Raw genomic sequence first — 144,179 nt, forward strand, 5'->3', positions numbered from 1 at the left:
GGAAAGGGAGGGAGTACCTGGCCAGGAGCTGGCAGCCACTAGGGACCCTACCAGTGTATGGATTTCGTGCACTGGGCCTCTAGTGTTTGTATATTCCTGGTGATAGCAGCATTACTCCAAATAGCTGAAGATAGAAGCAATCAAATGTCCATCATCTGATGAATGGATAAACAAAATGGTATTACATGCAATGGACTATGATTCAGCCTTAAAGAGGAAGAAATTTCTAATATGTGCTATAAACTTTAGAAACGTATGCTTGGCCCTGTGTGGCTCAGTTGCTGGTGGGTTTGATTCCTGATTGGAGCACATATGGGAAGCAACCAATTGATGTTTCTCTCTTTCCCCCTCTTCCTTCCCATCTCTCTTAAAAAAAAAAATAGAATAAATAGAACATATGCTAAGTGAAATAAACCAGTCATAAAAAGAAAAATACTGTATTGATTCACTTGTGAGATATCTAAATAGTTAAATTCATAGAAACAGACAGTAAAATGGTGGTTGCCAAAGACTGGAGAGAGGAGGCAAATGGGAATTGTTTATTGGTATACTAGAGGCCCAGTGCATGAAATTCGTGCACAGGGGCGGGGGGGGGGGGTCCCCTCAGTGCAGCCTGTACACTCTCTAATCCGGGACCTTTTGGGGGATGTCTGACTGCCAGTTTAGGCCTTCCTGCCTGGTTGCCCCTATCTGCCCCCCCCCCCCCCCCCCCCCCGCACTGGCCTGATCACCCCTCACTGCCTCTCTGTGCCGGCCTGATTGCCCATAATTGTCCCCCCTGCCAGCCTGGTTGCTCCTAACTGCCCCCCCCCCGCCCCCCCCCGCTGGCCTGGTCACACCTTACTGCCCCCTGCCAGCCTGGTTGTCCCCAACTACCCCCCTCTGCCGGGCTGGTCACCCCTAACTGCCCCCCTGCTGGCTTGGTCACCCCCAACTGCCCCCCACCCCTGCTGGCCTGGTCATCCCTCATAGCCCCCCGCCGGTCTGGTTGCCCCACACAGCCTGCTGTTCAGTTGTTTGGTCATCTCTCACTAAAAGATAATTTTTATTTTAGTATATTCAAATACATCTTTTGTTTGTTTGTTTTTAAATTCCTTACCAGTATTTTTTTTAACTTGTGTCTTTTATTAGATCCTCTGGTTCATGGAATCTATGGCTTTCTCTTTTTTAATTCATTGCATATTTTGTAGGACACCTTCTCCAGTAGCTTCTTGAGAATGGGTGCATAAACATAATTGTTTTGAGACCCTTTTATCTGAAAATGTTTTGTTTACCTTCATACTCGATCAGTCATTTGACTGACTATGAAATTCTTGGTTGGAGACCAGAATTTTAGAAACATTACTTTTTCTTTTCTTTCTTCAGTGGGATGGTTGAAAAGTCCAATGCCAATCTAATTCCTCATTCCTCTTAATGAGATTTAAATATATAAATATATAAATATATATAATAAAGAGGTAATATGCAAATTGACCATCATACACTCACTAGATGGCAGCGCCCACAGCGGGGGTGGGGCCAACCATTCCATGCGCCTGCCGCTGGAGTTTCCTCAGCCCCGCCAGGGGCCTCGGGTCCTCCTGCAACCCTCACTGACTGAGGCTCAGGCAAGCAGGGCCAGCCGAGGCGAAGGCAAGCCTCAGATGGTGGCTGCACAGCTGCCCAGGGCTGGCCCAAGGCTCAGGCAAGCCACTGATGGCAGCTGCCCAGCCGCCCAGGCCTGGCCCGAGGCGCAGGTAACCAGTGCCAGCCGAGGCTTGTGCTGCTGGCAGTGGTAGCAGCAGAGGTGTGATGGGGGCATCACCTTCCCCTGATCTCCTGGTTGCCTCCCGCCCCTGAGGGCTCCCAGACTGTGAGAGGGGGCAGGCCAGGCTGAGGTACTCCCTGTGCATGAATTTTCATGCATTGGGCCTCTAGAGTGTGTGTGCGTGTGTGTGCGTGCGTGTGTGTGTGTGTGTGTATATGTATATATATGTATATATATATGTATATATACACACACACACACACACATATATATATATAAACTTTTGAAGACTTTTTCTCTGGTCTCAGTTATGTTGGCTCCCTCTATTGAAATTTCAATCATCTACCTTGGTATATGTTCATTGTAATGCTCATTCAGTGGGCCCTTTGATTCTGAAATCTCATATTTTTCAATTCCAGGAAAATTTCCTAAATTGTTTCCTTATCAAGTTTCTTTATTTCTTTTATTCTTTTTACTTTTTGGAAACCTAACCATTCACATGTTTCACTAATATTCTTGTTTTCTTATATTTTCTATCTATTCGCTATCTCGTTAACTTTTCGTCACTAATTTCTGGAAGAATTCTTCAGTTTATGTTCTAAACAGTCTATTGGATGTGGGTGTGTTTTTTTTTTTTTCATTTCTGCTACCATATTTTAATTCCAACTTTCAAAATTCACTTTTTAAATGCTTTTTGTGTTTCTCTTATTGTCCTGCTCTTTTTTTGTCTTCTTTCAACAATCTGAAAGTAATAATTACATTTTCATAATTTCCTTCAGCTCCTTGTGTGCCTGTTTTCTTCAAGTTCCTTTGGCTATATTTGTTTTGTTTTCTATCTTTTGTATCAGATGACTTCCTCAAATGCCTAAGGATCCTTAACTGACCTTTCATATTTAAGAGTAAGATACTAAATACGCGCTTGGAATCTCTGTCTTTATACATCAGCATATGATTGATGAATTTAACTTTGGGTTTTCCAGCAGGAACCTAGGTGTTTTGTTGGGTGACCAATGAATGTCAGAATCTCTTGCTCCAGTCCATTTCTGTAAAAAAGTATCCTTTATTACTCCTGACTGTCAGTGCTTTAAGGAGCCAAGTAATGGAGAGTCAAGAAAGAAAAAGTCAAGTTTTACTTTTCTTTTTGTAATCTCCTGCTTTACTCCTACATTTTGCTATGCCAGTCAGTAATAAGTTAAGAATGCCTTTGCTTCCAACCCATCCAAAGCCTTAACCTGGTGTCTTCTTCCAGAGTTGGGGAGAGGCAGTTTATTGGCTGTGTGGATTAGAGAGAAGATCTTGGGGTGGAACTATTTCTTATCTAGACTTTAAATTAGTTTTCTTATTTTTGAGCCCACCCTACACTCATAGCTCCCTGGTATTTCCAGTTCCTAAATATTTCTGAATTGTGCAGTGTGATTCTGGTTTCTGGGTCAGAATTACTATAGGCATAGTTTTCAGCTTTCGTTGGTCTTTGAATTTAGCTACTCAAAACCATCTGCTGTTTTGCTCCCACAAATTTTATGCCAGTGTCTCTTAACCCATTATTCTTGGTCTTTTTTTAATGTCATTTTACTGTGATTTTAAGAACTATAAATAAACATATGGGCTCATCTGTCATAATTTCAATAATCTCTTTCTTAAATCACTTAATATTGGCCCATCCTCAGGGATAGAATTGTCTATGCTTAATAATGTTTTTGTTTTCTTTTTACTGTTGTATTGTTAACTCTTTTTTTTTCAGTATCTACTACATTCCAGACATTCTATCAGACTGAATGAGACATTAATGTACATTGTAAGAAATCATCTACTCTTGAGAAGCCTATTCTGCCATTGCTGGAGGAAGGTTAGTAAGGTGAACACTCACTACCTAAGGCTCTCCATAATTTACTTTGCCTTCAAATGCTGACAGAAACCTTTCTTGTCTTAAAGAATAAATACACCTCCTCCCCTTGGTCAATACAAACTATGCAATTCACCATGCCTCACTTTGTATCTAGACTTCCAGGAAGCTCATGGTCAAATTTGAGCCTTTGACTACATATTTATAAATTATAAGATTTTCCTTTCATCTCCTGTTCTTGAATTTTTGTTCTCATAGCTTCATAGATCTTTATTTTCACTCAAAAATAGTATACAAGTTTCTGTTATAGGGCTCATATCCTTTGTTCAAGGAGATGGCATATGTATTCCTACCTGCATACATGAAAAAGCTAAATAGAATTAATAATGATCAATAAGCACATCTTGGTAAATCACCTAAATAGAGTAGACTTTAAGTGAGAAACTTGCTCAAAAAATCACCAGCTTTTCTTCTCTACTATGTGTCTTCTGTACTATGGGTGGAATAGGGTCAAATAAGTAAATAGTACCTTGTGTCAATCCCAGGCACATAGTAGGTCATTTAAAATGTTCCCTCAATTAATGAATGAATTAAATATTTTCTTAGAGACAGATTTTCTAATTATTAGAATGCTTTACTACTGCAAAATTAAAGGTTTCTCTCTCTCTTTTTCTTTTTTTTGTCTGAAAAGAGAATTAACCTGATGATCTCTCAATGGCCCTGCCAAATATAAGATTTGATGATTTCTGTGATTAGATAGCACTACACGTTTTTTAAAAATATATTTTAGAACAAGTCCCTAAGCACATAACAAGTCAATAAGGTAATTTAGATCTTCACCCAGATCAACGCCTTGAGCTTCTGCAGATTGGGTTTTTTGTTGTTTCTCCCATGTTTCAGAATGATAGAAACTAAAATCATTCTTGATCGAATAATGACTAATTTTAAAAGGGCTGGCTGTGTGTCCAGGTATTGGAATATATAGCCATTCTCTAAGTCATACCCTTCAGCTCTCACCAAGTTCTCTAGTGCAGATGCTTCATCTTCCCTAATATTTTGATGAGTGGAATCATGTGAAATCAAGAGAATGTTCAAATTCAGTAAAATCTATAAAAGGTTTGGTCTTGAAAAATATTTTTAAACAAGCCTCTGATGGATTCTGTTATTGTTATTGTTGTTGTTTTAAAATATATTTGCCCTTCTATTGGGACCAGTCAATATTAAGTAGTTTATGGCACCTTGGCAGTATTTACATAATGCAGTGATTTATCATTAAGTTGGGTGGCTTACTTTTTCTCTATGAGGAAAAGATGAAAGAAACAAGATTGACCAAGTAAATGTTAATATTCCAAATGTGATTTAGAGTGTGGAGCTCAGATTGGTTTTCCCATTACACTGAAGGATTACAGAGATGTGCAGAAACACTGTTGGTTCATTATTACTAATACTCACGTGCCAGAACATAGAGGCAGGTAGAAGGATTGAAAAGCAGCCACCTTAACTCTAGAATCCAGGCAGTGTACAGGCTTAAATCACAGAGACTTGACATCAGGCAAATGGAGTTTCTGGGGCTGAACAATAATTTGGAACCAAAGGTATTTGAGAATGCCAGTTATTAAGAAAAATTCTTTTCTTAGGAACACTATGGCAAAGCAACTCCTACAAATGTAGTTATCCCAGTGCTGGCCTTCAATTTTTGAGCTGTCGGTTCCTTTTTTTATTTGAAATAAGTACTTTGACCAACATTGTTTTTGTGTTTCACCCAGCCCTTTCAGAAAATGGCGAAAATCTATGATGGAGGTACCTGGAGAAAAAGAATATCTCAAGTCTGTTAAAAGACAGGGCAAATTCAACTGTGAACAGGATTGTGTCATGTTTATTCAAGGATTCGGGCCACTGGCATTGCTCTTCTTAGTGGAAAAGGCTAATTGACCCTATCTCAACTTTCTTTTCTCTTAGGTGAGGAAAGAAGAGATTTTGATAGATCATGTAATAAACATTGAAATTTAGAGATGCAGTAAATGACAGGAAGGCCTCTTCTTTTTTTATTTGTCTAGTTGGCATATAATATTATATTAGTTTCAGGTATAAAATATAGTAATTTAACAATTATATACCTTATGATGCGATCACCACACTAAGACTAATAACCATCTATCACCATGCAAAGTTATCACTATAATATTGACTGCATTCCTTTCACTTTTTTTTACCAATCCTCCCCCCCCCGCCCCCTGCCTGCCATGTACCTCCTTTCTGGCAACCTTCAGTTTGATATCTGTTTCTATGAGTCTGGTTTTGTTTTATTTTCTCTATTCATTTGTTTTTTTAGATTCCACATATAAGTGAAATCATATGGTATTTGTCTTTTTCTTTCTGAGTTATTTCACTTTGTATGATACCCTCTAGGTCTATCCATGATGTCCCAAATGGCAAGATGTCGTTCTTTTTTTTTTAAATGAATATACATATTATTTATTTATTGTACATGTTATTTTATTTTAAATATATTCTATCTATTTCAGAGAGGAAGGGAGAGGGAGAGAGAGACAGAACCATCAACAATGAGAGAGAATCACTGATGGGCTGCCTCCTGCACACCCCACACTGGGGATCGAGCCCTCAACCCAGGCATGTGCCCCAACCAGAAATCGAACTGTGACCTCCTGGCTAATAGGTCGATGCTCAACCATTGATCCACGCCAGCCAGGCAAGATGTCATTCTTTTTACTGCTGAGTAATAGTCTAGTGTATATATGTACCATATCTTCTTTATCCATTTATCTATTGATGGACCCCTTGGTTGCTACCACATTTTGGTTATTGTAAATAATGCTGTAATTAATAGAGAGGTGTGTATCTTTTCAAATTAATGTTTTTATTTTCTTCAGATAAATACCAAGAAGTAGAATTGCTGGGTTGGATTGTAGTTTTATTTTTAGTTTTTGAGGACTCTCTATACTGTTTTCCATAGTGGCTGTACCAATTTATAATCCAGTCAATAGTACATGAGTGTTTTCTATTCTCCACCTCCTGGTAAATACTTGTTATTTGTTGAGTTTTTTGATAATAGCCATTCTGACAGGTGTGAAGTGATATATCATTGTGGTTTTGATGTCCATTGCCATGATTATCGGTATTAAGCATTGTTTCATATGTTTGTTGGCCATCTCTATGTTTTCTTTGGAAAAAATGTTTCTTCTTGTCCTTGGCCCTTTTTTTGATAGACTTTTTATTTGTTTATTTTTAAAATATATTTATTTCATGTAGGAAGGGAGAGGGAGAGGGCGAGGGAGAGAGAGAAACATCAATGATGAGAGAGAATCATTGATCGACTGCCTCCTGCACGCCACATGTGCCCTGACCGGGAATAGGTTGACATTCAACCAATGAGCCACACCAGCTGGGCTTTTTATTTATTTTATTGAGTTGTATGAGTTGATTATATACCTTTTGGATATTAACTCCTTAAAAGATATGTCATTTGCAAATATATTCTTTTGTCCAATAGGTTATCTTCTTGTTTTGTTGATGGTGGGAAGGCCTCTTCTTAGTAGTGATAATGACAGGAGAATCACAATACACACACACACACGCACACACACACACACACAGGGCTTATAGCTTGTTGGTCAAAGACAAGGTTGTGAGACTGGAGAAGACAGCAGCTACCCTACTTATTTCCAGAGGCTATTTAGCAGCTCTAGTATTGTTACTTAATGTTTTCATGTCCTATTACTCTGACTAGATTTAAGCACCTTAAAAATCAGGGACCAAATATTTGCTTCCTTGCTCTCTCCAATGAAAGCAACAATGGCCTTACTCTCTAATGTAAAATATCCTGATACAGGGAAAAAAATCTTTCACTTAATGAAAAAGAGATTGAAAGCAAGCTACTTCCTCATTTGTAGAATCAGAGGGTTAGACTAAAGCAAGAAGTAGAGGTGGGAGAAATACTAGTAGCATGTGATTAGACAAAAAATCCATAAGTTCCTATTTTATAATGTTCAACTATGGATTAAAAACTGGCTTTATTTATCTATATATTTTTATTGATAATACTTGGTTTGTTGACAAGATCATGAGCTTTCCTATCTAGTTCCATAAATCTTTTTCTTTCCTCTCCTACCCCTGGTTTCATGAATTCTCATCACTTTTCACCAAATACCTCCTCATTGCTTAGGTTCATTGTTAGTTTGAGTACTTATTTACACATTCACTTAACAAATAATGTTCAAGGGCCTACTCTGTTATGTATAATCCCTGATTTTATGCATCTTAATTAGATATTAGTGGTAAGTACCAAGATATATGTGATAAATATTTTTAAAATTAACAAGACAGATGCATTTATTAGGTCACATGTATTTGACGTCCTGGTGGGAAGTATGTTAGTTAGACTGAGACATTCTTGAGGCATACACAAGGGAGAATCTATCACATCAAAGAATAAAAATTAGATTATGACTGATGCAAAAAGAATGGTTTTATAACTGTAATCCTATCTAATAATAGACAAACATGGTAATTGATGGTACCTTTGCTACGCCTCCCATTGGCTAGTCAGCATGATATGCAAATTAACCACCAACAAAGATGGCGGCTAATTTGCATACTGCAGGCAGGGCAGGACAGCGCAGCCACCAGTGTGAGATCCGCCATCCAGGCCCCCGTGTGCGACCCCAGAAGCCACCCAGAAGCCGGTGATCGGGGGGAGATGGGGGCCCTCTGCCCAGGCCTGACACCTCTGGTGGAGGCGTCAGGCCTGGGCAAGGGGCCGATCCAGCGATTGGAGGGTGATGGAGGTTGACGCCTCTGGCCGAGGTGTCCGGCCTGGGCGGGGGGGGGGGGGGGGGACCTGGCAATCAGAGGGGTCTGGGGGTCCCCTGCCCAGGCCTGACGCCTGGGCCAGTAGCATCAGGCCTGGGTGGGGGGCGGAGCCGGTGATGGAGGGAGATGGGGGTCCTCTGCCAAGGCCTGAAGCCTGGGCCAGAGGCGTCAGGCCTGGGCCCGGGGGGCCAAGCTGGTGATTGGTATGAACTACAGCGGAAACACCTTTTCTGACCACTCATTGGCTAAGCTCCCTGTATGCCACTGGTAATATTCTTAGTAACTTGGTTAATAAGAATCCAAAAAGGTGATCTAGGGTTTTTCACCACACTCCTGGTGAAAAAAAACGAAGGTCTGCTGCTGGAGGGCTAAGAAATGTCATATCCTGCCCTAGCCGGTTTGGCTCAGTGGATAATGCCTTGGCCTGCCGATGGCAGGGTCTGGGTTCAGTTCTGACCAAGGGCATGTACCTACGTTGCAGGCTCCTCCCTGATGGGGGCCCAGGTCAGGGCTCATGCAGGAGGCAATCAATCAAAGTGTTCCTCTCACTTTGATGTTTCTCTCTGTCTTTCCCTTTCTCTTCCACATTCTCTAAAAATGAATGGAAACATATCCTCAGGTGAGGATAAAAAAAATGATAATAAAGAAATTATTATTATATGAAAGACACAGCTTGAAAATGCCTAAAGAAAGTTGTCATTTTTTCATGGTGAAGAGACTGGAGTCTGTGTTGATGAAAAAACCTTGCTGGCTGCGGTGACTGGCAGTGGCTGCAGCAGCGGGGTGATGGGGCTGGTGCCTTCCCCTGATCAGCCCGGTCACCTCCCACAAAGGGAGGCCGCGGCTTGGCCTGTTCCCCAAGGAGAGCAGAGAGCGGGCCTAAGCTGTCACTAAGACATCCTCTGAGGCCTCCCAGTATGTGAGAGGGGGCAGGCTGGGCTGAGGGACACCCCCCCCCCCCCCCCCCAGTGCACGAATTCCGTGCACCGGGCCCCTAGTTATTTGATATGCAGAGGAAAAGACTAATGCAGTGGTTCTCAACCTATGTGTCGCGACCCTTTTGGCAATTGAATGACCCTTTCACAGGGGTCGCCTAAGACCATCCTGATATCAGATATTTACATTATGATTCATAACAGTAGCAACATTACAGTTATGAAGTAGCAAGGAAAATAATTTTATGGTTGGGTCACCACATGAGGAACTGTATTTAAAGGGCCAGAAGGTTGAGAACCACTGGACTAATGTATAATGTCATAAGAGTCCCAATTATTTTTATATAATTTCTCTCTTAATCAAAGTATTATATGTATTTATTTTAAAAAGGCAAATATAATAATTACTGAAAAGCAGCAGTTCCCTTTCAACCTCCCCACCTCGACACCTGATCATCATAAGAATCCACTTTGGTTTATTTTCCCTGTGTCTTTTAATATTTAGTAACATATGTTTAAATCTGGATTAGAAATAATATGGGCTATCTATTTTTTTTATTAACAACACTTGTGCTCTCAACTACATTGCAAGCTCCTGGGATGCAAGGATCTTAGGTGGTGCTTTCTCTCCCATAGTGCCTATACTCACACTAGGCAGGAAGAAAATTCCCATTGTTGCTTGATTAATTTTGGTGTCAGTGAGCATCAGTGGCCTCTCTAAATTGTAGGTATTTATTTTTAGAAGGTAGGATGTCAAGTGAAAAATAGAGGAAAGAAGTAGAATTAAAAGAAAATCTTGGTTGAGCCCTCTTTGATCTTGGTTGGGCAAGTCACTTTTGCCACTCTGGGCTTCAGTTATCATAAGTAAAATAGGATTATCAACTTCTACATTTCTTTACAGGGCTATGATAAAGGGAATCAAATGAGGTTTACATAAGCACCTGCAAATGCTCCATACAGTAAGCATCTGTCATTCTTACACTGACTAAGAGTATGTCCTGTGATGATGAAAATATTGTATTTCTATGCTATCCAATATGGTAGCTGCTAGTCACTACTACATGTGGATATTGGGTTCTTGAAATGTGGCTAGTTTGACTGAGAAACTAAATTTTTTTAAAATTATTTTTGATGAATCCTCACCTGAGGATATTTTTCCATTGTGTTTAGAGAGAGTGGAAGGAAGAAGGAGAAACAGAGAGAGAGGAACATCAATGTGAGAGAGAAACATCAATTGGTTTCCTCCCCTGGGGCTGGGGATCAAGCATGCAACCAAGGCACATGCCCTTGACTGGAATTGAACCCGGGACCCTTCGGTTCGTGGGCCAACACTTTATCCACTGAGCCAAACTGCCTAGGGCCGTGGTTGGCAAACTGCGGCTTGCGAGCCACATGCGGCTCTTTGGCCCCTTGAGTGTGGCTCTTCCTAAGCCTTAGGAGTACCCTAATTAAGTTAATAACAATGTACCTACCTATATAGTTTAAGTTTAAAAAATTTGGCTATCAAAAGAAATTTCAATCGTTGTACTGTTGATATTTGGCTCTGTTGACTAATGAGTTTGCCGACCACTGGGCTAGGGTGAAACTGAATTTTAAATTGTATATAAGTTCAATTAATTTTAATTTCAATAGCCAATTTGGATAACACAAATCTAGTCCAACCTCCTTATTTTACAGATTAGGTAATTGAGGTCCAGAAAAGTTAACACTGCTGTGTGAAGATCGCAAGACTGGTATTTGGAAGACATAGAAACAGAATTAATATAAAGTATTGTTTTAAATGCAGTAAATTTATAGTTATTGTTGAATGATCTTCATAACCTTTCCCTTTACATTAAATTGTGATTAATTATAATTAAGAGAGAGTTGTCTGTGGCAAATAGGGTGGGGAAATCAAGGTGATAGCAAGTTCCTTCGTACTGAGATTAAATGTTTGCATTTAGATTGAATGGGGTTTTAGTGAGTGGATACAGTATAAATGTGTGGCAGGGAAAATTTTAGGGACACATGGATTGAATTATAATTTAGATGAGAACTTTCTTTTCTTTTTGAATATAAGTGAAAGATAGACAGGCTCTTAGACTCAATTAAATGTCTCTATTTTTGTAAATGAGAGTTCTTTGATCCCAAGGAGAATTAAGACTAGTTAACCTCTACATTCCCGCCATTGAACTCCTAGTTTCACAGATCTACTATTTCTTCAAGATAACATTTGTAGTGTCATTTTATTATAAAAGCAAGTATTTTCATTGTAGAAATTTTGGAAAATATTGTTTACAAAAGAGAAAGGTAAAAATCACCTCTAGATAAAGACTTGGTAGATTTTCTTCCCTATTATTATCCATATAAGGTAGATCATGAAAATGAAGTGAATATTATTCTCTTTGATAATTTGATTTATTTCTAGTTTACTAAGAACTCATGAACATTTGCTCACTGTCAAACCTAGTTTTAAATTCTAGTTCTGACTTAACAAGCTATGGGACATTGAGCAAGTCATTCAACTTCCCTGTGCCACGGTCCCCACAGCTTTTGAATAGTGATTATCATAACACCTACTTCGTATAGTTATGAAGGATTAAATGAAAATTCATAAATAAAGTTTCTTTCATTGTTAGTTTTCTTTTCTATTTAATGTTTATATTTTAGCTGAAGTGATTTGTCTGACCTGAGCAAGATTTCTCAGTTACTTAGAAAGGTAAACAGGAGTCACATCAACTGGATAACTTTCCACTGACTGAAACCAAAATGTGTGCCCAGAAACGGGGCCCTTGGAGGTGGTAAACAAGCTATTGATGAAGGAAGGGTAGAAAGAAAGGGAATAGGCAAGTTAGACCAGTGCTAAGAAAGGAATACACATCAGCCTGTAGTCCTTTTCTCTAGTCCGATCTCTCTACCACACTATTATGTAACTCTGAATCTTCAATTTGTGGGATGAACTAGGAGTCCCAACTCTATCACTGTTTCTCTAGGAAAGCATGTATAAGTGACACCCTCTCCAGTTAGGTTTAATTATCTGAAAATGGAAGGCTTTATGCTAGAGAATCTAATGGGATATTTTGAATCCTGATACCTTGTGGCCTGTGATTTCAGTTGCCATGCTATTCCTTCCTAGGATTACTTGCACCTATCATGGGTCCCCTCTCTCCATATTCAATTTAAGATTCTTCCTGGTATCTGTGTAGATGCACTCAAAATGAGGTGCAGGGTGACAAGGAGGGTAAACTGCCTTGTTCTCACCATCTCTAAGGAATACATAAAATATGTCAAATATACAAAAATGCTATGTCAGCTCTGTAACACAAAAACAAAAGCCAACTCATGGTTTTTAATTGCTTGCTATCTCCCAGGCATGGTCTTTTCAAAAATCTTTTGTTGTAGGTATAATTATTGTTGTATACATAGGATAAGAAAACTTAGTTACTTTCCGAGGTGGCACAAGTAATTGGCATGATTCCGCTTTGAAAATAGACTATCTAGTCCAGAGTCCACACTTTTTAAAAAATGTATATATTATTTCTTATTGATTTCAGAGAGGAAGGGAGAAGGAAAGAGAGATAGAAACATCAATGACGAGAGAGAATCATTGATCAGCTGCTTCCTACATGCCCCCCACTGGAGATCGAGCCCACAATCCGGGCATGTGCCTTGACCGGGAATTGAACCATGACCTCCTGGTTCATAGGTCGATGTCAACCACTGAGCCATGCCAGCTGGGCCAGAGTCCACACTTTCAATGACAAGAATACAACTACTTTTCTGTGAATGTTCAATACAATAGAAATCACTTGAAAAAGAATAGCTGGACTTCTGCAATGGACATGATGGTTGGTAGTAGGAAGAAATAAGGCCTTTCAATACATGTGCTTTTGTCCCTCCCACCTTTTGTGATTAGTCATCTTTGTATAACCAGTAACTACCCACAAGGCCTGGTACAACCCAAAGTTCCAGTACATGATGGATGAATGAATGATTAACTGAGTGAATAAATGACAAAGAAGATAAAGACAACTTGCCTCTACTACCTCAATCAAAAACAGAGATTTTGAGATATTATTCTGCATGTTCAGCTTGAGAATAGCATTTTCTTTCTATTGAGTCTGTATGGAAATGCAAACAGGTGTTGGAAAGCTAGTGTTACATTTCCAAAAAATCCATTTAAATAAACCATGTCTCAACTTGCATAGTTCATTGAACTTGGAATGTAGCATGACAACAGTGAAAAAGCATAGAGGGAGCTCAGTGAAAAGCAACTTGGATGGGGGATCTATATATTAGCAACTTTTCTTACAAAGGGTTGGTTATAAACCCTATTTTGAACCAGAAACTAAACAAGGCATCCTGGAGATTGGGGTCTCTCAACTATCCAGGAATCTACTAAATGGTCACGTTCATCTACAGAAAGAACCTCTGGCAAATCCCTGCTTTATTCAGAATTTCATATATGAATTTTTAAGTAATAAACTATATAACTCTTCCATTTGAAAAGAATATTGGTGATTCAAAAGAATCAGTTTACTATAAGAATTATCCCTGCTATCTTCAAAATTTGATTGTAAAAGTGGAAATTTAAAACTTCTGAATATGTTTCTGCCTTTAGCAAAACAAATACAAAAAATTAAAAAGATGGGCTTGAATCCATGAGGAGGGACTCTATCTCTAATATAGCACTTATTATCTACCTTGTGCTGACTGTATTTGTGCTTGCCTTCTCAATTAGGTATTGTGAGTTCCTAAAGAGCAGACATTTCATCCAGTAGATCTCTGTCTCTCAGTACCTAGCATAGAGTTCTTCACATAGCAAGATTTCCAAAAAAGCTGAGTTAACGTGAATCACCTCTAGAATATATACCATGTAAATGTGAAATTCTGCCATGCTATTTATGAATGTTCCTCATGACTATGAAAAACCTATATGCCTACAAAGTGAGTCCTCTAATTTTAAAGAGTGGACACCAATTATGAAGGGTTAGAGACAGAAGGACTAATAAAATATTGAATATGTCTGGACTAATTCCAGCAACACATTTTGCCATCTTACTTGTGGAGGCTATCAGCTAGGACTATATTTGGTCATAAAGTAATTGGTTGAAGCACAAAGTTAGTTGGGAGCTATGTTATCTGGCAAGAATGACCGACCATAGGTACACGATAGCAAAATGAAAAGTGGATTTGGTAGATTCAGTCAAACAACTAGTATCCCTGTTCCTGCCACTACCTATAGAGGTAGCCTCTTGAAAACCTGAGGTGACATAGAATAGGCAAAGGTTAATCTGTCTTAGATAAACTGTAGACAATGTCTTAACCTCAGTACATGATTGGCCACTCCTTTTGTGGTTTGTGATCTTGGCTCTCCCTCATGGCACCCATTAAACAAGATGGACCTCAAGTTACTCAAGACATAAACATACTACCTCAGAACTCAGTTCTTGCTGTTTTGTTTCTCTGGATGCTGTCTGCTTAGTAAAACTTTCTTGGATCCCAATTCACTTTCTCCCATAGCTGTGGAAAAGAGAGAGATGGGAGAAAGATGTCTCCAGAGGGCATGGGACTGTGGGATTGAAAAGATGAATCAGAAATGCTAAAATATAGAAACCTTCCAGGATGCCTCCATGAGTGTCCTGATTCTTTTCTTAGACACCTCAGTGCCAAGCCCATTCCTTAGCTACTGGCACTGAGAATCCTCTAACAAAACTAGATGAGAATGCTCTCTTGGCTGTATGACTCCCTCAATATTTTACACTCAAACTCCAGACTTAACTACATTATATCCCCAACTGTCCTAAATTATTTATCTCCAGTCTCAGAGGACAATACATTTCCTCATTTCCAAAACAATTATTTCACTAAAATATCTCTCTTCTAGCCTCTTTAAGGACTTGCACCATCAATTTTCTCCACTCTTAAGACTGAAATCTCTCCCTCTCTACTAATTCTTTCCCCTAAGTAAATAAACTACTCAAGTATTTCACATCCTTAAAAACAAACAAACCAACTTCCTCAAACTGATATATACACCTATTTATAGCTATAAGTGTATGTAAACTTTTATTTATATAGAAACAATGGTCTAGATTAACTGGCTTGTTTTATTTGCTAGTCTCTCCTCAATCCATGATACTAGGCTATGGAGGCTCAAGCTTAGGGAAGTGCCAAGTCCATATATTAATTAAACACTGAACTTAATTCAAATCACAATATTTTCTCTTCCCAGATAGGGTTTTTGACAAGCCCCAAGACAGGGAAAGAAGGCGTGGTCCTTACTTTTTTTCTCTTTTCCTATTTTATGACTATGTCTTTTTTGTCATCTAGTATCATGGTTTTATTACCACCAGGGCTAAACCCAGAGGAAGAAAAGGAAGCAATGAAGGAAGAATATTCTTACTTGGTGGTTAGTTAGCTAAGACAAATTCATGCTCTCTGTCCTGACAAAGGTTTTAGATATTGTTGAGATTGTTTACAGGCCCTCCTGAGAACGTAAGTTGCACATTCCAGGTGATGTATCTTTCTTTTTTTGTTGTTTTTCTTTCCCTCCTAGTTTTTTAGTCATTCATTCCACACAGACCCTCTCTTTTGAGAGTCCAATTGTCCCTTCAGTTGACCCACTGGGCAGGATTTCAAACAATTGCAGGACAGTTTTATTTCTCCCACATATCCCCCATGTGGAATATGTGGAAAATTCTCATTCATCCTTCCTTCAAAGTCTCTGGAATGGGAGCCATACCCCATGCAATAGCAACTCTTCCATGTACTGCTAAAGCTGCTACCCAGCCTCTCCCTTGCCATCCAAATTATTCAAATGGGTGTCAAACACAAAGCCAAAGTGTCATAGATCACATATCAAACTCTCTGAATGGTCCTGTTGACTTAAAAATGTAAGGGAATCATCCTCTACCCCCATCATTACAAATTACCTCTCTCAAACAATTATTTTATATTCCCAGTGTATGGCAATTGTAAAGCATATTCTTGACACCTAGTTTGAAATTTTTTATATTAGTCAGGATGTATCATCTTAGGGTATGTTTGAAAATCCACTCTAATGTCCTGATGGCAACACGGTTCCAGAGAAGGTAAGTACTAATTGGAGATAGGTTGATAATCCTTGATTTACAGTGGCCTTACTTGTTGGAGAGATCACTGCCCTGAAATATATAGAATGAGTTGTACTAAATGTGCATGTCTTCCCACAGCTTTATCACCCTCAGGGGTCCACTTGTCTTAATGATATCCTGATAGCATGATCTTAACCCATTAAGTCCCCTGTTTTATTTAAGTTCCCACATGAGAAATATCCTTTCAGAAGGTTCCATTTGACATGACTTGAAGGATTTTAAGAATTATGACCTACACGCCGAAACCGGTTTGGCTCAATGGATAGAGCGTCGGCCTGGGGACTGAGGGGTCCCAGGTTCGATTCTGGTCGGGGGCATGTGCCTGGGTTGCGGGCGCATCCCCAGTAGGAGATGTGCAGGAGGCAGCTGATTGATGTTTCTCTCTCATCGATGTTTCTAACTCTCTATCTCTCTCCCTTCCTCTCTGTAAAAAGTCAATAAAATATATTTAAAAAAAAAAAAAGAATTATGACCTACAGAGATTGGGATTAAGGAAGATGTACAAAGATGATACAGTAACTAGTTATAAGACAGATAATCTAACATTTTGTTAAGGGGTTTCATGTCACCATATAAAAAAGTGGATTTCTTTTGTCCAATGCTATATTCTTGAATATCAATGAAGGTTAATTCAGTTCTTTAGATGACTATTGGGGATATTGCGGAAGGAATGTTCCATAAATGTCAATGACTAATTATTATCACTAAACAATAAGATGAACCTGTCTGTTTTACATACAATCCGAATAGTGCTAATTACCAACATAAGACTCACAGCTGGGTTAATAGGAAGGTTTATTATATACCACCTTCTATTTTTGTCCCCAATGTTGGGTGGTGGCTTGGTCAACTGAAGAACAGTTATCACTAGGTTCTCCCCCAAAAATGGAATTATCAGAGGTGGGTTTGGGTCAGGACTGAGTAAAGAGAAAGAGGACTTCAAAATTAAGAGAGGGATAGGAAAGGTAGGAGATTGCATTGAAAGGAAGGGATGTGATTTCAAAATTTAGACTCAAAAAGTTTAGAGTCGGGTAGAGTATACTATGGCTCTAGGCAGATGGAATGGGCACAGGGGTTGAGCTGAGCTGGATGGAGATGGGACAGAGCTGTGTTAAACAAAAGAGAAGGGCTCCCTCACTTCTCTTGGCCATAGCTTTCCAGAACATTTAAATTTGTCTGCATATCTAGACCCTTCATTTGGGATGGTTAGAGAAGCAGAAGGATGCTTTTGTTATTTTCTGTTTGTAGAATGAGGCTCATCAAATAGAATCAGAATAACTCTGAGGTCAAGACCAAGATTCAAGACTGACTGGCCAAGAACAGAGTGTTGGGAACCAAACACCCAATTCCCTGTAGTGTCGCCAACTCTATGTAGTGTCGCCAACTCTATGTAGGGTCACCAGGGAGGTGGATATAGGGGGAGAGAAGGTTATAGGAGAGAAATGTCTAGTTTATTTTCCATTTAGCTAAAGAGCAACTTTAGAAATTGTACAGATGACCACATAACTTTCTTACTAACATGTTCCAAGTTCAAAGGGAAGAAGAAACTCCATAGTCTAGCAGACAAATGCTCTTCATAACATGGTATTGTTTTTTAGCCTTAAAAGTCATCTTTTACATATACCATATGCTCCAACCATAGGTATTTTCCAAGTAATACCATATTTATGCCTCATATCTTTGTTTATGTAACTCCTTCTCTTACGTCCTTTCTTCATTTGGTTAAGCCTACACATCCCTTTAAACTCACTACAAAACCTCCTTGCCCCCTAATATCCAGGATCAACTCCACCTTCCTCTAAACCCAGCTTTAACTCTTCAGTCCCACTGCTTATGCTGTGGAGTTTGTTGCCAAGTTTGGTGGGTACAATATAATTAGATAGACTTGATTCTTTTTTAAAAATATTTTTTATATTTTATTAATTTTTTACAGAGAGTAAGGGAGAGGGAGAGGGAGAGGGAGAGGGAGAGGAATAGAAAATTAGAAAAATCGATGAGAGAAAAACATCGATTCAGCTGCCTTCTGCACACTCCCTATTGGGGATGTGCCCGCAACCAAGGTACATGCCCTTGACCAGAATCGAACCCGGGACACTTCAGTCCACAGACCGACGCTCTATCCACTGAGCCAAACTGGTCAGGGCGATAGACTTGATTCTTACTCTAAATTTGCCACCTGCTGACATGTGACCTTGAGCTATTTACATAACCTCCTGAGGCTTCGCTTCCTCATTTTATTATCTGGAAAAAAAAGGGGGGGAATGAAAGACATATCTCATCAGATCATTATGAGGATTACATGAAATAATGCATGTTTAACATTTAAAATAGTCCTTAGAAGGTTTAAGCATTCATCAAATGTTACTGGATATTAATCATAGCATTTATGAGGTGTCACATGGTACCAGATTTGATAAAGCAGCAAAGAGGAATACATTTTACTCTCAAAGCATTCATAACATTGGATTTCATTCCATTAAAAAATTAGCTTAGAAGTGCTCCTTCATGGAAGAACAGGAAACAGTCATTTCGCAGAACTGAGGGGCTGTTTCCTGGCCAAAGTCCATGCCTCCCTCTTTCTCCAGGTTAAACCAGGCATTCCAGCATGAGCTGAGGAAGGACAACTGTGCTCAGTCAAGAGCAACCCCCTTCCAGGCCTAGAACTTTTTCCTTTTAGAGGAGAAAATGGCAAATAAATAAATAAAATCTGAATAAATTTAAATAATTGGAAGGCAGCTTGACTGAAAAAGACACTTTTCTTTTTCACCACAAATGTCACCATCTGGACTTTTCCTTTTTTTAATTTCTTTGGGACCCGACAAGTCACTGGGCTGATATAATCACACCCAGTCAGAAATGACAGGCACATCTCAGCGAGCTAGGGTGGGCAGAGATCCAGGGTGGCCAGTGAGGACTCAGAAACTAGTGGGAAGGTAGTTTTCAACAGCACCCCCACTCCCTCCTCCTTCCTCAGAGCACAAGAGCTCCTGAGGTGTGATCAGCTTAAAGCGCGCGCGCGCCCACACACACACACACACACACACACACACACTTGTAGATGTGTGGATGCTTATAAGATAGCATTCAGTTAGCCTATTAGTTAACTCATTTTCCAGTAAAACACTATGGGGCAAGAAAGGCCAGTGAGCAGACTGTGCTGCTTTTAATAAATGACATGTGGCCACCTTTTTTCTATATTAGTTTCATTTCTCTCATATAGTCCTTCATTGAACAAGGCAGGAATATTCCAATAGAGCCAGCACAGTCAATCCAATTTACTGAACTGGTTCTACTCAAAGGTTTCACACAGCCACCAGTCCATAGACAGACTCCCAGCTATCACAGGGAAATATACCTACCCATAATATCATCTTACTTAGTATTTTATTTTTGCTATTGCTGTGTTATTCTGGTTATCATTGCCTGGAAAAGACAAATGCCTCCCCTGTAAATCTTGTAGACAGTCTTTTTTTTCAGAACAGGGAAATGTACCATTTTGCAAATTGCCTTCTATGGCAATTTACAAAGGTCCAGTCTTTACAAATATTTGCCTATTGCTCGCTTTATTTGCATGAGTATTAATGTGTGTTTGTACACACATATATATATGAATTTATATATGAACACAAGCAGTGTTCTATGAAACTCCTTGTGTTACAATTACAAATGCAACATCTTCTAGGCTAGTGCTTTTCTAACTTGAGTATGCTTAGGATATTGCCTAAGTGCAGATTCCCTTTCAGTAGTCTGCTTTTCCATGCCATCGGCCTAGGAACTACCCATGAGTAGCAAAGATTCAGGGGAATTAGACATAGTTTTTAAATGAGGAACTTGTGAATCCTTCTGGGCACTTTTATTGGCTTCACACCCCACACTCAATCATTAACCAGGGTAATCACTTCCTAAATACCTCCCATGTCCATCCTCACTGCCACTAGCCTGGTCCATTGGCATCACAATCAGTTATACCCAGACTGCAATAGTGACTCTCAATGGCTTCCCCATTTCTGCTCTTGTCTTTCTCTAACCATACTTAACACCGTGGCCAGAAAGGGATATATTTAATATGCACATAATATCAGGGGCCTCTCTTGCTTAAAATTCTTAGATAGCTTCCTGTTGTTCTTTAGGATGACATCCGAAGTTCTTGATATGGCCTAGGAAGCTCTTTTCTCTCACCAGGCTCCCCATCCATCACCTTCTGTTGGCTTCCTGAGTGTGTAAAATGTCTTTCTAAATCAGGGACCTCAGACCTGACATCCCTGCCTGAAACTTTTTCTTGTCCTTTCCTTCACTCCTATGTCACACTGTCACCAGCGACTCCAAACCTTCTACCTCAGTTCACCCTTCTGGTCTCAGGTGAGATTTAAGCTATCCAACTAACATTCCCTATTAGATGTTATTAAAGGACTTTGTATTTTGCTTTCAGGGCACTTATTGATGAACCATTTACATAGTTGTTTTCTTATTTAAGCTCCTTTAGGGTAGTGTCATGTCTGCCTCATGCATCATTGAACCACCAGCACATGGCTCAGTACATGGCGTACTGAAGACTTTTGGTAGATGTTGTCAATGAATTAATGAAAAAAAGAAACTCAGCTGGCGACAAGAGCTGTTCCAGCGACAGTGAGAGTTTCTTGAGGCTGGAGAAGGGTGAGCATGGGGTCAGAGATTGTGAACCACAGTAGACAAGGGTTTGGGGTAAAGTAGTAAGAGACCAGGTACTAATCAAGCAAATATCAGAAAGGGAGCATTTTGGACAGCAAGAGGAGAGGGTAGGCAGTAATCAATTGGAGGGTCTTCTATGCCATAGCAAATAGTTTTGTCTTTAGCCTACAGGTGAAGAGGGGATGGGAGACTGAGAGGTTTTAAATTTGAAGATGATATAATTTTTTCATCATTAAATTTGTGCTATAGAAACACCTATTTGAAAGCATTATAAGAAATGAGGAGGAGAAAGAATTGAGACAGGTAGAATGGGTAAGAAATTCAGATAACTAGCCCAAGTAAGCCATGAAGCACAAACAAATATTATCATAGAAAACAATATTTTTTCCAGTCTTGCTTGTAGCTGGGGCCTGAGCATATTATCTGGACTCAACTAATCAACTACTCCCTCCACAGACTTTGAATTGATAATTAGTGACCCAAATAAGCAGGAACAATTGAGAATCTGTTCATTCATTCATTCAGTGAATATGTATTGAATGCTTTCTCTATGCCAGGCTCTTTATGAGATACTGAACATATAGCAGAGAATATGACACACAGAAATCCCTGCCCCCCCCCCCCCCCCAGAGCTTACATTCTATGGGGGAGGCGGGTGGAGAGGAGAAAGAAACAAGTAAATGAGTGAACTATATGGTATGTCAAATGCTGATAAATGACATGGGAAAAAATGCAAGTAAGCATCATGGATTAGAATATGCTGGAGGAGGGGCTGATGTAGAGGATACAATTTTACATAGAAAGATTATTGAGGACTTCATTTAAGGGCAAAAACCTAAAGCAGGTGGGGAACACGCTACATGGGTGGAAGAAGAATATTTCAAGCAGAGGAAACATTAGTTGGCACCGGCAGCTTGGTGCCAATGGCCATGTCCTGACTCAGGGCAGCAGGCCATTGCTGTGGCACAGGGTGTTGTGTTGCAGCTTCAGCGTCAGGGTTCTCAACAGATGGTTCTGAGGTGTGATGCTGGCTGTGGTTTTGGCTACTGGCTGGCCTTTCTTTCTCCTGCCTGTTTTGTGCACTTGGTTCCCCACCCTTCCTAGTGATTCTCTGGGTGCCCTGAAATCCTTTCACCAAATTATATTCTTTTGTCACCCTGGAGTAGTTAATGAAGAACCCAAACTGCTTTAAACAGTGAGTTCCTGATCCCCAAGGAACTGATGTGACTAAAGTTATGAGGAAACCTCTGCCCCCATGCTCTTACTTGAGCTCTTGTTCAAGGTGGCTTAAGAGATATTTTACTTCTATGTCACGCTGCCAGCTGCCTTGCCCAGAGGTAATGGGATGGCACATACATTTCTAAGAATGAGTGGATAGAATTACACAGTTGAGATAAAAATAGAAGTACAAAAGACTTCCTTTGGAAAGATTCCTTTTGTGTTAGAAAAGGGAAAGACAAAAGAGCCCTGGTTAAGACACCTGGGTAAAGTGTCATAGCTCCTAAGTGGAGATAATGGAATAAGAATCCATGCCTATGATGCAAAAATAAAAATAAAAAATAAAAAAATGCCAAGAGTGAGGTGTCAGGGATCGATAACCACTAGAGAATATCTGTTTTCTCAGTTCTGAGTTGCTTTAATTTTTCACATTTTAATAGCACTGAAGTTGTGCATCCTACCACCAGGTGTGCACACAATGTAGTGTTCCCCTCTCCCTCTAAAAGTCAATGATTAGATTATGGTGCACCCTACAGTTCATGGCACCACAGAATTGACAAGATAGGAATGGATGGCATCTTAGACTGCAAGGTTATCTGTGACTTACACTCCTTTCCTAACATACAGCTTTGCTTTAAAACTTAGTGAAGGGACATGGACAATCGCAGCAATGAATGCGCAGCATGCTCATTTCTGAACATTTAGGCTCCCTAGGTACAAGGGAGTGGCTTTGTTTCTGGGGTTCACTGCTGGCAGAAGCCACTAATAACAGTCTAGGGACAATACCACAGACACAGCTGCTTGCTAAATAGACACAAAGAAACTCAGACATCTCTGCTTCTGGGAAGGAGCATGCAGCTAGTTCAAAGGCATAAAGAGACACTCACTGGAGGAGAAAAATCATGATGTCATCCTTCTGAAGAGCAAACCTGTCACTCTAATGGGGCTCCAGGTAAAGTATAGAATTTTAAAAGCTACACCACCACCTCCCAACCATGGTAGGTCACTGCACCCATAGTGCACAGAGCATATGCTGGGAAGCAGAGGCGCAGGCCTCTTGTCAGTGGTTCCGCCTGAGGAACGCTTCGTTTTCCTTCATCTATGTCTGATGCGGCACTCCCGTTTCTGCCAGGCTTGTTTGTTCTGTTCAGAACGGTCATAGTATGAAATCCCAGCAACTTCAAATGGAACTACAAATTCACCATCTGGGTGTTTTTGGACCAGTAGTGGCACTTTCAATCTCTCATTTGTAAAATCTAATCATCACTAGTCATTCTTCTAGACCTGAAGTGCTATGATTTTCACTGTAGTTATTGATGGACTCTTATCTGACCTGGGGGGATTATAGTGGCTTCTCGCTGAGGTGGAAGCATGCTGGTGCCTTCTGTCTGTCTCCTGGCTATTGTACACTTTCTACACTCAGCCACCAATAGGAGAGAAGGAATTAATGACACCTACTTACTGCCTGCTTTTATTTGCTGCATAACAGACAACACATGGTCTCAGAGGCACACAACATCCAGCATTTTTTAGTTGCATCTCAGGTTGGTGAGTATTGGCTGACTCTGCTCACCTGGGCATGTTCTTCTTCTAGAACTTGTAGAGCACTGAAGAGCAAGCCCCAGTGTGCAAATACCTGTCAAGCCTTCAGTCACATTCCAGCCCCTATCATTCAATTGGTCAAAGTAAACCATATAGGCAACCCCAAAGTCCAAGTGCAGAGAAGCCCCTTCTATCCATGGAGGTGAGAGTGAGGGCAGGCACCCACTGCCTCACTCCTAAGCAAGGATTGGTCCTGCTGTGTGATCTCTAGGGGGTGGCAGGTTCTGCTTCCTAGCTGATTCCAACCTACTGGACTGCCCTGACCCTGGTTTCAGTTCCAGTTACTAAAGTGGATATTTATTACGCATCTACGAGGGACAGAGAAGGTGAAGGCACTCTTTCTGAACCCTTAGTATGGATCAGACCATGTGTTGTGTACTCTGTATTTGTTAGTATAGTCAGTCATCTATATCTAGCCACTCCAACAGGTGAGCTAAGTAGCTATACTGAAGAACATACTCAGTTTTAGTGAAGAAACATACTGGAAGTGGGTCATTACGCTCCAGGCTCTCTCCTGAGTGTCTTAGGAGGGCACCAAGTTGAATAAACAGACTAGTCCATCCAACCGCACAGAGACTACTGCCCTCTGTATTACTGATTATCCATTTTAAGTATAATTCCTAATTTTATATATCCTTAATCATCCAGGCCTTGGCTGTGGAACTCTATCTCTAATGCATTGTCCACCATCGTCCTGATATAACTCTTCACAGGATTAAAGAACAGCTGATAAATGGCCAGTTGCCCATCCTAATGACTTAGTTATAATATTTATTCCTTATCCAAACTGGAAGGAAATAGGAGACTTTTTATTGAGGATGAAGTGTGCTGAAACCTTGTGCCTGCCTCCTGGCTGTCGTCAGCTTTCTTCATCTAAGAAGCCAATATGAGAGAGTGGCTTGCACATCATCTATCTACTGGCTATATTAGTTTGCTGCATAACAAATAACCACAAAATCTCAGAGGCCCACAACAATCAGCATTTAAGCTTATGTGTCTGGGGGTCGACAGTGGAACCAGACCAACCTAACTGTGAGTGCTGTTTGGCCTCAATTTTTTCTTAGGGAAGTGAAATTAGCAGCATCTACCCTACAGCATTAGTGTGAAGATTCTCTGGGATACACTAAATAAAGGTACTTAATACAGAGTGGGGCACACTAAATATTTATAGATTTCCCTCTCTCTTTATTTCCTAAGAAACATGATCATCAGCAGTTGTACCTTCAGCAACCCGTAAGTCCTTTAGGACAAAAGAAATAATGCAACAACTGGACTCATGATGCTTTGTGGAGCCTTCATTAGAGTTAAATATTTGTATGTGACATCCATACAATGAATACTTGATATGCATGTGTGGGATAGAAAGTGGGAGTGCATTGGGGGAAATGGAACAGAGCTAATAAGTTCCCGTCTGTGATTTGACCTGCTCTCCGCCTGACTAGCTGCATATTCATGTCAATTTCCTCCCAGTAACCTAGGGCAAGAAATGAAGAGAAAAGATCTTTAATCATTTTTTTATTCTAATTGAAACATTTTCCTTGCAAGGGGAGAGAGAACAGGTGCCTAACGAGCCCACATGATGATTCACAAGGTAGTAGATATTGCCACAGATATAATTAAACTGGAAGATCAATGAAAATTTCCTTTTTGGACTACTGCCAGCTCTGCGCAGACTGGGACCTAGCTAGCTGTATTTATGCACAGCGACATCCAGAAAGGTGTACTCACACAGGTGTGCCCCACAACATCAGATCATGACAATTTAAACAGCCAATGACTCACTCATCCAGGATGACTTATTTAGAAAAACACTGCTATTTCTATGTACAGTTAATGATCCTGGGTTACAGACATCATCTGTTGGAAAGGCAGAGAATTGCTCTATCTTTTCTAGTCTCACTTTCCCTTTATTATGTTTTTCATTTTTGGTCTGTAAAAAACAACCACATAAATAAGCACTGGCCCAGAGGATCAAGACCTGAAAAAAAGAGAGAAAGAGAGGGGAGATGGGGTAGGGAAGGAGGGAGAAAGGGAGGAGTCACCAGCGGAATGAAGCATTGCAAATATGTGGCCTTTCCTTGGAGCTTTGGTGAATTGCACTGCGTTTAAGCGGAATGTCTAGCCTCTCTGCACTCAGGACCCTCCAACTATCTCAGTCAGTAAATAAGTCCAGACCATCTTGAGAGTCCAGGTTCTCTGATAAAAGAAACACAGGAAGTACTTAGGGAGAAGGTGGGACTAGTGCCAATCTCTACAGGTCTCTGTGGCTTACCAGAAGAATGATGTATTCTCTTCACAAAGGGATCCAGTCTCTTTCTAATGGAGGCTCGCCACCGTGTCAGACAGTGGAAACTAGTCCAATTTGAGGTTGGCACCAGTGCAAATTCTGTAGGCCTGATAGAACTTTCACAGCCTCATATTTTTTCTTTTGAAATTTCCTTGCAGAAATAAAAAGAGAAAGCAAAGCGAAACAACTTGATAGTTCTTTTCAGTTGTTTTGTAACAAGATTATAATTGAAAAAAAAAATCGCTCCTTGACTTAGATACCGTCTTAGTCAGCTAAGGTTGCTATAACAAAAGGCCATAGACAGGGGCTTAAACAATATATCGTTATTTCTCACAGTCGAGTGTAGAAAGTCGGAGGTTAAGGTCCAGAATTGTTATCTGGTGAGAACCCTCTTCCTGGCTTGTAGATGGCTACCTTCTTGCTGTAACTCACATGACAGAGAGAGACAGCTCTGGTGCCTCTTCTTCTCCTTATGAGAAAATCTCATCATAGGGGCTCCACCCTCATGACCTGTGACCTCATCTAAATCTAATTACCCCCTAAAGGTCCCATCTCCAAATACCATCACATTAGAGATTGGGGTTTTAACCTGTGAAGTTTAAGGGGACACAAACCTTCAGTAAATTTGTATTTAGCTACCAAACGCATTTGTGGTCAGGCCCATAAAACAGAAGTGAGTGTGATGCCTAAATATCATAGGTGATCAGTGCTTTGTACATATTTTAGTTAAGAAAAGACAATGGAAACTAGTCCAAACATCACCCAATATTTGCAAAAGAAGAGAAAAATAAAGGAGGGCTATTAAGGAATATAAATTCTCATGTTAAAAAGATCCTTAAAGAAAAGTCTAGACCAGCATGTCTGTTTTCATCAGGGTAGACTAATTGTGAAACAAGTTAAAAATCTCAGTGACTTACCAGAATAATAATATATTCTCCTTCACAAAGGGATCCAGTCTCTTTGTAATGGTGGCTCACCACCGTATCGGAGACCTTTAGAGTTTTTTGGAAAAGGTGGGAGATCGCATGGGGCATTTTGTGGCCAGGGCTGGAAGTGGCCCATGTTCTAGGAGGAACCCACAGCATTATTTCTGCTTCACCCTCCATTTTCCAGATGAGGAAAGTGAGACTCATTGAGCTGAGCGGATTTGTTCAGAATGAATTAATGATAAGATGTGGGACTAAACCTCATGTCTCTTCACTCCATTTTCTTCCCTTTATTTCCTGTTGTCTCCTATGCTCTTTGAAGAATGACAGCAGGACTTAGGGTTTCTCAAGGGCCATCTGTAACCACAAGGAAGGACCTTCTCCGTAGAACCCAATGTCATCTCTTTGTACAGCAATCAGAGGACATGCCAAGAGAGAACTTAAAAATTAATTGATTAGTTGATCTAATTCATTAAGACTTTCAAATGATTTCTTTAATGATTCTTTGACTTCTAGAAAAGATTCACAAGTTCACCAAGGCTGGTAGCAGCATGATCCTTCTCTGTGATCCTTCATAATATCTAATAGTGTAAGGCATGTGGCCATTGCTTAATATTTATTGCAGAGCATGGTAATACTGAGTCTTAAAAGTGCATCAGTGTAAAAAAAGTGAGAAGGATCAATAACTTTTTGATAAAAAGATAGGCAATGATTCCATGTGCTCATCAAATACTTATGAGGAATTAACACATGTCAAGCATGGTTCTGAGAGCTTGGGATATGATGAAGAAGGAAACAGACAGTGTTTGCTGGAATCTCAGCTGATCCTGGTAGCATAGGCTGAACTCAAGGTTCTCTAATGGCTGATTCTGTGTAATACATAAACATGTTTATTGATCCTAATTTACCTCCTTTTCATTATCTGTAAAAAAAAAAAAAAAAAAAAAGGATAGAAGCAGTAATCAAATACCTCTCTGGGCTGTTAGGCAAATGGTCATAGAGCAAGTCGAAATAAAAACTGATAGGAGTAAAAGACCCAGTGATAAACTTTAAGGGAGGCAAGTTAATGGGGCTTGTATGTGAGGGCAACCCAACTGGTTTGGCAGGTCATTCTTATTCTTTCTTCAGAGGGGCTCATCTGTGGATTGCTTCTTCTGGAAATAATATAGCAATGATGGAAAATGCCAAGCAGCACTGAAGAAAGGACTTAAGAGAGCCATATTCATATAAAATGAGTTCATCAAGATTTATGTCATTACAATACACTACTAACAGAATTTATGATGATGAGATCATTGTGAAGGATTCCAAAAAATGCAATTAACTGGCCACTGTGACCTCATCTATCACAGTCTCCTCAACTCCCAATTCGAGACAAGCACATACAGCTTTAGGACAAATAATTTTTCTTTATAAAGCACATTTTAAAATTTATTTGTGTAGGTGGGAAGCTTCAAGATGCTTGAACTTTGTCATTACCAGAATGAAAAACACTTAAATGGCTACCTACTCAGTAACTAAATCCCAGGCTACAGAGAAGTGATCATTGACCTGACTTCTACCTTTTATTGTTTTTACAGAATTATCATGTGAAATACTTAACTCACCAAAGCTCTTAACCAGTTCCCATTGGAAGCACCAGTCTCCCCCTACCTTTGCTGCTCCTGGACTTCAGCTTTGTGTTTTCAAGGTATGTTTTATAACCTTTTAGACAGCAAGCTCCATAAGAGCAGCACTGTATCTTATTGAGCCTGCATCTCACACGCCTTCCCCAGAGGCCACCTCGTAGAACATGCTCAGTAAATGTCTGAGAATAAGTGATTGTGATTTTCCAGTTGGCATAAGTACTTTTCTGTGTTCAGCATTACTTTGAAGAGGTGGGGTCATGCTCCTGATCAGGATTCAGCAAACTTTTTCTGTAAAGGGCCAAACAAAAATACCAAGTATTTTAAGGTTTGGGAGCCATGCAGTCTCTGGGGAAACTTCTATGGTAGCACAAAAGCAGCCACAGCCAATACCTAAACAAATGGGTGTGGCTGTATTCCTATAACATTTTCTTTATGGACACTGAAATTTGCATTTCATATAGTTTTCAATATCCAACAATATTATTCTTATTTTCATTTTTTCAACCATGTAAATACCATCTTTCGCTCATAGGACATATAAAACCAGGTGGCCCAAGTGTCACAGTTTTCAGACTCTTGCATTAGCTCATGAGGCTGCTGGTGCTGGTTTTGGGGGTGTGATTTACTAATGAGATGACACTTATCTCTGGGGCCTTCAACTCCATTTCCTTAGCCAATTCACAAGGGCTTTAGTTGGTTCAATTCATAAGAGAGGGATTACTATTTTATCTGACTGCTGTCTTCAAGGGCACTTTAATGAATTAAGGTTATGGAATTCTTGGGCAAGATACACCACCTTAGGACTAGAGCGTTATGATTAAAATATGAAAATGGAAGAATAAAATATAATTCATGATTCATGGCAAATCATCTTAGATACTTCTAAGAATCAATAACCCATATCATCATTCTCATTTATCCTTGTGACATTCATTCATTTCACAAAGCAAGAATTCTTGATCATATGAAATATATGCCAGACCACTTGCACAGGTCAAGCTGTATATGTACCCAAATTACTAGTACTATTGTGAGACATGTATGCAAAACCAATACATTTACTTGTATACATTTAAAAACATGTTTAGATTTTAAATATATTGTTGGGATGTGCTGTAAAACCTAACACTTTGATGATAATTTTGCTCCACAAAAAATATACACACACAAATACAGTCAGTAGTTCAATGTAAGCAAATATAAATAACAATAATATTTTAAAATAAGTTAGAACATAGCATCTGTACTTTAAGGAATTCAGCCTGTAGTTTTCCACACACCTGTTGGTTGAATATAAGAGGAAAGCAGCCTATCTTTTAGCTGCCACCATTTCAGAGAGTATGACTGTGTAAGAGGGTCGATTTACAAGTAAAATGCAAACCAGTACTTATGCAAACCTACTTCCCCCCCAAATTTTAGTGTCCAGAAGCCTAGACTTTGGAGTCAAACAGTCCTAAATTCAAATCCTGGCTTTACCACCATTAACTATGTGACCTCAAGCAAGTTACTTAACCTCTCTAAACCTCAGTTTCTTCACTTAAAAAATGGAAACATTAATAATGTGGGATCATACACATAAAGTACACATTATAGTTTATGCACATTGATAGTAAGCATTCACTAAATAGCAAGTATATTATATTAATACATTTATCATTAGAAAAAAATAAGAGTCCTGTGTGCACTGAGTTAGCAAACTTTACAGAGGCATAATGTAACTTTAATATATGGCAGTGTTGACATTTTGAAAGACACCTTCCCTTGCCCAGATTCAGGAGATGGTAATGATGTACATGTTTTGGTATTGGGTCTGCTTTCACATCCTCAAGCTTTGGTTTCCTTGTTGGCTGTTTGCTTGTTGCACTGGCGGTTCTGGAGATGTTCCCTGGAATTTCCATTGCATTTGTGCAACTTCTTGTTAACTGATATTTTAATATTCTGTCTTAATTGTAATTTTTCTCATTCTTATTCCCTTCTAATTTCTCTTCTGATTATTTTATGGGTTCATTATAATTTATCAAAATCTTACTTATTCAAAGCATCTGATTTCAAATTCTTTTTAATCAAGATGTTGCTCATCTACCTGACTTAAGAGGATGAAGAGTTTTAAATCCTTGTCCCATCTACAGTGTTAAGGCATACAAACCCAGGATACCTAAAGGTTGTGTCGGAGAGATATGAGGGCTCATTTATAGCCTGGGAAGCACTCAAAGCCACAGAGTGTGATAGAAAAAGCATAGATTAGGAATCAGAATATCTGGGGGTTGGTATCCTCTCTGCCAGCACAGGCTATGGGCATTTCAGCAAGTCATTTACTCTTTCCTAATTCAATGTATTAGTCAATAAAATGGGAGTGATTAAAATACTTACCTCATGTAGTTGAATATAAATAAGGTAATTGATATAGTAATCCCTTTGTAAGTTATAAACCACCAGGCATACTACTTTATGATTATCACTAGAGGCCCAATGCACAAAAATTTGTGCAAGAGTAGGCCTTCCTTCCCCCCTGGCTGCCAGCACCGGCTTCCCTCTGGCACCCAGGACCCGGCCTTCCCTCCTTCGGCTGCCGGCAGACACCCAGGACCTGGGCTGCTTCCCTCGGGCTGCCCGCAGGCATCTGGAACCCAGGCTGGTTTCCCTCCAGCCTAGCTTGGTCAGGAAAGGCATCCAGAATGATGTCCGGAAGACATCTGGTCTAATTAGCATATTACCCTTTTATTATTATAGATTATTCATCCCATGATTGCATGTGTCCAGAAGGATATCATTTAGGAAACAATTTGTGGTGATAAGAATCAAGTCCCACCTCTTGATGCTAACCAGATATGTAACATTGGGCAAATCATTAATTTATTTAACTACTAATTTCTGTAGAACAAATTAGATACTCATCAATGTCCCTTCCAGTCATAAAAGGTTGGGTTTTACAAGTACCAAGAAAAAGGCATGAATAGGTAGGCTTACTAGTCTTCCAAACTCGGGAGTAGTAACCCTGTGATCCTGTATTCAATGGGGCCACTGTGAGTGTGGAAGCCTAAAGGTGGCCTGAGGAAAGGGACTCCAAAGGGGATTCGCTGGGTAACAGAGCACATACAGCTCAAGGGAATACTGCTTTACACGGAGCCCCTACAGTTTCAAAACTGACAAGACTTGGAACTACACTCAGTGACCGAAGAAAACAGAAAGACAATGTTGACCATTACCTTGTCTAAAGTGATGAGGACAGGCATCTTCCACAAAAGTAAAAAGGGAAAAGAGAAGAGAAGGTTCAGAAATTATAGCCTCCTAAATGGGCTTCATGCCTTTTGTCTCCTCTCTTTCTAGTCCATCCCCCGTATTACCACCAGAGGGACCCTAAACTCAAATATGGTCCTCCCCCCGTCCAGATTAAAAATCTGATTTCTTCCATGGAAATATGTTCAGTGTCACAAATCATCAGGAAAATGTAAATCAAAACCACAATGACATATTACTACATATCTGTTAGGACGGCTATTATAAAAAAGCAAAACAAAAGTATTGGCAAGGATGAAGAGAAATTGGAATCTTTGTATACTGTTGGTGGGAATACAAAATGGTGCAGCTACTATGGAAAATAATGTGGAACTTCCCATTTTCTACAGAGTGAAATCTGAGTTTCACTTGCTTAAAGCGTCATTCACTATATATAGGGTCTACTCTAACTCTTCAGCCTCATGTGTAGCTTCTTTTCTCCAAGACTGAACCACTCTGAACTTATTATCTTTGTTTACTTAATAGCTCAGTGCTTTTGCACCTGCTGTTCCTCTGTGAGGAATATCCTTATGTAATTCTTTATTCTGAGAATTCTTCTTTTTGGACCCAGATCAAATATTACCTTCATTACCATGTATTATGGCACCTAGCATAAAGATTTTTTTTAAGAAGGTGGTTACATGTCTGCTTTTCTATAGCTTATGAACTTCTAGAGATGAGTCCATGTTTTATTGTGCTAATAGGTACTTTATTAATTAATACTTCATAGAGTTTACCAATGGTTTACTGAAATGAACCAAAGGATGTAAGCATCTGGAGAGAATATAAGTAGATAAAACCTAAGAAGGGGCAAATTTGGATTCAATAAAATTATAAACAAGGTAAATAAGGTAGGTAGGGATATTTTCCCCAATTAAATGATTTATTCAATAAATATACAGTACATGTCTCTTCTGTACCAGATGCTAAGGATAGAAAAGCAAACAGGGTTGACTTAGCATGTTTCATCAGCTAAAATGCCAGTATTCCCAAAGAGTGGTGGGCAAGGGGGAAAGTGACAAAGTAAGAGGTGGAATATCAGAAAGGGACAATCAGCCAAGGCCTTAGATGTTTAAGTGAAAACTTCACTTTTACTGTAAGTGCCTTCGCTTTAAAGTTTAAGCATGGGAATGAAACAATCTGATTGACATTTGGAGGAAGTCACCCTAGCTCTTCTGTGGAGAATAGGCAGTGAATATAGGGGAATATTAGTTGGCAGGCCAGTGCATCAGACCAGGTGAGAAATGACATTGGCCTAGTGATCAGAATTACCCAGAGGGCTGTTAAAACACAGATTTCTTGACCCCATTCCTAGAGTTTCTGATTCTGTATGTCTGATGGTGATGGGGGTAAAGAATTTGCATTTCTAACAAGATCTCAATGATGCTGATGCTGCTTTCTGGAAGCCACACTCTGAGAGCCACTGACCTGTACTATAGTAATAGAGGGGGCAATGCAGTTGGAACAGAGTGGACTGATTTGAAATATAGTCTGGAGAAAAGATTAAGAAGACACGCTGATTTACCAATACTAGAAAATATTAGGGTAAGAAAGTAGTCCTATGAAAATTGAATGAGAGAAAATATTAGGAAATTATAGAAAAAGGAATAAGATTTTATTTGTTTGTTTTAAGCAAACAAGAAGAATGCCCTTCACACAGCAGGCAGTAAATGTATGAGCATCATTTACCACCACACAGACACACACACATACCAACCAGTAAAAGCAAATGGCTTTCAAAGTGTTAGAAGAAATTGTGTATTATAGGACCCCATAGGAGCTCCTATAAGGTTAGGATCTTATGAATGGTTAAGATTGACTATGAGAAGGTAACCATGCCTTTTCATTGTCAGATCCTGTGGTATCAGAGGAAAAAGGGGAACAGGGTGAACAGGCCTCCATTGTGACCCCGTGTAGTTCCTTTCAGTGTTCTTTAAAAACCAGCCACTCGTCCACACAGGTTAGCTATTCTGCTGTAGCATCCCATGATGTGTCTATATCTCTCCTAGGATGGACTCTTCGCCTTAGCACCTCTCTCCTTGCACATGAACCTGAGGAGTCCAGTTAAAAAACAAATCTGCCGGTGCCTCAGTGATTCTTCCCAGGTTCTGTCAGTCTCCTGCTCCATCTTGGCATCTCCAGTTTCTGTCCTATTAGCTACTTTACTTCTGCCTCTTTGTCCAGCTCTGTGATGGGTGAAATTATATTCCTCAAAAATTTATACATTGAAGTTGTAAGTGCCCCACCCCTGCTGTACCTCAGAATGTGACCTTATTTTATGTAATTAGTTAGATTATGATGAGGTCATTGGGTGGGTACTAATCTAATTCTACTGGTATCCTTATGGAAATGAGAAATTTAAACACAAAGACATGCAAACAGGGAGAACATCACAGAAGATGAAGGCAGAGATGGGTAATGTTTCTATGCCAAAGATTGTTAGCAAATCAGCAAAAGCTAAGGGAGAGGCATGAAACAGATTCTTCCTTACAGTGCCCAGAAGAAACCAATTCTGCCAGAGCCTTGCTTTTGGACTTCTAGCCTCCAGAACTGTGAGACAATAGATTTCTGTTAGTTAAACCACTGGGTGTGTGGTACTTTGTTATAGCAGCCTAGCAAACTAATACAGACTCTATGGTTATTACTTCAGTTGTACTATTCACTTCTTAGCTGTGTCCTCTTTGTTGCTGAGACATGTCTCTCTTTTGTGCTCTGCAGTCCGTGGTCCAACATTGACCCTTTCCTAGTACAAAGCATGTCTCCTGGGACCTCAATCAGGCACAGTGTCCCACATCCCTCCTTTCCAGATATGGGATTCTGACACTCTCCTGCATTGGGCAGTTGCCTCCATAAAAGTCTGTTCCGTGTTTTATTATTCATCTTTGTGTCCTGCCAATGATCACAGTGCCTAAAAGCACACATAGCCAGTGTGCTTGTTGAATGAATAACAAAATTAATGAGCTAGGCATTCTTTATTTTTCCCTTTGGTAAAGGAAAAACTCAAAGGCTTTTTGACCTTCATGCTGGTGTCTTTTCGTCAATACAATGAGTGGTTTATTTGGGAAGCATCTGTTTTTGGATCACATTACTCAGTAAATGTGTATTCTTAATGAAGGTGATCAGTGCAGATCAAGCTGACATCAACACTAAAGATATGGAGGATTGCTTTGGTGTGCAAATGGGAAATGGTTTGGTGCCGGGGGATAATGAATACATGAGAATTAGGACTGCATTATTAAACTGAGGGGATGAAGCTTGTCATTAGTTCCCACTGCTTCTTAGAGTTATTGTTAATAGCTATTTGAGTGAGGAGACGGAAACATGTGGAGAAGACGATGTGAAGAAACAAATGTGTAGATAACGTCTGCTCACTGAGATATGTGGTATTTGGAATTGATCATCCTGCAGTTTTCACCAAGAGGCTAGTGATTTTGAACTGATCTGTTTTCCCAACCCAATCAGAGGTGCAAGCAGTTGACAACTCTGCAGACTCTGCCTGGTGTCTGCATCAGACTTTGATTTCCAATGAAATGCAGAGTTCACCTGCCACATTTTGGTACCAGACTCCAAAGAATGATGATCTTTGTTTATCCAGGGAGGGGTTGTTCATGGGAAGGGTGGTGGCAAAATTATCATTCAAACCAAAATATTTTTGAGAGAGAAAGAGAGAGAGACACTATTAATATTTAAGCATGGACATAATTTGGGTTAATTGTGGGCAAATGAGAGAGTACCATCTCCCTACTGGTGGACCACTGAAAGCCTTATTAAAATTCAACCAAACTCCACCCTCAGTAGTTTCAATCAGCATTATCTAAGTAACCATTAATCAGTAACTTAACTTCTGCCAAGGACTACTCTCATCTTTCTGGAACTTTCTACACAACAAGAAAGTTTCTCAGTGTAAATCCAACTTAATATTAGGGTCTGTGTTGTTTTATGAAATGTTACACATTTTTCAAAATTACTTTTAATTTTCTTAAATTAAGAAAAAAACGAATTGTAATGCTTATGCTACCATTCCCCAGCCACTTACTATGAAATGATTAGAAAAATAGGTACAGAGGCAGAAGACAGTAGACAAGCAATTAGGAAAATTAAACCATTCATTAGTGGATATTCAAAATGCAGCTTCAAAAGAGTAGAATATTACCAGAGGCACAGAAGTTCACAGAAGTGGTAAAGTGATGAAACATGAGGTATTTGCAAGCTGAATCCAAGCTGGGCCTTTTCTAAGTATGTGACAGTGGGAATGCCATTTTGTACCTCTGGGCTACAATTTTCCCATCTGTGCAATGGGACTAATATATACAGGATTTTGTGAGGATTAAATAAAATAATATGTATAAAGTATAGACTGTAGGGCTTGACCTGTAAATGCTCAGTTAATAGTAGCTGCTGTTATTAAGTCACCTATACTGTGACTTCAGTACCAACCATTTAGACCAGCTGTGATCATCTTGAAAGTATATTCTTATAGAATGGTTCTGGTGTATTTCTGAGCGTTTATAACACCCCCCCCCCCTCACGCCATGCTGGAGTTTGTTCATTTGTTTTTCTGATACACTAAATGACTGTAAATTCTTGCAAAGTTGAAAGTTAAACCAAAAATATTTATCATGAAGTGTGCCCTGTTGCCTGTGCCATATCTTATGGCCTGCACATAGTAAAACTAATTATCTCTGCAAAATACACTGCAGCAAAGACTTCTTGAAATTTAGTTCAACAAGAAAAATCAGGAAATTGGTCTTTTAAATGACCATTACAGATGTAAAGGTGTTTATCTCCAAACTGTACCATACATGAAGGAAACAAAATCTTAAGCTGTTGGTGTGGGGTTTTTTCCCCCAATTTATTTTATTGTTGAGAGTATTGCAAATGTTCCCCATTATCCTCTTTGCCCCCCTCCACCCATCTCTCACCCCACCCCAAGCCTTCACCTGTCCATTGTCTGTGTCCATGGGCTACGCATATAAGTTCTTTGATTAATCTCTTCCTTCCCTCTGAGATGTCAGTCTGTTGCATGCTTCCATGTATGCCAGTGGTTCCCAAACTTATTTGGCCTACCGCCCCCTTTCCAGAAAAAATATTACTCAGCGCCCCCTGGAAATTAATTTTTTTTAAATTTTAGTAGCAATTAAACAGAAAGATATATGTATTAATGTTTCTACCTTTTTCGTAAAATATAGTAAAGAAAGGTGTAAATTAGAAACATTGAAGTTTGAAATTATGAAACTATTTATTGAACTCAGAATAGAAAGGTAATACAAAAAAAGTTAAAACCAATGCACCTGTGGCCATCACCACCCCCCTGGATCGCTGCAGCGCCCACCAGGGGGCGGTAGCGCTCACTTTGGGAATCACTGATGTATGTGATTCTATTTTAGTTGTCAGTTCATTTTGTTCCTTAGATTCCACAGACAAGTGAGATAATCTGATACTTATCTTTCTCTGACTAGTTTATTTCACTTAGCATAATACTCTCCAGGTCTATCCATGCTGTCTCAAAGGGTAAGAGTTCCTTCTTTTTTATAGCTGCATAGTGTTCCATTGTGTAAATGTATCACAGCTTTTATGTCCATGCATCCACTGATGGGCACTTGGGCTGTTTTCAGATCTTAGCTATTGTAAATAATGCTGCTATGAACTTAGGGGTGCATATATTCCTTCAGATTAGTGTTTCAGGATTCTTAGGATATATTCCTAGAAGTAGGATCACTGAGTCAAATGGCAGTTCCACTTTTAATTTTTTGAGGAACCTTCATACTATTTTACATAGTGGCTGCACCAGTCTGCATCCACCAGCAGTGTACTAGGATTCCTTTTCCTCCACATCCTCACAATACTTGTCATTTATTGATTTATTAATGGTAGCCATTCTGACAGGTGATACTTCGTTGTCATTTTAATTTGCATCTCTCTGTTAATTAGCAACTCTAAGCATTTTCTCATATGCCTGTTGGCCTTCTGTATGTCCTCTTTGTAGAAGTATCTATTCAGGTCCTTTGCCCATTTTTTTTAATTGCATTGTTTATCTTCCTCTTTTTGAGTTGTATGAGTTCTTTGTATACTTTGGAAATTAACCCCTTGTCAGATGTATCATTGGCATGTTCTCACAAACCATGGGTACCCTTTGCATTTTGAGGATGGTTTCTTTTGCTGTGCAGAAACTTTTTAGTTTGATGTCCTTCCATTTGTTTATTTTTCCCTTTGTTTCTCTTGCCCTAGGCTAGTGGTTGGCAAACTCGTTAGTCAACAGAGCTAAATATCAACAGTACAATGATTGAAATTCTTTTGAGAGCCAAATTTTTTCAACTTAAACTATATAGGAAGGTACGTTGTTATTAACTTAATTAGGGTACTCCTAAGCTGGCCTTTGCTAAAAACGTCCTCAATCTGATTGAGGTATGTTCGCTGAGGTCGACCCCTTCCAACTCTCCCATCCTCAACTCGTGCATGAATCACGCGCGCCTCCCCCGTGCTGCATATCCCGTGGCCTGCCTGCGCCGAGTCTCCAGTCGCCCTACTGACCAACACCCCCCACTTCTTCTAACGCCACTTCTAAATAGACTCACCCAGGCCAAAAACCGACTTCTGTGCATGGACCACGAAGTTTCAATCGCACTGTACGTGCGCACCCACACGTGGTATTTTGTGGAAGAGCCACACTCAAGGGGCCAAAGAGCCGCATGTGGCTCGCGAGCCGCGGTTTGCCGACCACTGCCCTAGGTGATATATCAGCAAAAATTCTACTACATAAGATGTCTGATATAGTAGATTTTACTGCCTCTGGTTTCTTTTAGGATTTTTTATGGTTGCACAACTTACATTTAAGTCTTTATCCATTTTGAGTTTATTCTTGTGTATGATGTAAGTTGGTGGTCTAATTTCATTTTTTGCATGTATCTGCCCAATTTTCCCAACACCATTTATTAAAGAAACTATCTTTATTCTATTGCATGTTCTTGCCTCTTTTTTCAAATATTAATTGACCATATGGGGTTGGTCAATTTCTGGGTTCTCTTCGATCTGTATGCCTGTTTTTGCACCAGTACCTGGCTGTTTTGATTACAATGGCTTTGTGGTATAGTTTGATATCTGGTATAGTGATCCCTCCAACTTTGTTCCTCTTTCTCAAAATTGCAGTGGCTATTTGGGGTCGTTTTTGGTTCCATATAAGTTTTTGGAATATTTGTTAGAGTTCTGTGAAATATGTGTTGGTATTTTAATAGGGATTGCATTGAATCAGTAGATTGCTTTGGGTAGTATGGACATTTTAATGATGTTAATTCTTTCAATCCATGACCAAAGTTTATTCTTCCATTTTTTTTTGTATCTTCCTCTTTCTTTTTTCAATGTCCTGGAGTTTTTTTATATACTAATAATGAACTCTCAGAAAGAGAAACTAAAAAAAAGAATACCATTTACCATCGCAACAAAAAAATAAGATACCTAGGAATAAACGTAACTGAGGAGGTAAAAGACCTATACTCGGAAAATCTTATGCTGTTAGTTGTTATGACCTGTAGCCTTCATCCTGTGTCTTCATCATGAAGCTCCCTAATGTTCTATAAGACTATGGAGGCCTGTACACGATTGCCCATGAATGGTCAGGAGTGCCATCTGTAGGTAAGGTGCAATGTGTAATGGCATAGTGATTAATTTCTTCATAGGTTTTCTGTATTTGTCCAAAGTGGATTCTTTCTCAAATGAGAGTCTAATCAGGAAAAGACTCCTCCCACTACCTGGAGTGCAACATGCATCACACTAGTTAGTAGGAAAAAGTGTAAAATATCTCTAGGTGTACTACCAGAGCCATAAACACAGACGGTGATTATAACAAAGAATAGAGATTCAGGATTAAGTATTCAGAGTAGAAAACAGCTTCAGAGGCCAGCAGATCCACAGTACTCTTTTGAGGATTAGCAAGTAGAGTGATGAGCTAGCCCTTTGCAGAACTCCTTAGAAATCCATGAACAAAGATACGATATTTACAGTGTACTTTGAACATTTGAAGAAGCAAAGGCTAAGAACTTTGTGGAAATACATAAGGGCTCTACTCAAAAGAGGTGACTGATCCCAATAGAAATATTATGTGATGATGCCTTAACCGGTTTTGCTCAGTGGATAGAGCGTTGGCCTGCGGACTGAAAGGTCCCAGGTTCGATTCCAGTCAAGGGCATGTACCTTGGTTGCGGGCACATCCCCAGTAGGAGGTGTGCAGGAGGCAGCTGATCAATGTTTCTCTCTCATTGATGTTTCTAACTCTCTATCCCTCTCCCTTCCTCTCTGTAAAAAATCAATAAAATATATTTTAAAAAAAAGAAATACTATGTGATGAAATGTGAACGATATTTCATCAGTAGAACCTGGAAGAAGAAACCAGACTGGACCAGAACAGAGGTTATTCCACAAAATACATCAGCAAAAATGCTTTTATTAGTTTTTTAACTAAAAAAAACAACCCTGGAACTTTGATCAGAACCCCAGTGTATATGTAGGGTGTTTATGTAGATTTAGATCTAAATTAATTACATATAGTAAAACATATAGTCCCCATTTCATAGTTTAGCACCAATCACTTGCAATAAATATTTATATAATTCCCATAAAGTCCCAAGCTCGTTAACTCACTCAGGTATTGTTGCATATGGATTTCTGGGCTGAAAGTATGCCACTTGACCATTTTAATGAAGACCATAGTACCCCAAGAGGGCAAAAATAGCATACTTATCTCTTGACAAGATGTACATTAACTAAATTTAGTTCTGTCTGGGTATCCTAAACTTTACAGTACTGTTTAATTAGTCATTCAAATGTGAAATTGTAATATTTCAGAATTGGGACAAATAAGATTGAAAAATAGATTCAGTGTAAGCCAACTTGAGAATATGGCCCCAGATATCCATTATTATTACTGATATTCAAGGTACACTTGAAATTCATAATCATTTCCCTGTAGCAGCAATCAAGTTATTTTTATTTGAAAAGAACTCTGAATGATAGAACTGGGTATAAGGAGGAAATGTTTTTATTTCCATCATTATGTTATTCACCACTGTATCATTGGGGCCTTATTTGTGTGTGGTCTAGCACATTTTAGAAACACAGTAATATTTGTTGAATAAGTGACATAAAGAAAGAATGAAATGAGCAAGAAGAAAGATTCAGACCGGAAAAGAGTATAATCTTAATTATAGCAATCATGGTGAATTCTGTCATACAAACAGCAGAACAAGGGCATGTCTCACATGTCTCTGGGGCTAAATTCTCGGACATAAGGACGCGCCATTATACAGACCTCATAGCCTCTGCCCAGCCTGGGGCTGCGCTGGCTGGTTGGAGCCCTCACTGCATGTTTTTATATTGTTTTTTAATTAAGCAGCTAGGTTAGTTCCTGGGTTAATAATATTAATGACATTCTGAGTCTTGATTTTTCTTCATTTTTTAATCAGAAATGGAGACATGTCTTTTTAATAGTTTTAATGGTTTCTAATTTTAGGAATGGTTATGAAATCAAATAGTCTGCATTTTAAATGGAGCTACAGGTATTAAAATTGGGTGAATTTTCTATTTTAAAAATACACTAATTTTCAGTAGAACGCCAAATGTGTGTAAGATTTACATACCCAAGTACAATTTCCATTCATTTCCTCACAAAAATGAGATAGATTGAATTTCTTATTCTATTAACCTTTTATAAGCAAACTCTGCTTCTTAACTCTCAGTGGAATTTAAAGTATTGTTAACTCACAAATCAACAGTGTGATTACAAAGCTTCTTGAAGCCAACCACCAGAATGCATTAAGTAAATAGCAAGATTTCGTGGCGTTTCTAGCCTACTGTGGCTCAATTCGGATTGCAATAATTGGTTCCCAGTGAAGAAAAGTATTTATCAAATCAATATACTTACACCCTGGTCAGCATTGCTCAGTGGTTAGTGCATCACTCCTCAGACAGAATGGTCTCAATTCCAGGTCATGCGGGAGACAACCAATCGATGTGTCTCTCTCACATCGATGTTTTTCTCTCTCTGTCTGTCCCCCTCCCTTCCATTCTCTCTAAAAATCAATGGGGAAAAATATCCTCAGGTGAGGATTAACAACAGCAACAAAAAATCAATACACTTACTCTTGTACATTGATAACTGAACTTGGCTGTTAAAAGTCATTGATTACCTCAAGAACAGCTATTAAAAGAAAGAGGCCAATAAGCTGACTGGGATGTTTTACGTTAATAAAAAGTAGTTCTGCTAAAGTAAACAGGTGTTGTTTCTAAGCAATAAGTCAATGTCTGGAAGAGCACATCAATCATTGCCCAAAACAGATCTCCTCAGCCATATTGACCTGCTCAACCTACACATGTTTTTTCTAATTCCATTTTCCTGGGTTTTGTGGAAAGAGAGAATGGAGGAGAGAATATTTTGACCTCCTATTGCAATAGTGTGCTAGATTTGGGATATTGGCACTTTGGGCATCAATGTCCCACCTCTTCTAGGTTCCTAATGTGGGCCTTCACCTCCCACCCCCATGATAACACTTGCTCCATAGGCCAAGGATTCAATTTAAATGTTGTCCCAAGTGCCACTTATGTCTATTGAGGTTATTCAGGCACAGACCAAATAAATGACCACCACTGCCCAATCTGTGTGGCTCAGTGGTTGAGCATTGACCCATGAACTAGGAGGTCACTGTTCAATTCCTGGTCAGGGCACATGCCCGGGTTGCAAGCTCGATCCCCAGTGTGGAGCATGCAGAAGGCAGCCGATCAATGATTCTCTCTCATCATTGACATTTCTATCTCTCTTTCCCTCTCCCTTCCTCTCTCAAATCAATAAAAATATATTTTTAAAAAAGAAAACAATAACCATTTATTATTGCTCATGATTATGTGGATTAACAAGGTGGGCTAGAACTGGCTAGCTGGGCACTTTTGGTCTTAGTTGGACTCACTCATGCATTTGTGGTCAGCTAGCAGATCCGCTGGAGGCTGGCTGTTGCTGGTATGATGGGAGTGACTTGGTCACATATCTGTCATCCCCCAACAGGTCAGCCCAGTTCTGTTCTTATAGTATCTTAGAGGGATTCTCTTAAGCCCAGGCTCTGAACTGGTACACATTGACCAAATCAAGTCATAAAGTCGCATTCTATTGGCTAAGTCAAATCACAAGGCCAGCTCAGGTTTAAGGGATGGAGAAAAAAACTATCCTCAATGGGAGGAATTGCAAAGTCACATTGGAGGGTGTGTGCCTACAGGGAAGTGTGGTATATTTATCCTTGTGTACTTTTGTAATCAAAAGTAACTACATCTATAGCTTTATTTTTTAAACAGAAAGAAAAAAAATGTCAAAATTTGAAACTTCTGAGAGGTAGGTATGGGCACCTGTTATTTCTGTACCTTTCTGCATGTTTGAAATCATTCATAATTGATCATTTTAATAACATTTAAAATATGATTATATGGCAGTCTTTCTACACCAGACATATTTCTTGGAATCCCATCAAGTCAGTGCAACCACCCATAGTTACACACCTAAGATTCTCACCACCTGAATTCTTTAACACTGTATATATAAAATTTGCAACATGTTGGGGACCTGGCTGAATTTCCATTTAAATAGCAACATTCAGCCTTCTGGTCTGCTCCTGTTGTTCTAATTACTTACCTGGAGAAATTGTTTCCTCATTTTCTAACCTATCCTGCCACAGACCTCTGCTGTGCCCGGTTAGACCCTGGCTAAGGAAAACATCTGTAGACTGCATGATAATGATAGCAGAAATGATTGTATGGCTCTCTGTGAAGGTTTGTGCATGTATCCACAGATGTGCCTATTGCTACAAAAGGAATGAAACACAATGTGTAATAGGTAGAAAGATATTGCCATCACTTTTCCATTATCTATGGAGAGATTTATCTACAACCCAATATTAATCTCGGGGTAGAATCCTCAAATGTATTTCTCACCTTTCTCCTCCTGCTGTTAAGTTGTGTGTGAGAAGTACACAGGCTAATTCTAAGCAGCCTAAGAAAAGCATAATTAAGGATGCAAATATACTGACCATACATTCCACATGACAACACATATTATATTGGGTAATCAGCGAATCTGGATTATCCCTTTGTTTCTGTGGGTAATTAAAGTTTCTATTTCCACTATTAACTCCCTCATCTATATATAGCTAAGTCCTTTTAAATTTTAAAAAATCTTCATTGTTTAAAGTATTACATATACCCCTCTTCTCCCCACATTGACCTCTTCTAGCCCAACCCTTCCCTAGTTTCTGATTCAACCTAAAATGGAACTTGTTGTACACAAGAAATACCAAGAATTAGGCTTTTTTCATGTCACCTTTTCAGACCTCTGGGTCTCCCACTTGTGACAGTCTGTCCCAGAAAATTGTAAAACCATTTAATTGCTTCTAAAATGGAGGATTCAGTGCCTGTGCTGGGTTTGAGGATGAAACTAACATTTTACAAAGCCCAGCCCAGCAGCAGCTGCCCCGTGGGGTTTGGGAGGTAGAGCAGCAAGTCTCTCTGGAATTTTGAGCTTTATTATCAGGAAGTGCTCACTCTTGTGGCTCTTCTTATAAATGGAGTAAAGGGGGAATCTGGCTCACCCATGAGCGCTTTAACCTTGTGCATGCTCAGTATCTTTATGAAATGCAGTATCTTATGATCCTTTAAATAACAAATGACCTTATTCCCTTTTATGGGGTTATTAAGGCCTCTAACAGTCCAGGTATAAATCCCAGCCACTACTGCACATCTTAATTTGCTATTCATATGTGAATCTCTTTGGTTCTCAATTACTCTACAACAGCAACTGGCTCATCAAATTATCCCCATCGGAACTTGTCTATTAAAGACATTGCAGTTTACATCTTAGGGCCCTAATTAAAGTCAGAATACTTGATAAACCTTGAGCAACTAGTAATTGGAAACTAACAATTAGTACCAGCCATCTCAGTTAAGATCAGCTCTATTGCTGGCTACGTGACTAAGCAAAAGGAAATTAGTACACCAGAGATGGCCCACATGCCAAATACGTGTTAACGTTCACTCCTGGGTTTCAGCCAAAGCAATAAAAGAACTTGGCATTAAAATATGATTAGCTAAAAGTCTTTATATAGATATCTGTACCATGTCTGATAGCCCTGTGGCTTCTCAGCCTTTATCATGCTCATTACTGTTTTCATCGTCCAATCACTGGGTATCTGTGGAGATGGTGTTGTAAGACCATCTCTTTGAGCTTCTTTTCTTCTGAAAAAACCTACAGCTTTCTTTCTTTCTTAACAAAGCACAGGTCACATTTTCCTACTATATTCTGCATGTACCCCCCTCTTTGTGCCCCTTATTGTCTAGATGATCACAATATCTGAGGCTTGAGGCATGGCAGGAAACACACAGATTGATTTGGTGAATCTAAGAGACACTTGAAGGACTGAAGGCTAGCCATGTCTCCCAATTAGCCACCATACTATTCTGACCTGGCTGAATTAGCCACCATACTATTCTGAGACCAAACATTTTGGAAGGCAACTGGGGAAAGTTTATTTCAGTTCCCTATCCTGAAAATAAGCCTTTTTCACCTGGAAATGTGTTAATAGTGGCACTTTGCAATAGGCATCAGGAGAGGAAATCTGAGAATGACCCTCTGTTTGTTGGTCAGCATTGCATCCCCACTTTCTTATTCCCATTCCATTGAATAGCTAATGGAATGGGATATTGCTTGAAGGGGCCTCAGCAGACTTGATGAAGCATCTCAAATGCCTTTTCTCTAATTCGCTTACCTTGTGATTTTCCAGGAGTTCTTGGCAATGTGAGAAGTGTGATGTTTAGCAGTCCTCCCAGAAAAACAGTTTCAGCTACCATGGCTGATACAATTGGGGATGATTTTGTAATCTTTAGCATCCTCTCTTTCACCCTTTGCCAGAGAGTCATGTGGTCATGCGAAAGTATTCCAAGGAACTGGTCACACGGATGGATGTTGGGAGGTTGAACCTGGCACTTTGCTAGCACTTTGTGTTCTTTTATAAAGTGAGCAAATAGGTCTTAAGAAGTTTTGGAGTTTTATCATAAAATAAATACTGTACGTGTCTCAACAGTTTCATTGCTCCACAATCTTGATGAAATGAGTTTTTACAAAAGTAACTGGGTCCAGACTCATTCAGTGGCAGGCTCTGGGGTCTGCTTTAAGCTAGTCCTTATGTAGCACTTGGATTTATACCAAAAAAGTTTCCTACTTTATCCTACCTTGGTGGACAAAACCCAGAAGAGAGTTGAGTCAGATATTGTCCAGTGTCAAATTACTATAAACTAAAAGTAAGTTCTCTTTTAGAGAATAGATTCTTACTCCCTGAATTATCCTTGAAAGTCAACAACTTAGAAGCCATGATTGATATCCACTAACTAGAACACCATGTAACTGGCTTTGTGCAGTTTGTTCATATGATAAATTTAATCAGTGCTCCTTTGAACTATTTAAAATTAGCTCTAAACTCAGAATCAAAATTATTCTGTAACTTCGTATCAAAGAAAAATTTAAAGCTATAAATAAATAGTGGCCAGGGGTTATACATAGAATCCCTAAAGGCTCCATCAAAAAACTACTAGACTCAATAAATGAATTCAGCAATGTAGCAGGTTACAAAATTAACACCCAGAAATCTATGGCTTTTTTTTTATACATCAACAATGAACTCACAGAAAGAGAAACTAAAAAAAAAAAATCCCATTTACTATTGCAACAACAAAAAGATACAATAGCCCTAGCCAATTTGGAGCAGTGGATAGAGCGTTGGCCTGCAGACTGAAAGGTCCCGGGTTTGATTCCACTCAAGGGCACATGCCCAGGTTTCAGGCTCAATCCCCAGTAGGGGGCATGCAGGAGGCAGCTGATCAATGATTCTCTCTCATCATTGATGTTTCTGTGTCTCTCTCCCTCTCCCTTCCTCTCTGAAATCAATAAAAATATATTTTAAAAAATTAAGATACCTAGGAATAAATTTAACTAAGGAAGTAAAGGACCTGTACTCAGAAAACTACAGGGCTTTGAAAAAGGAGAGAGAGAAATACATAAACAAATGGAAGATATACCGTGTTCATGGATTTGTAGAATCAACATCATTAAAATGTCCATAGTACCCAAAGGAATCTATAGGTTCAATGCAATCCCCATTAAAATACCAACAGCATATTTTACAAACCTAGAACAAGCTCTCCAAAAATTCATATGGAATAAAAATGACCCCGAATAGCCACACCAATCCTGAGAAAGAAGAACAAAGTTGGAGGGATCACAATACCAGATATCAAGCTATATTACAAAGCCACTGTGCTCAAAACTGTCTGGTACTGGCACAAGAACAGACATATAGACCAATGGAACAGAACAGAGAACCCAGAAATCAGCACAAGCCATTATGCTCAATTAATATTTTCAAAGAAGGCAATAGCATACAAGGGAGTCAAGACAGTCTCTTCAATAATTGTTGTTGGGAAAATTGGACAGATACATGCAAAAAAATGAAACTAGAACAGCAACTTACACCATACACAAAAATAAACTGAAAATGGATAAAGGACTTAAATGTAAGACAGGACACCATAAAAATCTTAGAAGAATCCACAGGTAGCAAAATATCAGACATATCTCGTAGCAATATCTTTGCTGATACAGCTCTTAGGATAATGGAACCTACGGAGGAAATAAACAAATGGGACTATCTATGTATATAGAAGCCTAAGCGACCAAACGATTGAATGACTGGTTGACTGGTCGCTATGATGTGCACTGACCACCAGGGGGCAGAAGCTCAATGCAAGAGCTCCCCCCTCATGGTCAGTAAGCTCCCATAGCCAACCTCCCATGGCCCTTCCCCCTGGCCAGCCGGCTCAACTTCACATGGCCCCTACCCCTGGCCAGCCAGCCCTGATGGCTCCAATTGGGCTAGCTGGCCAACCTCCCATGGCCCCTCCCCCCACCAGCCAACCTCCTGCAGCCCCCAAGAGCCCCAATCACCAGCCAGGCCAAGGGACCCCACCCACGCACGAATTTGTGCACTGGGCCTCTAGTGCTATATAATAAAAGGCTAATATGCAAATTGACTGAATGGCAGAATGACCAGTCACTATGATGCTCACTGACCACCAAGAGGCAGACGCTCAATGCAGGAGCTGCCCCTTGGTGGTCAGTGCACTCCCACAGGGGGAGTGCCCTCAGCCAGAAGCTCTGAGCCAGGGAGTGGGCCTCTGTCGTTAGTTGGTCATCCCCTGAGGGCTCCTGGACTGCAAGAGGGTGCAGGCCAGGCTGAGGGGACTGCCCTCCCCCCCCCCCCCCCCGCCGAGTGCACGAATTTCATGCACCGGGCCTCTAGTATTAAAATAAAAAGCTTCTGCACAGCAAAAGAAACCATCAGCAAAACAACAAGAAAGCCCACTGCGTGGGAGAACATATTTGCCAGTGTTATATCCGATAAGGGCCTAATCTCCAAAATTTATAGGAAACTCATACATCTTAACAAAAGGAAGATAAACAATCCAATCAAAAAGGACCTAAATAGACACTTTTTGAAAGAGGACATACAGAAGGCCAAGAGACATATGAAAACATGTTCAAAGTCACTAATCATCTGAGAGATGCAAATCAAAATGACAATGAGGTACTATCTCACACTTGTCAAAATGGCTATCATCAACAAACCAACAAATGACAAGTGCTGGTGAGGATGCAGAGAAAAAGGAACCCTTGTGCACTGCTGGTGGGAATGCAGGCTGGTGCAGCCACTGGTGAAAACAGTATAGAGTTACCTCAAAAAATTAAAAATGGAACTCCCATTTGACCCAGTAATCCCACTTCAAGGAATGTATCCCAGGAAAACAGAAACACCAATCAGAAAGGATATATGCACCCCTATGTTCATAGCAACACAATTACACTAGCTAAGATTTGCAAACAGCCTAAGTGCCCATCAGCAAATGAGTGGATTACAAAACTGTGGTACATCTACACAATGAAATACTACGCTGCTATAAAAAAGAAAGAACTCTTACCATTCACAACAGCATGGATAGATCTGGAGAGCATTATGCTAAGCAAAATAAGCCAGTTGGAGAAAGATAAATATCACATTATCTCACTCATTTGTGGAATATAATGAACAACATAAACTGATTAACAAAAATAGATCCAGAAACAGAGAAGCATGGAACAGACTGTCAAACCTCAGAGGGAAGGCAGGGGAGGGTGGTGGTAGGGAAAAAGAGATTAACCAAAGGTCTTACATGCATGCATATAAGCATAACCAATGGACACAAATACTTAGGGGGGGTGAGGGCACGTGCTGAGGGGGTGGGAGGGGCAGGGGAGAGGTCATATGGGGGAAAAAGGAGACATATGTAGTACTTTAAACAATAAAGAATTTTAAAAAATAATAAAATAAATAGTGGCCAAGGTACAGTAAGTAGTTCAAGAAAGCCAATGACATTTCTATTGGTACTTTAGTAGTTTGGAAACAACCCTCATTGAAACACCCACTGGATATAGACCCTCTCTCCTCTCTATTCCAAAACTTTTTGCCTTCCTCCTACCCTCTCCCTTTTCCTATCTTATGACATTAATAAGGAGAAGCACTCTGCTGGTTGAAAACCAATCCACTTTAAAAGTTTTATGATAATTGTAAATGTTACCTCTCACTCTAATAGAGTATCCTTGAGGACCCAGAACTCATCAAGAGAGAAAAGAATGAAACTGATCACACAGGTAGTATAACAAGTAAAAGATGACAGCTCACAGAGAACTGGTAAACAAAAGAAACATCAATAAGGGGAAGGAGACAGAGGGATAAATAGGAACTTATCCTTTGTCCATAAAGTAAGAATTCTGTATCTTGTCAAATGGGGGCTATAGAGGGTGGTCTGGCATTCAGCTCATGGAATCTTTGAGCCTTAGGTTCATAGAACTTCAAGTTTAGTCCAAAAATTAACCCTTCTTTGATAATCATTTAAACTCTGATTGAATACCTAGAGGGACAAGGGACTTACTACTTCAAGTTGTAGCACATCCTATTTTTCTGATTGTTTTATAACAAATCAAAATTCAGCTTCTCAGTACCCTTCTCCTATTGGTCTTGGGTCTTCTCTCTAGAAGCATTCAGAAAATTTCTTCTCACTCATAGGCAGTTTACTCATTATTTCAGCCCAATTACTACTAACATGCTATTACTCTCATTTAATCAGTTTTGGTTCTTATTTTAGAAATAAAGAGAAAAATATCAGTCAGCCACAACCAAACAAAACTAGTATGTTAAAATTCTAGTATCTATTTTCCAGTTTTTATATCTTCATGTACATACTATTCATAGAAAAGTTAAGATTATAGTGTACATATTGTTTCAAAGCAGCTATTTTTCAGATATTAAGTTATCAAAAACACTTTTTGATCATATACATTTTTTTCTACAATATTATTTTTAACTAGAGGCCCGGTGCACAAAAATTTGTGCACTCGGCGGGCGGGGGGAGGGGTTTCCCACAGCCCAGCCTGTGCCCTCTCGCAGTCTGGGACCCCTCAGGGGATGACCACCTGCTGGCTTAGGCCCGCTCCCCGGGGGATTGGGCCTAAGCTGGCAATCAGACATCCCTCTGGCAGCCCAGGAGCCCTCGGGGGATGTCCACTTGCCAGCGGGGAGCAGGCCTAAGCTGCAGTCTGACATCCTTAGTGCTGCTGAGGAGGCGGGAGAGGCTCCCACCACCACCGCTGTACTGGCAGCAGTCAGCCTGGCTTGTGGCTGAGCAGAGCTCCCCCTGTGGGAGTGCACTGACCACCAGGGGGCAGCACCTGCATTGATAGTCTGCCCCCTGGTGGTCAGTGTGTGTCATAGTGACCAGTCATTCCCAGTCTTTCTGCTGTTAGGGTCAGTTTGCATATTACCCTTTAATTATATAAGATAGAGGCCTGGTGCATGTGTGGGGGCTGGCTGGTTTGCCCTTCAAGGTGGGGGTCCCCACTGTGGTGCCACTGGGGTGCCACTGGGGTGCCTGGCCAGCCTGGGTGAGGGGCTGAGGGCCGTTTTCAGGCTGGCCAAGCCTCCCCAGCCACAGAAGCTCCCAGCCTCTCCTTTTTTTCTTTTTTTTTTTCCTGGGATTTATTTACTTTCTATAATTTAAACTTTGTAGCCTGGAGTGGAGCTCAGAGCTGGCCAGGGCTTGGCTTCCTCCATCGCCAGGGGCAACCCAAGGCTCCAGCTCCATGGCCATGGCTAGCTGAAAGCAGGTATCTGGGGTTTATTTACCTTCTATAATTAAAACTTTGTTGCTTTGAGTGGAGCTTAGAGCCACCCGCCACAAGCAGGAAGTTGGCTTCCTCCATCATTGGGGCAACCAAGCCTCCTGCTTGCTCCAGCTCCGTGGCTGCTGGCTGCCATCTGGGTTGGGTTAATTTGCATATAGTCGCTCTGATTGGCTGGTGGGCGTGGCTTGAGGCATAGTGAAGGTACGGTTAATTTGCATGTTTGTCTTTTATTAGTGTAGATGGCTGCATTATATTCTTTTGTATTGCTAGGCCATGATTTATTTATTCCATTTCTACTGCTAAGCATTTAGATGTCTTCTGATATAAAAACATTAAGATTCATATGCATTAATATATATGTGAATATCTATTGACTGCTCATTCTATGCTAGCAATTGTACAAGGTGCTAGGTTAAAGAGGGCAAAACACTTTCAAAATGAATCCTGCTCTCAAGGAGCTTACATCCTTGCAGCATAATTTATAGTAATCTTATTGCCATAAGTACCAGGTAATTGTACTTCCCTAAAACTAAATAGCTGAGACAGGGGAGCCGTTCATTATACATTGGCTCAGTTTTTGGCTGTGCAGTAGCCATCCAGGAATAGACCCTCTGTGTTTGAGCCTGTTTCCTCACCCCATCACCAATTCTAAAATTTTATCATTTTGTTAAGTCTTCACAATTTGATAGTTTGACCATGAAATCACATTATTGTTTTAACTGGAATTTTTTAAATTTCTAGTGATTTTTTTGTTGAAACAAGCTGCATAAATCATAAAATGTTTTACTAGGATAAAAGAAAAAATAAAGTGTCTTTTCATAAGCTAAAAAAATTTAAATCAAAGATAGAAAATACCTATAACCTCATTTCACCTTTTCCTTGAACTAAGTCAAATTGTTTGCTTGCTTCTTAAAATTACTGGTTTATTTTTTAGTAAGTGCTCCAAGGTGTTAAAAACAGAATGTTTTCTTTTACACCTGATTTCTTCCACTGAAAAGCCTTTGACCCCATGAAAACAGGTTTTAATAGGGTTAATTTAGTTATTCAGCCTGTCACAGTGACTTGGCTCCCAATTATCTTGTGGTACATATTTGTCTCAACCTACACATTATTTTAATGCAGCTGTGTTTAATAGCATGTGAAGAGAGTAACTGTGTTTGGTTTTGTTTAACAGAGTAGCACACGATATATTTAACAGACACCAACATGAAATCAAGCAGAGTGAGTTGGTCTCAGAATATGAGAACAGAGAGAGTTCAAAACGGGAGTCCAGGCCTCAGTAGGTTATACTGGCAGGTTTCTTCTGAGGGTCTTGGTATGGCCTTTCCCAGATCTGCTTCCCTGGCTGAGATGGAGTCACGGAGAGGCAGCTAGACATTACTTCATTGCACTATCTCATAGGTGTGTGACCCTCCAACAAAGCAGCCAAACTTGCCTGGTGGCTCTCAGACATGCTAGATGCCCCAAAGTGAGAGCTGGACCAAGACTAATAAGACCCAGGAATCCTGGTCCAGTGATGGTTTCTCCTTAGTCTATAAGGAATTGAACAGACTTGGCTGCTGAAGGCTTCTTCCTCCATGCCCTTGGCCTACTTCGTACCCTTACCTTTCTGTCACACCTCTCTTCTATGAGGTAAACTGGTAACATATTTAGTCCATCTTAGATGCCACTCTTCCATGAAGCTTCTTTGAGTTCTTTCTAATGAGTGTAATGGGTCCCTCCTCTGAAGCCCCAAGGTAATAATAATAGTGAACATATCAATAATATGTATTATGCTGGACACTATTCCCCTAACTAACTCATCTAATCCTTACAACAAACCTAACAGAATAGTAGTATTATGTCTATTTTGTGAATGAAAAGACTGAGGAACAAAGAGGTTAGGTAACTTTCACATAGCAACACAGCTGATAAATGGAAAAGCCAGATTTCCAACCTTGGCATTCTGATCCTAGAATCCACTGTGCTATAGTTTTACCTCTCCTCTGAAAGCTATATTCAAACACCAACTTTTTCCCTGGACATTAGGACAATTTCAGTTCTCTGGCTCATGATAAGGAAACCATGCCCAGAGTGATTCGCCCAAAGTCACACACACTGCCAGGGAGAGGCAAAAGTGGAACTAACACCAGATATCCTGGTTCCAACTCCATGATGTTGCTCAAAGAATGCATCAGGCATCATAGTTACGATATCTTACCTGGTAAGTGATATTATCATACTTATCCTCACCACTTTACTGTTTGTAAACATCTACAGCATGTATAACACATTGTCTATAACTGTTAATGTCTTATATTTCACATTCCCTATATGTACTAGTATTTTTTTAATTTAATTTTTACCTGATTTGGTAAAAAATAATATCACTGAAACAATGGCTCTGCAGAGCTGGTATTATTTATTTTCTCTAGAATGTTCTAAAATAAATACAAGTGTTTTTTTCTTATATGTTTACTAAAATATGGAGCCCACCACCAGAAGAAATAGCACCATAGTAAGGAAACACTGGTTTAGTGGGTAAGATAGAAGGCACAGATTTAGAGATGGGATCAAGTGCTAGCTTGGTCACTTGCCATCTTTTGGGCTAACCACCAGAGCTCTGTTCACTCTTTTAGGGGAAAAAAGGGTCAAAATAGTATTCTGTTTACCATCATGGCTGGCTGTGGGGCTCAGATGAGAAAAGAGATGGCTCCTTATGAGCACAATCATCATCATCACTATCATCATCGTCATCTACCTTTGTATTCCCTATAACACCACTCTGAGCATCTGTGGGTAATAGACACTCAAGGCACCCTTATTCAAGGAGTAGAAATGTTTTCTAAGTCTGTGTAACTCCAGATATCCACTAGGAATTCAGAGAAGTTCAATGAAGGTTAAATTTCACTTGCCCTCTTGCATCTAAAAGATGCATTGCATCACTCAATTCTAACTCTTCACTGTTTCCCATAAGAAATCTAGTCACTTTCAGCATTTCTTGAGTTGGTAACTTTACTGAAGAATTGAGAGATTTATAGAGTGTTATTAAATCCCAATCTGCATAGCTTCTGTCAATTTTCTGGTTTTCATTGTCATTCATATTCTCTCTATATATCTATATCTATGAAATATATAGGCATAGACATAGATATAGATATAGATATCATATTTTTCTCTTTTCCTTTCTCCATCCTTTCTTCTGGCACCACTCTTCTCACCCACTCTTACCTTTGGAAAGCTCAAACAATTATTTCAATGTTCTGACTGTAACTATAACAATAATAATAACAGCAGCCTCCTTTCACATACATTCATCTTTTGTTCCTACAACAATCACGTAAGACAGACAAGGCAAGTCTCCATTTTACAGGTGAAAAAACAGAAGCTATAATACATTCCAAGTCAGTTACATTTTCATAGGAAGTTGACATTTGAACACTGGTCTCCTTATTCTGAGCCCAGTGTTTTACTTTGACAAGAAGTTCTCAAGTAATCTCCTCTATAAAGCCATGGTATTTATAGCAATTGGAGAAAATGAGATCACACAAGGAAAGAGTTTAGCTGTGTAAACAAGGAGGGGATCCAAGGTGATGTTCTCAGGAATGCTGGCATTTAGAAATCAGCTCTGGGAAGAGAAGTCTGCAATTTATTTTGAGATAGAGTGGCCTGAAAAGTAGGAGGAAAACAAGAAGAGGGTGTTGTCATAGGAATGGAAAGAAGAGAGTGTTCCAATATAAGTATGGCCAACTAATTATGAAAGATCCATTAGGAAGAATTCAGAGCAGAGTCCATTGGACATAGCAAAATGGAAAGTATTGATGATCTGAGAATAGTTTTATTGGAGTGATTGGGGAGGAAAAGCCATCTAGCCATGTGTTGAAAGATGAATGGGAGGTGAAGATTTGAGAATATCACATGTAGACAACTTGAGAGAAGGAACACAGAAAAACAAGACAGTAGCTGGAGGGGCATGCTAGTTCAAGAGAGAGGATTTTCTTTGAGATCAGAGGAAGTCTGAGTGCTGATGATCCTATATAATAAAAGGCAAATATGCAAATTGACCAAACGGCAGAACGATCAGTCGCTATGATGCACACTGACCACCAGTGGGCAGACGCTCAATGCAGGAGCTGCCCCCGGGTGGTCAGCCGCTCAGCCAGAAGCCCTGAGGCAGGGCTCATGGCTGGCGAGCGCAGCGGTGGTGGTGGGAGCCTCTCCTGCCTCCGCAGTAGCGCTAAGGCTGTCTGACAGCTTAGGACAGCTCCCCGCCTCCCCTCTGGGGAGCTGGCCTAAGCCATCAGTCAGACATCCCCCAAGGGCTCTCAGTCTGTGAGAGGGCACATGCGGGGCTGAGGGATTCCCCCTTTCCACGAGTGCACAAATTTCGTGCACCGGGCCTCTAGTGTTAATATAATTGAAAAGGAGATGGAATATGCAGAAGGAAAGGTTAATTGAATACTTTGTTATTTATCGTCAATACCTTTTTACTAATCCCTTCCCTCTCTATTTCTTTCTTCTCTATTTCTGTCTCTTTCTCTGTCTTGCTGTCTCTATCATCTAACTAACACACACACGCCCTTCAAGTTTCCAGTGCCTTGGTATTTGTACACTGTCTTCTTGAAGGCCTAGCATGCAAGATTGCAATCCACAAAAGCCAGCCTACCACCCCTCAGGCCAAAATCTAACCTCTCTCTCTTTACTACATCTTACCCTTCATCGAATTATGTTTCTTTTCCCTACAACATTTTTGCTCCCTCAGATCATGAAGTCCTTCATGCCAACAAATATAGACCAAAATATAAGTGATAATTCTATTTATGCCACTTCTCAAACGGTATTAACATTTGTAAAGAGATAAAATGGAAATGGTAATCACCCAGTGTATTAGTTTTCTATTACTTCTTAACAAATTATTATAATTTAGCTGCTTAAAACAACACCTGTTTCCTATCTCATAGTTTCTGTAGGTTAGGAGTCCAGCATGGCTCAGCTGGATTCTCTGCTTAGAGTGTCATAAGACCAAAATGAAGATGTTGGCCAGCTGGGCTCTCATCTGGAGGCTCTGGGAAGGAATACACTCCAAACTCATTTCTTGTAGTTGTAGAACTAAGGTCTCCATTTCCTTGCTGGCTGTCACTGGCGACTGCTCTCAGCTTACACAGGCCACAGGCATTGCTTGGCACATGGACCCCTCCATCTTCAAAGCCAGGGAAGCATGTCAAATCTCCTCATGTTTTGAATCTCTGAATTTCTTTTCTGCTACCAGCTAGAGAAAACACTGCTTAGGTCAGGCCCACCCACATAATCTCCATATCTTAAGGTTAACCGATTTAGGACTTTAATTCCATCTGCAAAAGCCCTTCATGGCAATAGCTAGACTAGGTGACAAGAATCTTGGGGCTATCTCTCAGGCTCTGCAACTAAAGGATATTAATTATGTATTCTTCAAGAAACCTCTCTGCTATACTAATAGCCACATGCAGTGGACACTGCCCCACCCCCCTTTTCCCAGGCAGCCAAGTTTTATACCATGTGACACTGGGGCCATCACCTTACCACAGCTGATTGGCATAAGGGTGGCCTCTGGCCCAGGGAGTGGACTCAGTCCATGATAGCTTCCAGTTCCTGGTTCTGATCCCTCAAGATGCCCATTTGTATTTCTTGCCCTAGAGTGAAAGTTAGTTCCAGTAAAATAAATTAGTTTCCCTTTTCTTGAAGACAATTTGAGCTGATACTTCTTACATGCAACCAAAAGAGAGGTAATTAAGAGACTAGGGTACTTGCTAGTGACACCTTCACTTCCAAGCATTCATTTCAAGGCCATTTAGTATGTTCTGAATCCAACACACCATCCTAAGCAAGCACTAGGATAGGAGAAAAGAGAACCGTGTCTCCATTTTGGGGGGAAAGCTGCCACTCTAAAGTTGTAGAGTGTCACTGTGTTTTGGAGAGTGTAGAAGATCAATCAGAAATGATAGCTCCAGAATGCTTTTCCTGTATCCATGCCCTGAGGCTCATTATTTCTCTAGCATCAAAGGCTTTATTTGCCTGACACTTGCTCAACCATGTGACTTTCCTAGGCCAATAGGATGCTAGCAAACTTGACAAAAGCAGAGGCTTGAAAAAGCAGCAGCACATTTTTGCTTCCTCTCTTAGAACCCATAACCTAATTAGAATAAGCCTAGGCAGCCTGCAGGAGGATGAGAGATCATATGGGACAGAACAGAACCGATCTCGCCCTATAGGTCCTGGATCTGCCAGCCCCAAACCAACTCAATAAGTGAACTCAAAGAGATGCATAAACAAGCCCCACCCAGATCCACAGAATCACCCACTCCATTCATAGATCTGTGAAAAGAATAAATGGTTGGTGTTTTCAGGAACTAAGTTTGGGGGTGTTTTGTTATGCATGATAGAAATGTGATGCAGAGAGAATCCAAAGCCAGCTTCAGTTCTGTGAGCCAGATATTGTCTAACATATTAAAATTTGGAGAGAGCAGGAAATAAGTTGCCCCAGATTTATGACTTCATTCATTTGAGAGATTTCAAGGGTAAGGAGGCCTTGACTACTTCAGGTATAGCATAGCTCTTCCCACTGTTCAAATTTTAACAAATCTGCCAGCTGTTTTTGTTTTGTTTTGTTTTGTTTTGGGTTTTGGGGGTTTTTTTTTTGGCATCAGCATCAGGTCTTTTAATTAAGTAATAGAAAGGTAATTAAGACAAAAACATAATTATGCAGGCTATTCTTATGCACCCACAGAGAAAGAAAAGCAGAAAGTGCCAGCTGCAAACATCTGCATTAAAAGAGCAATTTCTGATCTTGCCTCCTTCCCCTTTCAGAAAATGCCAGTCTTACAAGGCAGTAAATCAGTGGTGAGTTACTAGCCGTATAATATGTGTTGTCCATCTTGTGAGATATTAAACCAAGCAAGGTCCCTTTTACTCACATTCTGCACCTGTCACCGAGTGTTCAATAAAAATCCTGTTCTCTGGGGGCATGTGAGGAAAGAGCAGGGCAGAGCCTTGCCCAAGCCTCCCTCAGAGTCCAGGAGTGCCCCTCAAGCGAGGCTGTCTGTGTGGCCTGCCCCCAAGGCTGAGTCATCAGAGGCCCTCAACTGCAAGTCCCACCTGACCCATGGCCATTGGCAATCACTCAGAACTCAGAGAAATGAATGTAAAATTAAGGGAGAATCTGTGACACACTCTAGTTATCTCCACCTCCCAGGTGGTCTGGGGTAGACCTCACCTCCGCAGTGGGGGAGGATGGGCATGGGGCCAGAAGTCAGGAGACCTGAGTTTAAATCTTCCTTTTGTCATTTACTCAACATGTATCCCTGAACAAAATTCCTGACTTCCCTGACAGATCTTCTGTATTATCTTCCATAAAATAGGAATAATGATGACTGTTTGCCAAACTCACAATTCAACTTGATTTTTTACAATAAATGGGAAAAGGAGCGCTCTACAACTAGACAATAAATGGGAAAAGGGACCTCTACAACTAGACATTCATTCTTTAGTCATGTAAGATAATGAGCATGGACCAGGGTCAGACCACCTTGATTTAAGTCTCAGGCTGCTCGACCTTGAGCGGGTTACTTAAGTCAGCTTTTCTCATCTGTAAAATGGGGTTGATAACACTTACATGCTTTAAGAATGAAATAGGTTGTATGTAAAGCAATCAGAAAAGATACATGGAACAGAACACAATTAATGTTCATGCATTATTATTTTTTGTTATTTTAACTATTATTAATCTCTACTTAGTATCTATGGCATATATATTTCATTCAAGAGATTGCTAGGAGGAAAAGTAGAAAAATATGTATATTCATATTCCAGGATCTCAGCTTCTGAATCCTACACCTGGAAAATTATTTAACCTACATGTGTTTCTTTACCTGCCCCATGATGGTATTGAGAGGATTAAGTGACATAATCCATATAAAGTACCTGGAACACAATACTCATTCAATATTAGTTACCTTCCTTTTTTGTGGTAAAAAATACATCACATAAATTTACCATCTTAACCATTTTAACTATACAGTTCAGTAGTGTTAAATATATTCTTATTGTTGTGAAACAAATTTTCAGTACTTCTCCATCTGGCATATCTGAAACTCTATACCCATTAAACAATTCCTGCTTTTCCCAATCCCCTGACCCCTAGTAACCACCATTCTACTTGGTGATTGACTATTATATGACTATTATATGAATTCGACTACTATAAGTGGAATCATATAATATTTATATTTTTGTGGTGGCTTATTTTGCTTATCATAACACCCTCAAGGTTCATCCATGTTGCAGCATGTGACAGGATTCTCTTCCTTTTGTAAGTCTGAATAATATTCCTTTGTGTATTTATACCACATTTTGTTTACCCATTCATCCATCTTTGGACATTTAGATTGCTTCCACCTCTTGGCTAATGTGGGTATGTAGTTGCTTTCCTTTTATCTCCTGTACTGATGCAAATCCTATATAATAAAGGGCTAATATGCAAATTGTCCCCCTCAACCAGGAGTGCAACCAGGAGTTTGACCAGGGGGTGGGGCCGGCTGGCCAACCACCTGTGGCCCCTCCCCCCAGCCAGCCGGACTCCACCTATGCACGAATTCATGCATCAGGCCTCTAGTAATCAAATAACAGACATATATACTTCCTTTTCATTTTTGTCTCTATAGTCAAAGGATATTATAACTGGACAAGAATAGCATTATGGGTGTTATATTTTTCTTAAGCTTATTTTTTAATACAGACTTCAAGGTGAAATTAATAAATTTTTAAAAAGAAAAAACTTTTCTTCTGAATTTATATGTTAACTCAGAGTCATATTTAGTTCCTATTATGTTTGGTATTGAGGGGGGGAAACCAGGTTTTCTTTAAGTGAAATGTAACCTACACGCCATTCTGCATTGTTAACAAAGATGAATAACTGTCAACAGCCATCCTATCAGAAACACAGCCTAGTTCTAACTTATTGTTTATTATGTCTCTTTACTCCCCCTTAATCCCCTGCCCCTTACACAGTCTTTAGAACATAGTAGGCACTTAATGAATACTCTTAATAAACCCTGAGTGAATGAAGTTTTCATAAATAAGCAAATCACTCCAGCAAGGAACTACTAAATTTCTGAGTGGAAAAGAGAAATGTTTAATATTGATAAATTAGGAGGGGAAAGTTTTTTTTTAAGGAAAAGCAGAATCCTGGAGGGATAATTCAGCTTGCTTACCTATGTCAAACATGATAAAATGTTTTTTAAAAATCACTTTTCCAACAAAGAGCTAAATATACATAAGGGATTTTTTTTAATTCATGTGACTTATACAGTAATACATATTCTGTAAGTTATCAAGATTTCATATTTAAAAGTACACATTTCTTCATTTTTCTACTGTGGCATCTTGTCTAAAAGATTCCATACCAATAATCAATTTAGCTCCATATTTCAAATCCTCTATCTGATTGAGATCATAGACTAGAAACAAAAACTCCTTTGGAAAACTCAAAGCAACAAATAGTAACAGTTTGATTAGTTGAAATGCATGCTGAGGCATATTGTCTTATTAATGTACATTAGACATGGCAAGGGTGAAAGGTAGAAAAGATCAGCAAAAGCAAATTGCAGAAGGAAATCTCTACCATCATTTTCCATGCTCCATCCCCTCTCTGGTTCTTGAACTCAAGAAATTACACTGTTGCCCTGACCGGTTTGGCTCAGTGGATAGAGCGTCGGCCTGCAGACTGAAAGGTCCCAGGTTCAATTCCGGTCAAGGGCACGTACCTTGGTTGTGGGCACATCCCCAGTAGGGGGTGTGCAGGAGGCAGCTGATAGATGTTTCTCTCTAATCAATGTTTCTAACTCTCTATCCTTCTCCCTTCCTCTCTGTAAAAAATCAATAAAACATATTTAAAAAAAGAAAAAAGAATGACACTGTTGAAAGTGGGAAGAAGGTGGAGGCAACCTTCCCTGGGAATTGAGTACCCCCCAAAATGGGCAGAAAAAGATTCATGACTGAACTGTACTTATATTACATTACTATAGGATAAATATAGACATAGCCCAGATCCATATCTCATTGTAGATCTAAATTTTATATTGGGTAAAATACTAAATTGCCTCTAAAACCTGTCAGCTCACTGTAGTGTAAATTTGCAATTAAAGAATTTGCCCTCGGTTAAAGAAGATATCTAAGTGACATCACCAAGACTCAAGCTCCAGTGAAGTCTCCTGATCCCATATGTAAGACTTTTAGACATATAATTGTTCGATAGATGGACAGATGAATGGATACATACAAACATACATATACTAGTATACCATGGAAACTTTATTAACAAAAAAAGGAGCCAGATCCCTGATCACATTTTACCAATCAAATCACTATCATACTTTTTAAGGATTCTGACTCCTCTTCCTTGATTATTTTTCCTTTTGAAAACTAAGTGCCAGGTTGATTATCCAATTGTCCCATCTGACAAGAATAAACATTAAGTGCTCTTTCATCAGCCATTTGCAAGCTGCTCAGCCTGTGACTGTCCATCACAGACTCTGGCCTTTTCTGTGTCAAGGTCATTGACATGTGGTATGTAAGGAGGTGTCCAGCACCCAGCCTGACAACATCATCCTGTGCCTTCATGAAGGGGAAAAAGAAGCCGGCCAACCAATCCCCTAGAAAGGCATTTGCTCGCTGCCCACTAGCAATCGTTGAGTGGTAACACATGCAGTTCTCCACATGTTTATGCAGAGTCTCAGATTTATATGACAGTTTTACACCCTCAGGCATGATACACAGTAATTAAAATTAAAAATGTTTTGACAGCCTAAACAAATGGCTATATAAATTAGAAAGCTGTAAAAAGCCACAGTAGCCAAAAATAAAGATATATAGATAAATCATAAAATTATAAACAAGGAGAATGTATTAATACAGGCAGGTTTATACCCAGACACTTAAAAATACAGACTAACTTTTGCCTGAAGGAAGATGGCGGTGAAAAGGAACTATGGAAACTAGCAAAACCATTCTTTCCTGTTTAGCAATTCTTTTCTCTACCCTTCTCTGGTAACTAAAGAAAGGCAGAAATTTGTTCAGGCTTTCCAACTTCCTCTAAAATCTATTATCAGCTGTAGAATTTTCAAGTTTTAAAAAGCACTGAAATCAGTTGCCTAGAATCTTTAACTATTAACCTTCCCAAATGTGTAAAATGATGTGGGCTATATAAAACTTGGCTTGACTTCACATTTCTCGATTGCATGGCATAAAACATGTGTTTATGAAATGAGCCAAATATATGATCTGCATGTGAATATAATTCCTTACAAGTAGATGTGCACAAATGTTAAAGTGTAGTCTTTCACTTAAATCTCCAAGGTTGCTGTCAGAAGAAACCATCGTATCACCTGGCCTCAATATTTTTCCATTTATCACAAGTAAGCCTCTCACCACTCCCCTAATGCATTGAAGTACTAGGGTATTTCAAAAGAAAGAAAAAAATAATTGGAAGTAATCAATGGGATTTTCTATACTTAGAAGGGCTGGATTGCCAGAAACCAGCCATATCATGTGGATAGTCTTTATGATAAATTTTCAAAGCAGTCCTTTATTTGGCAGAGTTCCTAAAGATTCATTGCCGCATCATTATCATGTCTCATATATCCATGGATTAAGAAAGGAGAACTGGGAACACCAAAGCTTTTTGTGGTAATCATCTTATGCCCCTCCTGCTTTGTCCTGACCCCTTGCTTTCAATCCTTATCTTCTTGGCTCCATTTCATTTTTTTATTGTTGACTGTATTACAGATGTTCCCCATTTCCCCATCCTCATTTCATATTCTTGATTCCACTGCTGCATTCCTTGACTTTGCATTGCTCTTTGGTCTTCCCAGTTTAATATTCTACTCCACCCCTCCCCCAAACAAAGGACCTGGTATAGATCTGTTCTGCTGGGTCATCCCGCTGTGTATCACCTGTCCAGAAGGCACAACCAGATCCACTCCTTAGACTAACCCCCATTCCATACTGACACCTAGACAGTCCTGTCTCATCTCCAGAAGAAGAAGAAAGGATTTGACCCCTCTTTTAAAATATCAATATGTGAATGTAAAATGACCATGTCTGCAATAATCCATGATTGGAAATTTTCCCATTTTACAACTTTCCAAATGATTCTGATGAGCAGACAGATTTGGGAATGTGGGAGTTTTGTTATTTGTTTTGTTTTAGTAGTTCTTTCATCCAGTTAAATCTTTAAAAAACAACAGTAACAACAACAAATACCCAATGTTGTTGTTACCCAACAATAAGCACACACACACACACACACAAATATATATAAAGTTCCTGCTAAAATAAGACATTGTAAGATGAATGAAATCATTTCTGATAGATTGGACTCTGGGCCAAGGATAGTAAACTTGAATGCCTACTAATGTTTAAATGAAGGAATAGATCAAGTCTAAGGCAACAGAGTCATGAGGACAGGGCTGTGTTACAAGATTTAAAAAAAATTTTTTTTTAAATAACAAACTGAGCCCAAGCCAGTTCGGCTCAGTAGATAAAGCATTGGCCTGCGGACTGAAGGGTCCTGGGTTAATTCCAGTCAAGGGCAAATGCCAGGGTTGTGGGTTCGATCCCCAGTAGGTGGCATGCAGGAGGCAGCCAATCAATGATTCTCTGTCATCATTGATGTTTCTGTCTCTCTCTGTCTCTCTCTTCCTCAAGGGTCCTGGGTTAATTCCAGTCAAGGGCAAATGCCAGGGTTGTGGGTTCGATCCCCAGTAGGGGGCATGCAGGAGGCAGCCAATCAATGATTCTCTGTCATCATTGATGTTTCTGTCTCTCTCTGTCTCTCTCTTCCTCTCTGAAATCAATATAAATAGTTCTTTTGAAAACATAACAAACTGAGATTTTTTAAAAAATCTCCCTAATGTAAATATTGACAATTAAATGAATTTTCAAAACCACTATCTCTCCTCCACAAAACAAAATCATATGAGTAGGCCAGAAATGGCCCCCAACTCACAATTTGGAACCCAAAATTAAGGCTTTGTATTAGTTATCTATTGATATGCAATAATTACCTCCAAATTTAGCAGCTTAAAACAACAATCATCTTTCTGAAGGTCAGAAATCCAGAGGTGGCTTAACTGGATTGTTTGGGATCAAGATCTCTCACAGATTGCAGTCAAACTGTTGGTTTGGGCTACAGTCATATTAGAGATTGACTGGAGTTTACTCACACACCTGGCTGTTGGCTGGAGGCCTCATTTCTCTCCATATGGGCCTCTCAATTGGCCACCTGAGTGTCCTCACAGCATGGCAGCTGGTTTCCCCCAAGCAAGTGATCAAAGACAGAGAGCCAGGCAGAAGCCACAATGTTGTTTACGGCTCAGTCTCAGGCCATATCATCCCCTCTGTTGGTCATACAGGCCAGACCTGCTATGATGTGGAAGTGGGAAATGTATACCATGAGGTAGACATTTCTGGGGGACATCTTGGAGACTAGATATTTCAACTTCAGGAGCATCAATATGAGCCAAATGTAAGCTATTTTAATTTAACTCAGGAATTTCTACCATAAATCTGGCACCCTTTCTTCCAGCTTTCCTTCATCATTTATTTCTATTTTCCATCCTCCCTTATCACCAACTTGACTCACAGGAAAACACCTGCTTTCCTGTTCAGCAATCTCTCCAGGCTGAGATTCATCTGCTAGTTTCTGCACTTCTGGTCCTCTGATCTTGACAAAGTAAACTACTTATGTGTTTAACTTTTGGTTCCAGCTGGCAATTTGCAGACCATATGCCAGGGGTCTGGGAGGCACAGTGTAGAAATTAGAATTAGGGGTCTACAGGTAACTGTGACTCTGATTCCAAGACTCTGTTCCGCAAACATTTATAGAGAACAGAATAGGTATGGCACTCTGCTGGTATTTGAGGATTTAGAGGTAAATCTGAAACAGCAGAGAAATCAGGAATCAGGAATCTAGGTGGTTACACAGAGGGTTGGGAAATCAACCAGGAAGTACAGTGATGAATAGGAAACCATCAAAGGGGTCTCAGAGATGTCTGATGAATGTGATTACAGAATGGCCAAAGACAAGCGTGTAGAAATTAAAGAGAGTTGGGGCATAGCACAATTACTAAATAATGTCCCAGTTATCCAATGGTTGCTTTCTGCAGGTTTTAGTGTCAAGATGTGAGAGTTACAGGATCCAGGTGTGAAGAGGGATAAGATAGCAGCTGCCGGGAGGAAAGGCCACCATGACTACAGTTGAGTTTAGGTGACGGTTGACAACTGGAGGCTATTTGGGCTCAGTTCCCTCATCTTTTAAATAGAAATAATAGCAATATTAAATGTTACTATTTAATATTGACCAGTGAATATTGTGGTTGTGCATCTGTTCTTTTGCTGTTAGGTAAGTTTCTTTGTTAGAAGCAATGGTGAGTGTGATGCCTTGATAGTGAAAAATATATTTAGGAAGTCCACAGATAATGTTGTGGATAGAATTATTGTAGATTACAGGGAAGATAAACAAATAATATATAGAGTAAGTGTCAATCCAAGTAAGTAAAAATTCACAAGTTTATGATGCAGTATTCCAGTGTGATTACTTGCCACTGAAGGATTGACCAGTCTTCCCAGGGAATGATGCCATATTGAGTGCTCAGTGTTGCCTCTGCTATTGGTATGGTGGGCACTCAGCAGTGACTGTTATCCATGCTGTTCAATCCATATATCATTTTAACTTAAATCTTTCCCACAAAGGCCACTTTATTCATAGACTCATGACTAGTGAAAGAGGCTGACTGAGATCACTGAGCAGATCATCTTGTCCACCTGATTAATAAGATACTCCTTTGCAGGGAATCTTTTGTGAGCACTCACATGAATACAAATGTTCTCATACTCCTTGCTCATTCTGAGATAGTTCTAGCCATGTACTTGTTCCTCAGTCCTCCTTGTCATTTTCTCCTCAAATTTATTCCCTTTGACCATCTGGCCAAACCATTAGCTGCTGCCCATAAGTTGACATAAACTTTACCTCTGCATAGGTATTCTTGAAGGTAAAGGTAACAACTAAATGCATCCCTAAATGTTCTTCTGAGAGTATTCCCTTCTCTAATGTCTTTCAGAGTCATTTCAGAATATCCCTATAAAGGTACACTGGTCCAATTTGAAGTTGTGGCTGCATTCCATGTAGAATCATCTTCGGAATAGGCTAAATTCATTGTTTCATCTAATTAGTGGCATGAACTTCTCCATGGGGTTGAGGGAGAAGTGGCTGTGCATCAACAGTAGTTACCATGAGACTCCGCTGCACATGAATTTACTTGGTCCTTAACAACCTGCTAAAATACAATCTCATATAGAGCACTTCCATTTTATGATGAAGTACTGTCATGCATGACCAAATTTATGTCTTGGTGGAGAACACAACACCTTGTTCATGAGCTGTAACTCAAGTGGCATGGTCCCTTGGTATTCTATTGTCAGTTGCTCAATCTTCATTAGGACCCAGTAACAAGCCAGGCACTGTGTTTGCAAAACGAGATATTTCTCTGCAAAAAAGGGCATGCCTTTTTATCCAAATCCTAGAGTTAAACTCTGTGATACTCTTATTAGGATTGCCAAAGGTACCATGTCAAAGCCATATGAATTATAAATAATTAGATTATTATTCCATCTGGTAAATCATATGGTTAAAATGGGAAATAAACTTGCACTTCTGCCCAAACCTGCTGCAAAATCTCTTCTAGCTCTGGGTTCATGTCACAACTGGTGCCACTGGTAACTCAGGTAAATACTCAGTAAGTAGATGGAATAGCACATTTATATGTTGTCTGTCTGGCTTCCAACATGCAAACATCTTCACAAGTCATTGTGACTCTACCTTAGACATCAATTTGTCTTCCTCTTTCAAGAGGATGTCTCAACATTATCTAGGTCACTGGACTCCTGGAAATCTTACTGAGGTGGTAGCCCCCCAAGATTCCATAGGGTTTGTTTCCCACTCTCTAATATGCATATATTTTACAAATTCTCTTTGATTATTTTCTACTGCCAGGTCCAATCAGCATTGTCACCAAGGTGGTGGAGCAGTGTGATGCCCTATGAAGTGATGACATGATCAAGGTCCCTTTAGACAAGGTGAGTTCTTTACAAGCTCTTAATGTGCTCCAGATCATTTGAGGATTTTGTTAAAATGCAGATTTTGACTTAGTAGATCTGAAGTGGGACCCGTGTTTCTGCATTTTTAACAATCTAAGGTGATGGTAATTAGACATTTTCCTGAGGAAAGTCACTGATGGAATAATGCTCTTTCATCTAAGGGAAGTTAAACTGCTTCTGGTGATCCTGTCAATTGGTATAGAGAAAAAAGACATCAAATCAATATTTGTGTATCAGTGTGCCAAAATTTAGGTTGGGTTTGCCCCCAATGAAGAGACCACAGTTGAAACAGTAAATGTAGCTGGGGTCACCACCTGATTAAGTTTGTGATACACCTTTATTCTCCAAGAGCAATCTATATGCTACACAGATTAAATAAGGAGATAAAAGATAATTAAAAGAAATCAGCACTTGCATCCTTTAAGTACTTTGATGTTAGAACTGAACCCTGTATTTTCCCCTTGAAAGCATTAATATTTTAAATTTAATATTTTGATAGAAAAAGGTAGTTCCCTTTGGCTCTTCCTACCATAATAGCCCTCACTACCTGGATAAAGAAGGAACAAGAATATCCAGTATGTGTATCCAAAGGACAAGAGAAATGATTACAGGGTATCTGTTTGTAAATGGATTCGGTCTTAAACATTAGTTATCAACTGAACTTCTTAGCCCCTACTTAGACTAATACATCAGGCCCACAAAGATTGTGTTTGCATTAGGTTTTAAGTAGTGTACTATGATCTGTAAAGAGTCTGAGTATTTCTGTTTACCTAATACACAGTCTCTCTGATAAATAGCTATTTTGGTGAAAAGCTTGGATGAAAATATATAAACCATACTTGTGGCAGTCTTGTAGAGTCCTTCTTCAAGTAGCCCATGCTTACCCTTCATTCAGGGAACTCTGTGAGTCTGTATTGTTTGAGAGCTGAATGAAGAGTCATGACTTCTCTTTTGGTGTCTGAAGTCAGACCTCTATTCACAAGGACTTGAGGGTGTTTTCCTCCCACTTACATGAATTAAGTATATCTTTATAAGGCTGTTCATCTGTTTCAGTTATGAGGACATCATGACCACTGCCAAAGATTTATTCAGGCTAAATCAAACCATTCTGAATTTGGTAGTATACCTGATACCTATCACAATAATAACATCAACTTTATCATAGGCACTTAAGCCCTGCCACTTAGTTATCTTCCACTTATACACATCATCAACCTCCAATGAAATCAAAGATCTTTTTCAGTGGCTGCATCTCTCACCATCATTCCTGGCTTTCTTGGAAAGCCACCACAGATTCTTTCAAGGATACTATCCTTATCAAGTCATTACTTAATACCTAGAGTGTGTCCACTTAGTCCTCCTGGGAGCATAATGGGGATGGGGATGTGTGTAAGAATTAGTATAACAAATCAACTTTATTATTCTTATCTTTATAAATCTTTGAATTCCTTCTTCTATCAAGAAAGTCCGTACAATTCAAATGTCATAGAAAGTAGGCTAGTGTTGAGTCTTGTTGCCATTTCAACAGTCAATTAAAGTATTAAATATGTACTAGCCTAAGATAAACACAGTGAATGAAAAATCTGTATTAAGAGCACCCCCACTGATACATTTTACAATTCTTATTCCCTTGTTTTGCACTATTAAAATCCAGCTCTTTATACATTCTCTAAATTCTGCCAATATAAATAGACAAAAATCTTCTTTCAGTGGAAATGCTGCCTCTTCCAGAGTCAGGCTCTATAACCATCTTGTGGAATCTATAGGGATTTGTCTCAGATTATGAATTTGGAAGCAATGAAAGGGGGTGGAAGTGGGTCTTAAGAATTGATATTCCTTTCCAAAGCAACTGTTTTAGAAGAGGTCCCTCAGTAGTCTTTAGGCAGGAAAGGCTAACTTCCCTTAATATTTTAAGGGATATCAGTAGATAGTGAGGCCAATAATCATAAATGCATTTATGGAAGAGAGGAGTTCCATCATTCCACATCTTTTATCTCGTGACTTCAGGCAGACACACCTTAGTTTTGTATAAAACTAAGTTTGCCTATGGTGTAACTAAAATGTATAGACTTTAAAAATAATTGAATATTTAAATGCTCTAAATCAATTGAGTACTAGGCATTGGTAACTTTTGCCATTCTTTCTCTATTAACATTTTAATTATCTAATAATAAAATAATTATTAAATTATACAATAATAGCCTAAAGCAAAGAGAAGAGAAAACTGTACTGATTATTTACATAGACCTATTTTACTTGGAGATTTATTTTGTTTGTAGTTTCCTTTTATTATTTCTGCAATTTGTATTTAAATGTTACATATTATACTTTAAAAAAAATAACTTTAAAAATTATATAATGACTTTTTTTCCACCCTGATTCAATAGCCTTCATCACAAAACTGGTGGAAGAATCTGTTGTTTTGCTATATTTACACAGAAGAGCTCAAAGTTGATATGCTTTGATGATTAGTGAAGAAATACTTTATTTTGTTTTTCTATATTTCAGTAATATATTTTAACTATTAATTAAAAATAAAAATATGTAATTATTCATATTTGAATATATAAACACATGTGGTCATTCTATGGATCAGGATTCTTTCTGGAGAGGTAGAAAGAATCACCATTTAAGCTACAATTTAAATTATCTTAAGAATAACTTCCACACAGAACAACATTAAAATGCATAATTCTCACCTGCATAATGTAGCTCTGGGAATCACTGTCTCCATTTAAGAACTGCTTCTATTTAGCAAAGATAAAAAATGTGCCAGTGTTTAATTCTCTAGACAGGCATCATCGAATGTATAAGCATGTCCCAAATAAGGCAACTCCTCGGAAGCCAGTTTTTAAGCTTGTGTAAAGTTTATAATGGAATGCTAATTCTCTTGACATTAATGCATGTTTATTTATAAGCAACCAAAAATGATTGAAAATAAAAAATGTCAAGTAATAAATTATGTGAAATAGACATATTAAAACAGTGAAATGATATAAAACCATATACAAAAAAATAACCATGGGTGTTTTTTTTTCTAAATGGATGTCTGATTGCTTTTATATTCCCCCTGAAGGTTTTCCTTCAGCTCCAAAGGATAAATTACACAAAAAAGACAAGTTTTCATTAATCTGCAGGCTGACATTTTTATAATAAAAAAGAGAAAAATGTTTAAATAATATTAAGGATTGGTCAGAGTGGCAAAAACCAGGAGACGAGAAAGGAAAGGTTGAAGTGCCATCCTCAATTTGTGTGGGCAGAAATCAGGAATTTGAAACCTCAAAAGTATATTTTGCTGGTGAAAAGCTCTTCTAAAAATAACCAGCTCTTCAGCATGAATTTAGTCTTTCTTAAAATCATATACCTTGAGTTGATTAATTAACTGCTTGATATATTAATAACCTCTATTTATAAATTTCAACTTAGGAATTCAGAAATTGGGCAAAGGGCATTAACCTGAGTTCAGATCTAGTTCTTTGTAGATATAAATTATGTTTTAATGGCTAAAGAAATCAATGACTAAATCATCTAGAGTAAGAAGATGCATATATAATGCTGATCAGGTATCCGAAGCACAGCTTGTGGCCATGGGTCCTAGCTATCTAAGAAAATACAAGCAATCAGTAAAGACCCTTCACATGCTATAACCACCTCCACCATCTACCTGTGTCTGCATCTGTATTACCTGCCTCCTGTGAATAAGGCTGAACTGTGCACATATCTACCTGGGACTCCACTGTGCATTGGGTCCCATATCCTCTCTCTCACTCATGGACATTGCTCAGTAATTGCCTTTTCTCTCCTGTGTCTTTATTTCACCTCCATTGAAAGATAATGATTATAAAAACATTTTGTAATTTCTGCATCTTCTCAAAACCCCACTTTTACCCTTAAGCTTCTGCCATTTTTTTGCTCACCTTTAAACAAAACTCAGAAGAGTTGATTTTACTCCGTGTCTTTTCTTCCTCCTGTCCTGTTTGCACTTGAACACGTCCCACCAACACTTCATCTCCCTCACTCCCAGACAAACACTAACTCTTGTCATGATAGCCTAAGGCATCTTTGCTGCCAAATCCAGTGGGGAGTTCCTAGGCCTTATCTTACTTATCTCCTCCACATCGTATACCTGCTCCCTCTCTCCTATAGGATGCCCTTTCTATTTAGTTGAATGCCATGGCATTAATCTGCCGACTGATTCCTTTCTTGTCTGACTAGCCACCAGTCCTCTTCTCCCCAACCTCCAACTTTGGAATACCCTAGGGCTCACTCCTGGGCCCTCTTCTGTATCTACCATATTCTCACTCCCCTGGGAATAGCATTTTATTGTCACAACTGCTGAATACTCCCAGCACACACTCTCCTCTGAACTCCATACTGGTATAGCCACCATCCACTTGAATACCCAATTAGTATCTCAAGCTCAGCATGTCCAAAAACAAACTCTTAACTTCTCTCCTGAAACCTGAGCCTCCTGATGCCTTCACATCTTAATGTGTGCAACTCCATCCTTCCAGTTTTGTAGTCTGAAAGCTTTGGAGTCATCCTTGATTTTTTTTCTTTTTCTCATATCTCCATCTCCAAATGTCATCAAGTCCTGTCATCTGTACCTTTAAAGTATTTCAGACTTTAGTCACTTCTCGTGTGCTATCCTCGTCTAAGTCAACATCATTTCCTGGCCTTTTATAAGAGCCTCCTAATGTATCCCCCAGGCTCCACTGTTATATCCTCTCCTTGGTTCTCCACACAGTAGCCAGCATGATTCTTGTAAACAGTAACTCAGACCATAGCGCTCATTTGCATGGAAATCACCAATGGGTAGTATCTTAGAAGTAGACCCTGAGGTAAGGATTCTAGATCCAATGATTTTTTAAAGTGTTGTTAGTGGAGATCATAATGGTAACAGTGAGAGAACAGGGCATGAAAATGGGGAGTGTGATTTGGGGCAGTGTCTCACCTTAGCTTAATCCCTCAGGGGACATGTGGAGTATAAGTTTTACCTGCATTTGTCCCCTAAAAAGCAAGGAAGCTGGACCTTCATACTCCCCCACCAGTCAGTCATTTGCTGTAGGCCACTCTTCTTGTTACTCCTCAAGCAAGCCAAACTCCTTTCCTATTTTCCTCTCCGTTTACCTGAGATGTTTGTACGCATATATTGCCTGCTTGTCTCTGCTCTGATGTACCCTGGCCACCTGTCTAAGGGAACAATCCCATCCTCCACTCTGGCTCTCTTTATGCCTTTAAACTTCTTTTATATTTTCCTTAGCACTTAGATATAAATATAGATCATGCTGGTCTCTCTCACTGCAAGCAGGGGTTTCTCTTTTAGTCACTAGAGTTTCCAAGAGTCTAGCGCAGCACTTGGCATGTAGCAAGCCCCCAATAAATATTTGTTAAATGAATAAGGATAAATGAAGATATCACACAGCATCATGGGAAGGTTACTTTTTGGGACAACCTGAACCCTCTCCCTTATGCTAGGAAGGAGGATTTATTTATTTATTTATTTATTTATTTATTTATTTATTTAAAAATAGATTTTATTGATTTTTTAGAGAGAGGAAGAGAGAGGGATAGAGAGCTAGAAGCATCAATGAGAGAGAAGCATCCATCAGCTGCCTCCCACATACCCCCTACTGGGAATGTGCCTGCAACCAAGGCACATGCCCTTGACCAGAATTGATCCTGGAACCCTTCAGTCCCCAGGCTAACGCTCTATCCAGTGAGCCAAAACGGCTAGGGATAGGAAGGAGGATTTAATTGCTAATATCAAGGACTCTTCCTAAAATGTTAGAAAGCAGCTTTTTCCCACCCAAGTCATTAAAAGGAAACACAGTGCCTGCATGGCTGCTCATTTCTAGTTCACTCTGCAGGTTGGTGAATATTGGCCCTTGGCCCTTTGCAGTTGGGGATCTGAACCTTTCGCTGTTACAGTACACACAGTTCTCTTACACAGTTCTGATTACGAGAGTTCCTGCCACCATAGGAAACAGAATAATCAAAACTTGTATGGACGAGGTGTCTTTGACACCAAGAATGAGCTGCTGCCAGCTCCAACATCTATCCCACTCTCTCTTAAAACTCCCAAGATTCTGAAACCAATTATTAGAGACTGAGACAAGACCTAAGTGAAGCTTTTTTCTCAGTAAACTAAAGTTTCTTTCCCACTCCAACTAACCATGATTTTTCATTTAGACATTTCCAAATATTAAAGAAAAACTAATGGGAGAGAGTAGAATTATGTTTTTTGGGTTTTTTTGTAGATAAGTAAAAATTAGAGTTTGGATTTGGAGTAATGCTAAAACAAACTGTAACAACTTTTTTTCTGAATAATTGTCAGTTAATTTCTCTAAAAGGAACCACATGTCTGCAAAGCAAGGATCTCCTTCCCACAGGGATTTTGAGACCTCAAGCTGCATCCTTATCTGTACACCCAAATCCAAATAGATGCAGTATGAAGCTTATCATGTAGCCTTTGTGGAAAAAGTCATTATGCTTTCATATTTTTTATTTAAATATTGAATGAGTATTCCAACATACAGTGGGCCCTATGAATTAGCTCCTTTCTCCCTAGAAGTATTATATTCCCTAAATTTACATGCTTAAATAAAAGCAGAAATGACACAATAGAGACCATTGGGACTATTGATTGCAATAACAGAGCAAAGCATGACATCACCATTCTTCTGGTGTTTATTTGGTTTGTATAACCACAATACTAGTATTTCATTAAAAAGGGTGTGATGATCAACTTTTTCACTCTCTGCATGTAGTGTCCTTCTGGACAGAGGCCTTGGTACCTGTCTGATATACCTGTATGCTTTGGACTTGAGTCTCTTCAGGCAGGATGACTGTGGGAAATGTTCCTGTTTAAAATAAGCTGAAGGGGGTGCTAAGAAAATGGAATGTTCTTAAGGTGGAAAAGAGGAGGAGGCTGAGGGGCAAGTCTAGCACAGGGACAAAATATGTATTATTTTCTTGGGGCTGCTGTAACAAAGTACCACAAATGGGTGGCTTAAACAACAGAGGTTTATTGTCTCACAGTTTTGAAGGCCACACATCCAAAGTCAAGGTGTCGGCAGGGTTGGTTCCTCCTGAAGATGTGAGGGAGAACCTGCTCCATGTTTCTCTCTTAGCTTTTGATGGCTTGTTGAAAATCTGTGAAGTTCATTGGCTATGGCAACAAAACTCCATTCTTCATATGGTATTCTCTCTATGCCTTTGGCTCTGTGTCAAAATTTTCTTTTTTTAAATAAGGAAGCCATCATATTGAATGATGATGCAATGGAATGACTTCATGTTACTTGATCATATGTGAAGTTCTTATTTCCAAATAAGGTCACATTACTAGATGCTGGGAGTTAACACTTCCACATCTTTTAAAGGGACATGATTCAACCCAAAACAGAGAGAGCATCAAGCTTTATGGGAAGCAGTAGAAGGTGGATCTGGGAGATGTCCTTACCCTATTCCCCTCTTCCCTAATCCTATATGACATCCTTATCCAGGTGTCTATAAAACTACTGGGGGTAAGTGTGGAGGCTTCACCCCATTCAAAGACTCCTTCAGGGGACTCTGCAATTAGACTGAGACCCTAACTAACTCTGGAAGAAATGAAAATGGTTAAAAAACATAATATACTCCACCTCACAGGGAACCTAGGAAATGGGAATTGAAATAGTAAGATACACTGAGCAGACTATCAACAGGAGAGCGACATGGCCTATTTCTAAAGCAGTGGTTCTCAACCTCCCTAATGCTGAGACCCTTTAATACAGTTCCTCGTGTTGTGGTGACCCCCAACCATAAAATTATTTTCATTGCTACTTCATAACTGTAATTTTGCTACTGTTATGAATCATAATGTAAATATCTGATACGCAGGATGTATTTTCATTGTTACAAATTGAACATAATTAAAGCATAGTGATTAATCACAAAAACAATATGTAGAAAAAAATTTTTATTTCTAAGAAACCAAGATGGCAGCATAGGTTAATACCTGACATTGCTGCCTCGCACAACCACTTCAAAAATACAACTAAAAGACAAAATGGACATCATCCAGAACCACAGGAAGGCTGGCTGAGTGGAAAATCTACAACTAGAAGGAAAGATAAAAGCACACTGAGACTCAGAGGAGGTGCGAAAGTAAAGTGCAGAGGTACGGAGGCACACGCTGAAGGAGCTGGCAACTGAGGACGCAGGTAGAGGGGAGACACAAGCTCCTGACGGCCCTGACTCCAGTTCCGGGTGAGTCTCTGCTGACGCAGACTCATACAGGGAGAAACTGGACTGCCTGGCAGCGGACGGAACTCGAGGGCGGCTTTCTCTCAGAGGTGCTTGCAGCGATTACTGCGACACTGAGACCCGGGGCCTCTTAGGGCAGGACTGAGGATCAGCCATAGCTGTTTGCTCTGCCCTGTTGATTCCCTGAGACCCTGCCCCACCCAAGCTGTGCGCAGAGGCTTTTGCATATGAATGACCTGGCCCTTTGCAATCTAAAATTACCTAACAAACTGCAGCTGGGTCAGAGAGACCCAGAACATCCAAAAGCAGACCCAAGGCCTCACAGCAGCTTGCATTTCTTCACAGCTGGGCCTTATCTGGGCACCTCCAAATCCCAAACAAAGAAGAGGAATCTGCAGATCTCTCGGTAGCTCCTGCTGGGTAGCCTCAGGCAGAGGCTAAATTAGCACCTCCTTAGAGATCCAAGTGCCAGTGTACCCAGTGGTCAGAGTGGGACCATCCATATTACAACTCCTCAGATCCATAAGGGACATACTCAAGGGGCAGACTCAGTGAGCACCAAAGCCCCACTGAAGCAAGTCTTGCCCCAGAAGGGTGTCTCCAGCACAGAAGTTCTTCCACTGCAGACACAGTTGATTCTCACAGCCAATTGGCCTGGAGGTCAATTCCTCTCAGTGATACCAACTATAATCAAGGCTTAACTACAACAAGACTGTGCACACAGCCCACAAAGGGGTGCACCAAGAGTGTCCACCTCAGGTAATTGGGGAGGCTGAGCCACTGGGCCCTATAGGACACCTAGCACAGAAAGCCACTCTATCAACACAGGAAAGCAGCCAAAATGCGGAGACAAAGAAACAGGTCACAAATGACAGAAATGGAGGAAAGCAAACTACTGGATATAGAGTTCAAAACCACGGTTATAAGGTTTTTCAAGAATTTTCTAGAAACCGCTGATAAATTTAGTGAGACCCTCGAGGATATGAAAAAGGACCAAATAGAAATTAAGCATACACTGACTGAAATAAAGAATATTATACAGAGATCCAATAGCAGACTAGATGATCACAAGAATCAAGTCAAAGATTTGAAGTATGAAGAAGTAAAAAACGCCCAATCGGTAAAGCAAAAAGAAAAAAGAATCCAAAAATATGAAGATAGTGTAAGGAGCCTCTGGGACAACTTCAAGTGTACCAACATCCGAATTATGGGGGTGCCAGAAGAAGAGAGAGGGCAAGATATTGAAAACCTATTTGAAGAAATAATGACAGAAAACTTCCCCTACATGGTGAAAGAAATAGACTTACAAGTCCAGGAAGCGCAGAGAACCCCAAACAAAAGGAATCCAAAGAGGACCACACCAAGACACATCATAATTAAAATGCCAAGAGCAAAAGACAAAGAGAGAATCTTAAAAGCAGCAAGAGAAAAACAGTTAGTTACCTACAAGGGAGTACCCATACGACTGTCAGCTGATTTCTCAACAGAAACTATGCAGGACAGAGGGAGTGGCAAGAAATATTCAAAGTGATGAATAGCAAGAACCTACAACCAAGATTACTTTACCCAACAAAGCTATCATTCAGAATTGAAGGTCAAATAAAGAGCTTCACAGATAAGAAGAAGCTAAAGGAGTTCATCACCACCAAACCAGTATTATATGAAATGCTGAAAGGTATTCTTTAAGAAGAGGAAGAAGAAGAAAAAGGTAAAGATAAAAATTATGAACAACAAATACATATCTATCAACAAGTGAATCTAAAAATCAAGTGAATAAAAAATCTGATGAACAGAATAAACTGGTGAATGTAATAGAATCAGGGGCATAGAAAGGGAGTGGACTGATAATTCTTGGAGGGAAAGGGGTGTGGGGTTGTGGGAAGAGACTGGACAAAAATCGTACACCTTTGGATGAGGACAGTGGCGGGGGGGGTGGGGGGCGGCAGTAAGGGCAGAAGGTGGAGTGGGAACCAGGTGGAGGGGAGCTATGGGGGGAAAAGAGGAACAACTGTAATAATCTGAACAATAAAGATTTTAAAAAATATATGTAATTATATATGTGTTTTCCGACGGTCTTAGGCGACCCCAGTGAAAGGGTCGTTCGACCCCCAAAGGGGTCGTGACCCACAGGTTGGTGACCCACAGGTTGAGAACCGCTGTTCTAAAGGAATACACTACTGTTTCAAAGTTTTAATGTTCTCTATCGCTTTGGACAGATATCAAGATTTAAATAGTTCAGATTTAATTCTTTATAATAGAAAATACTTAATTACACCCACAAAATGTTAAATATGTAAAAGTAACATGGAATTCTAAAACACTCCAGCAATCCTAATATCCTAATTGTGATTACATACCTCATTGGGAATAATGAGACACACAACAATTTCCAGGGACACCTTCTATGGGGTGAATTTTTAGAATTAAGTCCTTTGAAAAGATGTTAGATTTGAAAATCAAAGTAATTTAAATAATTCCTTCTGAAAGAATTAGCCACCTCACCTCCTTCACATCAATGAGGAGGTAAAGGCTGTAAACACTCAACAGGTTAACCAACCAGTCTCACAATGAAGGTTTGTGGATGAAGGCAGGCAGTGTAGCCAGTTGTGTGTGTGTGTGTGTGTGTGTGTGTGTGTGTGTGTGTGTGTTTTGAGTGTAGCCAGTTGTTTAGCACTGGCCTTTAAAGATAAATAAATCTAAATCCTCCTCTCAGTTCCACCTTCTACTAGCTCTGAGCCTGGGCCAGGTCACCTCACCTCTCCAAGCCTTGGTTTGTTCATCTCTAAAACATAGTGAAGGATGCAGAGCCACTGGTCCTGGTGAGGATACAGTGAGATAATGAATGTACAGGCATCTGTAAAGCATGAGGACCTTGCCCCGCATGTTGTGAGAGCTTGATGAACAGTAAGTATCAGTATAAAAAACCCAGGAGGAGAGTGGTGCCTTCAGTTCTTCCACAAAAAAAAAACTGTGTGAAGTGTTAACTTCTAAATTGGCATGTCCTTGTACATTGCCTTTTGTACTACTAATGAAAAGACATGCCTTTTTTCAAACGCCAAAGTTCCACAAAGGAAATAACTGAAAATTACATGCTTATACTGCCTCCACACCCCTTCCCCCCAAAAGAGAGAACAGCTTTTCATTTGTAACCACTGGCCATCTTAATCCAAGAAGAATTCTCATCATATTATAGACTGATGTTGTCTGAACATAGCCTATTACAAATCAATACCACAGAGCATCTTATCTAGTTGTCCCAAATTTCAAAGGGTTAGATTATCCTACTGTGTATTTCTTTTTCCACTTCAAAGCTTACAAGAAGCTGACAAGAGAAACTGGCCCATACATTTCAACTGATTTCGGTGAGAAACAGCAGGCTCACTTGGTGAATATAAAAATGAGACTCAGATCTCTGAAGGCCCAGGATTTCCATGTTAGTTGACCTGTCAGAAAATATATACCTAAATAAATGTTTTTAAATGTTCTTCACAAGACCCATAAGTACACCAAATTAAGGTGATATAAAAGGCCAAAAAATTAAATAAGCATGAGGAAAAACATAAATGTTATATGTTATATACATTTAAATGCAGTTTGCTGTCTCTTTTGTCTTACATCTACTTTGAGTCTTCTGTTTTGTTTCAAATATACAGCATTTTGACTCTTACCACTTCATTATATTTGACAGAAGGCCATCAACAAGTCAAAACTCTATATTAGGATAATTTAGTTTCCGTTATAATACAATGCATTTCTTTGCCTTAAAGATGCTTGGTTTATGGTCTCAGAATTAAGTATATGCCTTTGAAGTAGCATTGGATTGGCCAAATTACTGGAAAGGCTTGGTTTCCCAAACACTCACAGAATAGAGGTTCCTTTGCCTATGCAATCAATGTTAATATGTTCTGGGCACTGTGGATATGTGGTTGACACATTTTCTGTGTTCACAGTAGAAAGAGGCACTCTGATAGGCAAGAGTGGTAGATAAGCCCCAGAATTGAAGGAAAAGTGAAGTGTTAAATGTTTAGGGGTAAAGATTGAATGTTCTAAGCAAAGCTGTGGATGTGGATATGAACTGGATATGGTTGGAAGGGGAAGACAAGTAGCCTGCTTTGAGTTATTGAGCAGACACCTGTATGCCATTGGACCTCCTGAGTTCATCCACACCTGTGAGAGACAGGTTCTTACACACAACTTCCTACTTCAAGTTCCTGTTCTCTGTGCTTCTCTGTCTAAGAGGAGGAAGAGTGTCAGGTGGCAGGTTCAACTTAAAAATGTACGTGTGGGGGGGGGGGGGCGGGGAGGGTGGTTAATACCTCCAGAGTAAACCTCAACCCATGGGAGACGGGAGTTGGGAAATAAATATTCACCCCCCCCCCACATCTGCACCCCACCCCATCCTCTGGTGTGGTGGTTTTGAGTATGTTCCTTTTGCTTTCCCAGGAGATTCCAGTGGAATTGAGCTTCAGGTGCCCACAACCATAACCCACTCATTAAATCAGATTTTATTGACCTGTCTCCCTTCTCTTCTTTGTGCTTCATAAATCACTTGCACCCAAGTCCTTGACTCGGGGTCTGTTTGGGGGGAAAACTGAAACTAAGTTAGATGGGTTAAAGAGTAATGTTCCAAGATCTGGTTCCTGCGGGCATTTCCAGGAAAAGCTTCTGCTACTTAGCATCATCAGTATTCCCGCCATAACCACCCACTTGTAGTTTCCCAAATGTTCATTCTTGCTAATACTACAGACCCTTTGCTTATGCTCTGCCCATTGGGAGAAAAAGGCCCCATGCCTCCCCCCGTCCAGTCTGCCTATAAAAGTACTATTTATCCCTGAAGATTCAGGCCAGGCATGACCTCCTCTGTGAGAACCCTCCTCTACCCCACTTTGCCAATCCCTTGCAGAGTTGGGTGTGCCTTCTCTACACGGCCATGCCTCTGTCATAGCATTTATCAGATGATTTGGAAACAGCTGGTCAACCTGTTTGTCTATGACTTGTGAACTACATAAGGGCAGGCTGGGACTTCTTCCTAGAACCTAAATAAATGGATCTGATAAATAAACAAATGCTCAACACATGCATCTTTGGAATAACAGTGTTCTAGGGGTCACACCCCCTGTGATTCCTAGTTTTCTAGTTTCCTACCTAGTGATAATTTGGGCAACTGGATTTCAGAGGCTTTTGTTTGCTTTTATTCTCAACCTTAACTTCTCAGGAGTGGGAAGTACAGAATTTGGTTAATCTCCTAACATGGGAGAAATCTACTAATCGACTGAGGCCCAGAATAATACTTTGATCCCTCCACTCTATGGCAGAAATGCAGAAAAAGCCAGTGTGTATATGCTCACCCCCACTAATCGTAGATCTTCTGGGAACTGTATTTTCTTTTTACAAATTTTTTCATGATAGCCACATTCTCAAAATTTCCAGCTGCTTTAATCTGCATTTTAATGCTATTCACTTCTTTTTCTCATCTCATCAGTTTAATTCTTATAGATTTTTCATCTTTCCTATCTCCAGAGTCAGAGCTTTTTTTTTATATAAGTTCCTTGAACTTATTCCCACTTGCTGCCTAGGTAAACTAAAAGTTCCACCAAAGGATACAGCCTTACATGATAAATTCTAAAACCCATCCTTTAACCTTTGGCTGGCTTAAATGAGCTCTATTCCCTTGGTTCTGCTGGCCTGTCCTGGTTTGCCACCTTTACTTTGGAATCTTTCTTTTGCTTTCCCTTCCCCCTTTCTCTCTGCCCTCTATGTAGGAACCAGGGGTCCTGTCCTTAATCTCTTCTCTCTGCACCCTTTCAGTGCTTTCACTACCCAGGCTCACCTGGTGACTCTCTTTATCCCTGGCCCTGCATTTTCTGACCGAGTTTGAGTTCTACCATTTAGGCTTCCTGTTTAGTGTCTATACTTTGTGTTCTATAGATGACTCAAACTTATCTTCAGAATTAAATTCATCTTTTTTTCCTTCTAGTTTCTACTTTCTCTAGGATTCTTGATCACAACCATCTTACTCATCTCTGACTCTTTACCCTCTGTTTCCCCTCAAAATCAAACAGACACAAAGTCATAAAGATTTTACCTCCAAAAGATCTACTATATCATATGCTTTATCCTAACTACCACTGACATCTTTAAAGTCCCTGCTTAACTTCTTTTGGTACCACCACTGTAGTTTTCTCACTAGTCTTTCCACTTAAAATGTTTCTTCAGTTCACTCTGTCATGTCACTGGGTGGATTTGTTAATGTCAGCATTCAGCAGTATATGTCAAGGAAACCTTTGATGGAAGTCTAGAAACCTGAACACTAACCAACTGGGTAATAATCGATTTTACCCTCAGGACCTCCCTGTACCCTCTTTAAAATGTGAAAAATTGACTGTGTAATTTCTAGTTTTCTGTCCATGTCTACAGTTTTATAAATAAATTTATTGAGATATTTACATACTGCATAAAACTTACCAGTTTAAAGTATACAAATCAATATTTTAGTATATTCACCAAAATGTGCAATCATCATCATGTAATTTTAGAACATTTTCATCACTTTTAAAAGTGACCCTTTGGTAGTTACTCTGTATTTCCCTCCAGTCTAACCACTAACTTACTTTCTGTCTCTATAGATTTGCCTGTTTGGGGCATTTCATATAAATGAGATCAATAAGATGTGGCTCCTTTCATGTTACATGATGTTTTCAAGGTTTAGCCATGCTGTAGCACACATCTGTACTTCATTTTTATTGCTGAATAACATTCCATTTGTGGATATACCACATTTTCCATTCACCAGCTGGTGGACATTTGTAGTCCACGTATTGGCTATTATGAATAATGCTGCTATGTTAGCTCTAGAGTTTTACTGGTAGATGTTATTTTTATCATCACACCAAGAAAGCAGTAGAGCAATATTCCTTTTTTTTTTCATTATTCTTTACAGATCAACTATAAAACTATCTTCATATGTGGGTTGGGGACTCTCAAAGAAAAAGTCTACTGACAAAAGTCTAAGGAAGTATTTCACCACCACCACCCTCAAAAAAACACACACCAAAACTTGAGAAAGTTTCTGTTACTGCTTTCGACTGTGTAGCCATGTCTATTAAAAGCCACTTGTAAATCGCTAACTTCAGCTCTGGCATGCCATAGATTAGGCATATTTGTTTTCCAGGGAAGATTATAAATAGAGGGGGGAGGGAGGAGCGAAACAGAATGTATTTTGCAAATGAGCCCAGATGGAAAACTAACAGATGGCCATACACTGTATTTTGTGTGTTCAGACCTACATTTAAATTAAAAATTTTCATAATTATGATTAACGTCTGTAGCAACACTAGTTTTCATGTGGTGGCATCATATATCATGTACCAGAGGTATTGAGTAGAATATTTTCATGAAAAGGTTTCAGACTTTATACAAATGTTGGTACTTGCCTGCCCTACACTTAAGAAGGAAACAAAACAAAACCTCACTCAGCAGTGATGGAGAGTGCTGAGAAAACTTCAGAGCAAGTGGACTTTCTATAATAAGCTGTCTGCTGCCATCTGGCTTTGCCTCCCATGATAAAACTCAAAACCCGTCATTCTGTGCAGAGGGGGAAATAATGGCTCTTATTTGCATGGCTACATTTTTCTTTTTTTCAGATTTTGATGTGCAGAGTTTTCTCTTGGCTCACACGTGTTTGATTTTCATCAGTACAAGCAATATATTTATTTTCTAATGGTAGATGTCTCACCTTGTATGTTATCTAGCCCCCTCTGCTTTTCTTCTTTTCCCCTTTCTCTTTTTCCGGTTTTCTTAACTGTGGCCAGTGTTGAGGAGGATCCATAAAGTGTCTGTCCATCAAGAATAATGACTTTGAGTCTGCACCACGAGAGTGTAATGTCCAACTTGCTCTTTCTTGGACTTTTGGTCATAGGGTGGGTTTTGTGCAGTTGGGTTGACCTCCTTGTGCCAATTCAAATTATAAATAAATGGGGATCTCCCTGCTCTTCAGAAGCTGTCTACTCTCCTCTCCTCTTGCTCTGGAATGGTGTTCTGCTCCCATTTGGGTGGCTCCTTATCCTGGTCTCCTGCTCCTCTGGCATATTCTCCCCCTCATTTTGAATTTTTATTGTCACCAAAACATCAGAACTGTGCCCACCTTGCCTTACCACTCAGCCTCACGTTGGCATTTTGCTTTGAGCAGGATTCTTCCTCCCCCAACTTAATAATTCCTTCTGGGTATAAGAGATATCAAACAATTCTACCATTTGACTCCAACACAATACATTTCTTGAGGTGACTCCTCCTAGGGTCCCCACTGGTGAAAAGACATTGGTATGGAATTCCAGCTGGACAGACTGACTAGTGCACCACTCCAGGGTACCACTGGCCATGGTGGGTCTGCACTTAGTGGGGGGATTTTACTTCACTGATACTGTCCAACTGCTGCATTTTGATCAAGGCAGCCATTTACATTGACAAATATTCTGACTTTACATAGTGGTAAAACCCAAGGTTGGGAGAAAAATATATTCATATTAGCAGCATCCACCGAGTCTGAATGTAGAGTTGAAGAAACTTTGTTTTAGATAATTTCAGCTTTTCAAGCAGTTGTGCATGTGTGTGGGAGGCAGGGGGCATAAAACCAAGCTCTAGTGTTCCAGTCCTGTAATTCTTGCTCTCTGGTTTTGTATTAGAAAATTTAACCTCTGAATATACTAGAAAGAAGAGTATTTAAAGGAGAAATGAGAGTGTGGACAAAGTGAACACTTTAGGATATTTAACTTACAATTCAGAAAAGTTAGGTTAGAGTTTTGACCAAAAAGAAAATCATCTATTTCTTTTCGGGTTCTGAACCTGAAAAGGATGAATGGAAGGGGTAAAGCAGCAGCAGCCCATTTTATGTCACACCAGGAGCTATGCTCTATGAATACTGTAAAATATCATGTGCCTATACATTTGGGAATGAACATATTTAATGCTAAAAAAAGAAGTCTTAGAAGAGCTGCTGAGCACTTAACAACATCACTAATTATTTGTGTAACGTTTGGCAAACAGTCAAAACCATATTTTTTTCTGGTAAACATATTTTTACACATTTGTCCTTCCTACAAAAATAACCAGTTGTGATGCATATATTTTCACTTGCACATGTTTGCATTACTGAGGCATAAACCAATCCTCCCTTAAAAGGTTTGTTTCAAAGTTATTAGCTAATTCATAAGCCCAGCAAACCTGGAGGCCTGCAAACATATGCTTTGCATTGAAACACCAGCTTGGTAATCAAACGAGGAGCAATCCAATATGAGCTTTCAAGGCAGGTGAATTTGACTGTAAATCATTTTTCTGCACATAGGTTTGTATTTTCTATTCTTAATTACATCTGTGCAAATCTCCATTTGTTTATGGTTGCCTAATACATTGAGTGAGCTATTTGCATTCCCAGAGGCATGTTTCCATGGTGTGCACTTCTCTGAGGGAAAAAACACACACTGGTTTAACCATTAATTCACATAGCAAGTGCAAAAAGAGTTACAGAAGTGGATGCTCTTTAATTCAGCAAATACTTATGGAGCACCTGTGCAAAGTGCTGATAGAATGCACAGGAAATCCATTTCACCCAAACTCATTGAAGCTCAATTTCTTCATCTATAAAATGGGAGTAGTAGAAAAAAAGTATTCATCTAAAGTGCTATATAAATATAGAGTAAGAAGTAGTATTAAATTACAATCCAGTCCTTTTTTTGCCAGCACCATTTAATTATATATATTTTTATGAAAGACTGAGCATGTGACATGTACAAAAACAGAAGGTAATTTTTTACATTCAAGCTACCTTTTTTTCACTTTTGTCAATCTTACCTAAAACGGATTTATGATAGCCAATGCCAGTCAAAAGTGTGTGTGATATACAGTATAAACTTAGGACATGCTTTTATTTGGGAGGTGCTACTTATCCTATGATAATAGAAAGGAAGCAGGGAACTGGCTAGTTTAAGAAAAAAATGGGGGAAAAGAAGCCTTCAGAAGACCTTGCTTCTAGGTGACTCAGTAGATTTACTTATAAGAAGGAAAGGAATGCCAACAGATGACTATCTGGTATTGAAATATGTCTCACTGTAGCCTCCCTGGAACTGTATCCATAAGATGGAAATCTACATGTTCTACCTACCACTCAGTGTCCTTATGAAGAACTAAACCCATAATGTATGTGAGAGCTCTTTATAAATAGCAAACAGCAAGGTCTTCATGATTTTCCTCTTAATCTGAGTTCAGGGGATTAGAAACAAGGTGTAGAAGAACCTCAATAGATATTTTTCCTCAAAGAAATAGGAATAAATAAGTAAACCAAGAGACATGCTGGGCTCCACCTAACTCTGACATTCCTAATTGTCCACAATGTCATCTTTCCATGGCCATCTGAGTAGTGAGAATTACGTGGAGTGACAAGGCTGAAGCTGGATCCAGCCTGTCAGCAACAGAATGAGAAAATAAAAGTCAGTTGTCTGAATCACCTTGAGAAAAATCACCTTCTTGATTCAGACCTCCAGTTCCTCCTCTGTAATATGATGAGGCCAGATCAGATGCTCTCTGAAATCCTTTCTGACTCAGATATTTCCTAAATCAGAGAATAAATGGGTTCTCAATGTGTGTCTGAAGGTGAGTGATCACATCAGTGATATCACAGGGACTTTCTCTTGATTCTCATGAGGAGTGAGTATCAAAAGATTTTCCTAACGAAGGACGCCAGGAGCTGTGCCTTATGGCCTGAGGGTGGAATTATCAAGTGGCCACTAAAGGCCAGCGAACTTGTTCTTGAAAAGCCATATCTTCTGCAGGCCCAGCTGATAGGCTAGGAACCTGCCACTCATTAGTCCTTTATCAGCTTCACTACTTTCCTTCACATGCTCTGCAAAGGTGTGATTTCCCCAGGTGCCCAGCCACTGCAGTCACAGAGAGTCATATTGCAGTGGCCTTTCAGGAGTGTTTCAGGTTAGAAGTGACCACAATGTATGGCCTCAGAAGCCACTGGCAATCGACATTCTGCACTTGAAAATCTCCCTCGAGAAGAGCTAGTAAATGCTTCTCTATGCTATTTCCCCTACGCTGTCTCTCATTCATGCATATCCTGCTCTCTTTTATTTATTTCCATTCACTCATGCATTAAGTAATTGCTTAATTAATGTCCTTTCTAAAGAGCAAGTTGCTGTTTAAACAGCAGGCAGTTTAGTAATTGCTGATTGGCTGGAGAGCTGTGTCATTTTTGGAAAATCCTCCAGAAGTGACTTTCTCCTGCCAGGGCATAAGATCATAATTAGAAATCTGAGTTCTGAATCAAGAGGAAGATGTGAATCCAAAAACTATTATTTTTAAGAATCAAAAGATTAAATAATTCACCCAGGGTTCCAATAAGTGACAGGGTAAGAATTCAAGCTCGAGCCTTGCTGACACCAAAGCCTGGATTTTTCCAGGGCCCCCACAACATTGATAGGGGCAAAAGTTATCCAGAAAAGCAGCCACTCACTTAAAGCTTCCTTCCTGCCTGCAGGGTTTCCAGAAGCACCACGTCTTCATGCTTTTTAGTCCTTAAGCTGCTCTTCATGACTGAATCAGTGCAGCAGTAACTGACTTAGTACCTAACCCCCAGCCTCCTAATTTGTTTGTTTGTTTGTTTGTTAATCATACCCAATGGTATTTTTTTCCATTGATTTTTAGAGAGAGTGGAAGAGAGGGGTAAAGACAGAGAGAGTGGAAGAGAGGGGTAAAGACATCGATGTGAGAGAGACACATCTACTGGTTGCCTCCCACACATGCCCTGATTGGGGCTGGGGATTGAGCCTGCAACCAAGGTGCACGCCCTTGACCAGAATCAAACCCTCAGCCCTTCAGGGCCAATGTTCTAACCACTGAGCACTGGCTGGGGCTGGCCTTCTCATCTTTATGTGCCTTCATTTTGACACTTATCCTGTTACATGGCTCTGGCTAGACATTTTTCTACTTTTTACATTCTGATAGGTTGATTTCCTGGGAAATCATTATAAAGAGGCTTCATCACAATATAGTGAGTTTGGTGCACTTAGCACCTGGAAGGTTTTAGCATTGGAGGTACATATCCCAAGAGCTTTCCTCTCTATTGTCTGACGGACTTATTTCTTGTGTGGTTTTGGCAGTGGCAGCAGAAAATCCTTCCATTAGAATAAACAGAGCTAGAGATGCTCGTCGGTAGTCTTGTGCATAATCAGAGCTGTGGGTTGTGCAGAGAAACTTCTATTTCTTGAAAAATGGATGTCCAGGTGTCTAACTCACTAAAACAGGTTCTATGTGGCAGGGCTTTAAATTGATCTCAGACATGTTTTGGGTTGGCCTCTTCCATTTCATTTTGCCAGAGGTTGCTCTACAGCAGTGGTTCTCAACCTTCCTAATGCCGTGACCCTTTAATACAATTCTTCATGTCGTGGTGACCCCCAACCATAAAATTATTTTCATTGGTACTTCATAACTGTAATTTTGCTACTGTTATGAATCCTAATGTAAATATCTGATATGCAGGATGTATTTTCATTGTTACAAATTGAACATAATTAAAGCATAGTGATTAATAAAAAAAACAATACGTAATTATATATGTGTTTTCCAACGGTCTTAGACAACCCTTGTGAAAGGGTCGTTCAACCCCCAAGGGGTTGCGACCCACAGGTTGAGAACCGATGCTCTAGAGAGAAAATATAACACAAGTATGTGAGAACTATGTCATCTCTTTATATTCTAACTAACTGATCTAATTCAGCTCTGATGTGCTGGGCTTATGAAAAATTTAACTTCAGTGAGGGTCATGTCAAGCAAGGTTTTGGAGGCGCCTGAATTGCCAAAGTTTTGCAGAAGAGATGTGGGATGTCCTTGATTATTATGTCCTTGGTTTGCCCTGTTGAACCATACCAACCCTTCAGGACGAAAGCTCTCTGTAGTTTCCTGGCCATGCTTGCACATAGGCCTCTTGGGTAAGCATCCCATCTGCTGCATTCTGTGCTGGGCTTTGCTACCCAGGGACTTGTTATCTCCATGTTAGTTCTGCAAAGAGCAGGATTGTGATGGTTCCTCTTAACTGTCAATTTGACTGGGCCACAGGGTGTTCAGAGATTTGTTCAGATATTATTCTGGGTGTGTAAGGGTGTTTCTGGATGAGATTATCATTTGAATTGGCAGACTAAGCTAAGCGGATTGCCCTCCGTAATGTGGTAACCCTATCTAATCAGTTGAAGACCAGAAGAGAATGAAAAGGCTGACTCTCTTAACTGCTTTCAAGCTGGGACAGTGGGTTTTTACCTGCCTTTGGACTTGTCCTGAAATATCAGCTCTTCCTGGGCCTCTGGCTTTTGACTGAAGATCTTGGGATTTGTCAGCCTCCATGATTGCATGAGCCAGTTCCTTATAATAAATGTATCTATATATCTATCCATCCATCCTATTGATTCTGTTTCTCTGGAAAACCCTAACTAATACATGAGTATAGTTCTTCTCTGCTGTTAGGATTCATAAATTTGTCTCTCTCCTTGGGTAAGCATCCCATCTGCTGCATTCTGTGCTGGTGCTTCCTTGTCTCTTCCAGCTTCTGGTGGATGCCAGCAACCTTCGGTGTTCCTTGGCTTGCAGCTGCATTACTCTAATTTCTACCTTTGTCTTCCACATGGCTGTCTTTCCTCTCTGTGTGTCTCTTTGTCTCTAAGTTCTCTTTTTATAAGGACACAACTATTTGGATTAGGGACCACCTGAATCCAGTATTATTCATGTTAATTAATTACATCTGCAAAGACTCTTATAGACTACTTCTACTTCCTGTAAGAATTATCTTTTATATATGTGTGTGTGCACAAACACACACACAACCTTCCTTTGAGGTAATGTTCAGAGCTAGCTGTAATACTTGCTTGAGCATAGAGTAGGATGAGTGTAAAATAAGGAGAAATTATAGATGGTAATGTCTCAGAACATTTTTTTTACTCATTTGTAAGAAGTACCTACTATTAGGAAGCATTGCACACTATAACATTTATTTTGACAAGCTCAGAAATGACTCCTGACATAGCAAGGTCCCCTAGAGTGAAAAGCCATTTTACAAGTCTCCCTGTGATCCTAGAGGCATATGCCCAGGTTCTATAGCAATGTGAGGATAGTATGAAAAGTTGCCTCATCAGCTACATGATCAGCCTTACTCTGGTTACATTTGATTGCTCTAGTGCCTCCTACAGTCTCCCTTTCAATCGATATCATAATAGGGTTAGTTTTACTAACCAGAAATACTAGGTGAGAAAAATCAACATTCCATAGTAAGTGCCAAGTACTTTGCCACGAGTTAAGGCATTTTGGAGGCTCTGCTCAACCTGTCCAATTCACTTTTATTTTCTATTAAAAATTCATGGTCTCTGTTCACAAGTGAAGAAATGAAGTTTATTTGTTTTTGTTTTTGTTTCTTTTCATCTGGATGATTTCTGTAGGTGGAAGGTCATACTTGCAAGATGAGCTCACCTCTGTTGTAGTTCTGTATGTGAGAGAACCACTGCTCATCTCCAAACTACTTTTCCCAGCATCCTTTTGGGGTCAAGCCCTCATTAAAATACAAATATAAATGTAAACCAAATAATTCAATCTTGAGCAGCCTGAAAATATAAATAATATCGCTTTAACAACAGCACTCCAAATTCCAGTGTTATTCTTATCTACTAGCTCATATAGGACTGCTTTTCAAAGATCCCTATCTCCCAAGTATTTGTAGAATCCATGTAAGAGTGTTCAGACCTGCAAATACCCCTTATGCCCCACTTCATATTCTCTAGACATTTTGGTCCAGTCATTACTGTAAGAACCACCTTTGCAGGTATAACCTAAGAGCATGTGGCCTTGGCTGCACCAGGATTGCCTTTTTTCCTGTCGTATATTTCTCTGGTTCTCAGTAGACTACCCAAGGGAAGACAACTCTCGCATGTGTAAAACTTGGGCCAAGGGGAATTAAAGTCATGCTCTCCTTCTTCCACGATCCCTAAAATGCATAATTCTGAGGAGAATTTTACATGACTTTTCAGAAATTCCCAGTAGAATGAAGCCTCAATGACCAATTGGTGATCAGCTCAGTAAAACACTTTTGTATGGGCTTTTTCCTCCTTTCCTACTCTGTCTTTCTAGTCCCTCACTCCTGTTCCTTGGGATTACTTTGCAGAATAAACTAACTACACATGAGCCCTTGATTTTAGCTCTACTTTCTGGGGGCACCCAAGCAGTGACACAAATGTTAAAGACATTGCATCTTTGCTGCAAATACAGAGTAACATCTGCCATATTCTTTCCCTTTAGCTTTGCTCCAACTAGTTAAACTATGCTAACCTTCTTAGTAATCTCCTCATTACTTGGTACTCTACATAAGGTTGATGATGTGTTAAGGGTACCTCGTTGAAATGTTTCAAACCAGTAGAACTTAGTTCTCTATCGAACTGAGGAGAATGAACCATTTCCCAATTCTTAGCTGCACTTTGTGACCTGGGTTCTAAAGCAGAACAATTTGGACAAGAATGTTAAAAAGTCTTTTTTAAAAAAAATATATTTTATTGATTTTTTACAGAGAGGAAGGGAGAGGGATAGAGAGTTAGAAACATCGATGAGAGAGAAACATCCATCAGCTGCCTCCTGCACACCTCCTACTGGGGATGTGCCTGCAGCCAAGGTACATGCCCTTGACCAGAATCGAACCTGGGACCCTTCAGTTCGCAGGCCGACGTTCTATCCACTGAGCCAAACCGGTTAGGGCTTAAAAAGTCTTTGATGAAAGAAGCTTCTTCATCATTTGATGTAATTGCTCTTTGAACATGGAAAGCGGCTGACACCCAGAGGGCAAGCAGAGAAGGGCTACGTGATGCTGGAGTCTTCTGTGTTTCCTTTATTCTATCATCATCCTCCCTCTTACAAAAACAAATGAACCACTTTGCTCACTTTTCCTTTAGTCAAAGCAAAATTGTGCATGCTACCAATTCATACAAAGAACTGTATGTTGGGTAAGGAGGGTGGGGGGAGAAGGAACATTAGTGATTCCATCCTGAATCAGCCAACTTCTGACTCAGTGTATAGTACTTGAATAAATTTTTACTTTCTATGTTTATCAAAATTTTTTTTATGTACAGTATAAAATTCCATTCTTTTTTAATATATATATATATATATATATATATATATATATATATATATTATTGATTTCAGAGAGGAAGGGAGAGGAAAAGAGAGATAGAAACATCAGTGATGAGAGAGAATCATTGTTGATTGGCTTCCTCCTGCACACCCCCTACTGGGGATCGAGCCCGCAACCTGATCATGTGCCCTTGACTGGAATCGAACCTGGGACCCTTCAGTCCACAGGCCAATGCTCTATCCACTGAGCAAAACTGGCTAGGGCTCCATTCTTTTTTTTTTTAAGTTTGTTACCAAAAGTAGCAGTTTCAAACCCTCAAATGGGCCTTCCCAAAAGGCAAACTTCAAATTTTCAACTTGTTTTGCTGATTCTTCCACAGTTTACTTCCATATGTCTAAAAAAATATGTTTGTTTCAATAATTATTGATTTTTAAAAGATAGTTTCATATCTTAGAAGGAAAGCATGTGTGGGTGGGTGGGAAGAAATCAACCAAAGAACTTTATTCATATATGCATATCCCATGGACACAGACAATAGGTGGTGAAGGCCTGGGGGCAGGGAGTAGGGGCAGGCTAAAAGGGGTCTGTGGGGGAATAAGAGGGACATATGTAATACTTTCAACAATAAAGATTTTTTAAAATAAAATACAGTTTTCCTTCTTTCTGACTTAGGAATATGAAGAAATAGTTTTCATTTTAACTTTAGCTCTATCACACTTATACTCTTCTTCTTCCACTATCCTCTGAATAGAGAAAGTTTTATCACTATTAGAGTGACATTTAGTGTTTACTATGACTGTACAAATGTATTCACAGCTGAGAAACTATAATAGGTTCTTTTTTCTTTGTGTGGAGTTAATAATTTTTCCCCTTTATCATTTGTATAGTTTTGAGTACATTTATCACCATTTAAAGCCCAAACTTTCTTCCAACTGTCTAAATATGCTCTCAACCATATGCACACCACGTATTCTATCAGTTTCGTTTTCTTGGAAAATTATCTCCTGGAGACTTCTGACATGCTCCAGCTAGACTAGCTGCCTAGTAACTACTTAAAAGCTCTTCAACTTTGATCTCCTTTCGCTATCATCAGAGTACTCTCTCCACCTTTCTCCTGTGTGCACTATTTTGTTTCCTGTACCCTGTGCTTCTCACTACTTGATGTATTCTCTTATTTTGGTAGAGCCCTTCTTCTAGGAACTTATTGATAAATCCTGCATAGTACATAAATTACTTAAGGCTCTGCATATCTGAAAATATTGTTTATTCTATCCTGCAACTTGATTAATGTTCAACTGGGTATAGAATTCTGGGTTGGAAATAATTTTTCTTTAGAATTTTCAAGGCACTTTCTATTTTCTTCTACTTTTCTCTAGTATTCTTGAGAAATTCAAAGCTATATTGCTTACTAATTATGTATGTGAGACCTAATTTGTTTTCTTACCTGGAATATTTTCAGACCTGTACTTTACTTTCAGTGTTTTTAAATTTCATTATTACTTTGGTATGGGTCTATTTTTATTCATTAAGCTGGATTGTCTGTGAACACCTTCAAGCTGAAAGTTGATGTTCTAATTCTGGAAATTTTGCTGAAATAGAATCTTTGGTGATACCCTTTCCTCTGGGTTTTCTATTCTCTCATCTGGAGCTGGAACTTATAAACTTCCTATATTGGTGCTCTAATATTTTTATACGTTCTCTACTGTGTGTTTCTTTTTTTTATCATCTTTTCAGGCTTTCTATTAACCCTACCGCTGTACTGATTTTTAGGTAATTTCCACACAAAGGTGGAATATTGGCGCTAGATGAAAGGTAGATAAAAAGTAGACCTATCTTCTACAATGTCTCCAAGTTCCATCTTATTCTAACCACTTGTTTGCATGTAACTAACATTTTTCTATATCATGTTGGTTTTCTCTCTTTAATGCTCAGGAGCCCAGGTATAGGGGACAGTTAGGTTCAGGGCCTCAGGTCTGGTAGGATTAAGGTATTTTTTATTTCTGCTATAATTTTTTATTACTTACTAAGAACTAGTTTTGTTCTTTGAATTTTTTTTTTACAACATGCTGTTCTCTTTTTGTGGTTATAGTTTATTTTTATCTTTGAGGTTATTAAGGAAAGTGATATATAAGTTTTCTTATTTCAGTGTGTATTTCGAATTGCCTTTTGTATTTGTTTAGTTGGTGTCTACCTTTCATGTTAGAGGCTTTCCTCTGAATTTTTGTGATTTTTATCTTCTTATATTAGAACAAGAGACTAAAAACTCACTGAGATTGCATGTACTCAAAACTATACAAATAATAAAGGGGAGATTGCAGAAGCTTAGGTGGAGTTTGTGGACTGTGAGTTTCACCAAAGGTGACCTGACTGGACCCACTGTATTGGGGAATCCTTAATGTTGACATTATTCCTCTTGGATCCTCTTTAGATTCTCCAGAGAAAGCACTTTCAGTATCCTGCCTACACAATAAAAGGCTTGATGGAAGAATTCTGGAATCCAGGTAGGGAAGATGGTTGGCACTCTCAGCATCTAGTATGTATATGTTCAGTTAATTTAGTATTTTCAGCATGCCAATAGTAGTGTTGTGGTTGTGGAAAATCAAACCTTAACACATTGTTTATGGGAGTGTAATTGCCCCAAAATAGAAGCAGCTAAGATGTCCTTTAATAGGATGTACCAATTGTGGTACATCCACTCAATGGAATATGTTAATCAATAAAAAACAAATAATCTATCAAACCTTCCCTACCCTCACCCCCCAGAAAAACCAGGATAAACCTAAAATGCACATTGCTGATTGCAAGAATTCAGTTTTAAAGGGCTATATTTGTTGATTTCAGTTATATGACAATGTGTAAATAATATAACTATAAAGACAGCAAAAAGATTAGTGTTTGCCAGGGGTTTGTGGAAAAAGAGGGGAGGACTGAGTAGGTGAAGCACAAGAGAATTTCAGGTTAGTAAATCTATTCTGTATGCTACTGTAAGTAATGGCAGACACCTGACGTTATACATTTGTCAAAACCCATAGAACTTTACAGCACCAAGTAAACTTTAATCTGTGAAACCTTTAAAAAATCATTTAGGATGTCAGGGATCTTGGGAAGGAATGCAGACTATGACAAGGTAATCTAACAAATGTATGAACCAACCTCACTGAAGGAAGTGGGAGGGAGCTGCTGACCTAACTAACTTTGGAAATGAGTGGTGTCTGTAAGACTGAAAGCAAAAGAAACTATTTAAGCACTGCATTCTACTTGATAAAGTTGTTTCCCATGAGGAAGTGGCTTAACGATTCTGATACTGCGACACATATGCTGTATTTTATTTTTATATGTATCTTTATTGTTGAAAATATTACAGATTTCCTCTTTTTAAAATTAAGTGATATGATGAAAGCAGCAGATAGTGCTAGCCAGTTTTATCAGTGTTAGAGTGGGTATCTACAGTTAAGCAAGGGAGAAGGCTAGCATGTTCCAAGTATTAATAGATTTGAGTTGGAGAAATTAGTATGCACTCATATTTAACTTAATATTGATACAGATGATTACATGTGAAAAGACTTATACTAGTAGACGTGTGTTTATACATGGCTTAGTATATACACATATAGTCCTTGCTCTGTCAGTTAAGAGACCTTAGAAGCAATAGTGTCCTAGCAACAAGTATACCTAGAACCCATATCTTTGTTTCTAATACCATTCTCCAATAAAAGGAATCAGAGCTCCTTATAGAAATTGCTCATGCTGGGACTAGAGTGGGAAATATATAAGATGAACCTAGAATACCTTATAGTGATAGAAAGTAAGGAAATGCTGAAAAGAAAAAGAAAGAAAGAATAAAAAATAAGAAAAGTCTGAGAAACTGTTATAGCCAAAAGGAGCCTCAGGAGACATGACAAGTAAATGTGATGTGGTAAATCTGGATGGGATTCTGAACTAGAAAAACACATTAGGTAAAAAGCAAGGAAATCGGATAAACTAGTGATTTTCAGCCGGTGTGCCACAAGAATTTTTAAAACATGCAAAACCTGACTAGTCAGGAGCACTCACCTCTTTTCCCTTAGGTTGTCCAAAAAAAAAAAAAAAAAAGACAATAACTAACACAATATAGCCTACCAGTGGGAATGCCCTGTCTTGAATCATAAATACATAAAATTGCATCTTATTGGTTACATTGCATAATAAGTTTGTGCCTGATTGGTTCATTTGTGGTACAGAAATCCTTATATACAAGTATAGGCACATGATTTTTAAAAGTCACTTTGAAGCCAAAAGGGTAAGTGTAATTACTATTTTCTTTTTGTAAATCAATTCAAATTGTACCTATTTTTTGTCAGACCAGCAAAAAATACAACATTTTTTTTTTTTGGTGTGCTGCAGAATATATTACTTTATGTGTGCCATGGGATGAAAAAGGTTAAAAAATCACTGTAGGTTATCATGTCAAGTGGGTCTATCAAGTGGGTCTACAAATGGTTTGTTAACTGAAAGAAAAATATCAATTTTATCCACAAACTTTTCACAGATTTATACCATAAGATTAATCATAATTTTTTCCACAAAATTCTATTGTGCTTTTAGATTTCATACTTTCTCACCAGATGGCATTCATCTTGGCCAGAGTAATATGTTTCCTGTCCAGTTTGTTAAATAAGCTTTATTAAAATAGGATTTACATAAAATAAAATTTACTAATTTTAACTCTGAACTTCGATTCATTCTGACAAATGTATACAGTTGTGTAACTACCAGTACTATAAACATGTAGAACATTTGCATCACCCCAGATAATTCCTTTATACTCCCTTGCAGTCAATTCCCTCCCTCCTCACCTTCCCAGGCTCTGACAACTACTGGTTGATTAGTAATATAGCTTTGCCTTTTCTAGAATTTCATATCAATTGAGTCATATCATCTTTTGGCTCTGGCTTTTTTAACTTAACATAATTATTTTGTGATTCATCCATAATTATATGCATCAATAATTTGTTCCTTTTCATCACTGACTGGTGAAGCTTCTGTTAAAATACATTGCCTGTGTTTTAATTGGTTGTTACTCTTCTTTTTATTGAGTCTTAAGTGTTCTTTATATAGTGTGGATACAATTTTATGATCAGATTTATACACTGTATATATTTCCTCCCAGTATGTGGCTTGCCTTTCAATTTTCTTAACAGTGTGTTTTAAATAATAAAAGTTTTTCATGCTCAAAGTCACTAAGAGATTCAAATGAAAGCAATGAGATACCATCTCACACCTGTCAGAATGACTATCATCAGTAAATCAACAAACTACAAGTGCTGGCGAGGATGTGGAGGAAAAGGAACCCTCCTGCACTGCTGGTAGGAATGCAGACTGGTGCAGCCACTGTGGAAGACAGTATGGAGTTTCCTCCAAAAGCTAAAAATGGAACTTCCATATGACCCAGTAATCCCACTTCTAGGACTATATCCCAAGAAACCAGAAACACCAATCAGAAAGGATATATGCACCTTTATGTTCATAGCGGCACCATTTACAATAGCTAAGATTTGGAAACAGCCTAAGTGCTCATCAGCAGATGAGTGGATTAAAAAACTGTGGTACATCTACACAATGGAAGACTACGCAGCTATAAAAAAGGAACTTTTACCATGTGCAACAGCACGGATGAAACTGGAAAGCATTATGCTAAGCAAAATAAGCCAGTCGGAGAAAGATAAATATCACATGATTTCACTCATATGTGGGATATAATGATCTACATAATTTGATGAATAAGAATAGATCCAGAGACAAATGGCAGGGGACAGGGGGCTGTTAGAGAGCAACCTAAGGACTTGTATGCATGCATATTAGTATAACTACTAGACACAGACACAGGGGCAATGAGGGCTTGCCTGGGGTAGAAATGGCTGGTGGGGGTTGGGGGGGAGGTGTCAATACCGGAAAAATGAGACAATTTGTAAATAAATAGACAATAAATAAATAAATAATAAAAGTTTTTAATATTTTATTTTTAAGTACAATTTATAATTTTTTATTATGAAGTGCAATTGATAACTTTTTAAATTTCTTGTGAGTTTTATGGCTACTTAAGAATTCTCTCTTCAACCTATAGTCTCAACAATTTCCGTGTTTTTATATAGAAGTTTTCCAATTGTATCACTTACATTTAGGCCTGTTATTTCAAGTTAATGTTTGCTGGGCCACAGGGTGGTCACAACTTTTTCTGGCCTGGGTTGTGAGGACTGCTTTCCAGCTTGTAGTTTGTCTTTCTAAATTTCTGCATTTTTTTTCCTGGGCGCAGGAAGAGCCAGCCTTTACATGAATGGCTACTGGCCCCGGGGTCACACTTAGCCCAGCAGCCTCTACCTCAAGATTATGCACACACTTACTAACAGGGCTTCTTTTTCACATCTGATCTCTAACCCATCTAGCATTTCCCTTTCAAATAACAAAAGTGCTATTTCAGATAAACACAAACAAAAATAAGTGAGCAGACACAAAAAGGCACCTATTATAAGAGTCCATGTGTAGGGAACATCAGAACAGGTAACAGAGCAGAGACAGAAAGCAGACCAGAGGTCTCCAGGGGCAGGAGGAGTGGGGAGTGAGTACTGTTGGTGCAGGGTTTCCTTTTGGGGGATGGAACATCCTGCAACTAGACGGTGGTGATGCTTGCCCAGCATAGTGACTGTACTTCAGGCTCAGGAATGGCACCATTTAAATACAAACAATAATTTTATTTATTTATGAAATTGAATCACCCCCAGGGAGAAACAAAGCATAAAAGAAGAAAGAAGAATAGAGAGAGAAAAAAAGACCCCAAAATACCCCAAATAGTAAAAACTAAAAAATAAACAATTGAATAACCCCATGAAGAAAAATAAAACTTAAAAAGGAAGGAAAATAGAAGGAAAAGGTCAACGACGGGGGGTAGCACAAGTGTTTCTGAGGGGAGACGGCGAGCAGTCTCAGCCAGCGGCTCTGGAGCTGGACCTGCTAGGTTTTCAGGAGGCAGCTCCTCCCCTGAGGCAGGTTCCAGGGAGGGTTCCTCATCCGGGGGTGGTGGGGCCTCAGTCATGTCTGCAGGTGCCTCCCAGGCCGGCCCCGGCTCCACAGCTGCCACCAGAGAGGCTGCTGGAGGTGGCAGGACCTCTGGAGGTGCCCACTCCTCCAGCTCTTCATCCGACTCCTCATCAGACTCCTCTGTATAGACTTCAGGAGTCTCCTCTGCCTCTGGTGCCGGTGCTGCGGTTGTGAGAGGAGAAAAGATCACCCACATGCCTGCTTTTCTATGTGCCCATCCTCCCACCAAGGACATAACAGAAGCCAGAGCCTTCCAGAGAAGCCACAGTCCAGGACCCACCACAGGACGTGCATCCCAACTGCAGTGCAGCTGGTGGGTGGTCAGGAGCCAGGCTTTGCCCCTGGCTAGCCTCTGGGGGTGCTCCCTGTGTGCCTGGCACTGAGCCCTCCCCATAAGCTCAAATGCACCACCTCTGCAACCCACTCCCACCTCCCCCTCCTTCTCACCCTCCTGGGGCTCTGCCTCCTGGGGCTGCAGGTCCTCTGGCCCAGTGTGATTCACATGGGCCTGGTGCTCCAGGTAGGCATCACACATTGGGAACCTCTTGCGGAAACTGGGCGACTGCAGGAATGAGTTGCAAAGTGCGATCCGCCTTTGCTGATTGAGCAGCTTCCAGGAGGGAGGTCTGCAGAACCTGATGGCCTTCTGGGGAGGACTCCATCTCCGGGCACTAAAGGGCCCTGGTTCTCCAGAACCACAGCTGGCCGTATGCACTGCGGGCCTGCTCTGGCCTTTAGTATGGCCCACCTGCCCCTCAATGGTGATGGCGGGGCCCGGGTCTTCATCGACCAGCTGCTGTTCCTCTATGACCCGAGTTGAGCTCTGCAATGACAGTGACAGGCAACCGGTCCAGAGGCCTCAAGCCCTGCCGGGCCCTAGTCGCTGCTGCTTCTGCCCACTGGACCTTCTGCTCCCGGATCAGGCCCAGCCCTGTGTCTGCACAGACCTCCACCCAGGGGAAATGAGAGTCACCTCCAGGACTCGGGATAGACCTCGGGCAGAGGGCACCACCCACACTCCACATCCACCCAGCCAGCCTTGACCCGGGGTGTGAACATGACTGGTCCACCAGGCTTTTGACCCCTCCTCAGCCTGTTCTTGCTCAGGGCAGGCCCTTTCTATGTGAACCCCCCTTATACATACATACACACACACACACACACACACACACACGGAGGGGACATCGGGCTGCTCAAGTGGGGTCAGAGTGGTGGCCCGGCCCGCACACAACCACCCTGGGCCTCCCTGTGTTACCTCTGGCTCCAACCGTGTTGAGGGCGACAGGGGTCTGCGCTGAGTCCTGAACCAGCGGTGACTGCTGAGGAACCTACTCTCATCTCTGCCTCTCTTGTGGCCTCGGCCTCGGGACACGGGGAGACAACAGGAAAACATGGTGTCCTCTCCAATGTCTCTGTCCGAGTGAGCCGGGAAGGGGCAGTTATAGAATGTGGTGCGTGGTTACCAGGTTCTGTTGGGCTCCATCGTCAGGAAGTGAGGTCACCCCTGGTCCCCTACCCTGAGCATCTCCTCAGACATGAGCAGTGACCTCACTTCCTGACGATGGAGCCCAACAGAACCTGGTAACCACGCACCACATTCTATAACTGCCCCTTCCCGGCTCACTCGGACAGAGACATTGGAGAGGACACCATGTTTTCCTGTTGTCTCCCCGTGTCCCGAGGCCGAGGCCACAAGAGAGGCAGAGATGAGAGTAGGTTCCTCAGCAGTCACCGCTGGTTCAGGACTCAGCGCAGACCCCTGTCGCCCTCAACACGGTTGGAGCCAGAGGTAACACAGGGAGGCCCAGGGTGGTTGTGTGCGGGCCGGGCCACCACTCTGACCCCACTTGAGCAGCCCGATGTCCCCTCCGTGTGTGTGTGTGTGTGTGTGTGTGTATGTATGTATGTATAAGGGGGGTTCACATAGAAAGGGCCTGCCCTGAGCAAGAACAGGCTGAGGAGGGGTCAAAAGCCTGGTGGACCAGTCATGTTCACACCCCGGGTCAAGGCTGGCTGGGTGGATGTGGAGTGTGGGTGGTGCCCTCTGCCCGAGGTCTATCCCGAGTCCTGGAGGTGACTCTCATTTCCCCTGGGTGGAGGTCTGTGCAGACACAGGGCTGGGCCTGATCCGGGAGCAGAAGGTCCAGTGGGCAGAAGCAGCAGCGACTAGGGCCCGGCAGGGCTTGAGGCCTCTGGACCGGTTGCCTGTCACTGTCATTGCAGAGCTCAACTCGGGTCATAGAGGAACAGCAGCTGGTCGATGAAGACCCGGGCCCCGCCATCACCATTGAGGGGCAGGTGGGCCATACTAAAGGCCAGAGCAGGCCCGCAGTGCATACGGCCAGCTGTGGTTCTGGAGAACCAGGGCCCTTTAGTGCCCGGAGATGGAGTCCTCCCCAGAAGGCCATCAGGTTCTGCAGACCTCCCTCCTGGAAGCTGCTCAATCAGCAAAGGCGGATCGCACTTTGCAACTCATTCCTGCAGTCGCCCAGTTTCCGCAAGAGGTTCCCAATGTGTGATGCCTACCTGGAGCACCAGGCCCATGTGAATCACACTGGGCCAGAGGACCTGCAGCCCCAGGAGGCAGAGCCCCAGGAGGGTGAGAAGGAGGGGGAGGTGGGAGTGGGTTGCAGAGGTGGTGCATTTGAGCTTATGGGGAGGGCTCAGTGCCAGGCACACAGGGAGCACCCCCAGAGGCTAGCCAGGGGCAAAGCCTGGCTCCTGACCACCCACCAGCTGCACTGCAGTTGGGATGCACGTCCTGTGGTGGGTCCTGGACTGTGGCTTCTCTGGAAGGCTCTGGCTTCTGTTATGTCCTTGGTGGGAGGATGGGCACATAGAAAAGCAGGCATGTGGGTGATCTTTTCTCCTCTCACAACCGCAGCACCGGCACCAGAGGCAGAGGAGACTCCTGAAGTCTATACAGAGGAGTCTGATGAGGAGTCGGATGAAGAGCTGGAGGAGTGGGCACCTCCAGAGGTCCTGCCACCTCCAGCAGCCTCTCTGGTGGCAGCTGTGGAGCCGGGGCCGGCCTGGGAGGCACCTGCAGACATGACTGAGGCCCCACCACCCCCGGATGAGGAACCCTCCCTGGAACCTGCCTCAGGGGAGGAGCTGCCTCCTGAAAACCTAGCAGGTCCAGCTCCAGAGCCGCTGGCTGAGACTGCTCGCCGTCTCCCCTCAGAAACACTTGTGCTACCCCCCCGTCGTTGACCTTTTCCTTCTATTTTCCTTCCTTTTTAAGTTTTATTTTTCTTCATGGGGTTATTCAATTGTTTATTTTTTAGTTTTTACTATTTGGGGTATTTTGGGGTCTTTTTTTCTCTCTCTATTCTTCTTTCTTCTTTTATGCTTTGTTTCTCCCTGGGGGTGATTCAATTTCATAAATAAATAAAATTATTGTTTGTATTTAAATGGTGCCATTCCTGAGCCTGAAGTACAGTCACTATGCTGGGCAAGCATCACCACCGTCTAGTTGCAGGATGTTCCATCCCCCAAAAGGAAACCCTGCACCAACAGTACTCACTCCCCACTCCTCCTGCCCCTGGAGACCTCTGGTCTGCTTTCTGTCTCTGCTCTGTTACCTGTTCTGATGTTCCCTACACATGGACTCTTATAATAGGTGCCTTTTTGTGTCTGCTCACTTATTTTTGTTTGTGTTTATCTGAAATAGCACTTTTGTTATTTGAAAGGGAAATGCTAGATGGGTTAGAGATCAGATGTGAAAAAGAAGCCCTGTTAGTAAGTGTGTGCATAATCTTGAGGTAGAGGCTGCTGGGCTAAGTGTGACCCCGGGGCCAGTAGCCATTCATGTAAAGGCTGGCTCTTCCTGCGCCCAGGACAAAAATGCAGAAATCTGGAAAGACAAACTACAAGCTGGAAAGCAGTCCTCACAACCCAGGCTAGAGAAAGTTGTGGCCTCCCTGCGGCACAGCAATCTCTGGAAAGTTGGTGTTTTCTAAATGGACAATGGGCAAACACAGGTACTTCCAATGGCAGGCAGCGCACACACCTCTACATGTCAGAGTTGCCCCACCTCCCTACTGGGGGGACACACTGTCACCATCAGACTGGCAGGCTTCTGGACTGGTGGTGACCAGCCCTGGGGACAAAGTGAGGCAGCAGAGGCCCCAGCAGATCCACTTTGGAGAAGGGGAAATGCCCCTCCTCTGAGGAACAGTGTGCAGGACCTGCCAAATCTCCACAGGTACACACCTGCACCTGACAGTGCTATCAGAAAGGAAAACTAAGAAAACAATACTATTTACTGTGCTGTGCCAGCACAGCCAAGGGTTCGGTGAGCCTTGGCGGGGGAGGGGGGGGGGGTGGAAGCGGGGAAGAATTAAAGAAAAGACAGACAAAGAGAATATAACTTGGTGGATCTCCTGTGCCTGGATGAGGCCACAGAAAAGGATCCAGCCAGGAAGCTGGAGGCTTTAATAGTCAGAGGTAATCAAGGTAGTGGTCTCCATAGTTACAATGTTCTTGTGAGTTTCACTTGTTTTTGCAGCCCTTGCTGCATCTCCCACAGCCTATTAGCTACCTAGGAATGTTCAAGAGGGCAGCCATAAGATAAAGCTTAATTATGCTAAGAGGGCTCTGCCCTGTAAGCTGGGACTTGTTTATGGCCCTGCCACAGGTCAATCTGAGGCTTAACTCTAGAGCTGCTCCCTACAATTTACAATTGCATTGAAAATTAATAAAATACCTAGGAATAAATTTTACTAAGGATGTCAAAGACCTGTATTCATAAAATTATAAGACATTGAAGAAAGAAGTAGAAGAAGATACAAATAAGTGGAAGCATATACCGTGTTCATGGATAGGAAGAATTAACATCATTAAAATGTCCATATTACCCATAGCAATCTATAGATTCAATAGCATTCCAATCAAGATACCAATGGCGTCTTTCGAAGAAGTAGAAAAAATATCATAATTTCTATTTCTATTGGCCAGAAATTTAGAAACAGTTTATCTGGATGGTTTTTAAATGGTTTTTAAAGAAGTTGTAGTCCAGATATCAACCAGAGATATAGTCATTAGAAGGAATGAAGAAACTGCTTCCAAGATGGCTCACTCACACAACTGTTGGCAGAAACCTCACTTCTTTTAAGGTTGTTAAAAGAACTCAATTCCTTAACACATGGATCTCCCCCTGAGGTTGTTTGAGTCTTCTCACAAATTAACAGCTAGATTCCCCTAGAGCAGCAGTTCTCAACCTGTGGGTCGAGACCCCTTTGGGAGTCGAAGGACCCTTTCACAGGGGTCGCCTTAGACTATCAGAAAACACATATATAATTACATATTGTTTTTGTGATTAATCACTATGCTTTAATTATGTTCAATTTGTAACAATGAAATTGCGGGTCACCACAACATGAGGAACTGTATTAAAGGGTCACGGCATTAGGAAGATTGAGAACCTCTGCCCTAGAGCCAGTGATTTAAGACCAAAGAGGAAGCCATACTGTTTTTTATAACTTAGTCAGAAGCCTCCTACTATTCTGCCATGTTCTATTTGTTAGAAGTGAGCTACTATGTCTATTTCTCACCCAAGAGGATGGGACTTAGCACTAATCTTTTGAATGGAGGAGTGTCAGAAAGTTTGTGGTCTATTCTAAAATCACAACACAAGGCAAGCTATTTGTGAAATTCATCTGTAATGTAACCTCTTGGGATTTCAGTGTCATGCTATGTGAAAGAAAAATTCTTATCATATGTGCTGTTAGCTGACATTTTGCTTTGAAGTTTGACCAAACCACGTTTGTCATACAAGTAATACATATATAAGAAATAAGCTTTGCATAACTTTTTGTTTGTCGGTGAAAATTTGTGCCACATAAGATTTTTGTTTGTTTAGTGAATGATCACTTTATGCACTAAAGTATAGATTGTTTTGGTGTTGGTACTCAATTTTAACCAACTATGTCTATAGAAAGGAAGGGCATCACTAGTCAAAAAGAAGTTTGCCCCTGTTTACAAGTATACAGGTGATGGGCCAGCATATTACTTGTAATACTCTTAGTTTTGAGGTATATAACCAATTTGAAGCTGTTGATTGCAAGTCCTTTCAGCTTTTTTGGCAATGAAAATGGCAGCCATGTAAAATGTTGCTTTTCCACAACACAAGACCACTTGACAGTCGGCCTGGTGGTCAAATCCCTCTAGTGTTAACTACAACAATTAAGGCTTGGCTAGAACAAGATTGCACACAGAGACCACAAGGGGGTGCACCAAGAAAGCATAAAAGATGCGGAGACAAAAAAACATGACAGAAATGGAGGATATGGAGCTAAGAATCGCAATTTTGAGGGCTTGCCATAAATTTGTGCAGAGCCTCACGAAAACTAATGAGACCCTCAATGCTACGATAAAGAAATTAGAAAGTAAGCATACACGGACTGAAATAAAGAATATTATACCCAATAGCAGACCAGAGGAGCACAAGAATCAAACCAAAGATTCGACAAAAAACACCCAATTGGAAAAGCAAAATGAAAAAAGAATCCAAAAGTGTGAAGATAGTGTAAGGAGCCTCTGGGACAGCTTTAAGCGGACTAATATCAGAGTCATTGGAGTGCCAGAAGATGAGAGACAGCAAGATATTGAAAACCTATTTCAAGAAATAATGGCAGAAAACTTCCCCCACCTGGAGAAAGAAATGGACTTACAGGTCCAAGAAGCGCAGAGAACCCCAAACAAAAGGAATCCAAAGAGGACCACACCAAGACACATCATCATTAAAATGCCAAGAGCAAAAGACAAAGAGAAAATCTTAAAAGCAGCAAGAGAAAGAGGCTCAACTACCTACAAGGGAATACCCATACGACTGTCAGCTGATTTCTCAACAGAAACTTTGCAGGCCAGAAGGGAATGGCAAGAAATATTCAAAGTGCTGAATACCAAGAACCTACAACCAAGATTACTTTATCCAGCAAAGCTATCATTCAGAATTGAAGGTCAGATAAAGAGCTTCACAGATAAGGAAAAACTAAAAGAGTTCATCACCGCCAAACCAGTATTATATGAAATGCTGAAAGGTATCCTTTAAGAAGAGGAAGAAGAAGAAAAAGGTAAAGATACAAATTATGAACAACAAATATGCATCTATCAACAAATGAATCTAAGAATCAAGTGAATAAATAACCTGATGTACAGAATGAACTGGTGACTATAATGAATCAGGGACATAGAAAGGGAATGGACTGACTATTCTTGGGGGAAAAGGGGTGTGGGAGATGCGGGAAGTGACTGGACAAAAATCATGCACCTATGGATGAACTCAGTGGGTGGGGAGTGAGGGTGGAGGGTGGGGTGGGAGCTGGAAGGAGGGGAGTTATGGGGGGAAAAAAGAGGAACAAATGTAATAATCTGAACAATAAAGATTTAAAAAAAAAAAAAAAGAAAAGAGAAAAAAAAAAGACCACTTGATGTTAGGGAAAGTGGTGCTTGCATGAATTTCTATTAAGTGATGAATGGTATTAAAACATTTTTAATGAATTTAATGTTTTGGCCACAATTGTTTTTCTAACTGGCTTTCTTAAATAGTGTCATCCAGAATAAAAACATAGTTAGATTTCCTGGGTTCAAAACCCAGCTGGATCACTCACAAGTTCTGTGATTTTATTTTATTTTTTAAATATGTTTGTATTGATTTCAGAGAGGAAGGGAGAGAGAGAAAGAGATAGAAACATCAATGGTGAGAGAGAATCATTGATTGGCTGCCTACTGCACATCCCACATGGGGGATGGAGCTACAACCCAGGTATGTGTCCTGATCGGAAATCAAACCAGGCATGTGATCTCCTGGTTCATAGGTTGATGCTCAACCACTGAGCAATGCCAGCTGGCAAGTTCTGTGATTTTAGACAAGTCATGTAATCTCTTTATGATGCAACTTCATTATCAGTAAATAAAATTTATAGTAGCATACATCTCAAGGAATTGACCTAAGGGTTACCATATAAAGAGCATATATGCTGCCTAGCATAAAGTTATCATGCAACATATATTAGCTATTTTAACAATTACTATTATATCCTGAACATATAATTTAAGGAATGAAATATCATGAATTTTAATCAAACATATAAAAATCTAACATATAAAATTTCTAAGGAAGTTATAATTATGGTGAAAATAGCTCCATCATCATAATTTTGATCCTTTCCCGATACTTAATGATTTTCTTTCATCATCTATGTAAAACATCTGTAACCTATTATTGAATATATTTTAAACCCATGTACACAAGCTTCCATAGAATATGAAGAAATACTGAACAGAGCCAAATGCAACCAAGCATTGGATTAGGAATCCTTCATTCCTCTCTCCAATGTAAATCACTCATCTTTCCAGATTTGTAGTAGGTGTGCTCATCAGCATACAGTAAAATGGAATGCTATAATAAGTCTTTCGTGAGGAATTTGTCCCTAAATTCTGGTCTATCTTCAAGTCTAATGTCCATAAATATCTATGAAAACCATAAACTGTTAACTAGCATTTTCATCTTCAACAGAGAATAAAGGAAAAGATGACTGGATGAGGAAACTGATCTATGAATTGAGCTATTTGTCATTTAGTTAGCTATAGATACTTTGATAAAATGTTTCAACATTTTTTCTCCCTCAGATATAAAAATGCCTCGTATTTTTTAGTTTAAAAAATGTTAGGCTTTTAAGTTAAATAGTGATAAATCTTTTTTGAAAATTCTCCTAAAATTGGTGCATGCCCTATTTATGAAACATCCCAATGGGCATTGATCCACAAAAGCCAAAAGTATGAGGAATCTTACTGCAGTTCGAGAGGACTAGAGAAATACTGTATACACAAGACCCATAAGATAAAACAGACAATACAAGAAATAGAAATTTGGTAGAGGAAGGAGTATACTTTTAGAGGAAGTGATCAGTCACCAACAGATTTCAAGAGGTAGGCTCTGGACAGGACCTTGAAGGAGGGGCTGTAACTTTTAGACATATACGTGAGAGGACAGCTTTTTAGGCAAAGAAAATAGTGTACATGAAAGCATGACAGTAGGAAAGCACAGGGCATGTTTAAGGGACAGTGACTAGAATAGTTTGACTAAAACAAAGGGATAATAGATAAAAGAGACATTGGTTAGACCCATACTTTGAAGTCCTTTGAAATGCTTGGCACCAACTCAGTTCAACTCTCATGTTAAATCATCCACTTATAAACTATATTTAGGAAAAATATGCATAAGTATGAGAGTGGGAGAGAGAAAGTAATCATAAAAAGCATTAAGAGTAAGCAGCCTGATTTCTATTTCAGTGTTATGGTCTCACCCGGACACATTTCTGCCCTTTTGAAAAAGAATCTATGAAGGATGTCTTTCTCAGTCAAAAAGAGAAACCTTTCTTTGTGTAATAAAAGTGGTGTGAGGGAATCATTAGTTAAATTGTCATGATGTTGTTTTTTGCTATGAAATGGCAGATTTATTGGCCTTCACTCTTTGTATTTATGACTGTGATGGGGGAGACAACCAAAGTGGATATATATCTCCGTGACTTTGAGGAAAATTCAAAAGTCATTTCAGCAATGTGAGCTAAAAGAATGCAATGCTATTCAAGAAATGTAAACAAAAGCTTTATTCAGTCATCTTGGGAGACTGGGTGAAAAAAACCTCATAGACACAGTTAACAGTATGATGATTATCAGAGGGGAAAATGGGGGGTGGTAAGTATATGAGGGTAAAGGGGAGATAAGTGGTGATGGAAGGAGACTTGACTTGGAGTGGTGAACACACAGTATAATACACAGATGGTATGCTATAGAATTGTACACTTGAAACCTATGTAATTTTATTAACCAATGTCACCCCAATAAATTCAATTAAAAATAAAACAACACACAAAAAAAGTTTTATCTGTTGCTTAATTTTATGGCCATGGAGGATACCTATAACCAAATTGTTCCTCAAGCAGGTGCTCTCTCTTCTTCCTTTGTTTTTCATTACCCAATGACCTGGCTTTATATTTCTGCAAATAAAAAGACTTGACCTTACTGTTTTATTGCTCCAGGGAAATTCATTCTTTCATTTTTGATGGGTTAACAACCATTGAAAGTAGTGATTAACAGTGTTTCCCACTTCCTATCCCTTAGAACAAAAAATTTAGATAATGCTGTAAATGCTTATATTCTCTGTTCTTCCCTTGTTTTCAAAAGAAATACATATTCTTGAGAGAAATGTAGACTCATATGAAAATCACTACTCCCTGGTGATGTGCCCTTTTAGGTAGAGAGATGTGTCATGCCAGAGGACACAGATAGAATATGAATATAGCAGTGGGGAAGAAAGAGGACCTGGATGGTTAAGGTGTTGAGCCAGAGCAGCATGAATGAGAGAGAGAGTTCTTTCCGATTAGTTGCTTGAGGGTACCTTAAAGATATCAGGGTGCTGGGCAGTAGGAGAGAGCAGATATTTTAATAAGAGATATGGCTTCCATATCATGATGGCTTACTCTACTGACTTATTTGCCTCATCTCTCTCTCCTGGCACCCCATGTGAATTATAATAATGGATTTCCAATTCAGATAAACCTACAGAGTAGAATGAATAAGGGAGCATCATCAGACAACATATTTGAACAAATTCTCAAATATGAAAAGCAAAATAGGAAAACAATCATGACTGAAGGAAGAAGAGAAAGTCCAACACAAGAGTCTTACAGATGTGCACAACATAGGAGGAAATTTTTCTTCTCAGAAGAATCTCTGTTAAACTGTAGACCTGGTAATAGCAGGTAATGGTAGAGTCGGAGGGCAAAGGAGTGGGACTGAAAACAGGAGCCTTCTCTAAGGGTCTGAATGCAAACGTGGCCTCTCCTTCCCCACATGCAGAGCCAGCAGCCAACAACAACAACAAAAAACTCTACAAGTCTCCTTTCTGAACAAATTGAACAGACTCTCACCTCCTAATGAAGATTTGTGAAAGGTGATGTAGTTGCTGGGATTCCAAATAAAGACTCCTTTATGGCTTCTGGGGACCCTCCCCCCTTTCTCCTTTCCCAAGATTAATGGCTGGCTCCTTGCTCTTCACACTGTGCTGTTGAGCCACAAGCCCCACTCCTGCTCCCATAGAGTGTGCTGCCAGCCATCTTTCCTTCATAGTATGGACTGACATTGACGTCCAGATTTTCAACAAAATGTTCAGCATGAATGAAAAGAACAAATTAAACAAAAATAAAAACTGACAGAGAGGAAACAAATGTTGTAATGAAGAACAACTACAAAAAAAACTTTTTAAAAACCCCTCTACTTTCCTGATTTGAGAAAATATTACATCGTAAATCAATAACAGGAGGCTATGAAAAAAAGGAAAGATGGCTCTCAGAAATAAAAATAAATACATAATTACCAAAAATAAAAAGATTCAAAGGAGAGAGTGGGAGATTGAAGCAAGTTATTCTTTAAGAACCTATTAGAGAAAGAGAAAGAGGAGATGCAGAATCTGATTAAAAATATTTCAGATTAAAAGAAAGAGAACTAAGAAAATGAAGGGGAGCACATTTATGTAGAAATAATAAGGTAAAAATTTTCAGACCGAAAGAAGGACACAGTTATCTTCCAACTGAAATGGCTACTCTAGATATACTTATTATCTCTCTTCTCTCTTTCTCACCCCTTTTCCCTCCTCATTCTCTCTCTCCTTTTTACTCTCTTCTCTCTCTCTCTCTTTCCACCCACTAAATAGATAATTTAAATTAAATCCTCACCATTTGAAGAAGTTCATAAAATGTCTAAAGTGGAAATATAATAGAATTAAAACCAGTGAGGTTTTCTCTTGGGAAAGGGATTTTGATTGGGTAGCAGTGAGATAGTAGACAAGTGTTGTGGGGTTTGTTTTCTGTTATATCTGCTATTTCATTTTTTAAAATTGGGCATATGTTTACTTCGATTTTAAAAACAACAAATATTTAAACACAAGTTGTAGACTATGCACCTGCTAAGATAAATACTTGGTTAAAATTGTAAAGTGGGTGAAGAAAAACCAATAACCCTCAAACCTTGTTCTCCAACCCTTTCCCCAAGGTGGTCCCTTGTTTTCCTTCCTTCTCCATTCATGTCCCCAGGGTCTCCCTGTCTGCAATTTGATCTCAAGACAAGGTTCAAAGTTTAGTTCTCAAACTAGTCTTTGAACAATGATCTGAACCTTAAACTCAAGTTCTTACCTACGGAAAGAATGAGCTCTTTGCTGAAGTCTTTAACATCACATTGCTGCTGTATGTTAAGGTCAGCCCTGATTACATATGTAGTTCAGACCAGGTAAACATGCAGGGAGATTGCAATTAACATTATTGATCATTTGTTTGATGACAAAGGTTCTTATTCTGCTAATCCATTGTTATGCTCAGGAGGTCCATGAATTTCCTCAAACTGAACCCAAATTAATTCAATATCTTTGTCACCTATATGGCTTCTCCCCTTCCCAGGGCGTAAGTCTATAACTTTTATGAAAATCTCAACAGATTCCTTCACTTGCAAATGTACAAGAACTATTGACATACATGCCCTCATTTAATCCTCTCCACAACCTTCAAGGCAATTGAAGAAAATGAGAAATAACATTTATTGAGCATGTATTATGCTTACATATTTATTATTTAATTTTTCTAAGACCCCCATAAGGTCAGTGTTATTATTCCCATTTTAACAAGGCCTAAAGAGCAAGGAATCAAGTTATTCAAACTATGTCGGTCAATTTGGAAGACCCATGCTCTTTCAAGTGTATCATGATGCCTTCTTGTCTGTTTATTTACTTATTAGACAATCTTTTTCCATTGGGGGAAGTGAGAGTAAGTTTTGTGAGGAAGTAGGAAGTCCTATGTTTTGCCACAATAATTTGCATAGCAAGAAATGTAACCACTATACTATTCCCAGTGCTCCATTGGGATTAAACCAGAGAAAGAAACAAGAGTGGAAAGCTGAGCCACTAAAGAGGCAATTTCATTTATTAAAAAACCTAGATAATCAAGACTTCCATCTTTAGCATTAAACACAGTGAAAATGGAAGTTGCCAAATGGGCTTGAAATCTCAATGGTGCTCACTTAGCAAACACAGCATCAACTGCCCCAAATACATTGCTAGGCATCTGCTTTGTATTCGAGGTAGTTAGACCCTCAACTGCATGGTCTTGGCTAGTTTTTCTTACTACTCTTGTTCTGTAAGAAATACTGAAAGTAATTAGTTTGATGACCTAGAAAAACACTCTTAAAATCCCTACATTTGGAGAAGAGAGCACAAGAAACCCTTTTCAACTGATAAATTCTTAATTTGTAACTATTAACCTCATGTGTTCCTCCTTCTCTTGGCAAAGCAAATGAATTTGTGGTCATTGTGGGATTTTTTAAAAATATATCTAATTCTGAGAGTAGGTTTATTTCGTAGGTTCTCAAGCTTTTAGACAATTTGGAGAAGGCTGTAGAAATCCAGCTGGCTGTTGGCTGGTAAATCAACTTACATTACATGTAAATGTAGGCTACAAATGAGTTTAAAAACATGATAGTTGTATAGCCTATGATGCCAAGGATGCATCTTTTCCACAATTTTGTTATAGGTTATTCTTCTTACTTTTAATGTTTCCTAGGATAGGAAGCTCATCTTATAATTATGTTTAAATGAGGTCTTAGGTTGAGAATGAAGGCTATGTTATGCTGGGAAGTAGGTATGGCTGAGCATGCGTTGCAGAGACTGGTTGAGCAATCGAGCAGAAATCTACTATCATGAGGGTCTTTTGGGAAAAAAGTCATCCAAAGAGAAGAAAGTACAGGTATGCAAATTTGGTCCAATCATAGTAGAGTAAAGAACACTTGTGATGCCTGCCCATCCCATGTCTCTTTCTCCTAGAAATGTTCTTCATAGAAAACACTGTTCATGCTACTTCTTAGAAATTCTATTTCCATATCTGCTAATAAAGCAATGGGCCCTGTGATCTATGGCCAACAGTGATTGGGCCAGGGGTGGATACCTAACCCCAAATTAGATTCTCTTTCCTGGGAAATGTTAAATAGCACCCAGAGACTCTGGTTAATCTTTGTTGAAAACTCAGAAAGTTAATGTCAACTGGTACAGCCATTCTCTTCTCTATACATAGGAAAGAAATGAAAGCTGCATGAAAGCTCAAAAATGCATAAAGTGAACTACTAAAAGTCTGTGGCTCTAGAGAGTTTCTGCCTCTGCTTCTAGCCTTGTTTCAGTTCCCTGTTGTAATCGCTTATAAGGCTTGTAATGTCTCCCCTTGAAATAGCCCTGAATCTGTACAATGAGTTTCTCATTTCTCCTTAAGCTCACTGCCGTTAAATTTTGGTTATTTGCTTAATTCCTGGGAAGTTGGGCTGCAGAGTAAGTTAAAAGAAGTAGGAAAAGGAAAAAGGGGGAGAAGGATGGAAGGGATGAAGGGATGGAAGGGAGGGAGGGAAAAAAGGGGAGGGATGGGGAAGGAATGGAGGAAGGAAAGAAGGAAGGAGAGAAAGAAGGAAAGATATCTATAAAATATTGAGAGCACAAATCTGTGTCAGAATGGCAGAAAGTGACTGTGAACCTTCCCTAACTGAAGTAATTATTAAATTACACTTAGTCTTAAGTGGACCCAGAAGGCTGAGCAATAAGAGAAACGATACTCATTGGAAATCGGGAAGCTGCTGAGAAGACATAACTCTGTGGCAGAGACTACTCATTGGGTTATCCTTTAGCTGATAAGGCTACAGTGGAACCTTTGGTGGCATTAGTAGTAGTTAGCCAGAGACAGAAAATGATAGATATATAATAGTAGCTTGGAGAGGTCTCTGGGTACATGTAATACCCTGTGGAGACTTCCAAAAACATTTGGGGGAGGAAGGCTTGGAGTTTCCATACATCAGGTTGGGACATATTTAAATAAATTTTATTTTGTTAGAGTTACTTGGATCCATTTTTAACCTTCAGGCTGAAATAGGCTGGGATAACTTAGGGTATTTCAAATGCTGAGAAGTACCTGTTGGCCTTGAACTTATACACTTTTGTTTATCATTAATAACTCCTGAGGGTAGATACTTGATAGCCCTTTCAATATTTAAAGACAGTTATGAAGTTCAAAATCTGTACCTACCTTTCACATCAGTCACTTCACCACTTCTATCAGACCTGGGTCCTATATATCAGACATGCCCTGCATGTCAGAATCACTTGGGCACTTGCTAAAAACATCAAACACATATTATTTCTTCTTCAGAGATTCTAATTTAGTAAGTCTAGGATGGGGACCATAAATCTCTATTTTTAAATACATGATTCTTACACCACTGGTCAAGTCCTGGCATTATTATTGACAGTTTTACCTTATTGGTCTCTCTCCTTTGAAAACATGCAATTACTCGATTTTGTGGTGTTTCAAAAGGAAAATTGTATTCTATATATAAACTCACTTTAGTCCAACAAAACTATTGTTTCTTTACCCAAATTCAATCTGAATGAAGTCTTGACTTGCATTAGCTTTTTCTAAGTCTCTATTGATTCATTATAACTTGATAATCATTATGACTTTGTAATAAATTAAAACTCATGTTGTTTTTGCATGAACAACTTTTAGTCTATTCATTCTATAACTGAAAGAAAAAGTTTACATTGCCTTTTGAAATTTTATCTTAATTTGATTCAGAAAGATGTTTTTAGAATCATCAGGAGTTTGAGCAATAGATGTGCTAGTTTTCTACTTTTGCATTACATCCTGATTATGGGAGCATGCTTTCAATGACTTCATATAAATTGTTAATAGGAATTCTTGTAGGTTAGGACCAAGAGCACAGGATTCTGGAACTTCATTAGAGAAGGCTTGCACAAAGATATGCTACTCGTTTTCTACTGCTGCTGTAACAAATTTACCACAAATTTAGTAGCTTAATACAAAGCAAAGGTATTATCTTATGATTCTGGAGATCAGAAATCCCACTACGGCTAAATTCAAGGTGTTGAGAGGGCTGCATTCTTCCTAGAGGCTATAGGAGCCTTTCCTTTTCCTTGGCCTGTGGCCCCTGCATTCCCAAGTTTTTGCTTTAGAGCCAGCAGTGTCTGGTCAAATCATGATGCCATCTCTCTTGTTCTGACTCTTCTGCCTCCTTCTCCCCCATTTAAGTGACCTTTGATTACATGGGATCCTGAATAATCTAGGACAGGGTTGGGCAACCCCTGGCACGCGTGCCAAACATGGCACGCCAGTAACTTTTGCTGACACTCGAAACCCTCTCTTATAATCTTCCATTTACAATTTTTTTCTTAATATCGACTTTTTTTCAGATAAATTCAGTGTAGGTGCATCTTAGATAAATAAATAATTTTACATAACAAGTTATCTTAAAGACCATAGACATGGATTGACGAGAGAGGGGAAGAGCAATTTCAATAGTGTCGAAAAGGAACTATTGAAGACTTGGAATGCCATTCCAGAAAATTTTTTCTGTTTAAAAAACTTTGCAACTGCGTTACTCTCCATGTTTTCATCCACATACGCTTGTGAATCTTTGTTCTCAGTGATGAATTTTGTTAAATCTCCTAATAGGAGTAGCCTGACGGATGAAAGTAGTAGCTCATGCATATCTCTGAAGGTCACGAAATATATACCTGATGTAAAATCTCTGTAATCTGTGATGCAGCAGCAAAAGTCCCACTGATAATATCAAACGGAGTCATAAAGTTTTCTGTCGGACTATCAGTGTACATGTATACATTAAAAAATAAATGTATTTTTCATCATCATATACTGTGTTTTTGTCGCTCGAATGAATTTTATTATTTCTTCAAGGTTCTTCACATACGTACACCTTAAGAGATATCAAGTAGGCGTAACATGTTCTCAAAAAATTAGGGTTGGCATGCAGAAGAATTTTGAGTCAGAGATTTTGCTGGTTTTGGCACGCACTCACAAAAAGTTTGCCCACCCCTGATCTAGGATAATCTTCTTGAAAGTCAGTTGATTAGCAACCTTAATTATGTCTGCAATCTTAATTCCTCCTTGCTGTGTAACATAGCATATCCACAGGTCCCGGGGATTAAGGCAAGGACATCTTTGGTATTCTGCCCACCACCTGCATCAACAATAAGTTTCCTGAAGGTGTTAGACTTTTCAGGTTGCAAAGCCTGTTGCCATATATTGGTGTGTTTGATGCTCACTTATCCCTGTGTGCTATAAAAGGCAGCTATGATTAGACCCATTTTAGAGAAGAAGATCTGAGGGTCAGAGTGTGAAAACTTCCTTAGGTAAAAGTTACTAAGTGATGGAGATGAGCCAGAGCTTGGGTGTTTAATTCCTGGCCTAGTGCGCTGTATAATTTTTTAATTAGTTATGGATTCACCTAATGTCTTATCAATGAACATCTTCCCATATTGGTCATAAAAACATCAGGAAAGGCATTTCTCAGTGTACTTTAATCCAGAGGTTGCCAACCGGTAGCCGGCGGACCTCGTGGTCCGTGAGGTCTAAAAGGTTGGCGACCGCTGTCAGGCCAAGCTACTTATCAGACAAGTAAATAAAGTTTAATTGTTCAACATGTCCTGGGGGAACTCATGCTACCTCCTCATGACAGCTACCTTCCTCTTCCTTTCACTTATTGATGTTTTTGAAGACTATGAAGATGACTAAAAGGCCAGTCTCAGATGTTATTAGAGCTCGGTGACCATCTTACTGGCCCGTGGATTCTGCAATGCACTTTTATGTGTTTGGATGATATGCTCTTCAGAATTCCTTAACCTGCTAGAAGCTGAATCTTCCTTACCACTATCTGATAAAACCAATACACAACTGTTTCAGGAGGCTTAAATTCATGACGTTTCCACTCAATTGTCTATCTCTAGAAATACTATCTTTCCTCTTTCCTCTCTCTGTCTCTGTTTTTCATTTGGCAACTTGTTGATACCATTTTAATTCCCTTCTGCCTCTTAAAAAATAAACAAACAAATAAAATTTCCCCCCCTTTTTTTGGCTTCCTTCCTGTATTATTTCTTCCAACCTATCCCAGAAACCTCCAGCCAATTTAATAAGCTCCTCCATGGAAACACATACTTAAAGTGCTTTTCTTTTCATTCTCATCAAGACCAGATTGCATTCACAGTGAGTAAAATTGTGTGCTCAAGAGCCCAATAGGAAGACACAAACAGCTGCAGCAGCCACTGCATTGTTATTGTTCTGCACATTGAGGACACAGGGCTAGCCAGGTTGTACCATCTCATTTTGCAGTGTTTTCCACTGTGGCCATCCCTTTCTAAATTCCTTCATTTCATCCCGAGTCCAGTTGAGGGTCTCCTCTTGGAATCCGCATTTTATGTCTCTCCTTTTTTTTTTTTTCCTTCTTTCCTCTGCTGCCCCTCCATCATCCTAGGTCCTGCCCTCTTTTTTGTATTCTGTCCCTCTCTGAAATCTCATCTCTTCTCATGATGTCTCCTTCCGTCTGGTCCTGAATATGTGACTTCCTGAAACTCCCCTCTCTTAACTAAATCTTAACTTAAATAAGGTGGAAAACTTCCCCAGCCCAAATGGTTTGATGTCCTGTATTCAATCTCTTGCAATTTCATCAGAGATATCTATTTAACATCTTTGTTTTCCCCTGTCTCCTCCCTACCCATATTTCTCCCCAAATATTACAGCTATTATTTCCTCCTCTACCTCCACAGTGTCTGCTGTTTCCATCATTTCCCCTGCTATCATCCTAGCTCAAAAACATATTATATGCTGCATGATTGCAATAATCTAACTCAGTGATTTTCAAGCTGGTTGCACATTAGAATCACCTGGGAGAGATTTTTAAAAAGTCTTCTGTCTGATGCCAACCTCAGAGATTCTGATTAAATTTAGCTGGGTGGGGCCCCAACATTGGTATTTTTAAAAAGGAAATTCCCCGGGTGATTCTAATATGTAGCTAGGATTGAGAACCACGAGCTAACCTTCAGTTTGCTCATCTTTAATATATTTTGCATATTAGATATTGGTTCTAAAAGGTTCTTCATATGCACCCACTCCAAAGCTGTACTTCAAGAATACCTATGTAATATTTTCAAATTCTTTAGCTTAACTTCTGCTGCCCAATAAATCTGAACCGAATTTACTCTACTGGCATGAATCCAAGCCAATAGGGTAAATTGGTTCAGATTACCTCCCTTGTATTTCCTGCATTATTGACACTCTTTGCCTGTACCTTTCTTCTTTCCTCCCTCCCTTCCTTCCTTCCCCTTAAAATATTATCGTAAGGTCTTTTCAACCTTTTCTATTTTTTTCTGTTCCTTCAGTACAAATCACTCCATTTGTTGAGCTTGTTCTGTCCCCCCCAAGTGTACCCTGGGCTGTGACTGTCTCCTGCAGAAGAGGTTCCTTTCTGGGTCAGCCCTGGGCTTTCGGCTTCACTCCAAGTGCTTCGCTCTGGCCTCACCAGTGGTTTAGCTTCCTCCCTGCCGCTGGTGGCTCCTTTCTGCCAACTGAGAATATGTTCAACATTTCTGTTTCCAGCCCAAAGCCTTTTTCTACTTTGCCACTGGATTACATTTTTTCTGAAATCCAAACCATTTCAATTTATGCTAGACTTGAAGCTTTTCCACCAGAGCCTAGTGGTTGAAAGATCAGGCCTTTTATAATGGACAGAACAGGTTCAAATCCTAGTTTCTCTGCTCCCTGTAATGTGACTCTGTGGTGTTGTGGAATCTCCATGAATTTCATTTCTACATCTATGAAACAAAAGTAACCATCTCCTGTAGTTATCTGAGGATTGGGTTAAGTGAAGTAATATATGGAAAATGTCTCCCACATAAGAAGTGCTAGGTAAATATTAGTGATTTGTTATTTTTATCATTGTTTGTGTACATGTGCCATCATCCCAAATAGATAATAAGACATTGGAGTAAAAGAGTCTGACAAAAACTCTTGTACTCAGTGTCTAGTGGTTTTCCTTAAATATAGTAAGTGTTCAACATGTTTGTTTAACAAGTAATTTTAGAAAGAATTCTAAATATATCAAATGCAGTGTAAGTGACTATGACCTCTGTCCTAGCTGTAGTGCCCTTTGGGGGTGAATGAGCTGTACATAAAATTCTAATTAAAAGCTTATCTTTTTATAGCATAACTTTTAAAAAAAAAAAAAAAGCCATGAGAAACACCTTGCAACATGTAAAAATGTTTACAGTTCCCTGGGTGCCATTCTAATGTCACTCTTTCAGGGTCCCTAAATGTCCTGAGATTCTGCTGAATATATTCAGCCCATCCTTCCCACAACAAATGTTTATCTAATCCTAACAACAATGGGCCAGTAGCATGAAGTGGAATTAATTTTTTTGAGGCCAATTTCCTGATTTTCATTTCTTCCTTGTCCAGGGCAGCACTGGCAAGTCATGCATTTCTTGTTTGAATACATCAGTGATTAAATTCTGTCTGGAAAAGCGTATTTCCAACAGGATTACATAAAGAATTCTCAGGTTTGACTGTTCACTCCAGAGATCAACACACCAACTCCTCCCTTCCTGAGGTCCTAAGTCACAGAGAGTCTGCTTCAAGCTATTTTTCTTTTCCAGCTTATTCTTTTAGAATTTTGTCTTTTTTTCTTAAGTGGTTGCTTCTAATCCCTATCAGAAGAGCTAATATTGAAAGGTTCATTCAGAATCAATTTGCCTTTTAAGAAAATGAACAGTATAACAATCCTATATAATAAAGAGGTAATATGCAAATTGACCATCACACCCTCACACAAGATGGCCACCCCCATGTGGTCACAAGATGGCCACTCCCAAGTCATCACAAGGTGGCTCAAACTGTTACTAAAATTTTGTCTAGTTTTCTATTGCCCTAATTCAGTTTGAAAACCCAGGACCAACTTTTTAAAAACAGATAAGAATACTTGGCCCTTTTGAAAGCTTTGGGTCACAGAAGTCAGTGTCCATAGAACTTTACTTTTGCTCTCTGAGAACCACTCAGATAATGGACAGCATTTAAATTCGGCACTAAGAGGAACTTCCCCACTGTTTCCCAGGGCACTGAAAACGTGCGCGCAAGCGCACGCACACACACACACACACACACACACACACAAGACTTCTGATTATTATCTTTTCTCAGTTTTAATGCCACTCAGCAAAAAAATACTTTATCTTGATCCTGCTCATCTCAGTAGCATGACACACAAAAGGGTCCTCACAAGTTGTGGAGGTAGGCCATAAACAGTGTAATTAAAAAAAAGGTTTATGATTATGATTTACCTTTTAAATAGAAAAGTAGTGTAGATTCATGATCATCCCTACATAATTTAATACTATGCCCACCATCGTGGAGTGGAGGCAAAGTACATTAACAAGCAACTTTATTGCTGGCAAGTCAAGCGTGCCCTGATAATTCAGAGAAATTTTATAAAAATTCTCATCTTCAACTTTGAGTCATATCTTGTAATTTATAGAAAGTTCACAGTGCAGTGGTGTTTGTTCTTGCCCACCTACTCAATAGGCATAGGTGCTGTACTCTGAGCATGTTGGGCTTCCCCACATGGCTACCTTTCTCATGATCACTGTAGAAAAAATCCCTCACAATCCCTCACCTTCGGATATCTGTCTCCTCTTCTCACCAAATCCCCATAAGGCACTGAGATTTTTGTATTCTTCTTCTCTCCCCTTAAACTACCATGGATCACCAATCATGTAAGGTTCACATTTACATTCGAGGAGTGTGTGTGTGTGTGTGTGTGTGCGCGCGTGTGGAGAGACGCGGGGGAGGACTGGGTAGATAGCAGATTTGCTCTTTGTGTAGAGCACATATTTCACATGCTCAAGCTGGGCCTCTTCTGCATTTTGTGCTTAAAGGAATCTCTGACTTGCTTGGCCTTGACTTGCATTACTAGATGCTGCTTTTGTTGCTCTTAGCTTTGGTAAGTGCTGTACCCCAGGAGAAAGGGGTCTTGACTGCTTTGTGGTAATAAACCTAATTTCCTTGCATTCTAACATGCTTTTTGAGAAGGTGAGAGGGACGTGGCAGGGCCCCAGCAATCTTGCTTCCTCCCTGGCATGCCCATCAGAGCAGGTCTTTCCTGGGAACATCACCCATCGTGTATATCACACAGAGAAAAGTTTTAAAATTTATGTTCCAGGTCTCTATATGAAGAGACAAATGTTTTTCCTTCTACACAGAGCAGAACTAATCTATGCTTTGAAAGGCTCCAGGATTGAGATGGAGATACCTTATTCTTCCATCTGCATCCCACAACTCTCATTTGACCTTCATCACAGGCTCTTTTCCTCTTCCACCCACAGAGAGCCCGTGCACATCCCACTGTCCTTGTTGATGAATGTGTTTTCTGGGGTTTGTCTACTCTAACTGTTGCTGCTACTGTTGCTATTGATCTCTCTAAAGTTCTTCTTCTCTCAGTTTCCTTTTATTCCATCCATTTCCCAACTCTCTGGACTCACAGACACTGCCCTCCAATCAGTGCTGCTTATTTCTAGATTTGTTTCTTTTCTGCTGGATGTTGAAGGGTTGATTTTATTTGCCACCCAAACATTTTCCTTCAAGTTGCTTCTGTGGCTGAAACAATTGCAAAAGTTCTAGGGTTATATTATTATCTCCCTTCCTGTCTGAAAATTCAAAATTACTAATTTTTTATTCAAGTACTGAAGGCTGGTCTTATAATGCTGCCAGAGACAGGAACCATTACATTTTTGTTGCTGTTGACATTATATCCTAGATGAGTATATCATTAGCCTGGCAAATAAGGCACAGGAGAAATAAGACACAGGGCAGGTATGATTTTTAGGGGGAAAGGAATAGTTGTGAGCATGTGCAAGATAATTAGTTAATATAATAGAACAAAATAAATGGAGTATGGGAATTTCTTTAGAGTCGTGCAATTGACCAAGAATTATAAAGTCTAACAGAATAGTCTGCAGAGTACAAAATTGTCACAGATCTCCTTTGTGACTGCAAATACATAAAACTGCAAGTACCTTTGGACTGAGAACAAATCACGTTTCATTATCATTGGCTAATGATCACATACCTGAAGGCAAACGAGTTTGTAAAAGTAGGCAAAGATAAGATTTTAGAGTAATTATGTGTTTATTTAGTTACCTGTCTTTGTATGTTCCAGCTTTCATTTTTCTTATCCATGTGGACTTGAGAAATGACCCCTGGGTCCCTTCAGATTTTAAGATGTTGTGAATCTAGGAGACATTTTATCAAGGCTGCTCACACATTGCAAAGGTCATTCTTTACTCACCAACTAAGAAAGTCATCTAATCTGAGTTTACCCTTTGCTCTCTGAGCCTGATCAGCCTTCTGTAGACATGCCCAAGAGTGGTGACTGGACAAAAGGAATTGATCAGGAGAAAGGGAAAAGAAACAAATCAGACATCCATCAAGAGTAAAATACGGTCCAACAAAACAGGGCTTGCAGAAATATAACAAATACATCTCCATAGCCCAACTCCATGATCTTTTTATTTCCCTCTACCCTGTTCTGCCCTGCTCTGAGAATGGCCTTTTGCATGTATATGTAGACAACTCAGCCTATACTTTCAAGTTCTGTCCACAAGCACTCTACCCACCCCTCTCGTTGGTCACCCCTCAGGCCTAGGTTTATGCATGCCAGTAGCATTATCTACACAAAGAAAAGGGTCCTGGTGGAGAAGCCTAGCAAAAGGCCTTCAAGTGCTGGGAAGGTCTGAGCAGGGAATTCTAAGATCCCAGATACCCGGAGTGTAGTTTAAAAGGAGATGCTATGGCTCCCATAGGTATTTCTTCTTAGTTCCTGGACTCCTGGCCCCAGGAACTAAGTGCAGTACAGTTAGTTAGAGGAGGCTGGAGAACAGACCTGCAAAACACAGGGCCCAGGCTAGGAACCCTTCTTGCCAAGATCTTGGATTGAGTCAGCTATATAGCTAATTGTAAAAGGAAAGCAGAAATATAATTGTTCAAATATGATCCTAGCCAGGCCAGGCCAGGATTAAGAAATACAGGGTGGCACAAAACTAGATTTTCTGTTGTGAGTATGCACAATATAGTTTATTCTTATATTATTATTTATTAACTAGAGGCCCGGTGCACAAAAATTTGTGCACTCGGGGGGGGGGGGGTCCCCCCAGCCCAGCCTGTGCCCTCTCACAGTCTGGGACCCCTCGGGAGATAACAATCTGCTGGCTTAGGCCTGCTCCCGGGTGGCAGAGGGCAGGCCCAATCCCTAAGTGCAGCCCCTGGTCAGGCTCAGAGCAGGGCCAGTTGGGGAGTGGGGACGCCGCCCCGTCATGCACAGAGCAGGGCGGATCAGGAGGTTGTGATGCCACCCTCAGTCACGCTCAGGGTAGGGCCGATTGGGGGGTTGGGGCACCGCCCCCTGTTACACTCAAGGCAGGGTTGATGGGGAGGTTGTGGCGCCACCCCCTGTCACGCACAGAGCAGGGCCCATCAGGGGGTTGGGGTGCTGCCCCCTGTCACTCACAGAGCAGGGCCGATCAGGGGGGTTGGGGCACTGCCCCCTGTCACTCACAGAGCAGGGCCCATCAGGGGGTTGAGGAGCTCCCCCCTGACACTCACAGAGTAGGGCCGATAGGGGAGTTGGGGCACCGCCCCCTGTCACACACAGAGCAGGGCGGATCAGGGGGTTGGGGCGCTGCACCCTGTCACACACACAGCAGGGCCAATGGGGAGGTTATGGTTCTACCCTGTCACACACAGAGCAAGGCCCGTGGAGGGGGGTTGGGGCACCGCACCCTGTCACACACACAGCAGGGCCGATCAGGGGGTTGGTGCGCTGCACCCTGTCACACACAGAGCCTCAGGGCAATCGGGGGATTGGGGAGCTCCCCCCTATCAGGCACAGAGCAGGTCTGATCAGGGGGTTTGGGCGCTGCCCCCTGTCACGCTGATCCCGGTGCTGGGAGGCATATTACCCTTTTACTATATAGAATAGAGGCCTGGTGCACGGGTAGGGGCTGGCTGGTTTGCCCTGAAGGGTGTCTTGGATCAGGGTGGGGGTCCCCACTGGGTGCCTGGCCAGGCTGGCTGAGGGGCTGAGGGCTGTTTTCCCACTGGCAGTTGACTAAAAGCTCCCAACCGCTCCTTGTTTTCTTTTTTTTTTTTTATTCTGGGCCAGCTTTAGCTCTGAGGCCTCGCTGTTGAAAACGTGGATACAACGTTGCGGTCCGGGGCTGACTGAAAGCCGGTTTTGTTTAGCTTCTTATTTGCAACATAGTAATAGTTGCTTAGAGTTGCAGTTGAGAGTCAGGCAAGTCAGGCGGGGAACGTTGGAGTCCTCCTTCACTGCAGCAAGCAAGCCTCATGTTCGCTTCCAGCTGCCTGGCTGCCAGCCGCCATCTTGGCTGACAGTTAATTTGCATAAGGATACGCTGATTAGCCAATGGGAAGGGTAGCGGTCGTATGCTAATTACCATGTTTCTCTTTTATTAGTGTAGATCATTGTATTATTTTCCATATGAATAACTCTAAACCTAATTTTTCCCCATCCTATATAACAAAGATGGCAAACATATCAGTAACCTGAGAAACCCTAATGGCAGATCATATAGAATTTTTAGCCTAAAGCTGACAAGCAGTGGGATTGATTGGCTGGCATGAATGATTCTCACTAAACCAGATTAGGCCAGTGTGGAGATATATTTAGATGACTATGTATTGTTGCATTTGATTGGAGCTCTCTCTGAGCATAGAATTACCTTATTTGAAATTAAGTCGCATGGCCAAACAATGATAATCTCACACTGGAGCAACAGGGCACCAGGCTAGGCCTCTGCATTATCTCCCTCAGCTTAAATTTCTTATGGCCTTGGCTCTATTTCTGGGAAAGAACAGGCTAGATTATTGCTATATTCCTCTCTAATGCCATGATTCTCAGATTCAAATTCAACTACATTTATGTAGTACTTGTTGTTTGTGTCATGCCAGATCATTCATGCATCTTCTTGTCATTTTAACCTTTGCCGGGTGAAATATTGTTCACCCGGCTTACAGTTGAGGAAATGAAGACTCAGAAAAGTAAATGGACTTGGTATAACTCTCAGTACACAGGGGTTATACAAGAATCTTGTATTACAGATTCTTGAGCACAGATCTTTTATTTTTGATTTTTTAAATATATTTTATTGAATTTTTACAGAGAGGCAGGGAGAGGGATAGAGAGTCAGAAACATCAATGTGAGAGAAACATAGATCAGCTGCCTCCTGCACACTCCCCCCTGGGGATATGCCCGCAACCAAGGTACATGCCCTTGAGCGGAATCGAACTCGGGACCCCCGAGTCCACAGGCGACGCTCTATCCACTGAGCCAACCAGGTTAGGCCGAGCACAGATCTTCTAGACCAGGGGTGGGCAAACTTTTTGACTTGAGGGCCACAATGGGTTCTTAAACTGGACCGGAGGGCCGGAACAAAAGCATGGATGGAGTGTTTGTGTGAACTAATATAAATTCAAAGTAAACATCATTACATAAAAGGGTACGGTCTTTTTTTTTTTTTAGTTTTATTCATTTCAAACGGGCCAGATCCGGCCCGCGGGCCGTAGTTTGCCCACGGCTGTTCTATACTCTGTTCATGGATGTATTACCGGTGCCTAGAAGAGGGCCTGGGACATTGCCAGCACACAAGGGACAATGCTAGCAGAATGAACCAACAACTGTGGAGCTGCCAGTACACACTCACTTCCTGCTAAGGAGAGGGGGTAATGAAATATTTCGATATAAACACTTTCTTTATAAGTTTAACCCTTATTTTCTGTAACATTCTGGGCAACAGTCAAACAAATTCTGGCTTTGTGGGATGAATTTCTCTCCTCCCTTGAGGATCTGTCTTTTCAGTTAATATTTCTTAAAGGACATTATCTCCCAACATTCTCCCATCAATATCCATTTGATGCTACTTTTGCCCATCTTTTTCTGATTTAACAGTATCAGGTGTTAGTACCTCTAACTGGTAGATAAAACACTCTCAGTCTAAAATATTTATAGCTTCTCTGCTATGCCATAGATCCAAATTTTATCAAAACCATCAGCTGTTCTTCTATTTGTTTTATACTTACTTTAATTGCTTTCATAGGCTCATAGCTTTGGAATATTCCTTCAAGATTATGTAGGCCAATTTTTTTTCCAAATTTGTGCATATGCTAATATGGTAAATGAGATAACTTTGAGGTGGTATAAAATAAAGAGTATTTTTCCAAATAATCATATTTTCTAATATTTATGTTTATTTTGAACTAGTGGCCTGGTGCACAAAATTCGTGCACATTAAAAGGGAATTAATTGCCCTAACCAGTTTTGCTCAGTGGATAGAGCATCGGCCTGCAGACTCAGGGGTCCTGGGTTCGATTCCGGTCAAGGGCATGTACCTTGGTTGCGGGCACATCACCAGTGGGGAGTGTGCAGGAGGCAGCTGATCGATGTTTCTCTCTCATCAATGTTTCTAATTCTCTATCCCTCTCCCTTCCTCTCTGTAAAAAATCAATAAAATATATTTTTCTAAAAAAAGGGAATTAATTAGCAGAGATATTTTAACAGTACTATTTGCCCTTTCTCTATAATAGAAATGTGAGAGATGAAAGGAAATTAGTAAAATGTATATGAAAATAATATATAAATTTATTAATAAATAAACAGTAACAAAAGGATATAACAACAGAGGCATGATATAAAAACGACAAAAACATGATATGAAAACAACAAAAACATGATATAAAAACAGCAGTGATGCAAACAATGACTGATAAAGTGATTAAACTTCTTCTAATTCTCTCTGTACACCACATTAAGAGTGAAAAGACTTTCAGAGTGCTTGACTAATTTCCCTTGTGATGAAGTACTTAGAACTTTAACTGTAACATCACATGCTCTTCAAACTCGAGAGAAAGCAACATATAACTGACCATGTGCAAAAACGGGTTCAGGTAGGAACATGCCTACTCTGTCTAGAGTTTGTCCTTGTGATTTATTAATAGTCATCACAAATGCTGGCATCACGGGAAACCATCGTCGAATCAATTTAAATGGGAGGCCAGTGTCAGATGGGGACAAATTAATTCTTGGAATCAGAACAGCCTCTCCCTCTGCAGATCCTGTTAATACTTCAGCTTCGATAATGTTAGGTCATAATCTTTTGATAATAAATCTGGTACCATTACAAAGACCCCATTTACTATTGAGATTTCTCAATAGCATGATGATTGCACCCACTTTCAATTTTAATTTATGACATGGCATTCCCGAAGGAGTAATACTATTCAGAAATTCGATGGGGAAATTTTCCTTTGTTTCTTGGTTATGGGGTGGGGCCACAACATTAGTAACAAAGAAACAGAATTAAAGCTTTATTGTGGGGAGCCGCTACAGTGTTTTGGTCAGGTTCAAGCCTTGGACTGATGAGAGGGCACAGTCTTCTCATTGCCACATGCAAGTCCCAGCACAATTATAGCCAACGGCTGTAGTTGTAAGCTTGAACCTATGGTCCAAACACGTGGTCCCACGTGCCTGAGTGATGTGGGCTTGATAGAGTTCAGGTGCATGTAGTTGAGTAGGATTGAAACCCAGGAGAATGTTTGTAAACATCTTGGTCACGCCCTTACTTTGCCTCGTAGCATCTGTTATAAAATAAAGGCATGGCTGTGGACATGGTCACTGTCTCTCAGAGAAGCAGCGTCCCACCGAGACCCGGCTTTCATTCTCTTGTCTGTCTTTTCTAAGCCTTTCAGCCGCCCCCACTCAGGTTCACGCCGTGCTGGCGCAACACACTTTAGAAAGATCTGCCTCCACGCTCCCAGGGCAGGTTCCTGCCTCAAACTCCACCCTTACAGGAAACAGCTCTGGGAAACAGCTTGGGAGAGGGCCCAGCCGTTGCCAAGACAACCCCTGTAGGACTGACTTCCTTCTGCTCAGTCACGGCTTTTCATCTGTATGTGATGAACACCATCCATGGTTTTTATATAAGTAGATATCCTATATAATAAAAAGCTAATATGCAAATCAACCATAAGGCGAAATGACTGGTCACTGTAATGCACACTGACCACCAGGGGGCAGATGCTCAATCAGGAGCTGCCCCCTAGTGGTCAGTGCGCTCCCACAGGGGGAGCACTGCTTAGCCAGAAGCCGACTGTTGGCTGGTGAGCACAGCAGCGGTGGAAGGAGCCTCTTATCGCAGGCAGACATCCCCTGAGGGGTTCTGGACTGGGAAAGGGCACAGGCTGGGCTGAGGGACCCCCACCCCCAGTGCATGAATGTCATGCACCAGGCCTCTAGTATTTTAATAATTAACTAGAGGCCCTCTGCATGAATTTGTACACGGGTGGGGTCCCTCGGCCTGGCCAGAGATCAGGGCCAATCGGGGCTGCGAGAGGTTGGCCGGCTGCCCTGATCAGGGCCATCAGGGACCGCCAGCTGGGGCAAGGGACCATGGGAGATTGGCTGGCCGTGGGAGGTTGGCTGTGGGGACACACTGACCATCAGGGGGCAGCTCCTGTGTTGAGCGTCTGCCCTCTGGTGGTCAGTGTGTGTCATAGCAACCGGATATTCGGTCATTTAGTTGCTTAGCTTTTATATATATAGATATTATTTTTCTAATCATTTTATTTGCCTTTAATGAGATACCCAAAAAAAATATATAAACACACACATACCTGGCCAGAGTGGCTCAGTTGATTGGGTGTAGTCCTGTGAACCCAAAGGTTGCTGGTTCGATTCCTGGTCAAGGCACATGCCCGGGTTGCAGACTTGATCCCTGGCAGAGGTTGTGCAGGAGACAGATGATTGATGTTCCTCTCTCACATCAATATTTCTCTCTCTCTTTCCCTCTTCCTTCCTCTCTCTCTAAAAATCAATAAAAATATTTTTTTTAATTTTTTAATGCATATATATATATAGAGAGAGAGAGAGGTAGGTATAGATATCTAGTACACTAAATCTGAAATGTCATAAATATTGTTTATGCCAGGTCTATAGGGACAATATATATTTAAGTTTATAAGATTAATGTATCTAAAGAAATAATAAAATATGTGTTAACAAGTTACTAATAATATAGATGGTTCTTGGATATGGCAAAAATCATGAAGAGAATGATTGAAGTTTGAAAATACTTTGCTAATCAAACCACATTATTTTATGGCTAAGGCACAGAGAGGTGAAATGACTCACCCAAGGCCCCAGGGTTAATTAGTGAAATAATGACTAGACTCGAAGTCTCCAAGTTCCAGGTAATTTGTTCACGTCAGTAATGTCCCACTTTAAGATTCTGAGCATCATTAACCTGATCTTATATGATTCGTATTATGAATAAATTTTTATCCACCAATGCCAAATGCATAAGATTCTAACTTTCATAATTGAAGTTTCAAAGACAGAAAAGCCCTCTGGTTCCCTCAGAGGGAAAAGCACTCTCAGGTATAATTACAGTTTGTGTTTATAATGTGCCTTTCATTATGGGATCTGAATGAACTCTAGTAAATTGATCTGATGACTGGTATTATACTTGTTTCATACACTGGGAAATAATGACCCAGACAGGGTAAGTGAATTGTCCAGGGTCGGCCAGAATGTCAGTCACTAAGAGACAGAATTCAACCTCCAGTTACTTGTCAGATTTTGAATTACAGGGATCTCCATTAAATGGGATTCTAGTCTAAGACCCTTAACCTTTCCAAATGTGTGTGGTAGGTGTCGAACCTTGAGGCTTCCTATTTTAATAGCCTTGCCTTTATTAGTATTATTAATTGAGCATATCCCTGGGCTTAAATCTGTCACTTATTGATCTCTTTGGTTGTTTTAAAATTATGTTTTTCTACTGGAGTTCTTTGTCCTGCCTGTTACAGAGATGGGGAAATAGCTACCAATACCAAATCAGACAGGACACATGCTGAGATGTTTACAGTCTACCTGCTCAGAATTCCTAACTCCAACACTAGCTATTGGCCAAAAGAAACCAATAAGTAAATTCATTGTTTATTTTCTACTTTTGCACAGTGGACCATACACAGTCTGTGGCCTTTGGCTGACCACAGGAGGTCAGCTCCTATTGATCTGATGTCCTTCAAATGCCCTCTAGTGGTTGAAGGCCCACATGGGCTCCACTTTCCCTCTTGTGAAACACCAAGGGTTCTGAATAAATAGAAGAGCTACCCTTTGAAAACTTGCATGTGAAGCATCCCATGAGCATACTGAAGAACTTAGCCTGCTCCTTTGCTCCTTTGGCCAATTAAGCTATCTCTTCAAACGAAAATACAGGGCATAGTGTTCACTGCTTGGTTACCTTCAGAATAACTACTTTTGAGAACCTATTCCATGCCACACACTGTTGAGTCCATTGTATACACACTCTCTGTATTAATTTCCTAAGGTTGTGTAACAAAGTATCACAAACTGAGTAGCTTGAAAACAATAGAACTTTATTTTCTTACTGTTATGGAGGCTAGAAGTTCAAAATCAAGGTGCTGGCAGGGCTGTGCTCCCTGAAAGCTCTAGGGGAGGGTCCTTCCATGCCTCCTCCAGCCCCTGGTGGCCCAAGGCGCCCCTGGACTTGTAGCAGTGGAACAGCATCTCTGCCAGCATCCTCCCACAGCTGTCTTCCCTCTGTGTCGTCGTCTTCACATGGCGTTCTCTGGGCATGTGTCCATGTCCAGATGTCCCTCTTCACATAAGGACACCAGTCATATTGGATTGGGATCCACTCTAATGACCTCGTCTTAACTCAATTATATCTCTACAGACCCTGTTTCCAAATCAGGTCACATTCACAGGTACTGGGAGTTAGGACTTTGACACAGCTTCCTGGAGAATATGATTCAACTCATAACCACCCTTTGAAGTAGGAACTGTTGACCCCATTTCAGATGCAGAAACTGAGGTGTGGAAAGGCTAACCCTGTGGCTCAATGTAAAACAGCTGACAGATGGAAGTGCAGCTCTGCTCCTTTGAAGCCTGGCCCTACTCCTCTGCCCTTTGCAGCTGGGAAATGAGCTACACTAACAGCTCTCAGGGGCCCGGTGATAGGGGTGCTGTTCTGACATCTAGGGAGGAACCTCTACAGGAAATTGCAAGGACTGGAAAGGAATATTCTTGTATTACAGAATCTAGCATTTTCTGAGTCCTTATCAAGTGCCAGACAGTTTTCAGCCCTTTACATGTATTAAGTCCTTTAGTTTCCACAGTGACACCGACAGAAGCAGTCATACCCATTTTACAAATGAGGACACTGTGGCAGAGGGGTTATATAAACTGCCCCAGGTCACACCGCTGAGTTGCAGAGCCAGGATTCAAACGCAGGAAGTCTGATACCGAAATCTGACTATCATAATGGCTGTATTGGAGTTTCCTGGCGTTCTCTTTCTCCAGCTCTCCAAAATTAGTTTTGTCTCCTCCAATGTAAGCTTAAAATATAACTTTGAGGAGCCCTGCCAGTGTTTCTCAGTGGTTAAAACGTTGGTCCATGCACCAAAAGGTCTCAGGTTGATTCTGGTCAAGGGCATGTACCTGGGTTGCAGGTTCCATCCCCACATGCGGGAGGCAAACAAACAATGTGTCTCTCCCAAATTGATGTTTCTCTCTCTCCTGCTCCCTCACTTCCACACACTCTCTAAAAATCAGTCGGGAAATATATATAACACTTTATAGAGAGCAGAACTCATATATTATAATACTCTGCACGTTCACAATGTTGGGTGCAGTGCTGCTCATATCTGTAGCTTCGGGAGGAAACTGAGCTCTAGGATACCACCTGGGCTCCTTGCCCACACTGTTCAAATGGATTAGGCTGAATGCTGGGACCACAGCTGAGTGTCCTGGCAAAAGGCCCCTTCTCTCTTCACAGTCCACCAGTGGGGCTTTCTATATGCCTTAGAAATACATGCAAACCCAAGAATGGAACCACGTCCAAGAGCAATGCCCCTTTAAGATCTGGTCAAACTTGAAGCATATGAATAAATCTACCACCAGAAGTGTTTTCTCCCTAGGGGATCCCCAGGTGACTAGCTGCTCTGCTCCAAGGTACATGTCTTAAGGGCAGGCATCAGCCCTTATTTAATACCATCGCTTGTGCATAGCTGTGAATCCTAGATCTATCATTACAACTAACTCTTATGAGTGGCCTGAAACTTACTGAAACTTGAAAAGCGTGCCAAAAAAGGTGAGATGCTGCAGATTTATCCCTTGCATCTGTCCTGTGAAAATTCTAAATCATCTAAGAAACTCTGCCAGGCCCATTTTGGAGGTCTTAGAAACGTGGCTGTTGGAGTCCTCCACTGGGCTGCCCGGGGCCTTGGAAATCAGCCAGCTTCTCTAGGCTGGAGTGTGTACGCAACTTCAACCCTGGGTGCCCATGGAGGAAGAGAATGCCCTGCTTGGTGCTATATGTGGATGTGTAAATTACAGCAGATGATGCACTTAGCAATTATGTTCTTTGCATACATAAGCAGGAACAACAGCTCCCAAACTGCCAATATCCTTCTCAATTCTCACAGAATGACTATGTGTCACACGGTCACACAGCAGGGGGCCTGGAAATGAGATGAAGGAATGGCACAGTATGAAGTTTCAATTTTGGAGAAGCACCCCTCCTGCAGTAACGAACAAGCAAACAAGAAAAGCCTCAGAAAGCACGACAGTCTGGCTGTACACCCCCACCCTCCTGAGTGTGGAAATGGGCCCCGGAAGAGATGGAAGGACAGAAGACGAGGGCCAGTGGCTCAGAGGCTCCTGTGCCTGATGCAGCTGTGTGAATTTCTGAAGGAGCCAGGGAATGTTCCTAACTAGTTGGGAAGTGGGTGGAAAGCTTTAATGAAACAGCTGAAAGCTATATTGAAAATTTCAGATGTCTGGATGGGACAGGCAGGTAACATAAAGGAGGAAAGTGTGTCTGAGAGGGGCTCCGGGGAACCCTACAGAGTCCATGTGCCCCATCTAAAGAGTAGCTCTACTCCATCACATTGCTAAGTAGAGAGAGCTAACTCTTCTAATTCTTTAGGAAAATCTGAAAATCCTGTGTGGGAAAGGTAGGTGTGTGGGAGAGACCTGTCTCAATTTGGAACTGTTGACAACAATTTTAAATTATTTAAAACATTGTCAAGATGTGTATCAGTTATCTATGCTGTGTAATAAGCAACCCCAAAACTAGTAGCTTACAACCATTTTATTCTGCACATGACTTGTGGTTCAGGAATTTGAGAAAGGCTCAAGTGATCATTCTTGGGCTGAGTGATTCACTTTTAATCCACGTGGCATCCGGTGAGGCAGCTGAAGCTGGAGGATCCACTTCCAAAATGATGGATTCTTTTCCACATATCTAGCACCTTATCTCTATGCTCCTTGGCTCACTCTCTCTCTCTCTCTCCCTCCCTCCCTCCCTCCTTCTCTGAATGGTGTCTCATCCTCCAGAGCCTGTCCATGTGCTACACCTTCTCACAAAAAATTGCACATGTACATAGCAACTTCCAAGAGGCAGAAAATAGAAGCTTCCAGGCCAGATAAGAACCATACTTGAACCTTTCACTTTCATCCTATTCTGTTTGTCAGTGCAGTTATAATGCCCACCTTGTCTCATGGAGACAGAAAAATGGACTCCATTGCTTGAGGGGCAGTGGCAAGGTCACCCCACATAAGAGCATATGGATTGAGAGATGTGGTTTCATGCATCTTTGGAAAATGCATTCTACCTCAAGGTCAAACAAAACACATGTGAAGTGACTATGGCCTAGAGCTCATCAGTTTTCAGTCTTTCAGATAAAGGGTACCTAATGGGGCAGCATGAGGTAATGGTTAAGAGTCTGTATTCTGGAGCCAGAATACCTGGGTTCAAATTCTACTCTGCCACCTATTATCTGAGGCATCTTGGGCAATTTACTTAACTTCTCTAGGTCTTAGTTTCTTCTTCTGGGGTGATATTTTATTATACCTATCTGATGAAGAATTTGTTAGACTAAAGGAGTTAATACTTGTAAGGTGATTAGAACAGATCCTCACATGGATTAATAGACAGTGTATTTGTTTGTTGGGGCTGCCACAACCAAGTCCCACAAGCTAGGTGGCTCACACAGGAGAATTTTATTACCTCTCAGTTCTGGAGGCTAAAAGTCCACAGACAGGTCTTTGTGTCTAATCACACATCCCTAAATGTGAACCTCAACCCTGTTCCGCTCGGTCCCAGCCATTTTTGAACAGTCATAGAAGTGAAAGTGTTAAGGCAAGACTATGCAGATGAGATGGAATTCAAAGTGGGTCCTAAAGATTGTGTAAGATCCCTTCAGAAACAGAGGATGGGAGAGAGGGCTCCAGTTTGAGGGGCAGTAAGTGAGCACTCAGAAGTAGAGAGAACACATTTGGGGGTGTGGGTAAGCATGTTTGGCTCATGGACAGGAAGGCTTTGTTTGGGGAAAGCAAAGTAAGGAGTAAGTTTAAAAGGGTCCTCCTGACTCTGAGGGGTGAAATCTGATTTGATGCTTTTTAAATATCTCTCACACTAATTCTCTGCCTCACTATCCTCTCTCCACCTGCTCCCCACATACATCCCAACAGTGGCTACTAGAGATACACATTTTGCATATTATGGGTCCTAAATAATAAGAACCATTGCTAAATACCGAGCAGCTAGAGTTTAGCAATGCCATTTCAGAATACCTACTCTATGAATGACTCACCATATACCTTCAGGGTGATTGGGAAGGGGATGCAAAATACATAGGAAGTGCACCTCCTGTTTTTCTGTTAGATGTGGTGATGCCTGTGTGTCAGAATGCCAAGAGGACACTCTCCCCCAGCAGAATGAAAGTGAACTGGACACCCAAATGCTGCTTCCTTCTAGTTCCATGACTTCTCTCCTATAAGCATCCAGTGTCAGTCTCCAGAGGACACCTTGCCCCTTATTGCCTCTGGATACAAAACAGGAACATCATGGCAGAGTGCAGAGGGCATGGCAGGCTATGAGCTCAGACCCCAAACCAGACTGCCAAATTCTGAGTCCACATCTTACCAAGGGTGGGACCTTGAGTAAGTTATTTCAGCCTCTTGCCTCCATTTCCACATCTGTGAAACAGATATGGTGATTGTACATGCCTGGTGAATTACCAAATGGAAATCCCCAAGAACAGTATAGAAGCACATAAGAAGCACTGTGCAAATATGAACTCTCTTTAATATTGGCTGCAGAAATGTGCAAACTACATACGATTTCGTAGTACCCTGAAAATCCCAAGAATCTGAGAACTTTGTAGAGGAGGGAGCCTTTGAATCCACAGTAATTAGCTTCTTAATCTCTTCAAAAGAATGCACTTTGGGGTCCTACGAGATGGAATGGTCTCTACCCTGCTCTCCAAGAAAGAACAGAATCTAGGATCTGTCAGGGAGACAACTAAGATAAGGATTCCAACTTTAAGAACTTTTTTTCTTCGTTTTACTGCACTTTGCTTTATTGCAGGGTGTGCGTTTTTTATCTTCTTTTTTTACATTGTTGACAGTATTATAGATGTCCCCCAATTTTTCTCCCCTTAGCTCCCCTCCTCCCAGCCCCTTCCCCACCCCAGGTCTTCACTACACTATTGTCTGTGACCATAGGCTATGCATATATTCATATAAGAGTTTTGGTTAATCTCTTCCCATTCCACCGTCCCCCATGTGAAATATGTCAGCCTATTCCATGCACCCATGCCTGTAGGCTTGTTTTGTTTTTTTGTCAGTTTATGGGATGCTGAGGGTAAATCAGTGAACAGTGAACTGTTCCACTCATCGGATCTCCTTTTCACTTCCCTCTGCCTCTGAGCCCACTCAAACCTCTTCCAAAAAAAGTAAATTCATCAGGGATGGTAGCAAATAGACTCAAGGAATGCAGCTGTGGAAACTTTCAGCACCTGAGTATTACCTTCCTACCATCACCTCTCCATCCTGAGTTAGACATACACAAGATATCAAATATTTGCATATCGCTGTGTATATTCTACGTATACATGTAAGAGTATATTACCACACATACACACATGTATACTATATTGGTTGTGTTTCTCAAACACCTTCATTATTTGTTCAGACTGGATCTCCTGCCCTTCCTAATGGTGCTTTAAAAAAAAAAGCCATAATTAATTATGCACAGAGCTTAAAGAATTACTGATAACATAGATCTTAAATTAAGCCCTGGTAAAACAGATGTTGAGATAATATACAAACAAATAGAAAGCAAAACAAATAGAAATTCACCAATAAAACTTTATTTTTTAAATCCTGAGAATGGGTTTAAGGGTCCTTTAGAAACTGTTATCTCAGGAGCAAAGGAAATCAAGGTTAGACAGGGCAGTACCATGTGCCGGTTCTAAGGGGGTTGAGGAAAAGAGCATAGTTTTAATCTCTTATTCCATGTGTTTGGCCCTTCATCTCCTATTTCTTTTCAACACCGCTGCACACCCGAGAAAAAGTCTTGGCTTAAGTTGCATGTGAAAATGAACTTGTAGGTCTCAACCCGGCTCTGTGGCTGAGTGTAGCACTGCATAATTTGACACGATTCAGCCTGATTGACAGTGAGAAGCAGACTGCAGGATCTCACAGGTCAGGACAGAAAAGAAGCTTGGCACAAGGGCCCCAGAGCATGCTGGGTAGCAGCCTTCACTTGACTGAGTTCTCCCCCCCCCAAAAAAAATGAAGCAAGAATCCAGGAAACTCATTTGAGAGGCCTTATATTGTCCATAGAGAAGCAAAGGAAAAGTACAGTCCAGCAGATCAAAGTTAAGTCTTTCATTATGACCAAACTTGAGTAGGGGGAGAGTTCCCCAGGGAGGAAAAGCCTGTAGAGAGAGGTGCCTGCACCTGCTGTCTCTTCTCAGGTGGGAAACCATGAGTGTGCTGACCATCTCAAAGATCCTTTAACCACAAGCCCCTCTTCATTCCGATTAGAGCCATCTGTGTAGCCCCATCCATACCTTCTCCAACACTGTCATTCACCTCCAAAGCTAATGTTTTTTTAGGGTAGATTGATGTATTGGCAGGCATCCTTGGCTCTAAGCTTTCCAAAGTCGTTATTGACAGATTCTGCATGCCAATTAGAGATGCCACTGGGAACCTGTCCCTCAGCTTGGTCACATGTCATCTTTCTCCACCATGGCCACACCCCTGGCTCAAGCATGAACACTGACTAGTCTGAGCCACTATTGTTATTACCATCCTCTTGTCAGCTATTTCTTTGGGGGAGGACCTATGACCCACAGTCATGAGCAGCGGGATGTGAAAGAAAGTTTTGTGGAATAACTGGAAAGGGATTCTTCTGGTGGAGGTTGACATGTCTATGTAACTGGATTTTAAGATAAGACTTCCCCCACCTCACTTGAAAGTCCCAGTAGGATAAAGAGCACACATGCACTGAAGGTGACCTGAAGGCCCTTCATGCAGCACTTCCAAAGGACCTTGTGAGAAACCATCTCTACAATTCCTGGGCTGAGAGCATTAAGGAAAGGGATATTTTGGAAACAGTATTTTAGAGACTTGTTACCATGCTGTGGTTCCCCCTCTGTCCAGAGGAAACGGGGAGTGGGGTGTCAGCTCTTTTGCCTTACACCTAGAGTTGGCTTCCTCCATCTGCCCTGCATTTGTGAGAAGCTATGGTGTCAGTTTTGCCTCTTGCCTCTAGAGGGCGTGTGAAGGGCTAACAGCCAGGAGAGAGCTGGCACTTTAAGAGTGGCCTGCACACACTCACTGAGTTGCTCAGGATGAAAGACACATGGTTCCCTAGTGCTAGCCATGAGCCATGCAGCAGAGCAGCAGCACCACATCAGCATAGGGCCACCTTTAGGTGCAGAGGGGCCCCAACAGCAATAACCTGGGGGTGAACCTTAGTCTCCTGTGGGTAGAAAAAAGATTCATGACAGACCATTTGTGAAAAAAACAATGCAGCTACCCAGAAAACTGAGAATGGCCCTATGGAGGGGAATGTCCTATGAACTCACAAAAGCGTTGCAGGTGAATCGGTTTTAAGTAACATTAAGAAATAAATAGAAATCATAGATACATAAGCAAACAGATAAATAGATGTAAAACCTTCCCTCTGCCCCTACCACTCCTCTGCAACCCACTCCCCTGATTAGTCTATAGGGAGGGTGGTAAACACCCTCTTCCCCAGTAGTACACCAAGCAGGGCAGTGAGAGCAGCCCACCGCAGGAGCAGGCCAATAGGGGTGCCCTGTCTTTGGAGAACGTTGGAATAATAATCACACCAACTGAAAGTCTGCTTTGCATTATTTCCACGCACCGACAATTCTCAACAATACCCTTTCCACAGGGCAGACTACTGCCAACATGCGCGTGTGTGTGCGTACACACACACACACACACACACACACACACACACCTTCGTCCTCACTGCCCTTACAGGACTCTTGTTATATGAAACAATAAATTTCTTTCATTGTTTAAGCCAATTGTAGTTGTTTTGTCCTGTTACTTGGAGTAGAAGACACTGAGCTAGACATGGGACAAAGGAAATTGTTTGCCATCAAGAAGCTTAGCATTTAATTAAGCCCGGTATGGACAGACAGGAGTGTTTTCTGGGGTGAATGTCACACTTAACTCTAGGACTGATGCCAGGGAATTATTTATTGTGCAGACTGGAAAAACTTTTGGAGCTGTTAACCCTACAAAACAGAAGCTTTTGGACAAGGGTAAAAAAGGTTTCTTCACATTTATAAGCACATCATAGGTGATTTACCTAGATATCCCGATATAGGAAGTAAAATACAAAATTTCCAAATCAGTATAAATGTGAGGCCACCGTAAGTAATTCAGCAAACAAGGCAAATGCAAGGAACACCTTATTCTTTAGCACACAACTGCTTTTTCCTTTCTTCTCCTGTGCCTCTCCCAATACCTCAGACCAATCCTGTTTACTGTCAAGTCAATTGACAACCATTCAACAAACTCCTACAGAGAATCTAGTAGACTCCTGACACTGCTCAACACTGGGTCAGAGATCTAGATAAAATAGTTTGCCTGAAGCTCCTGCAGAGGAGGAAATTGAGCTTCACAATGGCTAAGTGGGATTCAAAGCAAGTTCAGTCCAACTTGAAAGTTCATTATCTTTCCACTTAGCTAGAAAGCATAGAAACATAAGACTTGGTCCCTCATTCATTGAGCTTTTTAGACAAAAACCTATACAACATGAAAAAAATGGAGAAATGAAAGGAATTTATTAGTGATAGGTATTGCTTAGATGTGCTAGAAGATAAACTGGATACCCCAAGGAGGGTGATAACAGAAAAACTTATGTTTTGTCCCTGGGCAAATGCTTCTGGATTTTAGCTCTTACAGCCTAATTCATTATTAGAGCTTAATTTTAGAACAATAAAAATATAGATGTCATTGATTCCTGTGGGTCATTTATAGTAAGCCCTGCAAACAGAGAGCCTCCTTGGAATTCTAATTTTGTTATTCTAGTGATATTTTTATTTCGATAGGAATAAATTCTCACAAAAGAATTTGTAGGCAAAGGAGAAGATGAGCTACTTTTAAGCTAGGAACTTTCCTGGTGTCTTCCAATTTATTCCTACTTATAGCTCATTTATTCCTAAGGATCTTTATCTAGAAAAGCAGATGTGTGAAAGAATATAGTGTAACATTTAGGTATTTTTATGGAGAGAGTAGGTAAAATACAAATGGTATAACTCTTTACACTTATTTTACACCTACTTTTAGGCTGATTCTCAGAATGTGAATTATCTGGGATTCTTAGCTGTTTTTTCTTTCCTGGGAGCATTTGTACTAAGAGAAAAACATTGCTAAAATTTGAAGTTCTTATAGTTTCATTGACTAGGAGATAGATTGATTGATTTGGTAGAAAAGTAGAAGAAGTCATTCTTTTATTATCTAAGCTATTTTTTTGTTATTCTTTTTCTGTGTTTTCATTATTTATATTTTCAAAAGATGTCTGTGCTTAGAACAATCTTTACGCATTCTTCTCAAAAGACAGATTTGTGTCACAGAATCAAAGAATCTCAGAGTTTAGAAAGATGATAGGAAATTTTTCCAGCTCCCAAATAAATACCTAGATATCTTCTACAAAAACTCCCAATCTTTGCTTAAAAACTTTCAGTGACTAAGGTAGCTTTTTGAGGGGAGGGCAGAATTAATCTCATAATGAGAACTAACAAATGTTTTCTTTTTTGTTTGTTTTTGTACTTAAGCAATTGAACCCACTCTGCCCTCTTTTCCTTGACAGACCTTCAGATACTTATAGATAAGTATCATGTCTTCTAAGTTTTCTCTTCCCCAAGACACACATAGTTTATTGGGAAAAATTATTTTCTCCCTCTGCCATGATTTCACGTTAGTTCATAAAATAGGAATTTTTACCCTTCAGAACATTAAAAAGGACTGTTTCCCTTGTCCCCCATCTTCTTCCTAAAGGCTAAGGAGCACCTAATGTAATTGGGGAGATTGATACAAGTGTGAAGCTGAGCCCCTGATTGGCCAGGTTGGGGGCAGACCTTTAGAGAGATGAGCTGGTAAGAAGATCTGGTCAGAGCCCAACACTGCCTTCTAAAGGCATGGCTGGAGGACCTTCTCTGTCTTGCTATATGTGTCCAACAGGTGCAAGCCAATCCACAGATGCCCCTTGACATGGGCCGGGTCAACGTCTGTTCTGTTAGCTCAATCCCTACAAGCATAGTTCCCAAAATCTAGATGGTGTAGGTCCAAGTCATATCCATGAGTGCAGTTTTGCCAACAATAACTTGCACGTATTTTCCCTACAGCAGTTTACAATAGTTTGCAATAGTGTGGTCAGTAGCACTGTGATATCCAGAGCTGGACCCCCCTCAGTTTGAATCCTGGCTCTTGACATGGTGGGGAAGTTGCTTAGTTGCTTTGTGCCTCAGTTTCTTCATTTGTGGAACAGAGATAACAGAATCCTATCCATAAGATTGTGAAGATTGAGTTAATATAGAGACGAGTGGCCCATGAAAGCACTGTATAAATGTTGTATGTTTTTGTTGTCATTGTTATTATTATTCAACTAGAGTTTACACATAGGGAATTATCTCCAGTCTTTCACTTTAGCATCATGAAGTGACCTTCCATTTCAGAGACATTCTATTAATGCCACAGCTACTCAGTGGCCACACTCTGCAATGAAAATCAATAGATACATGGTAATTAGGTCTTCCTAATGGTGAGGTCATCACCTAGGCTGGAGGGAGTTACTAGGGACATGTCTCCTTCCCTAACATGTGGAAATTTGCCAAGTCTAGTAGAATCTTTTCTGGCCTTTTCTAACATCCTGCCATCAAAGGCAGATACTTGCCATTTCAGGACTAGTGTTACCACAGTCAGAAATTTCAGTCTTTGAGCATAGCCATCTCCTTTTTGGCTCTGAGTAGCCCAAATTAGAGCCTCTCCCTAAGCTTATCAAGGACTACACACGTTTCCAGTTTGACCAAATCATTTTTCATTCTCTCCATTGTATGGAGGTTTGTGAGCATCTGCATTAGGAAAAATACATGTGCAATCAACTTTGTTGGTTTGGCTACTTGCTGTAATAAGTCTGGGGGGGACAGGTTCTGGATAGCTGAAGAGTTCACCTATTTCTGTGCCCCTTACTGTAGATACCTGAACATTTAATTTATAGCCTGGAAGCCATCTTCCTTTCTCTCTAGACTTCTGTTTTTTTAAAAAAGACAGACAGTGGCAAGGAGTTGCCTCAGGAGCACAGTGAGAACCCAAGCTCGGGTCATTTCATGCAGATGCCACCGAGAGGAAAGATACTGTAAGAATAAGACTTCTCAAATTTGCAGTGACATAGCCTGCTCTGCTCTTAATTACAAAACACAAATCACTCTACCCCCGGTTGCTACAGAAAAACTTGCCCTCTACCCCACCCCTGGTGGATCATTAGAGTGTGCTGGGTCAGTTGCTTCTGAAATTGCCACATGGGTGGGCCCTTAAGACTTACTAAAACAGGGGTCACCTCTCAGGAGTCTAACGTGTTCTAATTCAATATACTGATTACTTAGAGGTGAAAAATAATTTACCCTCAAATCATGCTAGTATATTTTGCCTACATGTTCTGAGTTTTTCCTTTATTATTCAAATGTGGCATTCTTTATTGTAATTGTCTGGTTACTTGTCTGTCTCCCTAAATAGACTGTAAACAGCAGAAACCCAATAATGCTAAGTGACTTCCTTGAGGCCACATAATCAGGAGAGAATCCCAGAATGGAAATCAGGCTCCTCTATTCATGGTCCGTTGTGCTGTTCATTAGCAGCAGGGCTTCGTGTTCTGAAATCGCTCTCCCTCAGAAGGAGCAGGAGGAGAGCAGCACACCAGAAGATGGAGATTCTGTTCCCAGTTCACTCACCTTACCAAGCCCTGTGTCTCATCTGAACAATGATGTCTGTTTCTTCAGATGATGGCTAATGTCCTGCCCAACTCTAATGGTCTAGGTGTCCACTTGAAAGGATTGTCATACATGAACAGTTTTGAGAGAAAGATAGAAAGATCATTCATTCAACAAATATACAATGAGTGGCCAGGTTATTATGACCACCTGACGTTTGTAGGCAAATTAGCCGTACACTGCATTGTATGGGATATGGAAGCCGAAGGCCTGTTCGAACACCTTTGCTGTCTGCAGTTACCAAGATAAAATGTCTCCAATTCACACAGGAACAAAAGGATTGGACAGCCGAGCATTGGAAAAAAGTCATGTGGTCCCATGAATCACGTTTCCAGTTGCATCATGCAGATGGCAGAGTGAGAATTTGGCAGAAACAGCATGAAAGCATGCACCCCACATGCATGAGTACAACCCTTCAAGCTGGTGGGGGCAGTGTTATGGTTTGGGGCATGTTTTCCTGGCATGATTTGGGCCCTTTAATTCATGTGGAACAACATCTGAATAGCACAACATACCTAAGTACCGTTGCTGATCAAGTTCATCCTATCATGTTGATGGCGTATCCCAATGGAGATGGCTTCTCCCAACAAGACAGTGTGCCATGCCACGGTGCTCGTATTGTGCAGGAGTGGTTTCAAGAACATGAGGGAGACTTTACCTTGCTTAGGTAGCCCCCACAATCACCAGATCTCAATCCAATTGAGCATTTGTGGGACGAAGTTAAAAGAGCCATCAGGCAGCTGGTTCTACAACCATCAAATCTCACAGAACTGGACAGTGCTATTCATCAGGCATGGTGTCAGATTCCTTGCGTCACCTTTCAACATCTTGTGGAGTCAATGCCAAGAAGAATCGCTGCAGTATTGAAGGCAAAAGGTGGCCCAACGAAGTACTGATGGGGTGGTCATAATAATCTGGCCATTCAGTATATATGTGTATTTAACAAATATGTATTCAGCATCTACTGAATGACTGGATGCCAGGTACACAGGTGAATTAAAAACAACCAACTCTGCCCACTGATAGCTTATGACTTGATCATAGTGGGGTTACTGGCCAAAATCTCTCACTGAGGATCTTGGATAAACAGAATTATAGGCCTATCATCGGCATACTGTGTTTTGATTGTATGCTGCATTTGGTAGTTCTCTCATGGTTGTGTGAGTGTGTGCATGTGTGTGTGTCGGGAATAGGTGGAAGAGAGAATGCTGTTAAAAATAGCCACACTCAAAATTACCATGTCTCAAATTCCTGAAATAAACAAAAACAAATCAACAATAACAAGACTGACTGGGTATGTCCAGTGCAGGTGTCCCCTTCCTGCTAATGTGCAGTTTTCCGAATCACACTATTGTTGCTCTCTCCTGCCAAGATGCCAACAGGAGTGCCCAATTAGTGCCAATTTGTTTCTTGTAACACGGACACCTGTCACCAAAGAGCTTGACAAAAATAACCAACTCAGTCACTGCAGATCCAAACTGGTCGCAAACGAATCACCTGGAGGTAAATAGGAAGCCTTCAAATCCCAATGCAAATCCTCCAAGGGACCCCGTCCTTCTGCCCGTGGACAGATTCCTGGTGTATTTTTGACTGATGGCAAGACACCAACCGACAGTTGATTTTTTTTCTTTAAATGCAAGTTATCAGCCTTTCCTTACAGTCAGCTGCAGGCTTCCCCCAGGCAGTTCAAGATTCATCGTGATAATGGATTATCTTTCCTTTTAATAGCAAACCACCTTCCACTGAGATGGAATGAAAGTTGTACAAGAATGAGAGCGGATTTCACCAAGAAGTCCTTTAAACT

The sequence above is a fragment of the Myotis yumanensis genome, unplaced genomic scaffold, assembly GCF_028538775.1.
Source record: "Myotis yumanensis isolate MYYU_CA2020_CCGP unplaced genomic scaffold, mMyoYum1.0.hap1 SCAF_12, whole genome shotgun sequence".
Taxonomy (NCBI): Eukaryota; Metazoa; Chordata; class Mammalia; order Chiroptera; family Vespertilionidae; genus Myotis; species Myotis yumanensis.